This window comes from Vulpes lagopus, chromosome 6, assembly GCF_018345385.1.
Source record: "Vulpes lagopus strain Blue_001 chromosome 6, ASM1834538v1, whole genome shotgun sequence".
Classification (NCBI taxonomy): Eukaryota; Metazoa; Chordata; class Mammalia; order Carnivora; family Canidae; genus Vulpes; species Vulpes lagopus.
The window spans coordinates 1,206,954-1,348,563 of NC_054829.1; the positions used below are offsets into that span (position 1 = coordinate 1,206,954).

The following is a 141,610-nucleotide window of genomic DNA, read 5'->3' on the forward strand; positions in this document are numbered from 1 at the left end:
CAGGGCAGGGCTGACATCGTTGGAGGCCGGGGGGGCCGTGGGGCTCTGTAATGGGGTCCCAGTGACTCAGGGTGGCCTGGGAGCGTCACAGAGGCCTCCGTGCTGGCCCAGCTCTGGCCGGTCCACCAGGCGACCCGGGACCAGGACCGAAGTCCTGCTGGATGAGGGAGCCTGAGGTCGGCGCTGGGAGCCGAGGCCCGGATGCGGCCCCTCCCTCGCCGTGGCCGGGCTCCAGGGCCAGGTCCAGCGTGGGCAGGTGGCCCAGCCAGGCTTGAGGGGAAACTGCCGAGGGCACTTGGCAGCTCACCCCTGTGTGGCCCCCGTGCGACCCCCGTGCGACCTGGGTCACAGGGCTGCGTCCCCGCGGGGAGTAAATTAATTTCCCTTGTTTGCTATTGCTCCAGTCACCCTGTTTGTGGCACCTGGTTACGGCAGCTGCAGCCAACGGCCAGGCCGTTCTCAGGGAGGAGAGCTGTGGGGCTGGCGGAGCCACCCTGGGGTGCCCGGGACAGGGGCACGGAGGGGCCCGAGGATGGGCCCCGGACCCTCCAGGGTGAGCACGGGGCCTGTGGGTCCCGACGGGTGTGGGCAGAAGCGAGAGGGCTCTCGGCGCCACTGCGGGGCCAGGAGGGACGAGGAGTGGGACGTCCCCCCCGGACTTGGCCGGAGCCCTTTGGTGGATCGGAGAGTGAAGGCTGTGGCTGGGTGGGGGGCTCGGGAGAAAGGAGTGGGGGGTGGGAGAGCACGAGCCTTACACTGGAGGGGCTGGTGCACACGCTGGGTGGGACCCAGAAGGGGGCCGAGGCTGAGGTCCACAGGCCGCCCTTTGTGGGAGACATGGGGGGGGGGGCGGCAGGATTTTCAACCAGGCAGAGGAACAGCTGACAGTGAGGTAGTGAGTCCTCCACAACTGGAGGCAACCAAAGGATGGTTCCTGCCCTTGGGGTCTCTGAAAGGCTCCCCTCGATTCTGCGGCCCCGGGGTCGGAGGCGCAGAGGGAGGGAGAGCTGGCAACGTCGAGCGCGGCGTCTGGCCTGCGTGTCCAGCAAGGTGCTCGCGACCTGCAGCTGCCGGGAGACGCCTCCCTGCTGGCCCGCAGGTGTGGGCGGAGGGTCCTGCCTGAGGTGACAGGCCAGCTGCGCCTGGCCATGCCCGCGGCGCGTCGTTCCCGGGCTAAAGCACGGACCCACTGGCCCTTGGGGCCACGCCCGGCCACCCGCCACCCAGCCGGAGCCCCCAAGCAGAAGCCGGGCTGCCGGGTGGTGCCCCCCGCCCCGAGGCCGGGGGCCCGCGCCAGTCGGAACCGCGGGGCGCGGGGCCCCAGTCATCTGTCTCCAACAGCTGCGATAATGGGAACCGCTGGGCCCCATTGTGCACTAACAGAAGCGGCCCCTTCTCCCATCTCCTAAATTATTCATGACCTCCAAGAGGCTGTAAAAGTCCTCAGCTCTCTACAGGAGCCATAATTACAATGATAAATTTTATTTATAAAGCCGGTCCCTCCCGCGAGCCAGCTGCCTGGGGGGCCGTACATAAGCCATAACTGAGCGAGGGGCCGCGGAAAGCTGCCTGTCACAGCTGGCTTTCCGGCGGGGTCGGGGGGCTGGCTGGGGAGGCGGGGGACGCCGAGTGGGGGAGCTCCCCGGCTCGCCCAGCCCCCCGGGCCGTCTGTTTGGGCTTTAATGGGGTGGCCGCGTGGCCCCAGGGCTCTGCTGTTGGGGGCCTGGCTCTGCCGTGTGGGTGCCCCGGTGTCTTGTCCTTGGGCTGGGGGCCCTGAGGACCCGTCGCAGGCACACGGGGACGTGGCACGGGCCCCAGGGCCTCCCCCTCACTCAGGTGTGGGCACGTGCTGGGTCCACAGAAGTGATGGGCGTTCGCGGAGTGTTCTTGCCTCCTTGTCCCCCTCACCGAGGCCGGTGGGGAGGCGCCAGTGTCACCCCCTGGGCTGACAGGTTCTCGGGTGTTGCAGGGGTGCGCCCCACACAGGGCCCTGAGGTGAGCTCCGGGAGTGAAGGTTTGCACCAGGGCCTTGGCGGCCTCCTTTGCAGCCTGCACCTCACGGCTCCTGGACACTTGGCACTGGGGGGCCCTGCTTCCCGTCTCCTGACTGCATGACCTGCAGCCCGGCACCGCCCTGCCCGAGAGCGGCTGCCCCCCACCCCCGCGGGGGCTGCTGGGGCACCAGGGGACTGGTGATGCCCGCGTCGGAGCTGGCCTGGCAGTGGCCCAGCAGCCCGGGACCCGATGCCCACCACCCGCATGGCCCAGGCGCGCTTGTCACTGAGTGCGCCCTCCCCGGGTGTCTGGGTGCTGCTGACCCTCCTGCCGTGCGCAGGTCGGCGTGTCCCCAGGCCGGTCTGTTGGTTAGAGAGCTGGCCTCGGTGCTGGCATTGCTGCGAGGGGACCCAGACGCGGCCACGGTCAGCGTGAGGGCGTACGGGGACACATGCACCCGGGCGCAAGCCTCCTTGCCGGGGGCCTGGGCGTGGGCCTCCCATCGTGATGTTAGAGCCCCCGGCGCACACCTGGGCTGCACACTAGCCGCTGGCAGGGCCCTTCAGTGCTTCCCTGGCTTGTGCAGTGAAAGTCATTACGGTCGACAAAGCCAAAGAAACCTGTGGAAGCTTCTAAACCACCCACCCTGGCCGAGAGTCATTCCATACCCCCTGAGTGGTTGCAGAAGTCGGGACGATCCCCAAAGACTCACAGGACACAGGGTTGGGGGTCTCGCCCCGTCCCCACTCAATTCACCACGTGGCCCCTTCCAAAACCAGACACCAGGTGGAGACCTCCCGTGAAGCCCCCCGCCGTGGGCCGGGGGCCAGCTGTGGCGCTGGAGGTACCCGTGGCAGATCGTGGTGACGGGGGTCTCCGGCAGGCTCTACGGGAGGACCTGGGCAGTGCATGCCTGCCGGGCACAGAGGTGCCACTCTGTCAAGCCGTGGTGGTGGCCGCGGCCCCCAGGAGACCCCACCCTGGGACGCCTCCCGTGGAGGGCCAGCAATGGGCACCTGGTCAGCCCGCGCAAGCCGGAGGGCATCGGTAGGTCACGCTAACAGGTGGCCCAGACCCATTAGCCTCTGTCACCCCAACACCGCCCCCTCAGCTCACATGTAGGGCCTCACGGGGTAGGTCCTCTGTGATTACCTGACTGTGGAGAGTCCTGCCCTGGTCCCAGGAGCCGCCCACGTGTGTCCGTGCAACAGGAGAACTAACAGCGGCCCTGCTGTTGTCCCCAGACAGGCATGGGGGACATCCCAGAGGCCAGAGCTGGAAGCACGGCCCTTGTGTCCACTCTGCATGGGAGGGCGGCCGGAGGCTCCTGCACAGTGGGAGTGGCCGTGCTCGTGGGTCAGGGGCCTGGGAGGGGGCCTGGGAGGGGCTGGGAGCGGCGGGGGGAGCCTGAGGCCCAGGGGTCCCGATCCGGGGTCAGGCACTCGGTGTGGGGACCTGGGGAGGTGAGAGCACACAGGCTAGTTGAGGAGTTGAGGCTGGTCATGGGAAACAGGGAGACGGCTCCCCTTTGGGGCAGAGGGGCTGCTTCCTGGGCTCCTGGCTCAGTCTGTGGAGGTGTGTGCAGCTGGGGGTACAGCTGGGGGTACAGCTGGGGGTACAGCTGGGGGAATGGCTGGGGTGCAGCTGGGGGTACAACTGGGGTGCAGCTGGGGGTGCAGCTGGGGGTACGGCTGGGGTACAGCTGGGGTGCAGCTGGGGGTGCAGCTGGGGATACAGCTGGGGGTGCTGCTAGGGTGCAGCTAGGGATACAGCTAGGGTACAGCTGGGGTGCAGCTGGGGGTGCAGCTGGGGGTGCAGCTGGGGGTGCTGCTAGGGTGCAGCTAGGGGTACAGCTATAGTGAAGCCATGGTGCAGCTGGGGATACGGCTGGGGGTGCGGCTGGGGGCCAGGCACAGGCTGAGCCCTCGGGGAGGGGTCCCCCTCCCTGGCAGCCAGACAGGAACCTGTGGCTCCCACGGCCTGGGGGTTGTGCTGAGGCCTTCAGAGCAGAATCGGAGGAAGCCAGATGCCGGAATCCTGCTTTTCCTTGTGGCTCCTATTTCCATTTCTTATTAGTAACAAAATTGATTGGATGTGCCAGAGGCGCTGCCATTTGCATTTCAATGACAACTTCCCTGGGCTTCTGGGCTTTTCTGTCTCTATTGATGAGACCAGCCACAAAGTTTCAGTGAAAAAGTAATTTAAAAAGTAGCCCTTGAAAAATCACGGTGAGGAGCTGGGCCCCGGCGGGCCCCCGGGGTCACCAGTGCCGGCTCTGGAGGGGGGCACGGAGCGCGGGGCGCGGGTGAAGCTGCGGGTGGCGGGCCCCTCCCGCTGGCCAGGCCTCTCCACCGCTGGCTGCGGGGGCCACTCAGCTCCCCCAGGAGCATCGTGGGGACACGGGGAGGGTGTCAGAGGGAAGGTCGGGGGCAGGACCCTCTCAGGCCTGGGCCAAAGGGCAGAGGTCGCAGTTAAGGAGAGCAGAGAGGTATTTAAAGTCTGGAAGGAAGCGCGAAGTCTTTGTGGGGTCGGGGTCGGTGGCGGGGTTACAGTCCACGCAGGGGGGTGAACTTGTGCCTGAGAGCATGGGTGTCCCCCTGTCACGCCTGCGGAGCCCTCAGCCTGGAGAGCCTCACGGGACGCCCTGGACTGCGTGGCCGCGGGTGGCGTGGCCGGCGAGCACCCCCGGCTCCTCCAGCGGAAGCCCACACTGACCACTGGCGGGGTCTCCCCGGAGCCGAGCCCCCATCACTGCAGAGCGAGGACTGCCGGGTCCCCACCTCTGCGGGCAGCCCCAGGCCGGGCATCCCGGTGGCCACGGCCCATGTGGGCTTCACCTCAAGGAGGCCTGGGCCAGGGTGTGAGCGCTACGGAACCGCCGCGCCGCCTCTGCCCACAAACACTGTGCTCAGGCCGGACGTGCCCGAGGCCGCCTCCGGGGCACCGCCCGCCGGGTCGCTGGTGACTCCGCTGGGCGCCCAGGGCTCCCAGGTGGGTCTTGCAGGTGCGCCCCCCACGTGGGGTGTCCCAGCGGTTACGCCCCGGCTCCCGCTCTCCTGCCCCTGATGCTCCTGCCTGCGCCGGCGCCCCCTGACGGCAAGGTCACTTACCAGGTGACGGGGGTGCCGTGCACTGGCGCTGCCAGGGTGAGCGGGTGTGGGCCGGGCGTGCACAGCCAGGTGGAGCAGGAGGGGCGAGCTCGGGCCCAGTCAGGGCACACGGCTCTGGTGCCCCACTTGCAAGGAGGTTTGTTTTGGGGGCCCCTGGGTGGTGGCCACGTGCTGTTGTTCAGGTTGTGAAACGAGAAACCAACTTAGTTCTCCTGGAGGAGGGCAGAGGCGCCTCGGGGGCGCGTGACGGCCCTGCCCGTCCTCCAGGGTGCGCGGGTGGCAGGGGAGACTCGGGAGGTGGAAGGGTGGGTGAGGACTCTCACGAAGGGGGCCTGCTCAGCGGGACTCAGCGGGGCTCCAGGTCCCTTCTGCACGCGCCACCCCCCCCCCCCCCCCTTTCCCTCACCTGCAGGCTCAGAGCACAGGCGGGCCCTGTGTCTCTGGGGACACACCGTCAAGGTGGCCTCCAGGCCTCTTCCTTGAAGACTCGACTGTGGCTCCGCGGCCCCCAGATGTCACCTCCCTCCTTGGTGCTGAGCCGCGCAGTCGGCACGTCCGCCTCCCCCACTGACCCTGCCCCGCGTGTCCTGCCGCCGCCTCACGCGGGCCAGCCTGAAGCCCGCGGGCCTGGGAAGGGGTGACGGAAGCGCCCCGGTCAGCTGGGCCGGCCCCCGCTGTCCCTCGGCACCCCGCCAGCGGCCGTTCCCGGGATCCCCGGCTCACTCTCAGGGATCACGCGCACACATGCTTGCACACGTGTGTGCTCGGGTGTGGCTGGAACAAAGACATCTTGGGTGGGGGGCAGGCAGCCTCGGTCCCCTGGCGGGAAGGACGTCAGGGAGCTGCTGGGGGCAGGACGCGGGGCGCCCGCTCCAGGTCCCCGCTCTGCTGGCGGCTCTGCGTTGCTCCGGCTCCGTGTTTGGGGGCTGACGGGGCAGGAAGGCGGCTCATGGTGTGTGCAGTCGGCCCGCGCGCACACGCCCACGCCCACGCCCACGCCGAGCCAGCCTACGAGCTGATGGAGGCTAATTAAGTGCTAGACTTTCTATTAACTGAAACAGTGGAATCTTCTATAAAAATCAGCCCGCAGTGAGGGTTGGCCGTAAACGCTCGGAGCCCCGCTCCCCCGGCAGGGAGGAAGGCGGGCAGGCCAGGAACGAGGGGGCTGCTGCTCGCCGTATGGTAAAATAATGGGGTCATTAAGATAAAATACCTTTCCAGAGCATTAAAATTAGAGGTGAATTGATTCAGTGGTAAAACAGTCTTATTTTCCTTTTTGGGGTTTATTTAGAGCATTTACGCAGCCTTCTCTGTATCACACGGTGTAAGGGGCTGCAGCGACTCCAGGTGCCCACGGGGGCCCCGAGGCAGGTGCGGGCGGGGAGCGGGGCCCGAGGCCTGCAGGCGCCTTCCCGCAGGAGGCCTTAGCGGGGTCACGCGGACCACCCCTCGCGCAGGCCCGCCTGCCGTCCACCCAGCACCGTGGCACCCAGTGGGGACCTCGTGCTCCATGCTTGGGGGGTGGAGTCCAGGCAGGGTCCCCATAGCCCAGGTGGGGGCTGGAGACGATAGTGAGGACCCTCCCCACCCAGCGGTCGCTGGATCCGGGGCCGTGGGGCCGTGGCTCTGAAGTTGGGCAGCGGCCCTGGTGGGGGGTGGCCGGCGTGGGGGCAATGTGAGGCTGGAGCCGGGAAGTGTGGGGTGGGGAGCCTGGCAGGGACTTTGTGGGGATGGAGGGGCTCTCCTGAGCAACCAGGACCCCACGTCACACTCGGGAACCCAGGCCGAAGACACAGGCGGGGCTCCGTGGCCGTGTGCGCCCGGGTGATTTGGCTGGGAATCTTGCAGAAACGGGGTCTGGGTTCCTGAGCTCTTGCGGGGGGGGGGCTGCTGCATTTCTAGAGCATCTGTGGTGATGCTGGTGTGGCCATAACCCCCGGGCGCTGGGTCGTCGCTGGGGCGCCTGGTCTGGTCCATACCTGGGGGTGTTGAACTCGGCGAGCCCTGACCCTGGCGACCCTCCCTTCTGTACACAGGGGAGCACCCCCAGTTTGGTAAGGGCTCTGGGGACACCCGAGGCAGGGGACTGCCCACTCCCCTCCCAAGAGCATGTGAGTGGTGGGGGTCTGAGGGAGGGGCTGTGGGCTTCCAGAATGTGCCCCCCCCTCTGGCTGCTCCAGCGCTGGGACCAGAGGACCCCGCAGCCACCTCCAGCGCTCCGAGGCTTCTCAGCCGTCATCTGGGGGGGCGCCTGCCCTTCGCCGCTGAGTTTTGGTTCCCCTTCTGCCGCCGAGGGAGGGCTCGCCTTCCCGCCCCCCGTATCCAGGATGGAGCCTTGTGATCCGGGCCCAGGCCCGGGGAGGGCGCGGGGCTGCAGGAGGCCGCGGGATGGATTTCTCCGACGTATCAGCGAGCCCGAGGGGTGTTGCTTAGCTTCCTGCACGCTGCCGCCCCGCAGCCCGCCCTTCTGGGGGATTTTACAGGGGTCGGTGTTTGGATTCCAGGCAACGTGGCCCCCCAGCCCCGGGCAGTCACGTGAGCACTGTGCTGCTCCTCCCTGGGCCTGGGTGCCCCCGCGCCCCCCGCCCCAGGTGCTCGCTCCCTCCAGGCGCCGCCGCCACCCCAGCACCTGCCCACAGGTGCCTGCACGGGAGCCTGGGCAGGGCGGCTGCCCCCACCAAGTACCGCCCACGGCACAGGCCCCCCTGCCTGTCTGTACCCCCAGCCCACCAGCCCTGGCCCCCACAAGGTGTCTGTGGGCTGCTAAGGGGTCTTAGGAGCAAATGTCCCTGTGTGGGAGCCCGTCTGCTGGCGGTTAGGGAGGCAGAGAAGGCGATCAGAGGCCCCAGGGCACAAGTGTCCTCTGTGTCTCCCTGGGAAGCATCAATGGCCTCAAGCCATGACCCCCGTGTTCTGAGGGACCTCCCACCCATCATCGACACACTTTCCAGTGGGCGCCGGAGAAGCAGAGACAGCCCCCGGTAAGTAAGGGGCACTCGGGGCCACCCCAGCTTGACCTCTGGCCCTCTGCCTCGGGGAGCAGCCTGAGTCTCTGGACGCCCCGCCCCACCCGGGAGCCCAGCCTCCAGCCTGTCCCTGGACAGCACACTGGCCTCTCTGGGTCCCGGGTGGACGGGCACGGCCCAGGGCGGCCTTCTTAGATTTCCTTGTGCCGTGGTCCAGGCGTCCACATCACGCTTATGCACAGGTGATCCAGAGTCTCCTGGGGCCCTGGGGCCACCAAGGCTGTGCCCACCTGCGGGGCGGGTCCCTGGCACCGTGCAGCCTCGGGCAGCCTCATCCGCGGTGGGTTCCTGGCTTTGGGAGCAAGAAGGCTCCTTGGGAAGGTCCCCTGCAGGACCCGCCGAGGGAGGAGGGCACTCTCTGCAGAGGCCCCACGAGGTTGGGGAAGCACGGGGTGTCCAGCGCACGGGGGGGTGTTGGCTGGAAGGAGCTTCACGCTGGAGCGTAAGGCACTTGATGCAATTTCGTGTAGGGGGGACGTCACCCTAGAAGCCCTGTGTGTTAAATGTATCCTGGTGCCTCACACTCGTCTCTGTCTGCAGCCCCCAGGCCCTCCTCCCCAGCAGCTGGGTGCTGGGCGGGGACGTCCCACAGCCCCCACCGTGCCCCGCAGTTGTGTGTGGGCCAAGGTGGACCCATACCCCGGGGGGCAGCAGAGCTTGCAGTGCGGGGCTGCGGAGGGCGGGTGCTGCAGAGGGCAGCAGGGACGCTGGTCCCCTGCCCCCCACCCTGTCCCCTCAGCTGCCCAGCGCTGCGGCCCCCAGTGTGGTGCCCTCCCTCACCCTGGGCCCTCGGCACCCAGCAGAGGCCAGGCAGCAGCGGGGGCAGGAACCTGGTCCCCGCCGTCACTGCCACATGGATCCCCATGAGGGCGGGTGGCCCGGGCCCGGGTCCAGGGAAGGCCGGCTGCAAAGTCCCTGCGGTGCGTCAGCACCGGACGGGGGAGCCAGGCCCCCAGCTGGGTGAGCAGGCAGGATGCCCCCGGGGGCTGCTCGGGCTCCCTGCCCGCCCCAGGGTCACGGCCGTGTCCTGGGTGTGGGGTCGCTGTGTGGGCGCTTGGGGCCGGGCCACAGATGGACCCGGTGGCTGGGGGCTAAGGGCTGTACCCCGTCCCCCCGCGGTCTGCCCCGCTTCGCTGCTGGTCAGGCTGGCGCCCACCCGGTTCCCTTAGCCTGGGGGGCGCCGTGCGTGCGTGCAGGTGCGGGCTCCCCGGCCCGGTGGGGAGGCCTGTCCTCGCCGCCCCAGAGACCCGTGTGGAAAATACTGCGTGTTAATAAATAACTTTTGAGTCACAAACACCCTCTTTATCACCTTGATGGGCGACGCAAGCTCCGAGGCTGAGGGGACAGCCTGAGGCGTGCAAAGCCTCATAAACGCCCCCCCTCCCCCGCCGGGGTGCGGGGCGCTGTGCCTTCAGACCAGTGTTGATTAGAATTTTTTATAAGTTTTTTTATACGAGTGATAACAGCTCTTTCGAGACAATAACACGGCACAGGGAGGATTTTAAAGATCTCCAGGAATGGGAATTTGATTAGCAATCAGGATGGGGCCCTCTCCGCCTGGGCCGGCTCTAATTTCTTGCATTTATGTGCCTTTTATTGCCTTGGCCCTCGGGGGATGGAGCTCCCTGTGATGAGCAAGGCTCCTCTTCCAGGCCAGGGCGCTGCTGCCGCAAACTGCGCAGCCCGGGCCGCTCCCCAGCGGGCCGGGGCTGCGGCGGGGGACACCGACCTGTGCCCGGGGTCCGGCCAGGTAAGGCCCAGGACGGCTGTCCCGTCGGGCCGGCCCAGAAGCAGCCCAGGCCAGGGGCCCCGGCGGTGGTTGGCCGTGGCCGTGGGCAGGTGGGCCACCAGGTGGCGTCGGAGGACCGGCCAGGAGGCCAGGCGTGTCCCGGTGGCGGGAGGGACGGAGGGGTTGGCAGGCCGGGCCCCAGGCTAGCGGGAGCCAGTGCGGGCAGGGCCTTTCCCAAAGGTGGGACCCACGAGGAGGAGAGCAGTGGCCGGGGGGTCGGGGCACCCGGAGCTCACAGGCTCCCCCCGCGTCGGAGGCGTCTGGGGAGATCCCGGGGCACCCCAGCCTGTTGAGGGGGCACGTCCTCCCCGGGAGCACCCCCGGCCCTGGGCTGGCCCCCTGCCCGCATATGAACGGCTCCACCTGGCCAGGCCTGGAGCGAATGGGCAGCAGTCAGGGCCCCCAGGAGGCCCACGCACAGGGGCAGTGGGTTTCCCATGAGGACAGGCCTCGGGGTCACACCTCCCCATCTCCCTTCGCTGTGCCAGGAGCCAGATGCATTCTGGGAAGAGGCCTGGCCCCCTCCTCATGGTGACCCTGGGGGCAGGGAGGGTGGGTGCTGCGTCATGGGTGCAGACCACCCTCCTGAGAGCGTCTGGCAGCAGACAGGAGGCATGGGGTGCTCCCGGGGCACCTGGGTGGCTCAGGGGTTGAGCGTCTGCCTTCTGCTCAGGGCGTGATGCCGGGGGTCCTGGGATCGAGTCCCGCGTCCCCGCAGGGAGCCTGCTCCTCCCTCAGCCTAGGTCTCTGCCTCTCTCTCTGTGTCTCTCAGGGATAAATACATAAAATCTTTCTTTTTTTAAAAGGAAGCATGGGGTGCTCCCGATGACTGCCCTGCAGGGTTTGGGGGTCCTCCTGCCGGGAGCTCTACAAAGGAACAGGAAGGTGGATGGAGGTCCCCTGGGGCGGCTCCGGGAATGAGCTCGGGGGTGGGAGTCGGGAGGAGCGCCGGTCCCTTCCCCACTCTGGGGCAGCGGGGCCCGGCGGGACCTTCTCCCTCTGGGCGGTGGGGAGCGGCCGGCCCAAGAGGAGCGAGCGGGGGCCGCAGCCTGGGTGGCTGCGCTCTGGCCGTCCCTTCACTGGCCCGTGTCCAGGGAGCCCCCAGGGACCCACCGACCAGACATAGGCTACAGGGACGTGGGTGCTTTTCACCTTCCTCGTGGTCTGCAAACCCTTAAGGCTGAGGGGATGGGATGACCTGTGGTCAGCTGACAGGCAGCTGGAGCAGGTGCCACCACCCACAGGTCGGGGAAGAGCAGCATGTCGGGGTCCAGCAGCAGCATTTCTGTCACCAGCTGTGAGACCACGAGCAGCTCAGACCTCCTTTCAGCCTGGGCCATAGACTTCTTACTCTGCTCCATGCTGAGCCCTGGTCCCAGCACACACGGGGCCCACATCCCAGCCCACCCTGAGCCCTGGTCCCAGCACACACGGAGCCCACATCCCAGCCCACCCTGAGCCCTGGTCCCAGCACACACGGAGCCCACATCCCAGCCCACCCTGAGCCCTGGTCCCAGCACACACGGGGCCCACATCCCAGCCCACCCTGAGCCCTGGTCCCAGCACACACGGAGCCCACATCCCAGCCCACCCTGAGCCCTGGTCCCAGCACACACTGAGCCCACATCCCAGCCCACACTGAGCCCTGGTCCCAGCCCACACTGAGCCCTGGTCCCAGCATGCACTGAGCCCTGATCCCAGCACACACTGAGTTCTGGTCCCAGCATGCACTGAGCCCACCTCCCAGCCCACACTGAGCCCTGGTCCCAGCACTCACTGAGCCCTGATCCCAGCCCACACTGAGCCCTGGTCCCAGCACGCACTGAGCCCACATCTCAGCCCACCCTGAGCCCTGATCCCAGCACACACTGAGCCCTGGTCCCAGCACGCACTGAGCCAACATCTCAGCCCACCCTGAGCCCTGATCCCAGCACACACTGAGTCCTGGTCCCAGCATACACTGAGCCCACATCCTGGCCCACACTGAGCCCACACCCTGGCCCACAATGAGCCCACATCCCAGCCCACACTGAGCCCATATCCCAGCCCACACTGAGCCCTGGGCCCAGCACACACTGAGCCCATACATCAGGCCACACTGAGCCCACATCCCAGCCCACACTGAGCCATGGGCCCAGCCCACACCGAGCCTACATCCCAGCCCACATTGAGCCTACATCCCAGCTGAAATACAGCCTTGACTTCAGATCGCACAGTGTAGACCCTAGGCAGGGCTCTGAGAGTCTGCTGAATGAATGGACGGGCATCACAGCAGGGGGGTGGACACGGAGGGCCCCCTTCTGTTTTGGGGTGGGGATGGTCTTGGAAACTGTCCCAAGGAGGCATGCGATTTTCTTCCTTCCCCCTTCTAGCCACACTCCTGGGACCAATGCCCTGTGACTCGTGTGGGGCGAAGGTGGCCCTGGGGGGCCCTGGACACAGCCCCTTGTGGGCTACTCCTTTGCCCAGTGCCCGATCCCCCATCAGTACTGCCTTCAGTAAAGGCTTCCGCTGTTAACCAGAAAACCCAGCGGGAGGAAAGCTCCGCACGTTAGAGCAGACCCCGTCTGAGGAGGCTCCGTGGGCAGGCTGCGAGCTGGCGGTGTCTGTGATGTGGGGTGGGGGCCTCGGCAGGGGACGGGCCTGGGGCAAGGCCTCCTCGTTCTCCCGCGGCCCCACCGCCGTCCACACAAGCGCCCACCTTCCTCCACGATCGCCCCTGGGGACGGGCTGCTGCTCTGTCCTCAGCCCTGTCTTAATTCACTTTCTGTCCACTCCACCCACGATCCTGTGCGCGAGTGTGGGGGAGTTCTGAGAAATTACCTGCCACCAGCGCTTATTTAAATCTCGGGGTGATTTATGAGTGTGGACAGTTTTAAGGCCACCGCCGAGCAGGTAGTTAGCCAGACTGCTGAACTGACAGTTTCCAAAGTGAGCGCAAAGGCACGCCACCGGCTGGGGGGAGCCTGCTGCCGGCTCCCGGCGCCCCACGCGCGGCCCAGCGCCTCCCTCTGGACGTCACGACCGTGTCTTTTCCTTGAAGAGAAAGCCAAGGCTGTCCTATACCGCCCGCTGCTCTGGGCTCCCAGAGGTGCCCTGGGGGGGGGGGGCGGGCGGGTGGCCTCGGTGGGCGGCTTGCCCAGAGCAGAGGGGCAGCAGCGGGGGCAGCAGGGGGGGCAGCACCGACGCCGGTCACGCCGGGTCCCGCAGGGCCTCCAGCGGGGCTGGGAGCCGGGAGAGGGATCTGAGCAGACTCCTGACCCCTGGGGGGCGGCAAGCGATAGCACACAGGTGGCTCGGGGAAGCCAGCGTGGAATCTTCTTGCTCTGCCTCTGGGTGCTGCCCAGGACTTGGGCACGGACCCCTGGCTGGGGCGGGGCTGGAGGGCCGGAAGCCATCTCGGGCCCCAGCACCCAGGGCTGTCCTGCACCGTGTGCCCCTGATCCCGGGGGTGCCTACCCTGTCAGAGCGGAGCAGCAGCCAGCTCCCTCCAGGGCCAGGCGGGGACGCAAGGGGCCTGCTGTCCAACATTCCTGCTTCCTGGCGAGGCTGGACATTGGGACACAAAAAAGGAATCTCCCGAGGCTTAGCTGGTGGGCGCCCAGTTAGGACACGGCGGACTCCACTGTGCCGGCCACGCCGCAGCTATCACACGAGCAGGGGGGCTGGGCCACCGTCCAGGGAGGGAGGACAGGCATGGACCCAAGTGCTGTGAGGGCAGGCTTGGGCCTGGGGGCCCCTGCACCCCTGAGCCCCTAACCCCTGTGCTCCTGTACCCCTGCGCCCTTGTGCCCCTGAACCCCTGAGCCCTTGCACCCTGCACCCCTGTGCCCCTGCACGCCTGTACCCTTGCACCCTGAGCACCTGTACACCTATACCCCTGTACCCCTGTGCCACGAGCCATTGCACCCCTGTGCCCCTGAACCCCTCTACCCCTGTACCCTTGAGCCACTGCACTCCCGCACCCCTGCACTCCTGTGTATGCACCCTGCACCCCTGTGTGCACCTGCCTTGCTCACTTGGCCCAGCCCTGAGGGGAAGACTCCCAGGTCCAGGCTGGCTGCCAGCTTGCTGGGAGGCCCTGAGCAAGTCCCCTTCCCTCCTTGGCCTCAGCTTCTCTGCAAGGAAAGGGACGTGAGCAATCGAACCCCACTGGTCAGTGGCTCCCCACCTGGGCCCGTGGAAGAGCCACATGATGGCATTTCTGTCAGCAGCTTCCGGAGCTTCATGTGGCCGTATTTAGGAGCGAGTGTGCACACGTGTGGACATGTGTGTGTGCATGTATGTGCCCACGTACCCGGGTGTGTGTTCACATACAGGCATGTGTACGTGTGTGCATGGACGTGCCCACATGTCTACGAACACACTGGCGAGCATGCCTGTGTGCACATGCGTGTGGGTGTGTGCACAGCAGCCCGCCCGCTCTGAGCACGGGGCCTCCAGGGCTGAGCCATGTGCATGCCCCAAGTTGCGTGGGGACGCGTGGGTGCCAGCAGCTGCCGCCCCGTCCTTGTCTTGTTAACGTGGACTTCATCGGGTGGAACGACTGTGAAGGACATCTGGGGCTTGATCTCTCCCTCCGTCTGAGCCCTGGGAGCCCGAGGTGGGGCAGGGAAGGTGGAGCGGGAGCCTGAGGGCCCGGGACTGGCATGGCCTGTCCTCGGGTGGGTGGCCCTGCTGCCCTGGGGGCAGGTGGGTTCCTTGGAGCCCAGGGCTCTGCTTTCCCATCCATCAAGGGCAGGCTGGTTTGGTGGCAGCTGAGGGTCCCTCTGGCTCTGAGGGTGATTCTAAGATTCTCAGGTGGGGGCACTGCCCTGGTCACCCCACTGCAGCGGGGAGGGTGCTTCTTCTAAGTCCTGTCTGGCTGCCCTAGCTCTGGCCTGGCTACACCGTCACCTAGTGTCACCTGCTTCGCAGTCACCGGCCCGCACCGGCCTGGTGCTGTCTGGACCAAGTGTCCTGTGCTGAGGACAGTGCCCAGGATCAGGGGCTGAGGGACTAGAGACCCCTGTGTGAGGCCCGGAGGGGCTGGTGCCCAATCGGTGTGAGGGAAAGAAGGATTTGGTGAACGCTGGTGGCCCAGGGGGTGAGGGGGCAGCCTGGGGTCCTGGGTCGTTGTCACTGGCAATGCTGAGCCCCCCGGGCTGCTGAGCTTGGGAAAGGAGGAGGGTGATGGGTCCCCGTGTCCTCACTTGACCCTCCCAGGGGCGCTCAGAGGACCGTCTCCCTGTGCGGGGGCTGTGGTGCCCAGTGTGACCTGGGGGACCCTTGGGACCCTGGGCAGCAGGCTGCCATGGAGGTGGCCCCATCCCTGCCTTGGGAAGGCGGCTCCATGGCTGGGACCTCCTTCCAGGGCTCCCCCCGAACACTCAGGATGAGGAAGACACGACGAGGCTGGGGACCCTTGTGGGGGACCCAGACCCCGCTTACGGGAAGGTGCAGAGGGGCTGGCGGGGAAGCGGAGGCCTGGGCCGGGGCCGGGAAGAGCCCCGCCTGGCACGGGCCGCCGTTACCCACAGGCCGGGGCTGTTGAGTGGGTGCGACTGGCGGGAAGGCCCCGTGGCCGGGGCGCCCGGGCCGCCCACGTGGATGCGACAGGTCCACGGTCAGGAGGGGCGGGCGTCTGTGGGTCCCGAGGTCCCAAGGCTGGCGGCGCCCTGTGCCGCGGTGGCGTGGGGCGGGACTGCTGGGGCCCGCACAGAAATGAGGCTGCGAGTGGCAGGCGCAAACCCACAGCTAGTGAATATTTCACGAGCTCTCCGAGGCGCATGCATAATTAAGCAGCAGGCCCGGAGGAGCCGCATAATTTGTCTTCTTAAAGGGGCTTGGTAATCTGTTAAGCTGTTTTGGAATCTGCATTCGAGCTGCGGGAGCCGCTCTGATTTCTAAATTAATTTGTGTGATTTAGAAAGTGGGCGCTCCACGCCTGCCTCCTCCCCGTTCTGGGGGCGGGCGCCGGGGGCCTCAGCTGGCGCTGGCCCCGACGTGGGTCCCGCTTCCGTGGATTGATCGGTGGTGGTTCGCTCACTCGTGGGGCCCGTGCGTCCGGGTGGGGGGGCCCCTGTGCGGACTCGGCCCCGCTCGCAGGTGAGTCAGCTGCTGTGTCCGAGCCGCGCAGGCTCCGTTTCATCGGGGCCTCAGGGGCTGGTGCTAACCCAGGCTCGGCACCCTCGGAAGGCCCGGGGGAGCTCTGCTGCCGCCGCTGGCACATCATCACCCGGCTCCGGTCGGCCGTCCAGCTGGCTTCGGGTCCGGACGGTGGGGCTCCTCGGGGCGAGTCGGGGTAACATGGAGGGGACCTGGGTCTCCAGATCACAGCGGGTCCCGGAGGACCCCCCTGGGTGTTGCCAGCCCCGGCTGGTGCCGAGCCCGTGCTCGGGAGCCATCCCGCATCCTAGCAGGTGGTGGCTGCGGGAGGGTGGGGATTGGGCTTGGCCTGTGTCCCGTGAACTGTGCCTGTCGCTCACCCCCTGGGCTTGAGGGGAGGCCCCTAGTGGGCAGCCGGGCTCTGTGGAAGGCCGGGTGGGGGCACAGGTGGCCATCTGGGCAGCGATCCTGTGGCCAGATGACCCCTCCTTGGGGGCTCCTGGCCTCCGGCTGCAGGCTGGACCAGGTGGGATGGGTCCCTCAGGTGCCCTGGTCCCGTCCACGCCCCCACCCCTGGGTCTCCAAAGCTCTGCCCTCCTGTGCCCCCGCCAGGTCAGCTGCCACCCTCTGCGATGCCCTGGGGGCTCTTGGCCCTTCGGCTCTCTTCCACCCCACGCTGCGTTTTTCAAGCTGTGAGCTTCAAAGCCGCCCGGTGGCTCCTGGGGAGACGGGGCTCCTGCCGGGGAGCTAAGGGAGAGCAGTGTCCGGGCCTAACCTCGGGCCGGACCCCCAGGGCCAGGGGTGCTGCCGGCAGGGTGGGGCTGCAGACGAGGCACAGCTGTGATTGCAGGGAGGCCAGTAGGTGCCCAGCGCGTGTTCGCCCAGTGATTGTGGGTCACAGCCTCGATGACACCCTCGCTTGGGCTCTGAAGGGCCCCTGCTTTTCCTAAGAGCCCCCCCTTCCTTGCTGTTCAGAAGGGGACACTGAGGCTCAGACGTACCCATGCCTGCGAGGCTCCACCCCGGTCCCTCTGAGTTTGGGCTGAAGATTCCCACCTGGTGACTCCCTGTGGCGCCCGGCGAACCGGGGCTCCCGCCGCCGACCGGGGCGGGGGGCTCCTGGGGGACGCCGCCACACCTCCAGCCTTCTCTTTGTTCCACCCGGTGAGGGCCGTCAGCAGCTCTCCTTCCACGGCTGGGTGAGTCCTGAAATTCTCTTTCCATTAAAAATAAATGCCCCATTTTATCCGCCTGAAATGGCTCTGCTCTGATTGTCTCCTCCACGCCGCTCTATGTGGAGAACTATAAAATCATAATACAACTATTAATCCCCTGTATCTGCTTGTACCTAATTTTTATTAAAAATATCCCGCGCTCCCGCTGCCTTGCCCATCAGTGAGGCCGGCAGGCTCCAGGTGGGTCAGCGGGAAGCAGGTGGGCTCCACGGGGCCGGCCTCCTCGGGGCCCCAGCGCCGCCAGGTGAGGCCAGGAGGGGGCAGGAATCCCCTGCCCGGGATGGACCACCTGCTCACCTGCCCTCGGGGCGGGCTGGGGCCGGCTGCTTCCTTGCCGTGTCTGCCTCTGCAGACTTTCCCCCTTTGAGGAGCAGGCTGGGCAGTGGGAACCGCCTGGTGGGGGGCTCGGAGGGGTGCTGTGGGGGGCGCAGGTGGGAGCAGATGTGGGCTGGCTGGATGCTCAGGTCAGGGCCTCCCGACCCTCGTGTGCCCACGGGGCGGGCTTTCTGGGTGGCCAGGGGGACGCGGCCCTCTGCCCTCACAGCCCTGGTGGAGGGGCCTTGGGCTCTTGATCCCAGGGCAAGTACAGGGACCAGAGACACCCGGGAGGCCAGGGCGACCGGCACGGTGCTGGATGGCACCTCGCGGCCACCGGCTGCTGCAGCAGCACAGGAATGAGGTTCCTGGGGCCGAGGGGCTGAGGGGACCCCCAGCCAGGGCTTCGCCTGCAGGGGCGGAGTCGGGGGGCTGTGCATCAGTCTGTCTGCATGTCCAGCCCAGCATTCTGCCCCAGGGTCACGGCTGCCAGCCCCCTGACCCCCCGCAGAGGAGGCTGCTGGATGGAGAGGGGCTGGTGGGGGCACAGCCAGGGCTGCAGGGACCGTCAGGTGCCGGGAGGGACAGAGGTGGCCCCTCTTCCGGGGTCTCCATCACCAAGGAGGGGGTGGCAGTGTTGAGGACAAAGGGGCTATGGGGTCTCCCAGCCCCCAGCTCAGGGACCCCTAGTGGGCCCCCACCTGTCTTGTCCCATCCTCACGTCCAGGTCTTCTGCCTTGGAGGGTCCTGCCCGTGGGGCCCGTGGGGAGGCAGCCGGGGGCCTCCAGGAGAGACCGGGAGGGGGCTGGGCTGTTCCGCCAGCGCCCCAGGGCCGGGGCACCCCCTCCCTGTACCTGGGCCCTCTGGAGCCAGCCCCAGGTGCAGCAGCGCATCTCTGAGTGTCTCTGAAGGAACCCGTGTGGTCCTGCGACTCCCAAACCACGAGGTGTCTTCAAGTCTGCTGCTGGGCTCCCGTCACCCACGCTGAGCGGCTGAGAACAGCTCCTGCCTCGCCACGTCCACGCTCAGGACCTGGGGTGTCTGTGGGGGGTAGCCATGGTCCCCCACCCAGGCCTCTCGGGCTCAGCGGGGCGCCCGCTTCCAGGCCCCTGCCCGGCCTCCTGGTGGCCTCAGGTCCCTGCCAGCCGCTGGATTCCTTGTCACGGGAGCCTCTCCGCGGGGCTGCCTCATGTCCCGGGGTGGGGGGCGAGAGAGACAGAGACACAGAGATGGAGACAGAGACAGAGAGAGACACAGACCCAGCAGGGTTGTCTGTCTTGCCCCGTGGAGACACAGCAGGTGCCTCTGTCTCCACCCCCCCAATGGGCAACCTGCCCTCCGTCCCCGAACAGGGCTGGTCTCCGTGGTCTTGGAGGGTCTCGACAGGTGACCAGAACGTGGCGGCTGTGATGCTGTGAGACTTCCCGGCCCTGCAGGTGAGGCAGCTCACGCACTCTCCGGCGCAGCCTGCTCTGAACCCGGCTACACCCTGCGAGGACCCGCAAGCCACACGGGAGGCCCCCAGCATCTTGGCCGCGGGGAAGCCCCGTGACATCTCCAGCCTCAGGCACGCTCGGTGCAGCCACGTGAGGGACCCTGACCCGCGACCGGGCCGCCTCCCCACGACTGGTGCCCTCAGACCCTCCTGTCCACCCTCCCGGGGAACGGGGGGCTCCAGACCCAGGAGGTGGCTGCAGCCTCCGCTGCTCTGTGCTCACCCCCGGACCCTGTAGGACCGGCGCCCGCGGTCACGTCACCGCGGGACGTCGCAGGGTGAGGAGCACAGACTCGGCGAGGGGCGTGAGGAAGTGATTGGGGGCAGGACCGAGCCAGAGGCGTGGGTCCTGGTTCCCCCCTAGAGGAGGCAGGACTCGGCTGCCCCCCACCCGCTCTGCTCGTCTCCCCCTGCCGCCCCAGTCTGCTCCTGGGGTCCCAACCTGCTGGTGCTCCAGGGGGGCCGGGGGAGCAGAGGCACCTGGTTTCCCTCTAAACATCAGCTTCACAGAGCCCCCCGTGTGGCACGGTCCCGCGAAGACCTGGGCCCCACGCCCCATGCCCCACGCCCCACGCGGGCCCAGCCGGGGCCGGGAGCCGGGAGGCGCCTGCTTCTCCGAGACACACAGGGCCATAAAGACTGTTTCCCCGCAGAAACGGAGCCTCTAAATGGCATTTCCCTTTTATGAACAGCTTTATTACAAAGTACATTTTCCCCCGCCAGTTCCACCCGCCGGCCCCTCGGAGGCTCCGCGGCGCTGCCGCCCGGCCCTGCTGTCAGCGTGGGGCCCGCTAACGGGAGACGTCGAGGGGGTGCGCGCGTGGGGGCCTGGGGCTGCAGGAGTCAGCCCTCCCCCGTGCCCTGTCCCAGGGCTCCCGTCAGTGACGGGCCTGGTGACCCCTGCCGGGACAGGTCGAAGGGACTGGCCTGGCCTGGAGGCCGGCAGGGTCGGCTCCCATGGGACTGCGGAGGCTCCACTGGCCCCAGCCTCCAGGCACACCCCCAGCGAGGGCTTCTGCTGTGTGGCTTCAAGGACCCCGTTTGGGGTCAGACTCCCCGGATGTGAGCAGGAAAGAGGGTGGGGCCGTCGGGGCATGCCACAGGGAGCAAGGCCGGCGGCTGCCTGCCCCTCGTGGCTCCGGATGACTCCTGGGCAGACTTGTCTGGAAGGTTCTGCTTGTTGATGCTCGGTGTGCCTGCTTCCATCCACCTGTCACCCTCCCAAGATCCTGGGGCACGCGAGGGACCCCTGGCTGGATGGGGATGGGCAGGAGCGCCACGATTTCTCCTGCAGAGAGTGGTTGGTCTGTGAACCTGAGCAGGAAGCCAGAGACCCCAACCCTCCTGCTGGTGCCCTTGGAACCCCACCAGGTGGCCGGCGACAGGCCGAGGATCCTGGGGCCTCGACATCTGCCAGAGGACGGGCGACAGGGCCTGGATTCACTCTGTAGGGCTCCGCCGTGTGCTCCTTGTGCCAGGGAGGCGGGGAGGGTGCTGGGCGCGATGGCCTGAGGGGTGGAAGCGGGAGGAAGGGGGACGCCGGGCCCCTGGATCCCCTGGCCTCCTCTGGAGCCCCGGGGTCCGCCGGGAAGGACAGGGTTCTGGCGCTGCCCATCCCACTCCCCCTTCCTGGCCAGTCTCTCAACAGCGGCCGGTTCTGGGGATCCCGTGGAGACGTAGTGTGACCCTGGCCCAGGGCCGTGCGGAGCTCCGTGGAGCTGATGGAGACGGCAGGCGGGGTGGGGGGTGGGGGGGCGGGGGGCCGGATGCCAGGAGGAGCCCCTGCTCGCCCCTCCCGCTCGGAACCCAGGGCGGTGCGGAGGGTGGCGGGAGGGAAGACGCCCTGGGGGGTGTGGGGCGGCCTGTGGTGAGGGCCAGGGCCCCGGGGCGTGCCCCCAGGTAACCGCGGGGAACTGAGCAGAAATGGGATGGAGCCGCCTCTGTTCACTGTGGAGATCAGCGCAGTTTGCAGCTAAAGCCTGAGTCTCTATTCAGGCTTCACTTCCCCCAGCTCCACTTCCCCGTATTTTCTCCGGCCCTTGGGTCTCTGCTGGTACCGTCGGGAGAGCCTGCCAAGCAGCCCCCGAGCCCCGGTGACCCCCCTGCTGACCTCTGGCCCTCCTGCAGCCCGCAGAGCGGTCCCAGCAGGGGCTGAGGGCGGCTTGTTCTGGGGTTTGGGTGAGGTCGGGGGCCCACCGGCATCCGGGGTGCCTTTCCTCCGTGCCCGGGAAGGTGCCGGGTCCAGGTTCCAGGGCGCGCACGGTTACAAATGAGGCCAACTTCAAATTCCCCCAGGGGCCTTGTTTTTTTCTTTCAATTAGTAATGATTATTCTTGGATGCACAGCGTAGGGATTAAATAAAGCCCAACTTACAATGGTTTCTTCACCAAATGGGCTCTAGGTTTTGTTCTTTTTTTTTTTTTTTTAAGATTTTATTTATTTATTCACGAGAAACCCATAGAGAGAGGTGGAGACACAGGCAGAGGGAGAAGCAGGCTCCGCTCAGGGAGCACGACGCGGGACCCCGGGGTCACGCCCTGGGCCCCTCGACCACTGAGCCCCCCAGGCTTTATGTCCCTTTATGTTTCCTGCATAACAAGCAGCGTGGGGTAAAGCGGCCGCTTCCAGCCTCTGCCTGCAGGGCCTCGGCGCTGCCTGTCTCTCTGTCCAGCCGTCATCCTCCATGAAGCTTTTGTCCTCCTGCCTGTAGCCTCATGGTCACAAGACCACTGCTCCACCTCCAGCATCACATCCGTGCTCCAGGCAGGAGGAAGGCGCAGGACAGAAGACATTAGGGGGTGAGAGAGGGAAGGAAGCCTGGCACCGAGTCTTCCCCCAGCGTCCCCGGACTTTCTGGGACGCCAGGCGGTGCGCGGCCCCGTCCCAGTCCCCGGGACACCAAGACGGCTCGGCGCGGAGGAGGCCGGTGGCTGCCTCGATCCAGGAAGGCCCGTGGAAGTAGTGGGGTCTGTCCGGTGGGTCAGACAGACGTCCTGCGCGATCGCTGTTATTTTGAAGGCCAACACTCCCTTCCTCTTCCTTTAAGCCACTCCTTTCGGCACACGGGGGGCCGGTCGGTGGCCGCCCTGCCCGCCGCCTCCGCTCCGTAATTAACGCCGAGCCCGAGATGCCGGGAGGCTGCTGATTAGTTTTTTTTATTAAAATAATGGGGCCTTCCAGGCAATCAGGGAGAATTGCGTGAAACTCAGCAGTTTCGCCGCTTATTTATGGCAACACCGAGCAGTGGACAGTCTCATTACCGTCTGTAAATACCCAGGGTCGTGTCCTTGGTGGTGAAATGCGGCCTTCCCGGCGAGGGGGCGTGGCTCGCGACTCCCGGGGACCATAAACCCCCTGGAAGCAATTACCCCGGGCTTTAGAGGGCTCCGACAATCTCGTTTGGCGCTGCTGGAGGGCCGTAGGCCTGGGGGACGGACGTGCAGAGCGTGGTCGGGGCCGACCAGGGACCGGGCACCGGGTGTGCAACTGGTCACGGGCCCCGTGGGGCTCTCAGGAGCCAGCACCAGGTGTAGGCGTCTGTGAACTGGGCCCCCACCTGGTGGACCCCTCCCCGCCGGCCCCGGAGGAAGCCCCAGGTGCAGCGGACACCTGAAGGGGACACAGTGCGCCTGGCGGTGACGGCGTGGAGTGGGCGCAGCCTGGTGGATGGCAGGCGCGGGGGTCCACGCGGCATCCCTCCACCCCGCCCCCCTGGTGCTGGGTGTGCCACTCTCAGGCGTCACTGCCCACTCGGCCTAAGCCACGAGCTGTTTCTCAAAGTGAGGGTGGGTACCTGCTGCGGGGGTCCTGCCTCTGGGGCCACTGGTGGCAGCCTGCGGGGAATTCCTGTGCCCCCCCCTTTACGCTTACATCTCCGCTCATCCCTGCTCGTCCTCGGGGTCTGCTTTGGCTCTGTCCCGCCCGGAGCTGGGGGTCCTCCCCACCCACCAAGGCCCCTGAGCCTGTGGCCTCTTTCTGAGCAGCTGGAGGACGAGGACGGATGTCCTGGCCCGTCCCAGGCCACCAGACCCTCACACACACAGCTCCGCTGGGAGGTCGCACACCCCCGTGGGCTTCTCCTCCATCCTCTGGCAGGCCAGGCACCACGTCCTGCAGTGTGAGGTCCCCATGTGGCCCGGGGTACCGTGGAACAGTCCAGACTTCTAGGGGCCACCCTTGGTACGTGCCTGAGACGGGAGCGTCTGCACAAACCTGCGTGCACGGCGGCCAGATCCAGCCCTGGGTGACGGGTGCCGCGTCTGTCTCTGATCCACCGGCCGCGCTCGGGCAGCACGTGCGTTCCTCGCGTCCGGGGCCTGCGGCCTCTCCGTCTATAAATTCCTCCAGGAACGTGGCGGGGCTTTGGGGCTGGCAGCAGGCGGCGTGTGGGGTCCCCACTGTGCTCCTCTTCGACCCAGGGTCAGGAGCTAACTGTTCCGCTAGGTGCTATCCCAGAGGCGCCCAGAGGAGCCGGAGAAAGACCGGGGAGGGTTAGGGGAGCACCCCGGATGCACCCGAGGGGGCACAGGTCAGAACCCATTTATCCCCAGGTTGCCTGAGGCGTCTCTGATTTGGGGGCCGCAGCGGCATTCAGCGCCCCCTCTAAGTCCCGGGGGCCCGTTCTTCGTGGATGGCTGTCCTGGCTCTCGTGACGGGCCCCCGAGGCTGAGCGCCCCAAAAGCGGACACTAACTGGAAAGAGTCACCTCTGAGGGTGGCAGGGGCGCTGCCCCGGCGTCTTCCAGAGCGGAGACGTTTTGCGATGCGATCTCAGCAAATGCCCGGGGTTCAGTCTCTAAACCAGGAATCCGGGGGTGGGGTGTGTGTTATCTTTCCACGAAGCCCCAGTTCTGACAGCGGCCACCCGGCAACTGGAATCATCTGGGCCCATACGGCCCCCGCCGCCAGGGTCTGCTCAGCACCCCCACCCCGGGGGTCCACGCCGGCCTCCTGCTGGCCTCCCCCGCCGAGGGGATGGCTCGGCTGCCTCAGGGCCACCGTGCAGCGCCGGACTGTCGCCCCTGAGCGCCCCTGAGCGCCCGGTTGGAGAGGGACTTAGCGGGAGACCAGGTATCTCGCAGAATCAAGGGCAGCTTGGAGAACCAGGCTTGGAAAATGAGCACGAACCTAGAAGTTTAGGTGGTTTTGTTTTCTTGAACCACACGTCTGAAGTCTGAGCCGAGGAGTGGCCGGGCCGTGGGCACCGCATCAGGCCTGGGCTCGGGAACCGCCCATGGTCCACTCGCGAGCCCGGAGCGGCCGGGCCCTGCGTCTCTCCCGCGCCCTGCCTCGACCTTCCCCGCGGCTCCTCCGGGGCAGGTGTGCGTGTCGACTTCGCGTTTCACTCTCCCTGTGGCCTGTTGGCCAAGGTGGCTCGTCGTCCAGCACCCGTGCCCCACCTAGCAAGTGTTCACGTAACAAAGTGATAGCAGGGGTTCCTCCCCGACAGGTGGGAGCCCAGTGGCCGGGGTCGGGACACCCCCGGAGGAGGAGGAGGCCCCCCGTGGCCGTCGATGCCCCTCCCCCAAGGGCCTTGCTGATTATGCCAGGGCCCCCGTGCCTGCTGAGTGCCATCCACAGCCCCCCGGAGTGCCAGGCCCCGGCGCTTCTGACGTCATCTCCCCCGGGGTCCTGCCGGCTGTCCCAGGCCCCAGGCCGGCCTCCCCCAGCCTTCCCTGCTCACCCTTCCTGCCAGGCTCGCGCGGCTCCCGGCTGGCCCTGGAGTTGAGAGCGGGTGTCTCAGTCCCTGCGACCCACACTGGGAGTGAGAGGTGCTTCCAATAACTGGTACGTGGGGGCCCCAGACGCGCCTGGGACGGCGCCGGGCAGGCAGGGGGCATGGTCACTCTCCCTTCACCCACCACGCGGCAGGGGGCATTAGCTGTTTTCTGGGTGCTGTGGACGGAGAAGGCTGTAGCCTCAGTCGGCCTCCCTTCCTTGGGGCCCAGGGCAGGTCGCTCTCAGGCCTGGGGCGTTGAGCATCCCCCACGAGATGAGGGTAGCTGGTGGCAGCCTGGTGTTAGTGGCGCCCCTGGAGCCAGAGCCGTGTCATGATTGGACATGCTTGTTCCCAGCGGGAAGTGCAAGGGTGGGGCTGGGTCTCGGGGGGGCATCTCAGCATCCAGGACACCAGTGGGCTCTGACGTCTCCCAGCCACGGTGCCCCCCCAGACCCCCGGGGCCTCCTGGTCCCTGGGGCCTCCCCACGCATGGCCGCATGGCCGTCTGCCTCCACTGTGTTCCCAGGAGTTGGGGAGCCTCAGCACCTGCTTCACGCTGACATTTCTGGGTCCTTATGACCAGCGCCCAGGGCTGCCCGGTGCAGGGAGCCCCCAGCGCCTGGCTTGGTGGAAACAGATCCTCGGTTGCCAGGAAACTGCGGACAATGTGGATGGAGCTCCGGGGATTCCAGAACCCTGCTCACGGCGCCCTGGCAACTTTGTCCCCGTCTCCCAGGGGGCAGGGAACTCCTGTCTGTTGAGGGACAGGGAGCTCCAGGGTCGAGGAGGGCAGCCAGCTGCCCCGGGTGGCACGGTGGCCTGGGGAGGCCTGGGGAGGCCTGGGGAGGAAGCCGGCTGGGGAACCTCGGCCAGGATGAGACGCCTGCCTTCCCGGCCCCGGCCTGGAAGGCTCGTCCGGGGTCAGCTGGCTGCCACGGGCCTGGTCCAGGGCCGTCCTGCCGGAGGGCCGGGCCTTGCCCTGACTTCACAGCTGCATGGCTGCTCCACAGAGGTCACACTGTGTCTCTGGGCTGCCCCTGGCTGTGCCTACCCCGGGACCAGGCAATGTCTCTGGGCAGGGTTGTGAACCTTGCAACGGGAAGCGTGGGTCTGCGGGTGGCGTGCATGGGGCGGCACGTGGCTCCACCTCCACTCGCCCTTGTCCAAGTTCGTGGCCTTGGTGAGCTGCACCCCCGGGGACCAGAGGACAGAGCATCGGGCTCTGTGACACCTGGGACGTGGCCGGAGAAACGTCAGGTTCGGGTCCCCCTGCTTTGGGTCTTTGTTTCCGATGCCTCCTTTATGTTTTAACCGCATTGGTGCTCCCTCAGGAACTTTGCAGCTCGAGTGTTCCCGGAGCCTGCGTCTCCAGCCTCGCTCTCCCGAGCCTGTCACAGAATGTCAGGGCCACCGGAGGGGAAATTACAAGCTGCTCAGGCTGCCGCCGAAGCCTTGTCCCCAACTGTTCTCTTTATTCCCGGCGTTGGTGACAGCCCCCGGGGAGGGCTCCTGTTCCAGCTGGGAATCACAGCCCCCAGGTCGTGCTCTGGCATCGAGGTGTGCGCCAGCTTCGCGATGATGAGTCAGAATAAATTAGCATGCTAACGAAGGAGACCATGCCCAGGAACCATCTGGAACAAGGCAAGTTGTCATCAGAAGAGCCAAGTTGGTTCCAAAGCTGTACTTACTGCTTCAGACTCATCCCTCTCCCCCTCCCACAAGCTGAGGGTTGGGGTTCATGCCAGCCCAGCCATGGCGGCGTTCCTACAGACCAAGAGAGGGCATGGGTGGTCTCTGAGACAGCCCCGTCTCACTGTCAAGGGCACAGTCGCTCCAAGGGGGGTGTGGGCCCAGAGGGGACAGGGGCAGAGGGCCTGCTTCCCCTTGGGCTGGCTGAGAGGGAGGGGGTGGCCCCCCGGGCAGGGGAGGAGAGGGACCTCAGCCCCCAGACCCAAATGCTCATGGGCACACACACACAACTCAGACACACACACTCTTTCACATATACACACGCACACTCTCACACATACATGTACACATGTGCACACACTCACATGTGCACACACGCTCACATTGCACATATACATATGCACACGCTCACATGTGCACACTCTCACATTGCACATATATGCATGTAAGCTCTCACATATGCACACACACTCCCACATGTGTATATATAAATGTGCACACTCACACAAGCACAATACTCTCACGTGTATATACACACACGTGCACACACATGTATCATCTCACACTTGCATATACACACGCACACTTTCACATGTGCACACGCATGCACATTTTCACATATGGATGTACATACACTCTCAGTGCTCATACACTCTCACACGTCACACATGCACACTCTCACATGTGCTTACACACATGCACACTTTCATACATGCGCACGCACATGTCACTCTCACATGTGCACACACGTATCTCTCACACATTGTCTGCTTCTCTCTCACACACTTTTGACGCAAGCCGGGTATGTTGTGCTTAAACATGGAGTGACTCACAGCCAGATGGAGCAGCTGCTGGAGTGCTGGGGATATCGCGGAATTACTCAGGAATCTGTATTTTTTAAATATCCAGCTCCCGGCCCTGTGTCAGTATGTAAGAGAAGCCCATTTTGGATCCTGGCTGCACACTCCCTTTGTGATCTCGGCCATGTCTCCCAGTTTCTTCCAGCTTCAGTGTCCCATTTGACTGGGGCTGACAGCAGTACGTGTGCCTCCAGAGCCGTGACAGGGCTCAACACCGCGATGTAGGAAAGCTTGTGATGGTCAGGACTTTTGGAAAGTAGGTACAAAGGTCATTATGTTACTTCCTGCACTAGAGTCATCCTTGCGGGGAGTGGCCCATGTTCAGGGAGGAGGCCCTATGAGCTGCTGAAGGGGAGGGGACTGGAGAGAGAGACAGGGATGGGAGGGACAGAAGGACGCGTGGCTTAGCTGGAAGAGGCCTGGTGGGAAGGAAGCAGAAGCTCTGCCTGACCCAGGGAAGGGGCTTGGTGGATCCTGAGGTAAGATTAGTAAGCGTTCAACTTTCTGAGGTGCAAACTCTTTCCACCTCCTCAGACCTTAGCGGACCCGGCTGTCACACATGGGCTCTGGGAGGAGCATTTGGAAAAACAAGGAAAAGGTTGTAGTTCTGCATTGGGTTTGCCTTGATGTGGGGAGAACAGTATTGGGAGCTGCAGAAAGACTGGAGTTGGGACAGTTGGGACAGTTGGGACAGTTGGGACTTGGGACAGAGGGAGCAGGAGGGTGTAGCCCCCCCAGGGATTTGCATAATGGTGAGAGGCACCCAGCTGATTTCTTTTTTTTTAAAGATTTTATTTATTTATTTATTTATTTATTTATTTATTTATTTATTTATTTATTTATTTGAGAGAGCACAAACAGGGGGAGGGGCAGAGGGAGAGAGACAGAATCTCAAGCAGACTCCGTGCCGAGCATAGAGTCCAATGCAGAGCTTAATCCCAAGACCCTGAGATCATGACTTGAGCTGAAACCAAGAATCAGATGCTTAACCAACTGAGCTACTCAGGTGCCCCACCCATCTGGCTTCTAATGGGGCACGGAGCTCGCACAGGGCCTTAGGCTAACAAAATTGCAATCGTCTGACTTCATTATCATCAGCATTCTTGTTATATTCTCACCACATTGCAATTGTAGGTGTGGATATTTATTCTTGACTGCTTTAATACGGGCATTTATGTTGGTGAAAAAACATTTGAGTTTCAGAACATGCTAATCGCCTCTTAGGCAAATCTGAGGAAGGCCTGGCATTTGGGTCAAGTTTCTGCAAGTATTCAGCTATCAGCCCTCAAAAGAATTAAACAAAGCATGATTTATATAACTTGGGTCCTGGGGTTAACATTCTTAGGACTTCACATTTACATTTTAGCTATTAATTTACTATGGTATTTCTTATGGTTTTTACTTTATAGATTTTGATGATAAGTTATTTGCTGCTTAAAGATTAATCACTGTTATGCTTTCATTGGGTCTTGAATTGTTCCTCAGATCAAATTACTGTTTGCCTTTTTTAGCCTTACCTGATATTCATTTTACTGATCCTATTTCTTGTTTATGTAACGTTTCTTTGCTATCCTTTCCCTTTTAACATTCAAGTATTTTATTTTAGGTGTACCTTGGGCAAAGAGTGCATATTTGGACTGTTTTATTTAGAATATTGTCAAAATAGACATGTTTGTTGATACATCTGTTATTTATGCTCTGTTTTCCTTGTTCTTTCTCTCTGTCTTTGGCTTTGTGAGATGTTTACTATTTTATTTTCTCTAGTGTTTTGGAAGACCTTATTCTTATTTGTATTCTCTTAGAGATAAATTCTAAGTTTAAGATGTATTTTTTAAAGAGCTTTATTGAGATATGATTGACAAACAATTAACTGCACATATTTAAAGTGCACATAGTTTGATAAGTTTTGACATATATATGTTTATGAAACCATCATTACAATCAAGATGAACAAATCAATCACCAAATTATCTTCTTTTTTTTTTTAATTAATTTTTATTGGTGTTCAATTTACCAACATACAGAAAAACACCCAGTGCTCATCCCGTCAAGTGTCCGCCTCAGTGCCCGTCACCCATTCCCCTCCAATACCCGCCCTCCTCCCCTTCCACCACCCCTAGTTCATTTCCCAGAGTTAGGAGTATTTATGTTCTGTCTCCCTTCCTGATATTTCCCAACATTTCTTTTCCCTTCCTTTATATTACCAAATTATCTTCATGTCCTTTTGTAATGCTGTTTTTCTTCCTGCATCTCTCCTCCCTCCCCAGGAAAACACTGATCTGCTTTCTGTCACTACAGATTAGTTTGTATGTTCCTAATTTTATACAAATGGAATCATAAAATATGTATGCTTTGTATCTGGTTTCTTTCACTCATAAGAATTATTTTGAGATGCCTCCTTGTTGTAACATCTATCAACAGTTCACTCCTTTTTATTGCTGACTAGCATTCCATTGTGTGAATAAAGGAACAAGTTATGTTTTCACCTATTGAGGAACATTTTAGTTATTTCCAGCTAGGCACTTGTATGGACATAAGGCTTCCTTTCTCTTGGGTAAGTACTTAGGAGTGGAAGGGCTGGTCATATGGTAGGTATGTTTAGCTGTTTAAAAAACTGTAAGCTAGGGACACCCGGATGGTTCAGTCAGTTAAGCGTCTACCTTCAGTTCAGGTCATGATCCCAGGATCCTGGGACCAAGACCTGCATTGGGCTCCCTGCTCAGTGAAGAGTTGCTTTTCCTTCTCCCTCTGACCCCCTCCCTGCTTGTGCTCCTTCTCTGTCTCAAATAAATGAATAAAATTTTTAAAAAACACACAACTTGTAAGCTGTTTTCCAATATGCTTGGACTATCTCACACTCTCCCCAGTGGTGTGTGAGGATTCTAGTTCATCCACATCCCTGCCAGCACTAGCTGAGGACAACCATTTTAGCTATTCTAATAAGTCTTCAGGGGTATATCATTGTGGCTTTAGTTTGCATTTGCATAATGAAAAGTGATGCTGAGAATCTTTTCATATGCTTATTTGCCACTCTAATATCATCTTGGGTTAAATATCCATTCAAATCTCATATTCTCCCCACCAAATCCCTTTAGGTATTGGGTTGGGACAAATGGATAGCAAGATGAAAGGCTAAAACCTAATCATATCAACATTCACATTAAATGAAAATGGTCTATACACCTAAATTAAAAGACAAAGATTTTCAGATTGGATAAAAAAGCAAGACCCAAGTATATGCTGCCTATAAGAAACAAAAGCTAAATATAAAGACACAAGTTAGAATAGATGAGAAAAAGATGTACCTATGTTAATATTAGTTGAAAAAAAAAAACCCATGTGGCTATATTAAAGTAGTTTTCTGAACAATGATTATTGTCAGGTATAAAGAAGACCATTTCATAATGACAAAAGTATAAATTAATGAGGAAGATATGACAATCCTAAATGTTCATGAACGTAACAGTGAAGTTTAAAAATACATGAAACAAGTATTGGTAGAAATGTAAGGAGAAATAGACAAATCTATAATTATATTCCTCCTTGACAACTGATGGAAAACAGAAAAACCATCAAAAATACACTGGTAAACTATCATCCAATTTGACCTAATTGACATTTATAAACACTCTGCACAATGAGTAGAATGTACATTTTCATCAAGTGCACACAGAATATGTACTAAGACAGACCATCTTTTGAGCAGTAAGTCAAGTCTCAATAACTTAAAAGGATTCAAATTATGCAAAGTGTTTTCTCTGACTACAATGGATTTAATTCAGAAATCAGTAACAAAAGGAAATCTGGAAAATCCACAAATATATAACTAAATATAACACACTTATGAATAACCTATGGATCAAGGAAGAAATTAAAAAAGAAATTATGAAGTATTTTAATTTAACCAAAATGAAAACAACATATCAGAATTTGTTGCACACTACTAAAGCGGTGTGCACCAAATACCAGGAGTGAGAAAGATGGCATCACATAAATCATTTACAAATATTAAAAGGATAATTATGGCAAATTAGAAACAACTTTTTGCTAATATATTTTGATGTAGGGAAGATGGTAGGGTTTGAAGCCAGTGGCCAAGAAAGAATTCTTTTTTTTTTTTAATAATACATTTATTTAAAAAATAATAATAATACATTTATTTTTTATTGGTGTTCAATTTGCCAACATCAGAATAACACCCAGTGCTCATCCCGGCAAGTGTCCTCACCCATTCACCCCCACCCCCCGCCCTCCTCCCCTTCCACCACCCCTAGTTCGTTTCCCAGAGTTAGGAGTCTTTATGTTCTGTCTCCCTTCCTGATATTTCCCACACATTTCTTCTCCCTTCCCTTCTATTCCCTTTCACTAATATTTATATTCTCCAAATGAATGAGAACATACACTGTTTGTCCTTCTCCGATTGTCTTACTTCACTCAGCATAATACCCTCCAGGTCCATCCACCTCGAAGCAGATGGTGGGTATTTGTCGTTTCTAATGGCTGAGGAATATTCCATTGTATACATAGACCACATCTTCTTTATCCATCATCTTTCGATGGACACCGAGGCTCCTTCCACAGTTTGGCTATTGTGGCCATTGCTGATAGAAACATCGGGGGGCACGTGTCCCGGCGTTTCACTGCATCTGAATCTTTGGGGTAAATCCCCAACAGTGCAATTGCTGGGTCGTAGGGCAGGTCTATTTTTCACTCTTTGAGGAACCTCCACACAGTTTTCCAGAGTGGCTGCCCCAGTTCACATTCCCACCAACAGTGCAGAGGGTTCCCCTTTCTCCACATCCTCTCCAACATTTGTGGTTTCCTGCTTTGTTAATTTTCCCCATTCTCACTGGTGTGAGGTGGGATCTCATTGTGGTTTTGATTTGTATTACCCCCATGGCCAGTGATGCGGAGCATTTTCTCATGTGCATGTTGGCCATGTCCATGTCTTCCTCTGTGAGATTTCTCTTCATGTCTTTTGCCCATTTCATGATTGGATTGTTTGTTTCTTTGCTGTTGAGTTTAATAAGTTCTTTATAGATCTTGGAAACTAGCCCTTTACCAAGAAAGAATTCTTGATACATCTTTGGTGCAAAAAGGGGGTTTTATTAAACATGCGGACAGGACCTGTGGGCAGAAAGAGCTGTACCCTGGTGATGATGAGGGGCCCATTATATACTTTCTTTTCTTTTTTTTTTTTTTTCCATTATATACTTTCAAGTTGGGAGGGGGTTAGGAATAGCATAAGCCTCCCAGGTATTTTGGCAACAAGGTTTCCAGGATCCTGAGGGGGCTAGTATTGTTGGTAAGGTCACTTATTTAGTAAACCTTCAGTCATGAGACCCTTCAGATGTTTATCAGTGGGTCATATGCTTAGAGGATGATTGTCAACATGTATCTTGTGGAGGGGAGTGATTAAAAAAAAGGAATTCTCCAAAGGAATGTTTATATGTTAAACTAGACTTACAGAATCCTGGGAGTCTGGGCTAAAATTGCCTTTTTGCCCTTAGCAAAGTGTCAACATTGAAGCAGCTGGGTTTCTGAGGAATGTCACTCTGCCTGTTTCCAGGACTTGTCAATGGGCTGCAGGTAGTAGGGAAGTTTAATAATTTCTCTTCTGCCTTTGTTTCCCACATCATATTTGACCATTTAGATAAAATGAACAAATTCTTCAAAAGTCACAAACTATCAGAGCTGATTCAAAAAGACATAGGTATCTGAACAGGACTTTATTAAAGAAATGGAATTTATAGTTAAATATCTTCCCACCAAAAAAAAAAATGGTTCAGGCCTAGATATCTTCAGTAGTGAATTTTACCAAACATTTAAAGGAAGAAGTAATGCCAATTCTACATGAACATTTTCCAAAAAACTGAAAAGGAAGGAATACTTCCCAACTCCTTCTAAGAAGCCAGTATTACTATGATACTCAAATCAAAAGCATTAAAAGAAAAGAAAATCATAGAAAAATAACCTTCATTATCATAGGTGCAAATATTCTAATGGATTTTAACCAAAAGAAGCTAACAATATTTTTAAAAGAGAGTACGACATGATGGTGGGATTTAAGTCAGAAATGCAGAGATGGCTTAAGATCAGAAAAACATCGGGATGCAGGTGTCTTGGCTTTTCACTGCATCTGTATCTTTGGGGTAAATCCCCAGCAGTGCAATTGCTGGGTCATAGGGCAGGTCTATTTTTAACTCTTTGAGGAACCTCCACACAGTTTTCCAGAGTGGCTGCACCGGTTCACATTCCCACCAACAGTGTATGTCCACAATAGCCAAACTGTGGAAGGAGCCTCGGTGTCCATCAAAAGATGAATGAATAAAGAAGCTGTGGTCTATGTATACAATGTAATATTCCTCAGCCATTAGAAATGACAAATACCCACCATTTGCTTCAACGTGGATGGACCTGGAGGGTATGATGCTGAGTGAAGTAAGTCAATCGGAGGACAATCATCACATGGTTTCATTCATATGGGGAATATAAGAAATAGTGAAAGAGATTATAGGGGAAAGGAGAGAAAATGAGTAGGAAATATCAGTGAGGGAGACAGAACGTGAGAGACTCCGAACTCTGGAAAATGAACAAGGGTAGTGTAAGGGTAGGCGGATGGGGAGTTGGGGTGACAGGGTGACGGGCACTGAGGGGGCACTTGGAGGGATACAGATGCAAAAAAAGTATAATTGGGTGTTATACTATACGTTGGCAAATCAAACTTCAATAAAAAATACACACACAAAAATCAGAGAAACAATGTAATTTATCATATTAAGAAAAAAACCCATATGGTAAACTAATAGATGCAGAAAAATCATGTGACAAAATCCAACATCTTTTAGTAACAAAAGCTCTCAGAAAACCAGGAACAGTAGAGAACTTTCTCAATCTGACAAAGGGCATTTACAAAACCATACAGCTAACATCACGATGTGAACTATTGAGTGCTCTTTTCCTAAGATGGAACAAGACTAGGATGTTTACTCTCATCACTTTTACTCAACTTGTGGTTGGAAGTTCTATAAGTGCTTTAAGACAAGGAAATAAAAGGCTTTCATATTGGAAAGAGACATAAGACTTTTTATTTGCAGATGTGATCATCTACGTAAAAAGTCCAATAGAATCTCCAAAAACACTATAAAGTGAGTTTAGCACAATGAACAACTGCAGATCAATAAAAATCAGTTGTTTTCCATGTACTAACAGCAATCAGTTTAAAGATATGAACTATTTAGGGATGGATATGGCAAAATATATGAAAGGCCTGTAAATATATGAAAACTGCAAAGCTTTGCCAAAATGAGGCCTAAATAAATGAATGACTATACTGCATTTCTATACCAAAAGACGATGTTTTTACAATGTTATTTCTCCTCAAATTATCTATAGATTTGTAGGAACTGACTAGTTGATTTTAAAATTGATATGAAAATACAAAGGACTTCGAATAGGCAAAATAACTTTGGGGAAAAAAGAACAAAGTTGGAGGATTAACACTGCCTCGTTTCAATGCTTATTACATAGCTACAGTAAGCAAAATTATGTGTTGTTGGTGAAAAGATAGACAAGTAGGTCAATGGAACAGAACAGAGTCCAGAAATAGTCCTATGCATATTTGGACAACTAATCTTTTATAAAAGCAAAAAGAAATCCTACAGAGGCAATTTTCAGCAAAAACTGCCAGAAGAGTTGAACACACAAAGAAAGAACTTCGATCCATTTTTCATATCACATGCATAGACCAAATTGTAAATCTTAAAAACTAAACCTTTCAGAAGAAAACCTGGGAGTAAACCTTTGTGACCTTGGGTTAGGCAAAAATTTACCAGATACGACATTAAAAGCATAATTCATAAAATAAAAAATTAATAAATTGGATTTCATACCAATAATAGAGTTTCTGCTCTGAAAAAGACACTAAGTTAAAAAAAAAAAAAAAAACAGCCACAGACCAGGAGAAAACTATTTGCAAGTAATCTAAGAGTTAAGTACTTATATCTAGAATATGCAAAGAATTCTGAAAACTCAGTAATAAGAGGAGAAAGAATCCAATTACAAATGAACTGAGGGGTGATAACATGATCATGAAAACGGTTTTTCTAGGGTGTGGCTTATCCCTTGCACTTAGAGTATGTTGAACCCTCTGATTTCCCCAAATACAGACACTTGACTGCATAATTTGTAGTTGTGGTGGACTGTATTCATGCTCTCCCATGTCTGAACAAATTTTTTCTTGAATAAGGTAAAGATTTTTAACACACTCTTCACCATAGGTTATACAGATGGCAACTAAGCACATGAAAACACACTGAACATCATTATTCATTAGGGAAATACAAGTTCCCATAATGATATAGGGCTATACACAGATAGAAAGGTTAAAATGAAAAGGCTGAATTTACCAAGTACTGGTGAGGGCTGTGGAGGAATCAGACTCTCATATTTCAGGTGAATATACAAAATAGTTCAACTACTTTAGAAAAGTTTGGCAGTTTTTTTAAAAAAAGATTTTATTTATTTATTCATGAGAGACACACAGAGAGGCGGAGACATAGGTAGAGGGAGAAGCAGGCTCCCCATAGGAAGCCTGATGTGGGACTTGACCCCAGGATCCCAGGATCATGACCTGAGTCAAAGGCAAACTACTGAGGCACCCAGCTGCCCCTAGCAGTTTCTTAAAAAGTTAAACATACACTGCTGTATAATCTAGCTATTCCATTCCTACAGAAAAGAAAGTATATATCCACATTCATATATTTATGTTCATATTAGCCTTACTTGTAATAGACCAAACCTGGAAACAACAAAAATGTTCATCAACAGGTGAATGGATAAACAGATTTTTGCTTTATCTATACAATAGAACACAACTCAGCAATAAGAAGGGATGAACTTTCAATACACACAACAATATGGATGGGGGCTCAAAATAATTTATGCTGAATAAAATAAGCGAGAAGAAAAGAGTCTACATCATATGATTTCATTTGTATAAAATTCTAGGAAATGCAAATACAGTGACAGAAAGATCAGTGGTTGTGTGGTGATGGTAGGACAGTAAAGGGTGAGAGAAAGTGATTATAAATAGACATGAGAGAATTTGAGGAGGTGATGGATTTGTTTATTAGCTTTATTGGGATGATAGCTTAATGGGTATATACATTGTTAAACTGTGCACTTTAAATATGTGTAGTTTACTGAGCGTCATCATACCTCACAAAGCTGTGAAAATAAGTGAAGGGACTGATGTCAGTTAAAAGAGACAGATTGTATTTTAAAAACTAAATTCTACTATATGCTTTTATAAAAGATACATCCAAAATTTATGAACATTAAAAATGAAAGTAAAAGATATAAAAATAGACTAAACCAATATTAACCTAGAGAAATCAGGAGAGCTTATATAGATAGCAAACAACACACACTTAAATATATAGGAATTACTTGGGATAGAAACGATTATTGTGTAATGAAAAGTTGTCTTAGCTTGCCAGGAAGATATAATAATTTCAAACATGTATGCACTCAATAAAACAGCTTTAAAATGTATAAAGCAAAATGTAGGTGAAAATAGAGAAACCTGATATCATAGAGGAAGATTTTAACACAAGTCTCTCAGTAATGAATATGTCAGCCAAAAAAAAAAAAAATCAGTGTGTGTGTGTGTGTATTTGTGTGGGTATGATCTTACTAGCATAATTACAAGCTTGATTTAATGAATATAATTGATATAACAGAAACAATGGATTACAAACAATGAGAGATGGACACTGCATTCATCAATTAAAGAATACAGATTTCTTTGTAGCACATTTAAAGGATAAAAAAATGCAACAGAGCAAATTACTGACCATTTAGGCTATGAAACAGATTGCAACAAATTTCAAAGACCTGGGGTTATACAGATCACTTTCCATCACCATAATGTAATTAAGCCAGAAGTTAGTAACAAAAAGGTAAATTTAAAATTCCTAATTAAGAAATTAATAACCACACTTCTAATTATATCATGAGTTAAATAAAATATTATAACACATTTATTTGAATATATTTTGTTCCAAAAAATAATAAAAATATTACATAGCAAACTTGTGGAAAGCCATGAAAATAATACTTTGAAAGAAATTTATAGCCTAAAAAAATAAAATAAAATAAATAAAAAATAAAAAAAGAAATTTATACCCTTAAATGCTTATATTAGAAAAAGATAAAGTATAAAAATAAATGATTTAAGTATTTAACTTAGATAAGACAAGGAATAAAATAACATGAAGAAGCAGAAAGAAAAAGAAATTTGAAGGAAGGAGATAAAAGTAAAAATACGAATGTGAATGAACTAGAACACAATAAAACAATAGAAAATTTCAAAAAAGCCAAATGTATCCTAAAATATAAATAAAACAAATTTCTGGCCAGATGTCTCAAGGAAAAAGAGCTAAAATGCAAAAAATATTAAGAATAAAAAAAGAGACCTAATAACATATACAGAAGATACTATCATAGAATATGATAAACATTGCTTTTGCCAATATATTTGAAAACTAAGATGAAATATTTGGGGGATGCATGGGGGGCTCAGCGGTTGAGCGTCTGCCTTCTGCTGGGGACATGATCCCGGAGTTCTGGGATTGAGTTCCGCCTCAGGCTCCTGCATGGAGCCTGCTTGTCCTCCCTCTGCCTACATCTCTGCCCTCTCTGTGTCTCTCATGAATAAATAAAATCTTTAAAAATGTAAGGTACATTTTTAAAAGGAAATAGTTTTAAAAATGTAAGGTACATTTTTTTTTGTAGGGTACATTTTTAAAGGAAATAGTGGATCTTTAGAAAAACTTAAGTTACCACAATTGACTCAGGAAGAAAGAGAAATTCAGAACCGTTTATAATGATTCAAAATTTGAATCAGGGACTAAAACTTATAAAGAAAACACTTTAGCTTGCTGGTTTTCCAGGTAAGTTCTATTAAAATGTAAAAGGATGGATTATTCTGATGTTTCACAAATTCTCTCAAAGATTAGAAAGTTAGAGACTACTTATGAAACTTATTCTGTGGGACAGTAATAACCTTGATCTCACAAGCAAACAAAGGTACAAGAAAGGAAAATTTCAAGCTAGTCTTAAGAACAAAACCACAAAAACTCCTAAACAAATATATCACAACCAGGCTTTATCCCAAGGATATAGGATAGTGTAACATTAGAATATCTATAAATTGAATTCACTCATCCTAACTAAAGGGGAAAGTACATATAATCATTTCAGTAGACAGAAAATAAATGTTTACATCTATTAGGGAAAAAAATATCCTCTTAGTGAACCAGAAATAAGAGGGAGCTCACTTAACTTGATAAAGGGTATTGTTCAAACACTTAATAGCAAACATAATTCTTAATTGTGAAACATTAGAAGCACTGTCTTCAAAGCCATTAATAAGAAAAGATATTTATTATCACTTCTATCAGCCTGGTATTAGAGGCCCTCAACTGTAAGGCAAGAAGAAATTCTATGTGGTTTGGAAGTAAAACATTATCATGATGTCTACATGGAAAAATTCCAAAGTCTCTACAGATATATTGATAGTAATAATAAAAGATCAATAAAATGTATTGGTCTAAGATCAATATACAAAAATTAATTGTGTTTCTGTATACCAACAATGAAAAAATTAAAATACACAATTTTAAAATCCCACATAATAGACATGGGAATAAGTCTAGTAAAATAAGTAAAAGTTTTAGAGAACTTTATCTTTTGGAAGATATTAAAAAAAACTTTAATGGAAAATGTACCATGTTCATGAATTGAATTATTTGATACATATGGATGTCAGTTCTTCATATGTTGATCTCTGGAATTTCAATCAAAATCTCAACAGACTTCTAATTCTAAAAAACTTTATGAAAATAGAAAGGTTAGGAGTGGGCATGACATTCCTAGAGAAGAATTTTCAGGGATTTTATTAGATGTTGACATAAAATTATAAACTTTTCTTTCTCAGAGACTCCATAAAGTGAAAAGACAAGTCAGGAGCTGGGAAAAGATGTAAGCAACCCAGAAGCAACAAAGGATTAGTATTGATACTACATAAAGAACTCAATAAGAAAATAAACAAACCGAGAGGAAAATGGACAAAAGACTAGTTAATAGAAGAAGCAGTATGAGTGCTCAAAAAACAAAAAAATTAATCTAGAAAATATGAATTAAGATCATAAGAAGATACTATTATGACTATTAGATTGGGGAAAAAATAGGAGTTTAACAGAGCGTTGTGAGGGGGAGAAGTGCACTGATACATGAACTGCTTGGAAGTGTGATATTGATGCAATACATTATTTTATTCTTTTTCCCACACACAAGTGCTTTATTGAATTCAACTATAGACTGATGTGTACATAAAATTCAGTGGAAGGAGTGACAGCCTCAGGCTACAGACAGTTACCAGTAGCTCCCATAACCTTTTATGATCTCTGAAATTGCTTCAAAAATCCCTCATGTACCAGTGGTGAAAATAAAATGAAGGTAATGATCACAAGGAGGTCCGAGACCAGGGCTCAGATGTTCAGGCACTTGGCAGTGGAGGCATAGGCCTGGGCCCCTATCGTGTCTCCTCCTATCTTCCAGTCCCTAGATTTCATAGGATGGGTGAAGGCCACAAAGCCCAGGCAGGTTGAACAGGGACCAGACTATGAGGTTGGGCATGGAGGTCTCACTGCGGATGTTGACCATGGTGGTCCCCACAGGAGCTGAGCTCTGGGGTCTCCCGAGTATGGCCACTTTGAGCTCCTCCTTGAGCTTCTCATAGGTTGGGGATGCCGGTGTAGCCATCAGGGAAGAAGGGCTGGGGATTGTGGCTCATAGTGTGAGATGAGCAGCTGTGGTCCAGATGCTGGACAGCATTCTGGACTCACCCTTCCCAAGTCGTTTAGATGTCTCCAAAGCTTCTATTTCCTGGCTTTTTCGAAGGGTGGTGAGCTGGCTGGGTACTAGGAGGGTGGACCAATGACTGTCAGGTACACCAGGGCAGGGTGGGAGGAGGCTGAGGCGCTGGTGGGGCTTCCTGGCAGGCAACTCCACTTCCCTACTTAGTGGTATGAGAGGGCCTGGGACTCTCCCTACCCTTTTACCTGTTTTGTGCAGGTCTCAGCTTATTAGTAACTATTGTTGTGGATGGACCCAGCCTGCTGATTCTTATAATGGCTGCAAGAAGTCCTTCAGCTACAACTGCCAGGAATCTTTGAAAAACTTTTAAAATACAAGACCGGGAAATTACACAGCACAGACATGGCCACAAAACAAGGTCGGTGGTAGGGGTTGGAGGGAGAGGGAGTGAGGGGGTGGGAGTGCCCCAAAAACATAAGGGCCGGGAAGCGGAAGCCTAGGATGAGAGAAGGCAAGGGACCCAGATGGTCCATTGTCAAAATCAAGCAACATCTTGTGGAGGTGGCCATGCACTTTATCTTGTCACTGGGCTGGCAGTGTGTTTACTGGAGACAGCTGTCTTTGAAATGGATGCCTCCCGATAAGGGAGAAGTCAGGCACTGTGATTTGCCAAAGCTTGACATCAAAGGGTGTTTACTGGCTGCAAGAGAGAGGGCCACCCACCTGGCAGGACCCTCATCCCAAGTCACCCGCAGCTCAGGTGGGGTTATGCCCAATGTGATCATCCTTTCTGAGCACTGCCTAACCCAGGAATGTGAGACCTGCCGCGCCCATCGACTCAGGGTTGGTGCAGAACTTTAGAAGATGATTGGAGAGGACGCCTGGGTGGCTCAGTGGCTGAGCATCTGCTTTCGGCTCAGAGTGTGATCAAGTCAGGATCTTGGGATCAAGTCCTGCATCGGGTTCCCCACAGGGAGCCTGCTTCTCCCTCTGCCTATGTCTCTCTCTCTTTCTCTGTGTCTCTCATGAATAAATAAACAAAATATTTTTAAAAAGGAAAATGATTTGAGGGGTGCCTGGGTGGCTCAGTCGGTTAAGTGTCTGCCTTCAGCTCAGGTCATGATCCCAAGGTCCTGGGATCAAGCCCCACATCAGACTCCCTACTCAACAGGGAGTCTGCTTCTCCCTCTCCCACTCTTGCAGGCTCACTCTCAAATAAATACATAAACAAACAAACAAACAAAATCTTCAAAAAAGTGATTTGATACCCTGCGGAGTTAAATGTAATGCATACTTAGGACTCACCAGCTCCAGTCCTAGTTAATAGAGCCTAGAGACATTTTGGCATACGTGTGCCAGGAGGTATGTCCAAGAATGTTAAAAGCAGTATTGTGCATAAGAGCAAATATCTGGAAATAACTCGTGTTCCCATAAGCAAGAGAATGGATAAATAAATTGTGATGCATTAGTACAATGGAGTACTTTATAGCAATAAAAAATGAAATTTAGCGAAGTTCAATATTGTCTTAGAAACAATGCCCAGTGAAAACAGGGTTTCTGGATAATATACATGGCTTGGCACAATTTTTATAGAGCTCGAAACAAAGCAAAATAAGGCAATGTGCATTTGAGGATACACATGTGGTAATTCTACAACAAGGCAAGGGAGGGATGCCTGGGTGGCTCAGTGGTTGAGCGTCTGCCTTTGACTCAGGTTGTGATCCCGGGGTCCCAGGATCGAGTCCCACGTCGGGCTCCCTGTAGGGAGCCTGCTCTGCCTATGTCTCTGCCTCTCTCTCTCTCTCATGAATAAATACATAAATCTAAAAAACAAGGCAAGGGAACGATAAACACAATACACAGGGTGGTAGTTACTTATCCAGGGGCAGGGTAGAGGGCAGGCAGGGTGATGGAAGAAGGATGGAGTATGCAGGTGGATTTGATAGTATTGGTCATTTATTTATTTTTCCTAGCGTTATTGAGCTGATAAAATTGTAGGTATTTAATGTCTACAAATGTGATGATTTGATATATGTATATATTGTTAAATAATTACTACATTTCGGTCACCTCACTAATTACCATTTTCATGTGTATGTGGTGAGGACACTTAACATCTACTCACTTAGCTAATTTCAAGCATACAGTGCAGCATTATTAGCAGAGTCACCGTGCTGTCCTTTAGCTCCCCAGAACTTATTCATCTTGTAATTGGAAGTTTGTACCCTTTGCCCAACACCTGCCCATTTCCCCCTCCCCAGCCACCATTCTACTTTGTTTCTATGAGCTTCTCTCTCTTTTTCGTGTGTGTTTAGATTCCACATATGAGTGAGATCACATAGTATTTCTCTTTCTTTTTCTGGCGTATTGCACTTAGCGTAATGTCCTTTAGGGTTATCCGTCTTATCACAAATGGATTTAAAAAGATTTCACTCTCTTTTTAATTGCTGAATAATATTACAGTGTGTATAATATTTTCTTTATCCATTCATCTGTTGACAGACACTTGGGTTGTTTCCACATCTTGGCTATCATAAATAACGTGGCAGTCAACATGGCAGTGCAGATGTCTCTTCGAGATACTGATTTCATTTCCTTCAGATATATCCTCAGAAGGGGATTACTGGATCATAGAGTAGCTCCGTTTTGAATTTTTTGGAGAATCTTCATACCGTTTCCCATAGTGTCCCCAACCATACTGTTACCCACAGTGCACCAGGATTCCCTTTTCTCCACACTTCCACCAACACTTGTTATCTCTTGTCTTTTTGATACTAGCCATCCTAGTAGTTGTGAAGTGGTATCTCATTATGGGTTTTATTTGCACGCATTTCTTTGATGATTAGTGATATTGAGCACCTTTTCATGTTGGCCATTTGCATGTCCTTGGAAAATTGTCTATTTCGATTATTTGCTCATTTTAAAAGTGGATTATTTTTTTTCTCCTGAGTTGTATGATTTTATTATATATTTTAGATATTAACTCCCTACCAGTTATGTGGTTTGCAAATATTTTCTTCCATTTCACAGGTTCTGTAGGTTCCACATATTTGCAAATTGTCTACCTTTATTCTTGTTATTGATTTCTGGTTTCATACAATCATGGCCAGAAAAGATAATCAATGCACTTTCAATCTTCTTAACTTTGTTAAGTAAGACTTGTTTCGTGGCCTAACACATGGTCTATCCTGGGGGAACGTTAAGTGTACCCCTGAGAGGGATGTGTATTCTGCTGCTGTTGGATGAAATCCCATGTCTGTTAGGTCCATTTGGTCGAAAGTGTAGTTCAAGTCCAAAGCCTATTTTCTGTCTGGATGAGCTATCTATTATTCAAAGTGGGGTACTGACATTCCCTACTACTATCACATTGCTATTTATTTTTCCCTTCAGATCTGCTATTTGCTTAATGTACTCAGGCACTCCAATATTACGTGCAAATATATTCACAACAGAACCTTTGGACGAATTGAACTCTTAATCATTATATAATGACTTTGTCTCTTGTTCCAGTTTCTGACTTAAAGTCTATTTTGTCTAAAACAACCTCTGCTCTCATTTGCTTCTCAGTTGTGTGGAGTATCTTTTCCCATCCCTTCACTTTGAGCCTCTGTGTGTCCTTGAACCTGAATTGAGTCCTTTATGGGAAGCATATAGTTGGGTTTTTACAACAAATCAATTCAGCTACTCTGCATCTTTTGATTGGAGAATTTAAATCATTTACATTGAAAATAATTATTGATAGCAGGTAAGGACTTGTAATTGTCCTTGTTCTTTTTCTTTTTCCTGGACATTTTGTAGTTCCTTTCTTCCTTACTATTCTCCTTCATGATTTGACAATTTTCTGCAGTGGCAACTTTTGATTCATTTCTCTACCTTTTGTATATCTACATTAGAATTTTGCTTTGTGGTTACCATGACACCTACATGAAATATAACAGGCTATTTTAAACTGTTAACAGTTTAACTGCAATCACATACAGAAACTCTACATTTATACTCCCCACTACATTTTATATTTTCGATGTCACAATTTGTATCTTTTTACATTGTGTATCCATTAACAAATTATGCTACCTATGTTTTTTTGTTTTGTTTTTGTTTTAAAGATTTTATTTATTTGTTCACGAGAGACACACAGAGAGAGGCAGAGACACAGGCAGAGGGAGAAGCAGGCTCCCTCAGGGGAGCCTGATGTGGGACTTGATCCCAGGACTCCAGGATCATGACCTGAGCCAAAGGCAGATGCTCAACCACTGAGTCATCCAGGCATCCCCCATGTTTGCTTTTTTAATACATTTTTCATTTAACCCTTTCTACTAGAGTTAACTGATTTAACATCATTATGACAGTCTAGAGTATTCTAAATTTGACTATATATTACCTTCACCAGTGAGTTTTATACTTTCATATGTTTTCATGTTACTAGTTAGTGTCCTTCCATTTTGTCTTGAAGAACTCCCTTTAGCATTTCTTACAGGGCAGGTCTAGTGGTGAGGAACCTCCTCAGCTTTTGTTTATCCAGAAAACTCTTTATCTCTCCATTTCTGAAGGATAGCTTTGCTGGGTAAATTATTCTTGGATGGTAGTTTTTTCCTTTCAGCACTTTTAATATCTCACCCCACTCTTCTGGTTTGCAAGGTTTCCACTAATAAATCCACTGATTGTCTAATGGGGGTATGTAATGAATTTCTTACCTCTTACTGTTTTCCTCTTACTGTTCATTGTCTTTGATTTTTTTTGACAGTATTTTTTTTCCCTTAATGTATCTTGACAAATCCCTCTTGGGTTTAATCTGTTTGGGAACCTATGACCTTCATACACTTAGAAGTCCATATTTCTCCCCAAATTTAGAAAGTTTTTAGCCATTATTTCTTTAAATAAGCTTTCTTCCCATTTCTACTTCCTCTGGGATTCTCATATGTATATTATTCATCTGATGATGCCCCATAATTCTCATAGGTTTTCTTCACTCTTCATTCTTTTTTCTTCTCTGAATGGATGATTTCTTTTTCTTTTCTTTTTTTTTTTTTTGAATGGATGATTTCATATGACCTATCTTTGAGTTCACAGATTCTTTCTTCTGCTTAGATCCAGTTTGCTTTTGATGCTCTTGGTTGCATGTTTCACTTCATTGTTTTCTTTGGCTCCAGAATTTTTTTTTTTTGGGGGGGGTGGTTTTAAATAGTCTTTATTTTTTAAAGTTCTTATTTAGATGCCAGTTAATTAACATATAGTGTAATATTAGTTTAGGTGTAAAATATAGTGGATTTAACATTTCCATACAACACTTGGTGCTCATCACAAGTACACTCCTTCATCTCATCCCCTATCTCACCTCCCCCCCCCAACCATCACATTTTTTTGGTTCTCTTTTAGAATTTATATTTCTCTGTTCTCATTTTGTTCATGTTCTGTTTTCCTGATTTGAGTTGCTGATCTGTGTTCTCTTGCATCTCACTAGGATTCCTTAAAACCATTGTTTTGAATTTTTTGTCAGGTAACTCATAGATCTCTATTTTTGGGAGGTAAGTCACTGAAAAAATAAGCTTACTTGCTCTTTTCATGATGTCATGTTTTCTTTTTCATATTTTTTTTCATATTTTTTGAAATCTTGTGTTGCTGTCTTCATATCTGAAGAAGTAGTCACCTCTTCCAGTCTTTGCTGACTGGCTTTGGGAAAGAGATGTCTTCACCAGTCAGCCTGGCTAGGGATTTTGAGGCTTTATCAGATCTTTTCTATGAATGCACCCACTCTACACTTCTTGTTTCCTCTTGGGAGGAATTTTTAAGACTGTATGTCTTCTAGTGATCCTGATCACACGAAGACAAACACATGACTGTAAGATGCTTACCTGAGGATTTAGAAATAGAATTTTAGGGCAATTCTTATAGGCCAGTGTTTCTTTTTCTTTTCTTTTTTTTTTTTTTAGGCCAGTGTTTCTTGACCTTGGTTTTACTGACATTTGGGGATGGATAATTCCTTTTGTAGGAAGCTTTTCTGTGCATTGTTGGATGTTTAGCATCATTTCAGCTCTCTGCTCACTACATGACAGCCCCTCACCACTTGTGAAAACCAAAAATGTCTCCAGACATTCACATGTTCTTCAGGCAGTAGCAAAATCACCTTCAGTTGAGAAACTCTTTTGTAGACTCTCTCCTATAAGTAGTTTTTTTTTTAATTTTTAAATTTTTTATAAATAGGGTTTTAAAGAGTCCTAAGGATGATATACCCTGGGTCTCTACCCAAGGTAGAGAGAAGCCTGTCTCAAGAGATTATAAGTTGATACACAGGAATCCACAGTTTATAAAGAAATTATGTCAGTGTGGGCTAAGAGGGAATTTAAAACCAAAAGAAGCCTTTGAGCCCTCAACTTCCGAAGGCAGAAAGCAGGCTGAGGAAACTACTCAGCTGAAACTGTGGGCCATTTATTATGGAAAATGAGGACTGATTCTAGGAATAGAGGTTAGAGCTCAAAGAGTAAAACCAGAACCACAGAGAACCACTTTCAGGGAATAGAACTTATCCTAATCAGGGAACTGGTACAAAGTACTTGGCTGGATTTTAGGGTTGTAAGGCCCATTTTTGGTTAAGAGTGAGGTGATAGTTATTTCATGCCCTCATTTCATATTGTGAGAGGTCAGATCCTTTTAATCACACAGATCTTCATAAAGAAGAACCATATTTGGAGTGTTGTACTTGAGGAGTCTCATGCTTACCTGGACCTAATTTAGTTAAACCTGGACCATAAGCTGATGCTGTAATTGGATGAGATTTTGGGGTCTTGGATGAGGGCTGAGAATATTTTGTCTATGGGAGGGATGAGAACTGTGGCCAGAGGGCAGACTGCGCCAGGGTGTATTTTCTAAAGATAGCTGCCACAATCTCTCCCTTCTTACAATTCTCTTTTGCAGTGTGAACTTGCCACCACTGCTACAGAGGTGGAATATTTCTGAACGCTTTCGAAACCAGGTGGCCCTATGGCTTCTTTGTCTAAAAGCATATGGTAGAAGTGATGCCATGGCAGTTCTGCCCATAGCTCTCTACTGGCTTGATAGTTTCCTCTTCCTGCTTCTTGGAAGCCAGCTACCATGTAAGAAACGTGGGACCACTACACTGGGAGCACCTTTCTGTGAGAAGCCCAAACCATATCAAAACACTGTTTGTAGGGACGCCTGGGTGGCTCAGCTGTTGAGCGTCTGCCTTTGGTTCATGGCATGATCCCAGAGTCCTGGGATCAAGTCCCACATCGGGCTCCCTGCATGGAGCCTGCCTCTCCCTCTGCCTGTGTCTCTGTCTCTCTCTCTGTGTGTCTCTCATGAATAAATAAATAAAATCTTTAAAAAAGACACTGTTAATAGACACTTTGGTCAGTAGCCCCAGCTATACTTCCAGCCAACAGTCAGTTTCAACTGTTGCCTTTTTGGATGGCCAGCCAGGTGAGCCTGCACATTGCCCCAGCTTCCTTTATCCTCTACTGCAAGAGACCAAAGGAAGAGTAGCCCAACTAAACCCAGTTGGCTCCCAGAATCACAAGAGCTAATAAAGTACTGCAAGGATGAGACCGTGGATATAGGTGCATAGGAATTGCTTAGTGTGGCTCTGGTCACAACTATAAGGAATAGTTACTTTTGCTCCCCCAGCACAAATCTGCCATCCTCCTAGTATCAGAGCTCCAGTTCCAGGGATGGACTCAAGCCTGGCCACTTAGAATATTCCATTTCCCTGGCAATAATGATTGGATTGTAGTTGGAGATGTGGCTCAAAGCCAGAGAGACAATTCGGGAACATTGACAGAATTATTGAGAAAGAGAGGGTCACTGTGTGGTTGGAACATGGGTTCAGCTGCAGAGACAGAGGCTCTAAATCACCATGGTTGAAATACCCCAACAGTAGTTTTGTCTGACTTGGTTTGGCAGCTCTGCTCTATGGAGCATGCAGGAATCCTAGCTCTTACTATATTTTTGCTCCACCATCCCTAGGATATTGCTCTTGTCCACGTGTCCAGGATGGCTTTTCACCTAATCTGCTTTGCGCCAGACCGTGAAGAGGGTGAGACAATGGTGGTAGGATGCACACTTCTTCCTTTCAGGGTGTGACCTGGAAGTTTCTCACATCGTTTCTATGCATATCCAACTGGCTAGAGCTTTTTCCTGCATCAAATCTAGTGCATCTGTCAGCATTTGGGAAAGATCCAGAGAGCACATTCTAATTATGGGTGGGATATAGAAACCCTCAAGCAATAGAGCTGTACCCCAAGCTGGTAACAAGCGAGGACTGTTACCATTCCTGTCTGAAGGGTGAGAGGAGGGAGCAGAACAGGGAAAGGCAGGTGCAGAGGGGCTGCCGTGAAAGGAAATGTGAACTCTGGGGAAGTGACATGGCCAGCTTGCGGCAATGCTGACACGAAGAAGCTGGAGGAATAAATAATGTGGCCACCGTTTCCTGCTGGAGTTTCTCATTAGCCAGAGGCTTTTAGAATAGAGAGAGCAAGGGAATCTGTGGCTATTGTTGATTAAGGGCAACCTCCCTGGGCAGACAGCAGGGCGGAGAGGTATAGTAAGTAGATCTAGAGGATCTCATAGAGGATTCCAGCAGACCTAGGTAGGTAGTGAAGAGGTAACTGGGTCTGTGGGCTTTGCTCAAAATTCCATTCCAATGGGAGAAGGGCAAGTGGCCACTGGAAAGCAAGAAGCAGTTTATACATTCCTTTCCCTTGGGGCTGCAAGCTGGGCAGACTTGAGTCTGGTTATGGCAGAAACCATTATTGGAAAGCCTGAGAGGAGGTGGCCAACACAGAGGACAGCAGGAAGCAAAAGTGGAGGCAGGCTGATGGCAAATCATGGAGCACCTTGATTCAGCTCTGCCTGAAGTCACTGCTGCTAGGGTTTTCAGTCAGACAAGCCCATGCATTCTGTTCATTTCTCTTAATCTCTTAGTAGTGTTTGTCTGTTTGGCTGCATTTAGGCAGTCTAGAGCTTGCTCTGGGTTCCTTCTGACATTTACCTGGGATTGAAGCCAGACCATGGACTCCAGGCAGGAAAAGGCAAAACCAGGTGCCTCCGCAGTCAAGCCCTGTGCAAACAACCGTAGCTTCCCCTTCCTGCAGGCGATGTTTCTTTAACACCCAAGCAGATTGACAGCAGTGACATCCAAGGACTCCTTTCTCATGCAGGGCCCTCAGGCAGAGGCTTTCTTTAATTTCTAGTGAGAATTTTGAGGGCGTAACTGTTCCTAAGGCTGAGGGGGAGCCATCAGGCTTGTTTTGCTCTCTTTAGCGTGTTACAACTTATATCAGTGACCTCACAGGGTTGGATCGCTCTACACCAGGCTCTCCCAGTCTCTCCTAGTGACAGCATATGACTTCACAGGTGAAGAAGTCAGCATTGTCACATGGCAAATGAAGCCCTTTGGCTTCCTAAGGTGTGACCGCCCAAGGGGCCCCAACACATCCTTTCCTTCCATCCTTTCCATTATTTGGTGCCGTATATGGGTGAAATGTTCCAAGATGTAGTCAGTGCCTGTGCTTGGACCTTTATCCAAGGTATTTGAGCGTAGGCTGCACCCCAAACCAACTGAGTGAGTGTCTCTGGCACAGAGCCTGGACATCAGTACTTTTCTTAAGCTCCAATATGCAGACAAGTTTGAGAGTCACTGCTACAAGCTCAGTCACTCCCCATCAGGAGGGCTGTGTGCTCTCCTAGTCTTCTACCCCCACATCATTTACCAGTGACTCTACTAAAGTAGAACAGCCTCCTTTGAGGCCCCTTCAGGCTTAGTTGGGGCACTGACAAGCCCCAGCACCTCGTTGACACAATCTCCATGCTCCTTGCTGCCATCCCCGATCCTGAGGATGGTTCTGGTTCAAAGCAGATCCACTGGGATGCCAGTACAGCACCTTGATCTGGATGAAACTGAAGGGGAAGACTCGAATCTGACCTTATACTGAAGCTAATTCAAAATGGGGAGGCTATAGACAGAAATAAACTCAATAACAAGGCAAGTTCAGAGCATATCCGATAACCCATGCCAGACTTTGAAAGGTAGTCTCGGGTGGGTCTCAGTTCTAAGGATTGCAGAGCCAGACTGATCTCAGTTCTAATCTCATGGGGATTAAAGGATAATAAAAGGATACTGTGGATGACTCCATGCTCACAAATTTGATAACTTAGATGAAATGGACCAATTCCTTGAAGGACACAAACTACCCAAATCCACACAAGGAGTATAGATCATCTGATTAGGCTTATGTCTGTTAAGGAAGCTGAATCCATGATTGATAACCTGGGAAAAAAAAGCAGCAGGTCCAGGTAGCTTGACTGGTGAAACTACCAAACATTTAAGGAAGAAATCGTACCAATTTTCTACAATTCTCTTCCCAGAAAGTGGAAACAGGGGGAAGGAATACTTCCTAATTCATTCTATGGGGCCAACATGACCCTAATGTCAACACCAGATAAAAACAGAGCAAGGAAAGGGAACTATAAACCAATAATTCTCATGAACATAGATGCAGATATCCTCAACAGAATATTAGGCAATGAAATACAGCAATATGTAAAATGTGTCAATGGAACAGACTACAGATCTCAGAAATGGACTCACAGAAATATAACTGGCTGATCTGTCAGAGGGACACAAGTGTAGTACAATGGAAAAAGGATAGTCTTTTCAACAAATGGTGGTAGAACTATAGGACATTCACACGATCCCTCCCCCCTCCCAAAAAAAATGGAATCTAGACACAGATCTTACATCCTTCACAAAAATTAGCTCAAAATGGGTCATAGACCTAAATATAAAATGTAATATTTAAAAAAATCCTAGAAGAGGATATAGGAGAGTGAATGAACTTGGGATGACCTTTTAGATAAAACACCAGAAACATGGTCCATGAAAGAAAACATAAATTGGACTTCATTAAAATCCAGAGCTTATGCCCTGTGAAAGACACAGTGAAGAGAACCAACAGACAAGCTGAAGACTAAGAAAGCTTTGCAAAGCACATAACCCATAAAGCACTTTGTGGAAGTAAATGACAAACCAAATGAGAAGAGGCAAAGCCTATTTGTTCAAAGTTTGCGGTAGCAAGGGAGTTGGCCACCATTGCTCGTGTTTGCCTGAGACTCAAAGGCAGGCAGAGGAGTGGAAAGAGTTTATTGTGAGAGAGCACACTCAGGCAGACGCTGACCGAAGCTGGGAGGCTGGGCTCTGGGAGTGGGCGTCCCGTGTGGTTGCTTAGGGGAGCATATTTGGCTTTCTCTGATTGGTCCTAAGTTGAAAGTGGGAACAAAAATTAAGGATGTGTCATTTATAACTAAAGTCCAGGCTATTTTGGGTTGATTGCTATAGGGATTAGTTTGGTCTCTTGGATTGTTGCTGGCGATGATGGTCTGACTTCCTGCCAGCGCAGCTTGCAGCAGGCTGGCTACTGTGGACAATGGCAGCTGCGGGTTGTGGGCCAGAGTCCTGTTTGCATATATGGCCTGTCCATTTGTTTAGTCAGTCTCTCAAATCTGTCCAAAAATACACAGAAATCTTACTCAGCAACCAGCAAGCAAATATCCCAATTAAAAATGGGCAAAAGAGCTAAACAGGCAGCTCACCAAGGAATATATGCAGATGGCAAAAAAAAAAAAGCGGATCCATTTCTTATTATGGAATTGCAAATTAAAACAATGAGATACCGCTACACATCCATTAGAACGGCTAAAATAAAAAAAGAAACTGGCAACACTGAGTGCTGGCAAGGATGTGGTGCAACAAGAACGCTCATTTACTCCCGGTGGGAATGCGAAATGGTGCAGGCACTTTGGAAGACGGTTCTGTGCTTTCTTGCAAGCTAAACATAATGTCACAATGCAAGCCAACAATTGCACTCCTCAGTATTTATCCAACTGATATGAAAACGTATGTCCACACAAACCTGCACCTGAATGTTTATGGCAGTTTTCGTCATCATCACCCCAAACTGGAGGCAATTAAGGTTTCCTTCAGTCGGTGAACAGATAAATTCCAGACAATGGAATATTATTCAGCAATGAAAAGAAATGAGCTATCAAGTCATGAAAAGATACAGAGGAACCTTGACTGCATATCCCTAAGTGAGAGAAACCAGGCTGGAAAGGCTGCAGACTGTATGATTCCAACCTTACGACATTCTGGAAAAGTCAAAACTATGGTCACTAAAAAGGTCAATGCCTGCCAGGTGCTTGGGGGAAAGAAGGGTTAGTAGATGGAGCACAGGAGGTCAAACCGTTCTGTAGGATCCTGTAACTATGGATATACGACATCATGCATTTGTCAAAACCCGTAGAATTTTACAGTCCAGAGAGACCCTTAATGTACACCAGGTAAAAACCAATGATTTAGGTCTCAAGTCTCCCAGGAAGGGATACACGCTGTGATGAGAGAATTTAGCTGTGTACAAATGTGTGAAAGAGCCTCAGTGAAGGAGAATGGGAGAGAAGGCACTGGCCTAAGTAACTTTGGAAATGGGTGGAATCTGCAAGACTAAAGGCAGAAAAAAGTGTCCCCAAGCACTGGACTCTGGTTGATAAAGCCGCTTCCCATGGGAGTCCGGTTCACAGTCTGATGCCACAGTGCATGGACACTGGAACGGAACCGTAAGTCGTCGGCAGGCAAACAGGAGTCAGACCTCTCACTGCTGGTGTGGGGATTTAGACAGAAGCCACGGGAGGAATGACCCATGTGGTGTAGATCGGAAGTAGAAATGTCAGCCTGAACTCATGTTTAGCAGAACATGGATACAAACGACTACATACGGAATTATTTATAGGGACGTAGCCATGCACATCAGCACACCCAGCTGTGCTATATTTCTGTCGGCCGAGGGGCCCAGAAGCAATGCCATCCCAGGAGCAATGAGCACACCCAGTGCCCAGCGCTTGGCTTCTAGCACCGCTGTTCTCCAGTGAAAAGAACCAGGGCTCCTTGCAGAAATGGCTGATCCCTAGGACCGGGGCAAGAATCACACAGGATGAGCCTGTAGGAAGGGAGGCTCAAACAGACAACTCTGCCTTGACGAGGGCGTGCTCCGTGACGAGGGACCCAGGGGCCCAAGCTGGAGGAATGTGAGCAGCAAAATAAATGGTAAAGGGTTATATTCCAAACAATAAAATAAGTATCCATGAGTCTGAACCTATTTAAATGACTGAATAACTAAATGGGAGAGAAGAGACAAATCTCCGCGCAGAAGAATTCCAAATAATTATGTAGATGTTTCCCCCCTTGAAGGAGGATTCCCCCCCTTCGAGGGACGGCCCCGTTCCTTAGGTGTGGGCTGCACAGGGCGACCCCCTTCCGGAGGACAGTGTAGATGGGGAGGGAAAGAGTCACCTTCCAGGGGAGAAACCCAACAAACACACCCCAGCCTGGTGACCAAGGCCAATGCCCACGGTGACATGTCATGTTGCATGTGTGCTCTCTGGACGAGAGGAGACAACCTCTGTGACTGCCTCCCAGACCCCAGACCCACAGCACCAGTCAACTGTGAGAAAGACATCGAATCCCAGCAGAATTTGGAAAAACCTGACAAAATACCTGGCCGGTCATCCTCAAGATTGTCGAGGTCATCAGAACCAAGAGGAGCCTGAGATCAACCTCTCCATGGCCAGGAGGGTTTTCTACGTACACGGAACACTTTCGGCACCAGATGTGCAGGGTTTTCCACACCAACCAATTACACAGTTCTCTGCAGGCTCCGAAGGGTGTCCTACCCTTTAGTCCAATCTGACGCTAACAACCCAGACTCTGCACAGGCCCCAAAGGTCGAGGGTTCAAGTCCCAGACCCCAGTCACAAGTCTGGGCCACCCACACTTCTGACCCGATACAAGTCAAGGATTCCCGTGACTATGTCCTTGGGTCTGATCGTTGGCTAAAACAGTTCTCAGGATTCAGAGAAACAAGTTGCTTGCATTTAGTGGTTTATGATAAAGGCTCTCGTAAAGGGCACAGGCGGACAGCCGGATAAAGAGGTGCCGAGGACCAGATGCAGGTGGGCCCCGAGGGCGGCAGCTTCTGTCCCCGTGGAGTTTGGGGCGTGTCACCCCCTTGGCATACGCACACGTTCACCAACCAGGAAACTCTCTGAACCCATTAGTCAGGGTTTTCTTAGAGGTTCCAACACGTGGGCACGATCGATGAAATCACTGGACTTTGGTGACTGACTCAACCTCCACTCCTCTCCCCTCTCAGAAGTCAGAGGCTGGAGGTGACACTTGGTTCCTCGGGCCCCAGCCCCCAGCCCAGGTAGCTCTCCAGTGACCCCAGAGTCACCTCAGGTAAGACTGATGGGGCATGTTTCCCTCGCTCCCTTACCACCCAAGAAATTACGCGGGTTTTAGGATCGAGGTGCCAGGAACCAGAGGCAGAATGGAACATTTCTGGTCACACGGGAACCTGGGGCCGGGGAAGGCAGGGGGCGCCTAGGGAACCGGGATGAAGTATGACTTGTAGTTAGTGCATCGGGATGCGGATGGAAATCGTCTGGGCCACGGGGTCACGATGCACAGGAAAGGCCATGACCTGTCATGGGCACGAAGGTCACAAAATAAACCGACGTGCAATTGAGCTGTCATTGCCACCCAGGACAGTGGCCCCCGCCCAGCTCCCGCCAAGGACAACCGGGAAAAACTGTAAGAGGAGCCACTGCTGTCCTAAGCCACACGTCTCCAGTTTGGAAGTTGTTTTGTGACTCCCACCCCTCCAGCACCCCAGCTCTGTGCGTGCCCCGAGAGCGGAGCGTGGGCTCCGTGGGCTCCGTGGCTGCGCCGGGACCAGGCCCCCATCTCCAGGCGGACCCCACCGCCGGTCCCAGGGTGCGCTCCGCCGCGGGGTGCCGCCTGCGGCCGCGGGACAGCTAGGGCGCTGGCGGGCCTACAAGTTCTGTCCAGCCTGGCGCACCTGCCCCCTCCGCTCAGGGTGCTGTATTCAGAAGTGATGTCCCACCCACGCAGAAGCAGTAAGGGCAAGAACAGCACCGAGAAGAGCCAAGCACCTTTACCAGGTTCGCCGACTACTCCCTCCCGTGCCCTCTACCATTTGCGCTCTTGCTCGCAGACGCCCCTAAGATTTCCGAGCCCCCTGAGGAGAAGCTCCAGGTAGCGCGACCCTTTTTAAGTATGTCTGTGTGGGATTCCCGGGGATGGGGACATTTGTCCCTCTACGCGACCTCAGCACCGTCACGGATTCCTCAGTTTACATTAACGCATTTGTTGGACGCACCATCCAGATTCCACGTCTGCCTCCGGGTTCGGGGGACCCGGGCGCCTGCCTCCTGCACCTGCAGACAGTGAGGCTCCCGGGGCCGCACTTCGTGGTCAGGCCACCTGAGTATAGGCGATGGGGCCTCGAGGTCCCCTGACCCCGGCGGAACCGTGGGGCCCCTTTTAGGATCGGCAGCACGTGTCCTGGTGCGCTCCGACTGTCTTTGCCTGTCCTGCGTGTTCCGCTTTCTTCTCCAGAAACGTCTACACACACGTGTTAGATCTTCTCCGTCGGAGCTCGGCACCTCCTCTCCTAATTATTTTTATACTGTAGTTGTCATTTCTATTTTCTGCGATTTCCTCACGCCCACACCCCTTGCCTTCAGAGGCACGTCCAGCCGTGGCTGGTCTTCTCCTCGGGGACCAGGCCATCCCCGCCCCTGGGGTTTCTGCAGCCCGCCCCTCACCCCACCCGGGGCCCCTCTCCCCACAGGAGGGCAGGCGGTCTGGAGCAGCAGAGCCCTCTCTGTCGGAGCTTGGCGCTTGGGCGGGCTGTCCCTCCTCCTTTACACAGGATCCTGGACGGCCCGAGGAGTCCGGGCGAGCGCTGTCTGCCCAAGTGCGTGCAGGCCGGGCCGGGCTTCTGAAAGCCCACGCACGGTGCCCTCCCCGGCCCTGCGGACCCGCCACGCTCCAGCCCTCGGCCCCAGCAGGGGACTCAGGCTCAGGGCATCTGGTGACAGCGCCCGCCAGGGTCCAAATGTTCGTGAACCCCCGAAATCCTATGTTGGATCCTAACCCCCAAGGGGGTGGTGTGTGGGGGCGGCTCTGGGGAGGTGCTGAGGTGGGCGGGTGGAGCCCCACGAAGGCGTCAGGGCCCTTAGAGAAGGCTCCGGCCGGCCACCGGCCAGGACAGAGAGGAGGCCTCGCCCCAGCCCGCCCCCCCAGGGCTGTGGGAAATGGGTTCCTGCGGGGGGCCAGCCGGGTGCCGCCAGCTCTCAGGCCGCGGCGCCACACTCCGCGGCAGCCACCCGCAGGCAGGCGCCAGCTCCCGCCTTCCACCCGCGCCAGCCCACGGCGTCCGTCCCTGCGTGCGCGGTTCCATCTGTGCCCGAAGCTGCGCGGCCGGCCCTCTGCGTGGGCTGCGGGCCCGCGACTTACACACGCTCTGCACCGGGTGTGAGCATCGACGGCTGCGACGGGGGCTGCACGCGCAGCTGCTCACCGCCTCCCCCAGCAGCTGGCTTAGAGCCCGGCCGTGCACACGGGTGGGCAAGGTCAGAGGAGGCTGTGACCAAGAGGAGTTCGAGGAGTAGAGCCCCCTCTGGAGCAGCAGGGACCTCCGGCTCCCCCATGGGGACGCCCCCCTCCCCTTCTCCCCCCCCCCCCCCCCCATCCTCTGCCCACCCTGGGGTCTGCTGGGAGTGTCTGTGTTCATTCCTCCTCCTCCCCAGGGAGGACTTCCCCTCCTCCCTCCCCTTCCCCCTCCCCTCCTCCTCCTCCCCCTCCATCATCCTTTCTCCACCTCCCCCTCCCCTTCCCTTCCTCCTCCTCCTCCCTCTCTCTCATCCCTCCTCCTCCTCCCTCCTCCCTTCTCCTCCCCTTCCCCTCCCCCTCCCCTACCCACTCAGTGGTCTGGTCAGAGCCTCTGTCTTCACTCCCTGCCCATGATGACTCCACTTCCCCTCCCTCCCCTTCCATCGCCCTCTCCCCTCCTCCCCCTCCCCCTCTCCCCTCCTTCTCCTCCCTTTCCCCCCTCTCCCCCCTCTTCTCTCCTCCCCCTCCCCTCTCCCCCCGCCCACCCAGTGGTCTGGTCAGAGTCTCTGTGTTCACTCACCTGCTCCGGGAGTCCCTCGGGTGGACCCACAGAGTGGGTTTTCCTTCGCGTCCTTCACTCAGCTTGTTTGTGAGGATCGTGCACACCGTCCATGGGCACTTTGTTCCCCGTCTGGGGATGGACCCAGAGCGGCCCTTCCTCCCCTGCTGACGTCTGCTTGTGGGGTGTGAGCGTTCACACGAGGGCCAGCGGGCAGGTGGCTCTGCACACTCAGCAGGGCCGGGCAGCGCCCTCCTCTTCCTCTCCCTTTCCTGTCGCCCCGAAGGTCTCCACATTGGCTGTCCTTTACAACACCCACATTTTAAAACAATGGGGCCCCTCCCACTTTAAATGCTCTCATTCTGGGTCTGATCACTGTTGGGTGGTGCACCTGTCAGAGATGGGGGCTGGCGGGTGGGAACCAGGCACCAGGAAGGGACAACGGAGTACAGACCCATGGGCTTGGCGCCACGTGACGGCGGTGGCCTCTGTAGCAAGGCTGCCCTGAGGAGCAGCACGGGGCGCCCATCGGCCCGGTCCCTCTGCCTGTGTGTGTCTGCCCCCTGTCATCTGCCCTCGGCCACGGCCACAGCTGGACCAGAGCCCAGGGGCTCCGGAGAGCCCCATCTGGAGGCACCCACCCCACCCACAGCCTCTTGTGCTGGCCTCTGGGGAGGCCGCTGCTCTCCCACCACGTGGTCTCAGGGTCTGAGGGGGACTTGGTGCTCCCGGGTCCCCAGCGCTTATGATGAGGAGACCACCCTGGGTTCCCTGGGTGGGTCCCAAATCCGATGACAGGTGTCCTTATAACATCCGGAGGAGAGACAGGCAGAGGGGCCCGTGTGAAGACAGAAGCAGGGCTTGGGACGACGTGGCCACAGCCCCGGACGCTGCAGCCCCAGGAGCCAGAGGGGCAGGAAGGACCCTGCCCTGCAGCCTCGGGAGGAGCTCGGTCCTGCTGACACCCTGAGTTAGACTTGCGGCTTCCAGGACCTCTGTTGTGAAGCACCCCCCCCCCCCCCGCCCCCATGTGTGGTCGCCTGGTAGGGCGGCCCCAGGGGCAGGTGCAGAGCAGCGCCAGGTGCCCAGCCCCCCACCCGGGACAAGGCTTCCGCCCCGCCTGGCTCCTGGGTCCCCGGGGTGACGGAGCCATCCGGGGTGTGCCTGGTGTGGTGTGGGGGCGGCTGTGTGCACACCACGGAGGGGGTGCTGGGGGCCCCACGGCCTCACCCCGCCGCCCTCCCTTCGCCCGCTGAGCACGCGGCATCGCTCGCTTCAGCTGCCACGAGGCGCCACGACGCTCTCGAGCTTGTGTTTGTTTGTTTTCCGTGGACTCCGCGGCTCTGAACCAACAGCTTGAAGCTATTTGAGTGTTTTGTCGTCGCTGTTGGTGCACAGCCCTCGTTCGGGAGCAGCTCGCCTGCCAGCCGACTGCGGAGCGCGAGCCGCCGCCCGGGGCCCCACGCTCGGGCCGCCGCCCCCCAAAGGTGTGCGAGGAGGGAGCCGGTCCCAGCCCTGCCACCTGCGGCCGTGCCTGGGCCAGTCCTGAACCCCTGAGCCCCGAGCCTCTCGTGAGTGGCTCCACCCACAGGTGCAGGGGCACGAGGGGTCACAGGAGCCCCACTTGGCGAGGGGCTGCACGCAGGGACCCGCCGTGTTGTCCGTGAGATGGTGCCCGGCTCTCCCAGGGCCCGGGGACCACGGGACGGGTGCTAGGAGCCCCTTCTCACAGGTGAGAATGACCCGGTGTGGGCGGCCACATGCTTCCCTGCCGTCCAGGTCGCATCTCTGTGAGCCCCTCCCCGTCGAGGGGTGGCCCTCCCATGCCAGCGGGGAGAGGAGTCACCAGGGCTCAGAGCCACTGGACACTTGCCTACTGTCCCTGAGCCACCAGCCGGGGCTGGCCGAGGGTCTCTGTCCACCACAGTCCCAGGGAGAAGAGCAAGCATCAGGCTCTTTGTTCTCGATCCCCAGGGAGGGCTACGAATCAGAGCTGACCTTTCCAGAGAGAGATCCCGTAGCTGTGACCAGACTTGCAGCGTGAGGTCACCGGGCTGACACAGGGCTCCGACCCTGGCCTTGGCCGTCACTGAGAGCTGGCAGGGCCTGGTCCTGGCTGCCCTCCGCAGACCGCAGAGGAGCGGATGAGCCTGTGGGTCCTGGGACCACCAGGTGGGCCTCCCTAGGGCTCGCAGGTCAGAAGGTGCTGCACACGATGGGGAATGACCGCCAGAGCCGCTGGGGCCGGGCCGTCTCCTTCGAGCCAGTTCACCAGGCCCCTGCTGAGGGGGGATTGTGATGCTGGAGGGCCCACCCCAGCAGCTCTGGTGGGGGGATGGGGCCCAGGGGTGAGAAGCGGGTCTGGCTGGAGCTGGAGCAGAGGCCAGGCTCACGGCCCATACCTGCCGACGCCTTCCCGGTTTCCTGCACCCCTGAGCTCTCCGGGTTGCCGGGATGCCCCACCTGTGCCGGGCAGGATGCCTCACTGCCTCATCCAGGGAGGAACTGAGCTCCAGCGGGACGGGGCCTGCGTCTGCTCCCACCTGCCCCCTCCTTGGAGGAGGCCCAGGACAGGGGACTGAGGGTGCCTGGCCAAGTCCAGGAAAGGGAACAGTAGGACTCTTCACACTGCAGTGAAATGGAGCCCTAGGGGGCTGGGGGCTGGGGGTGCAGAGGAGGGACGACGTGGGGGCTTGGTGCAGGGTCTCGGGGGCATGTTGCACTGTCCCCAGAGGGCAGATGTGTGCTCTCTCAAAACACAGCAGCAGCCCACACTGGTCACTGGGGAGCCAGACAGCCCCTGAGGGCCCAGCCGGGCCAGTGGGTGCTGGGAACAGGCCTGCAGCAGCGGCGGCTTGGTGGAGGCCTCGGCTCAGGGCCCAGAGTCACGGGAAGCCTGTGAGGGGAGTGAAAGGGGGATTCTTCTGGTCCTGAGGGATCTCAGGGGGTCTGGAGAGACCCCAGACTGCCTGTCTTTTGGGTACCAGGTAGCTTCAGGTGAGGCTGCTGCTCATTCATCGTCAGGGCCACATGGGACCGCAGGACCTTTGTATGAAGCCCATGAGCCCGGGGGAGGGGAGGCCTGAGGTTGGGGAGGGGGGAGGGCAGACTTCATTACTGGGTCTCCATCCTAAGGCCGGTTGCAGAGTCCTCTACCCATTTAAGCATCTCTATTCCCAGTGATTGGCTCAGGGAACCCCTGCCCCCAAGGGGACCCCGGCCCACCAAGGCCACGCCTTACCCTACAGACCTGAGTGGACGCTACCTCTGAAGCACGTGCATGCAGGAGGGGTGGGGGCAGAGGCTGTGAGCACAGGCCCAGGGTCTTGGGGAGGGAGGGGAAAGAGAGCCAGGTCCCAAGTCTGACCCAGGGACCAGGATGGCTGCCGGCCAGATGCCTCTGGGTGTGTGGGGGGCTACAGAGGCCCCAGCCAGGGAGGGAAGGAGAGGCTGGCGCTGGACCCCTCTCACCCGGGCGCACGGGCCTCAGCTACTCCAGGGAGACGAAGCCGAGCGGCCCAGCTCTCCCCTGGAGGTGTCCCGAAGGACACCCAGTTGGTCTGTCCCGGGATGGTCCCGGGGTGGGAGGACACTCGCTCCCCAAACCGGCCTGATGATGCGTTCACGTTTCTATGACCGCCCCTATAAGCTTTCCTGTAGGGGCAGGGCTTGAGGGCTGCGGGGCCACAGGTAGACTCCTGACTGCAGGGCAGCGGGACAGCATCCGGCCGCGGGTGCCCGAGGCTCTGGCTGAACCAACAGCCGCAGGCCCTCTAGGCTCTTACGTGAAAACCTGGAAAACATAAGACAAGGAGAAAGCCCATCCGGTTGCAGGAAGGGACAGCTGGACGCGCCACTGACTCCTCCGCAGAGACGCGGGAACCCAGGAGGCCGTGGGGTGCTGTCTTTGGGAAAAAACAACTCAAAACGCGGAATTGTCTCCTGGAGACTATGCTCTGAGAATGCAGGTGATAAAACGCATTTTTAGACAAATGTGGCATCAGGCCTCCCCCCTTCGCTAAGGGAGACAGCGAGGGGATCCTCCGGGAAGAAACGGAGTGAGCCAAGACCCAGCGCTGGGACGGAGGCCACCACGGCCAAGGGCCCAGCAGCTGGCAATGATGCGCGGTGTGGGGGACCGACGGCGTCACCGGCAGGGGTTTGTGTCCCATCTTGTAGGGTGTGTGCGTCTCGCTAAGGCATTTAGACATCTTTTACCTCCCGCTCGTGGGGTGCAGGGAAACGGGGTGACGCTTTGTGCGAGGGAGACATCCGGACCCCGCGGGCCCGGGAGTGGGGCCCGTGGCGCAGCCTGGAGGCCAGGCCGGGGTGTGGACCGCAGGCCCTGCCGGGCTCGGAGCCGCTCCCGCACCCCTTGAGGTTGCGCTGCGGGGAGCGCCCGCCGGGTGGGAGGAGCCGTGTCCCTCCGCGGGTACAGATCCTGCACGTGGGCAGCAGGGCACTGTCCCCTCTGGCTGGGTTTCCAGGAGCGGCTGGTGGCCAGCTGGCTGGGGCGGCGCGCGCACCCTCGGGGCCAGGCCTCGGGGGGTGGGGGGGTCATTCCGGCAGACCCTCCAGGAATGTCGTTTTGCTTCTGGTTTTCCATCTTAAGGCGGGAAGTTCCAGGATTTCCGTTCGGCCCTTGAGGAAGGAAGAAAGGAATCGCCGTGATGGCCCCAGGCCACGACCCAGCAGCCCGGAGCTTTGGGCCTGCGCGCAGCGAAGTCCACTCCAACGACGCCGGGTCGAGCTAGGGAAGTAACTTGACCAAAGTCACAACTCCCCGACGGCGACGTCTGACGAGGGAAGATGCCACCAACTGCCCGACCGCCGTGAGTGAGCTCCCCTTTGGGCTGACGGGTCACGGTCGTGTTTGGGGTCCCAGGGTCACCGTCCACCTGAAGCCAGTGGTCACCGTCCAGAAAGGCGGCCTCCTCGCCCTCCAGCAACCTGCATATGTAAGTCATATGATCTGATTTTTTTAAAAAAGATTGTATTTATTTATTCATGAGAGACACGGCGGGGGGGTTGGCAGAGACACAGGCAGAGGGAGAAGCAGGCTCCATGCAGGGACCCCGATGTGTGACTCGATCCTGGGTCTCTGGGGTCATGCCCTGGGCTGAAGGCGGCGCTAAACCGCTGAGCCACCCGGGCTGCCCCTGATTTTTATTAATTTATTATTTATTTATTTATTTATTTATTTATTTAATGAACTTTTTATTTTAGGACAGGTTTAGATCGACAGGAAGATGTTGAAGATAGTCCATCGGTGTTGACGTCTTACAGGGGGCGGCGGGTTGTCACAGCGGATGAACCCGCAGGGACCGTCGTTGCCACTGAAGCCCACACCGTGTCCGGAGTCCCGGGCTCTCCCTTCGCGCCCGTTCCCTGTTTCGCGGTCCCACCCGGGACGCCACGTCGCAGTCAGTCTCGTCTGAACCATCAAGAAACTGACAGTTTCTTAGGTTTTCCCTGGTTTTGTTGATCGTGAGTTTTGAGAAGGGCTGGGACGATCCCGAGTGGGGCTTGTGGGATGTTTCTCTGATGATCAGACTCTGGCGGGAGATTTTAGGGGGAAGACCACGGAGGGGGCGTCTTTCTCCCCAGGTCACGGGTGCACGCGATCAATGGGGCGAGTCGCTGCGGCGTCGGCCTTGGCCACCTGCTGAGGGCGCTGCCGGTTTCTCATCTGGAGGGGGAGTCGCCCCAGGAGGGGGCATCGGAGCAGGGCATCAGATTCGTCTGCAGAGACGTTCACCTCGCCCCCACCCTCCACCCCGTGCGTGTAGTCATCTGTTTATATCAATGGGAATTTGTGAATTTTTGTTACGCTTTGGGTTAAAATTCGGTCCTGTGTTGTTTTGTTCTGTTGCAGCTTTGGCCATTGGACACGTGTGTGTGTGCCCATGTGTGTAGGTGGTGTGTTTGTGTGCAGGTGTCTGTACGTGTGTGTATCGGTGGTGTGTGAGTCTCTGTGTCTGTGTCTGTGTGTATCTGTGTCTGGGGCGTGTCTGTGTGTCTGTGGAGTGTGTCTGTGTGTCTGGGGGGTGTGTGTGGCTCAGTGTGTCTGTGTGTCTGGAGCACTTCCTCACTCTCTGGCACCGTGTGATGTGTTGGTTTTCAGCGGCTCAGGAGTGGATTCTTGCTGGGCTGTGGTTCAACCAGGATGGGGACCAGGACAGGGACAAGGACCAGGACGGGGACCAGGATGGGGTCCAGGACAGGGACCAGGACGGGGACTAGGACAGAGACCAGGACAGGGACCAGGACGGAGACCAGGACAGGGACCAGGACAGAGACCAGGACAGGGAAAAGGACCAGGACGGGGACCAGGACGGGGACCAGGACAGGGAAAAGGACCAGGACGGGCACCAGGAAGGAGACCAGGATGGGGACCAGGACGGGGACCAGGACAGGGACCAGGACCCCGTTGAATGGACATGTTGGTCCTTCCTGTCCCCTCTCCCAGGACGTCCTGTTTGCAGGAACATGCTACAGTCGGCTCCTCGTGATCACATGCTGGGGGCGGGGGTGCTGGCTGACGGCGATGCTGCGCCCCGGCTGTCCGCACCCCATTTCCCACGAGCAGGAGCTCGGTGTGTGCTGCTCAGAGGCGCGAAGCATCACGTATGGAGCCTGCAATCCCGCCGTGGTGGCCGCGTCCCCAGGGCCCTCTCCGCTGCCAATTTTGTCAGCCAGGCTCTTCGGGAGCCAGAAATCACACAGCAGAGGACAAGAGGACGTGTGACAGAAGGAAGTGCTGGCTGTAGGGGCTCCCGAGAGCGTGGTGCGACACCGAAGGATACAGGGGCCCAGGGACAGGGAGCAGAGGCGGGAGAGGTCCAGCCGCCCCCTGGCTGCGCTCCAGACGCAGAGGAGGGGAGAGGTTTGCTGTGGTGACTTGCCGCCGGGCCTTCTGGAAGCTGCCCGCGTGCTCGTGCCTGGGAGACGCCCCCCGGGGCGCTGGGCCCACCCGGTGCGGGCTGCTGGTGCACCCTGTGACGGCAACCACAGGAAACAGGGTCACGCTGGGGCGTCGCATTAGCCCTGGGCTTGGAGCTTCCTGGGGAGGGTGGGTGCTCTGCTGGATGGTGCAGGGGGGCCCAGAGAGACGGACCCCAGGGGCACCCGGACCCCCACCTTCCCCTCAGCCTTTCTTCTTTCTTTCTTTCTTTCTTTCTTTCTTTCTTTCTTTCTTTCTTTCTTTCTTTCTTTCTTTTCTTTCTTTCTCTCCTTCTTTCTTTTTCTTTCTCTTTCTTTTCTTTCTTTCTTTTTTATTTTACTATTTTATTTTATTTTTTTAATTTTTATTTATTATTTATGATAGTCACAGAGAGAGAGAGAGAGAGGCAGCGACACAGGCAGAGAGAGAAGCAGGCTCCATGCAGGGAGCCCGACGCGGGACTCGATCCCGGGTCTCCAGGATCACACCTTGGGCCAAAGGCAGATGCTCAACTGCTGAGCCCCCCAGGCATCCCAAAACCATTTTTTTAAAAAAAAGATTTTATTTATTTATTCATGAGAGATACACAGAGAGAGGGGGGGCAGAGACATAGGCAGAGGGAGAAGCAGGCTCCACACAAGGAGGCCGATGCGAGACTCGATCCTGGGACCCTGGGGTCACGACCTGAGTCAAAGGCAAAGGCTCAACCGCTGAGCCCCCCAGAGGCCCCCACCTCAGCCTTTCTAGCTCCTCCTCCCCCAAACCCTCCCCCCGGGACACTTAGCCCCCAGAGCTGTGCTTGGGACCCAGTAGAACTGGTGTCATCCTGTTTCGCATCCTCAGGAGGGCAGGAGCCCTGGCCACACCTTCTCCATTCTCTGCCCCGGCGACAACCGAGGTGCTGGTGGAGAAGGGGGGTTCTCTAACATCCCCTCCCTGGCTGGGGTCACGCTCCCTTGCTCCAGGAATCTGCCCTCAGAGGCCTCTGTGCTCCAGACAGGATGGAGGCCAGGCCCAGGCTGAGGGTGAGCCCCGTTCCCGGACATGCTGTGCCAGGTGGCACCCGCACCTGCGCCCGCTGTGGCCGCCCTCCCAGCCCGGCTCCGGGGAGCAAGTTCAGGGTCGGGGGGCTGAGGAGCTCACTGCAGCCGGAGAACCTCCAAGTGGTGCCTTTCCAGGCTCAGCAATGCCGGCCCTGCCACGACACGTCGAGGCCAGCGCCTGGGGGCCACGGAGGCCATGAAGTACATCATCCTTGTTGTGCAGAGGGAGAAACTGAGGCCCACTGAGAGCCCGGCCCCTGGTGTCAGGGAGCAGAGCAAAATGCTCACGAGCTGATTGGTAGAGGAGGCTCAGTGGTGCCGGCCACGCGGAACGTGCCACGGAGACGCCCATAATAGTAACCCTGGTGACTCCCGCAGAGCTCCGATTCCTTGGTCCCAAATTCAGAAACCCCGCTACTGTTCGGGGTAGCTTGGGTATCTGATGGCGTTCGGCTGCGTTCAAACGCCGGTCGGCATTTGGCAAAACTACCCTGTCCCCGGTGGCACGGAGGCATCTGTGGGTTTGCAGAGACTGACCAGCGAGCCGCGATGCAGCTGTCTCCCCAGGTAGGAAGCCCCCGCCCCTTGCCATGCAGCAGCTCACCAGGCAAGTCCTGCTCCGGGAGCCCCAGCTCTGAGTCCACATGTCGCTTCCTCCAGGAAGCCTCCCTGGAGGCCCTGCTGAGTCAGAAGCCTCCTCGGTGCTCCTAGAGCCCTCTGAGGCTCTCCTCATTATGCCCTAAGTAGGGTGTATGGCCGCTGCTTACCTCCTGTCACCCGAGGCCGTGCGAGCATCCTGGGGGCCGTGGCTGGGCAGGTGCGTCTCATGTCCTCAGCTACTGGCTCAGGCTCTCGCACCTGCTCTCAATTCTCTGGGTGCATTTGTAGGAGCCAGAGTGGGTGTCAGAAGATGGCAGAGCTCAGAGCCAGCGGGCCCGTCGCGAACGAGGCAGCCGGGGATACAGCAGGCACAGGGGACGGTCCCCAGTGGAGGGAAAGGAAGGCCCAGCCAGCTCGGCCGGGGGACCACCTGTGAGGCCGGCCCTCCCGGGCCTGGGAGCCAGCGGGAGCTGGGTTATGGCCCAGCTGCGCTGCGTGAGCCTTTCCAAGCGGCATGACCTCGCCGAGCCCTGGTCTTCTACCCTGGAGTGGGGAACGTGGTCCTTCCTGGTACGTCGGGCCGGGCGTCCTGATGTGCTCTACGGAGACCACAGGCCTGCAGGCGGCCCGCGACCACCCACACTGGGTCTCCGGCCAGCAGGGCCCCTCACAGGACAGCAGGCTGGAAAGACGTTGGCGACATCGAACAATCCATCTCAAGAGCCCATCCGGAGGGTCCCACCGGACACGGCGGGAATGAGCCGTTTCCCCTCCCCCTGTGGGGTCCCCACGGGACGTGCACATCCATCCCGGAGCATCAGGAAGCCGTGCCCCTCGGCGAATCCGAGCTGCAGCCGGAGTAGAGCTTAACTCCTCACTGCACGACTCAGGGTCCGTCAGGTGAAGACCCTGGATGTCAAAACTCTGACCCAGGCGGAGACTGGTTCTGGAAGCTCAGATGCCAGGAGGGCCGTAACGCGGGGCGCTGGCAGATTTTCAAAGAAATGTCTGAAAATCGGTTTTGGACTCACCGCGAGGACATGCCGGGAGGCCAGCGCTGGCTGGGGCACCTGTTCCTGGAGGGGAGGGCGTGGGAGGCTGCCTCTGCCATCGTGGGTGAGGGGGGCCCCGGGTCCCGGGGTTCGGCCTGACTTCTACCCTGCAAGGAAGTGCTGGCCTGCCTGCAGGAGAAGGGGGGTCGGCTGGGTAGTGAGAGCCCGTCCCTGCCGGTGAGGGCCGAGGGCCCCCGAGGCTGGGAGGAGCCCCCGTCAGCAGTGGCCACACTGGAGGGAAGTGGGGGGACCTGCGGCTGGCGGGGAGACACGCGTCCCACTGCGTTCCTCTGCCTTTCCCCGACTGGTGGTCCTCATCCTGAGTCCCTGTCTGAACCCCCTCCCCGGGCTGAGCTGCCCCCGCCTCCTCGGAGCCCAGTCCCCTGGCCGGGGGTCCTTGAGCCTCTGCAGCCTGGAGCCCCTGAAGGGCAGCGACGTGTCTGCCTGGCCGGGGCGCCCCCAGCCCCCCTCGCCCGGACGCCCGGCACAGCGCCGGTGCTCCCCGCGGCCCGGGGGGGGGGGGGCGGCGCGTGTGAGCTCGAGGACTCGGGTAGAAGTGCTTCATCACCGCCGCGCTCCTCCTGCTTGGCGTCGGCTCTCAGCTGGCATCTGGGCGGAACGAAGTTCGCATCCAGTTGGCCACGCACGTAATTGGTCTATATCCACACCAGAGAATATGACATATTCTTATTTAAAAAAAAAAATCAATAAATCATTGGCGAGGCCGCTGCCAGCGATTCCACGGCTGAATTAACCCCTTGTCCACCGGGAGGGTGAGGTTTTCATCACTTCACCTCCTCTAGGGCCGGAGCCCCCGGCCAGGCAGCCCCTGCGGGCAGGAGTTACTGGGTTTCTGGGTGCCCCACAGGGGTGCCCACCGGGCACCGTCCCTCCGCCTGCAGGCTGGGGTGCCACCAGGGTACCTCCACCCAGGACAAAACTGAAACGTGTAGAGACACGGCCCGGCCAAACCCAGCGGATCTCGCTGCCGTCCCGTTGGGCTTCTGGTGGGCTGCGGATTGGGTAGTCGGCCTCGGGCAGCTGGGCTCTGTGCTCTCGACCCCTTCCCCAAGACATCAGTTTCCTGGGTCCCCCACTGTACCCAGGCCTCCCGTCCAGCGGGACTGCACTCCTCCCCCAGCAGGCCTTCTAGAACATTCCACAACCCCCCCCCCCCCCATGTCCACATCCTCCTTGGCCTGAGCGTGCCGCAGCCCGGGGCTCTCAGCAGTAGCGAGGACATGGAGGGTTTCCTTGTGGCTGCCCCCCATCAGCCCAGTGGGGTGTAGGGCGCGCCTGTGCCCGCCGAGGATGGGGGAATGACGTGTGCCCACTGAGATGCTTCCAGTTAGCCGTCCTGGAGGCGCAGAGTTATCGCGGAGCAGACTGTCCCCCAACTACACGTTTTTGGCTTTGAAGCACAGTAGATGTTTGGCAACACATCGACCTTCTTAATTACGTCTCTCTCGGGCTGATATTTCAATCAGTTTGCGTTCGCCGAGCATATGCCAGCCTCCAGGATGTCTCCATCTTCAGAGGGCGTCTGCTCCGGCCTTGTCACCGCGGGCCTGTCCTCTGTCCCTGAGCCCCTGGTCCCTGACCTGGCGTTCACGGCTCAGCCTGCCTGCCAGCCCCAAATGCCACCGACCCCCCCCGCGCCCCCGCCACTGACCACCACTCCTCCGGCTGCTGTCCTTGGGGGCACTTGACACCAGGCCCCATGCAGGCCCCCGGGCTTGGACTTCTTTTCATCTTTCTCCCCTGACATCCTGGGCTCCCCCGAGAGCCCCCGAGAGCACCCCGTGGCCGACCCACCTCTCTTCTGGGCATCTCCTGCCTGCGGGTCTCCTGCCCAGCCTGGGTCTCTTTCTCCGCCCCCGGCTGGGGGAGTGGGTGACTGATCCTGAATCCCGCAGCCCTTGGGAGAGGCTGCGCGGTCGGGTCGTCCCGGATCTTGCACAGAGCGGACTGTCCTGAGCTCCGGTGATTGAGGAGGGCCTGCAGTGCAGCCTGTCCGTCTGGCGAGCCCCCCACCTGCCTCAGGAGCAGACTCTCCCCTCCTGGGACGTCAGGACACAGGGCATTTCCCACCTTAGAGGTGACTCTGCTCCTTTAGAGGAAAGTGTGTGTTAAGTGCAAACACCAGCCTCAGGCCCGGTGTCCTGTAACCGCCCTAATTGATATGCGTATGTTCTTACATGCACATTTGCATAAAAACACCTGGAAAGATTGGAAGGTGTTCACCCACCCGGAGCAGGGATCCCTCTGGGGAGGGCACGGGGCTGGGAGGTTCTCTCGTGGAAAGAGTGAGCCTGTTGACTGTGCTGTCGGTGTAATTTTAAAATAACTATTGTTAAAACAAATATCGCCTTGCTGTAACAGCAGCGCCTGAGCAGCGGGAGGTCCTCAGTCACGCTACTCTTTCCGCTGTCTGTGACTTGCACACCGGAGTGGGGTGCACACGGGAAGACGGCTCCCCACCCCCCGGCTGCACGCATGAGCCGAGCGTCCGTCCGCGGCAGGCCATGGGGCCCCGCGCCACGCAACGGCATGCACCAGGCAGGGCGTGTTGGAGCTGCGGGCCGGGAATGTGCGGAGCTGGCGGGTCTGGCGGCCCCGGCGGGCGGGCACCGGAGTGCCAGCGCCTTCTCACCACGCGGCGGGATCGGCAGTACAAGCAGGAGCTGAAGTCTTGGCCGCGCGCGGGGCTGGAGGTGCCAAGAGCCAGCTCAGAGCCAAGAGCCCGCTGGCAAGCCCCACAGGACATATTGCGCACCAAGCACGCGGACAGCAGCCTTCCCAGATGGGCCCGCGCTCCCCAGTGGGAAGGGGTGCTGGAATGCGTGGGGCCGCCTCCCAGGGGCCGTGGCGGGACTCGGGATGGAGCTGTCCTCCTCCAGGTGGAGTCAGACTTCGCGGGAACCCTCTGTCTCCTCCCCACCCTCCCCCTACCGTTTGTCCATGACTATTCAAAAGAATCACCCCTACCCCTACGTTTGAGCCCCCAATCAAATCGCTTTCGCAATTTGTCCGATTATGCAGAGGAGCCGAAAGAAAGGAAGGGAAGTCATTTGATTCTATTATGTGGAAATTAGCTGGAAACAGAGGCTGCTCGCCTGGTAGAGCAATTTCTCTCCATTTGTTTCGGGAGAAAATTGCCTGCGCGTCCTCATCTGGCCGGGGCTGGCGGCCCCCCAGGCTGCGAGGGGGAGCTGCGTGGGCAGCAGCCCCCGGCCCCCACCCCTCCAGGCCTGGCTCGCGGGAGGTTGGGGGGGGGGGTCACGCCGCTGCCCACGGAAGCGCCCGGGCAGGCGGGAGGGGATGGCAGGCCCTGGACACACCGTGGCTCTTGGGAGGCCAGGAGCCAGCTTCCCTGCAGCAGGGGCCCAGCCAAGCCCCAGAGGCGGGGGCTGCGCAAAGGGTGGGGGGCAGAAGCAGCCGCTGTGTCCGAGCCGGACCTCAGGGGATCGAGAGTGTTGGAGGTGACAGGGGACGCCGCAGGGGACGCCGGCTAGAGACCGGGAGAGGCTGTGTATTTGGAAAAGATCAGAAGCGGGGCGAGACCTAGCCGTGCAGGGCCCTTCCCAGGGGGCAGCTGTTGGTCCTGGGGCCCGGCCAGCCCGGCGGGGCTGCAGGGAGCATGGGGTGTCCCGGGGAGGCGGCTAAGGAGAGGTTTGCTGCAGGCCGCTGCCTTTCACTAAGCCCTCCAGAGGCCAGTGAGGCCTCCGGGCACCAGCCCTGGGACGGGTGCTGTGGTCCCCGGCTACAGGGGGGACCCAGCTGAGGCCACATGACACTGACTAAATTCACACTTAGGTCCCGATGACCCCCAAGCCCACCACTCAAGTGCACCGAGCAAAGGCACTGGGGTGCGTCTGGGCAGCGGCGACTCTCGAGGCCAGGATGCCCAGGTGGGGCCTGGCCCCGGGTGAGGGGATGGGAGGCCCTTCCATGCTGCTGACACAGCCATTTTTGGGGTGGCCTTGTTTGTTAGAAAATAAAACTTACATCAGCATGCAACGCAGAGATCTAAGATTACAACGTGACCCACGGGACCGACACCCCGTTAGGCTACAGGGCACCTGCGTCTCCCAGAGGTGGACTGCCCCAGGGGTGGCACCCCGGCCCACAGGCAGCCACTGCTCTGATCTCTTTTCTTTTTTTATAAAAAAAGATTTTACTTATTTATTTATTTGAGAGAGAGAGAGAGAAAGAGAGAGGGAGGGAGGGAGAGAGAATCTGACGCAGACTCTGCGCTGAGCACAGAGCCCGACGGGGCTCGATCCCACAACCTCCAGATCATGACCTGAGCCGAAACCAAGAGGTGGACGCTTTTTACCCGACTGAGCCACCCCGTCGGGGTTTTGCCTATCCTGAAACTTCAAACTGAGGGCATCGCGCAGCCTGTTTCTGCTTTTTCTGGCTTCTTTCACTCAATGTGCTATTTTCGAGGTTGACTCATGGAGTTTATTCATTTCCATTTGTCGACTGTACTTCACTTAATGCCCATATTTACTGCTTTTCCCGTTGACGCACACTTGGGCAGCTTCTAGTTTTCATTATGCACGAGGCTGCTGCAAGCCTTCCTGTGCAAGCATCTTCAGGGATCTCGGTTTTCCTTTCTTTTGGGTGAATACCCGGGAGTCGGATGGCTGGGCCACAGGCAGGCGCAGGTTACCTGGTGCAGGACGTCGCGGGGCTTTCCTGGTGGCCGGGCGCTGAGCACCCTCGCCGGCAGGGTGGGAGCCTCCCGCCCCCACACCCACCCAAGCACTTGGCTCTCAACCTATTGGGCGAAAGGGCTGTCTGCTTGGGGTTTGAATGTGCGTTTCCCTAATGACTAATGATGTCGAGCATCTTTTCACACCCTTATTGGCCATTTGTAGAGCTTCTTTTGTGAAGCATCTGTTCAAGTCTTTTGCAGCTTTAATTGGGTTATTTGTCTTTTTATTGTTGCTTCCTGAGAATTCTTTATGTTTTCGGGATATAAGATGCAGGCACGTGTCTATCCACATATATACGGATCATTGTTTTTTCTTTCCCGTCTGTGCATTGCCCTTTTGTTTTCTTAACAATGTCTTGAAGATCTGAAGTTGTAGATTTTGATGAAATTCCATTTGTCATTTTTTTTTCCTTGGCCAGTCCCTTTTGTGTGCTCTCCACGGAAAATCTGCCTGCCCCGAGGCCGCAAAGGTTTGCTCCCCTGTGTCCCGCTGGGTCTCGTCTTTCTTTCATATTTAGATCTATGATCCATCTTGAACTAATTTTTGTATATGGTGTGAGGAAGGGGTTGTTTATTTTTTCACACATTTGTCTGGGAGAAACTGTCCTTTCTTTATGGGATTGCCTTGGAGCCTGTGTCAGAAATCAAGGGGCCTCGTATTCGTGGGTCTGGTCGTGGAGCCCTCCCGTTCACGATCCAGGTCCAGCCCTCCACTCGGCCTCGCTGCCCGGATGCCTGCGGCTTTCCAGTACGTCCTGCATCAGGTGGTGCTAGTCCAACTCCACTCGTCTTTTCCAAGACGGCGGCTTTTCCTTTTCCAGATCCTTGGCACTTCCAGTTGGATTTTAGAACCCACGTGCCAGTTTCCACAGAGGCGTGCTGGGGTTCTGATGGGACGGTGCCGGGTGGCCTGTGGATCCCTTTAGATGACCGGCACCCTAGCCACAGCAGCACTCCGCCCACGACTCACGCACCCCTCCACACGGGTCCTCTCCCTCCCTTTCTCCCCACGGCGTGTCTGAGATAGAGCTGGACCCGGTCTCTGCCTTTGCTCTCTGGGTTTGGTTCCTCGTTGACAAAGACCCTCACTCGGAAAGTTGAGCCAGACCAGTGCTCATCTGTTGCTATGGTTACGAGGAGGGAAATAATTTCCTGTGAGGTATCTTCTGATCGCTTCTGTCGGATGCGGGAGGAGATTAGGAGACCGTGGTGATGCTCCACCCGGCCGCCGGGGACGGCCTGGCGCTCGTTTTGACCTCATGTGTGGGGTGACAGTCTGCCTGCTTAGCTGCGGACATAGAATGGAGCTCATTAACAACCACCAGAGGGTCACTTTGCTGGTTTTATTGCAGCTGTAAAATTGCCTTTACCCTATTCTCTCCGAAATGCTGGATTACATCACAAGAGTGTGAGGAGCGAAGCCATCACCAAAGCCAGTGGCTGCGTGTTGGGCCGTCTCCTTCCTGCATGGAGTCAGCCCACCGCCCACACGCAGCTGGGAGCCCGCCACCTGGGGACACGCGCTCTGGGGCAACTCCCACTTGCCTCGGACCCGGGCAGAGCCCAGAGCCTTAGGGAGAAGGGGTAGAGAAGGAAGGGTGAGGTCAGCGTGACGACAGGGCTTCCGGTCTGGGAGCCAGGTGACCAGCAGATTTCCTTATCTATTGGGGGTTCACTGGTCACAATCATTTTGCTCCCTGCCCCTAACACCGCCTGGGCCCTGGAGACAAGAATGTCCTGCCTTGTTCTCAGGTGGGCACAGACCCGAGAGCAGGCAGGGCCTGGGAAGTGTCTACAGGGCTGAGGTCAGCTGGAGGAGCCCACTCTCCACCGACCTGGTGGGCCTCTGGGCCTTCCTTTTCCTGGCCCAAGGACCCAAGGGCCCAAAGGGACTCCAGACCCTGCCATGTCCAAGTTCTTCCAGCATGGACAAGGCTTCCCCCTCCTTCCTAATGGGGCATGGGGCATAAGAGACCGAGGCCTAGGGTCCAGTCTGGAGAGGCAGGGTGCCCTCCTGACAGGGGACGTGGTTTGGTGGGGGCAGCAGAACCTGTCTTGCGTGTGTTGACTGAGGGGCCCCCGGCCATGTGGGGAGACATCAAGCAAGCAGCTGAGGAAGGTTTCTCTTGCTTTGGATGAGCTGTCAAGGTCCCACCATTAACAACAGTGGCTTAAAGAGCCAAGGTAACCTTGACTGGCTGACTGTGGTGGCACCATATTTGGGGGAGTGGCTCTGAACCTGGGGCTTGGGGAAGGGGCAGGACGAATGTGTCTGGATCTGGGATGGCTGCCCCACTGGGAGCTCCTGGGAGGAAGAGACACCCCCAGGAGCAGAGAGAAGCTCCAGACTGTGGGAGGGGGAGGTCTGGGCTGAGACAAAGATTCAGCAGGAGGTCAGCATCCAGATGGCATGTAACACCCTGAGACTGCCCAGGTCACTGGGCCAGGAGAGCCGGGACCACCCCTGGGGTGGGACAGACAATAGGACATGAGGTGGCTGAGACCAGGGAACCAAGGTGGGTGGGCTGTCGGGAGAGGCCCTCCTGCCCTGCGTTAGGCCAGAGTGGTCTCTGGGGGGCCCTGAAGCCTCATCTGAGAGCCAGAGGAGGCCCAGCCCCAGAGCACCCACAGCGCCGCCTGGCCAGCTGAGCCGAGAGGCTGGGGTCATGACGCGGGGCCCGGGCCGCTCAGCACCGAGCCTCCTTCCCTTTGTCAGCGGCGGAGGAGGTCCCACATGCCTGGGCCTGTTATTGCATTTTGATAAAGAAATTGTCTGGAGAAATTACAGCAAACACAGCTCATTCGCCAGACAGAAATGCTTCCTTTTCTCTCTTTTCTTCATCAGCGAGTCGGTAGCTAGCACTGCCTGCGCGTGTGTAAGCTTGGCTCCGGGTGGGGGGTGAGGGAGCCCGAGATAGATTTGCTGTTTTGAGGTGGGGGCACAAGGCCCAGCGACAGTAGACAGGCTCTGTGGAGCCCCCGGCCTACCCTGGTCACCTTCCCAGACAGAGCTGCGGGAAGGAACTGCCACGGGCTGGGGGGCAGATGCCACAGGAGGGCAGGATGCAGGCCTGTGGCCCAGTGACCTGCCGCGCCACCTGCACCCCCGGCTTGCCAGGTCTCAGGGCACTTCCCTACCTGTTTATACTGAACTTTCGCAGCAGCCCTGGGGGCTGGCATGAATATTATTTCCATCCCCGTGTTCTAGGTGAGGGAATAGACTCTGAGTGGCCGTCTTGAGCGTGGCTATGGTGGTGGTTGTCTGTGCTGTGTCCCCATGAGTCTATCTGCTTCTCTTACAAGGACCCCTGTGACAGCACTGATGGGTCACTGATGACCCATCTCAAGACCTTTAACTTCATCATACCTCACAGTTCCTTTTGCCATGCAGGGTCCTGTGTTCAGGACTCCAGGGACCAGGATGGGGCTGTCCTTGAGCTGGGCACACTGGAGGAGGGGGACAAACTTTTCCCTGTTTGCTTGGGACTTTCTTGTTTGCAAAGTCTCAGGTCCCAGGAAACCTCTCAGTACAGGGCAAATGGGACAGCTGGTCACCCTCTTGGGGTGGGGGTGGGAGTCCTACCCTAGTGGCTCGTGTAGTGCGGGCATTGATACTCCCAGGACAAAGCCTGACTCTGGACAGATGGGAGTCAAGAGGTCTCAAAGGAGTGAGTGAGTGAGTGAGTGAGCGAGTGAGTGAGCAAGTGAGTGAGCGAGTGAGTGAGCGAGTGAGTGAGTGAGCGAGTGAGTGAGTGAGCGAGTGAGTGAGCGAGTGAGCGAGTGAGTGAATGCTTCACCAACCCCCAGCTGGGCATCTGACGTCCTTCTTGGCCTGTCCTGCAGGTCCTCCTGACTCCTGGATGTGTCTTGTGTTGTGTGTGGGCTTTGGCTGTCTGATGGCAGCTGTTAGGAGGTAGAGCCCAGGCTGGCTTGGCGACAAGTGGTCGTTCCTATGTGTTGCCCTGCCTCGGTCCCCCAGGATGGAGGAAGGCAGGCAGGCTGTGTCCTGTGCTGTGCAACAGGGTGGTTTGCTCAGGAGCCTCGCCTGGGGGGTCACCATTTTAGACTCCCTCTGTGTCTCCAAGGAGGGACAGGACGTCACTGGGGTCTGGGCCCAGCACTGTGGTGTTTTGGGGAGTGTGGAAGTGGACGGAGCTTCTCTGGATGCAGTTACCTGGCCTGTAGACACACTGGGTGGGGGGGGGTTTCTGTCTGTGTGTGAGTGTGTGTGTCCTTGGGAGGCGGGTGGGTGGGCAGTACTGAGAGTAGCTCCAGAGGGGACAGGGCTTGCATTGGTCTGTGTGGCTACCAGCTGCTGAGTGCCTTGCTCTGCCGCTCTCTGGGTCTCCCTCTTTCCTGCTGAAAAGCAAGGGATGTGAGTCCGAGATTTGTAAGCTGGTCCAACCTAAACTCCGTGATGCCACCAAACTCATCAGAATTATGTTGAAGTAGTAAAGCAGCCTGAGAGAAACGAACACCTCTCAAGTGTTAAAAATTAGCGAGTGACCCCTTCCCACTATGCACCCCAAAGAGCTGAGAGCAGGATCTCGAAGGGATGTTTGTACACCCACATTCATAGCAGCATTATTCACAATAGCTAAACCATGAAGCCACTCAAGTGTCTGTCAGCGGGTGAATGGGTGAACAAATGTGGTTGCTCCATACCACGGAGTATTATTTAGCCTCAAAAAGGAAGGGAATTTTGTAACATGCCACAACATAAAGGAATCTTGAGAACATTATGCTGAGTGAAATAAGCCAAAAAAAGGACAACTACTTTATGATTCCATTTATATGAAATCTCACTTCTATGAGAAGAGTTAAATTCAGAGTCAGAAGGTAGAATGGGAGGAACCAGGGGGTGGGGGAGAGAGAAAGGGGGTGAATGTTCAAAGGGACAGAGTTGCAGTTTGGGGCGATGAAAAATGTGCAGGGAAAGGGCGGTGGTGATGATGGCACAGCGATGTGAAGGTGCTTAGTGCCATGGAACCATACCCTTAAAGATGGTCAAGTATATTTTCTCACAATAAAAAAATGTGAAAAAAACCAGATTGTGTTTGTGCTGTAGCATCTTGACTTATGGTGGTATCTTCAACACCTTACCTAGAAAATGACAGAAAATATGAAACAGGGGTACCTGGGTGGCTCAGTCGTTGAGCATCTGCCTTTGGCTCAGGTCATGATCCCAGGGTCCTGAGATTGAGTCTCCCTGTGGAGAGCCCGTGTCTCCCTCTGTCTGTGTCTCTACCTCTCTCTGTCTCTCATGAATAAAGAAATACAATCTTTAAAAAAAGAAAATATGAAACAGCTGTTCTGCAGATATTAGAGAGTGGGCAGTACAGAATGAGGTCCCTACAAATGAAATGAGCCCTCCAATGCTCTGTATTTCTGCCTAAAGATAACTTCCAGATGCAGGGCAGGGAGGGGGGACCTGCAAGAGTGTCCTCACTGAGTCAGGGACCTGGGATGCTGAGATGCTTAGAGTTTGCAGAGCAGAAAACCAGAGAAGAGGGATGTAGACAGAGAAAGAGCCGCAGGATTCTGTTCAGGGGCTCCCATGGGTCTTTGCCTGAATGCCAGTTATCCCACGCCAGGGTGCAAACTCCAAGAACAACTTTGCAGAAATGACAATCATCAGATTGCTGCAAGGTGAATGATTTCCAGAGCTCAATAGGCCCGGACCATTTTTGTTTCCACCGGCTGATGCAGAAAGAACTCACTCAGTGGGGACACCACAAGAGCCTCGCCTTCACAGCGGGCTGAGCTAACCTTAGGGAAACGGTGACCCTAGATCCGTCTCCAAAGCATCACAATGAGCCTCCACAGGACCCAACTTATCTAAAGTGACTTCACTGCCTGCCAGAATGAAACCCACACTCTTAAAGGAAGAGAACGGAATCCAGCTCCCAACCTGCAATAGCCAAGGTAATGTCCAGCATCGGATCAAAAATCACTAGGCAAGCAGAGGCATGGGGACGGGAGAAAAATCAGTTCACAGAGGCAGACCCAGAAATGACAGAGCTGGTGGAAAAGGATGTCACGACACCAGTTATAAATATGTCCCATATGCTAAAGGATTTAAAGGAAAACATGATCAGAGTGAGGGAAGAAATAAGACAAAAATTTCAAATGTAGGGACACCTGGGTGGCTCAGCGGCTGAGCGTTTGCCTTCAGCCGAGGGCGTGATCCTGGGGTCCTGGGATCGAGTCCCGCATCGGGCTCCTTATATGGAGCCTGCTTCTCCCTCTGCCTATGTTTCTGCTTCTCTGTTTCTCTGTGTCTCTCATGAATAAATAAATAAAATCTTTTTTAAAAATTTCAAATGTGAATTGCAGTAGCGATGGAAAATACAATGTCTGGAGTGAGCGTTTCACCGGATGGAACTGCACACTGTGAAAGAACCAGTGGCTCATGTTAGGGTTTAAAGCAGGATTTGGCGAGCTGTGGTCTGCTGGCCTGAGTTTGTGAATAAACCCTGTGGTGGGCAGCCACCCTCGTCCGCTGCGCGCTGTCTGCGGCTGCTTTCACAGCGCGACGTCGGAGCCGGGTGCTCGCAACGGGCATGGTGCGACCACAAAGCTAACTCTCTGGTCCTGTACAGGGACTGCTTGCTGACTTCCAGGTATTTGTGGTGTCCGGTATTTTGTCTTCTGATCCCTTCACGTTATAAATTGTAGAGCAGACGTTGTTTCTCAAAGATAAGGCACGTATTAATTTTAAGCCAATTGGGCCAGAATGACTCAGAACCAGCAGAACGTGAGTTCTCGGAGGTGGGGATGGTAACCCTGCAGGGCTCTCTGGGCACGTGGAAGGGATGCTGGCAGGAGCAGGTGGCTGGAACCCTGTGCTGCCCCGAGCACCGGGGTCTTTGTCCTGCTGGCTCCTAGGGGCTCTCTCTCTTCCCCCCAAGAATGTGAGCCCCACTGCAGAGGGGAGTCCGCCTCGTTCTCCACCCCACGGCCACGTGAGGCCCTTGAGTGGACGCAGGAGCGGGGCGGGAGACGCAGGGATCTGCTGTGAGTCAAGTCAAACTCAGCTTCTCTTCTCAACAGCAACGGGTTCCCACCTCTCCTCCTCGCACCTCTCTTTTTCAGTTTTTAGCTGACATCTATAATTTGGAAAGCCATAAAAATGAATACAGATGAAATATTAGAGGACGGCAGCACGAGAAAAGCGTGAACAAAGAGGCTCTCACCGCTTCAAATAGGTCTTAAAACTGCTTTCATCCGCACGCTCGCCTCAGCCCAGCAAAATTGATTCATTGACCAAATTGGCCATTTAAAATTCAAAAGCCTGTGTTCTCGGAGAGCGCCTCCCTCCTCCCTAGATTTATGGGGCCGCAGGGAGGCACCCGGGGTGTCTCTGGTTTCTTTTTTAAGGATGATCTACAGTGAGGCAACAGGCCCCCTCTTCCTGGAGAGCCCGAGCGCGCCTACGGGCCTGAAGCGGCGGGTGTCAGCACTGGCTCTCCGGGCCCTGAGGGCACCTTTGTGGGTGCTGGTCCCCGGGGCCCCGTCTGCAGGGCTGGCCTGCCCCTCACACTCCCGTCCTGGGTGGAGGCTCCTGCCCCCAGAGGGATGAGGACTGGAGGTGTGCACAGGACAGTTCTCTCAGTGTGAAGTGACTGGCCATGGCCTGGCTGCGGAGTGGCTCCCTGAAATGCCCCCCTGAGCCCTTGCGCGGGTTGGCGCTCTGCCGGCCATCCTCCTCCACTCCTTTCCCAGCCCCGGGCTGGCTAGGGGCGCCTGTCAGTTGTCACATCCTTGACACAGCACACCCTGCCTTGCTGTGCCTGAACGGGGACTGGATGGGGTCACCTCTGGGCCCCACGTCCCACACTGCCTGGCACCCAGCAAGCTGGAGGGCACAAGCTCCATCCCACTGTCCACTGAGCACGCCTGGGTCCCCAGGGGCCTTGGGTCAGGTGAGGGGCTTCCTTGGGGGTGGGCAGGAAGCAAGACGAGGTGGGCGGACAATAAAGGCCTGGTAGCAAGCCCGTGGGAGGGGAGTGAAGCCCCTGGGGTCGCCTGGGAGCCTCAGACTTACCCTCCAGGGGCCAGGCGGCTGGGATATTCTCCCGGCAATCCAGGAGCCCCGGTTGAGGCCAGCTCCTGCAAAGGTTGGGACCCCCTGCAAAGCCTCACGTCTCTATTTTAATTACTCGATCCTCTTTTGTAACTTTAATTATGTAATAAGTGGCACACTAAAAAACCATCGTTAAATTTTAAGCCTTTGTAATAACACCATTTTATTACATTTTGATGACTTTATAACTATGATACTTTATTATTCATTCCATGTTATTTTATGATGGCACAGTGAGATTTTTAATATCTAATTACGGTACTGGGTGATCATTAAACAAGCCTAATACATAAGTGTGTGGCACCCCGGGTCCCCGGGCGTGCCTGTGTTAGAAGATGTAGACTGGCCTCATCTGTGGGTCACGCCAGGTCCATTGGCCGTGGGGAGGCTGCTTCGGCTGTGCGGTGGTACAGGAACACGTGAGGAGGTGGGGCGTCATCACCCAGCCAAGCCACACCCACACCTGGAAGGTCCTGGGCTTCCCGGGTGCCTCCTCTCTAGACCGCTCCCTATGGGGTCGACAGCTGATCGGCCTCCTCCAGGAAGACCTCCAGTTCCTGCTAGAAGGCTTCTCTGGGCCTCGGGTCTGTGCTCCAGGACGTCTCATGAAGTCCAAGGAGAGTGTCTCCTCCCGGACTGGGGACCACCTGCAGGGCCCCGGGACTGGCCCACTTGCCTCCCTCTACGGCAGCAGAAACTCCCACTGGGGAGAGCGTGGCGCGGTGAGGCCCCCGAGTGTTCAGGGCCAGCCCAGGAGGAGGACCCCAGCCCACGCTTGCGGCCCCAGAGGACCAAGCACCCGCAGGACTTCCTGGGAGGTGATGGGGCACAGGGCAGGGAGGCTTGGGGGGGGGCAGTGCCGGGCCGGGGAGGAGGCAGAGGGGCAGTCAGTGGTCCTCACTCTCTCGGAGCCTCTCCTGGCTCCCTGCTCGCCAGACAGAAGCTCCTGTGGTGGTGGGGAGCCGGGGGGGCTGCTTGAGGGGGGCCGCCCACTCTGCTCGGCGTGCCCCCTCCACGCCGAGGGAAGGCCCTGGACCGTGCAGGGAAGGATGCGGGCGCAGGCAGGCTCCCAGGGCTCCGGGTGCGAGCGGTCACTGCGCGGGCCTGGCTCCGTCCAACCCCGAGATCCGGTGGCTTTGTTGGGGCGGCCGCGGGGCTTGGCCATCCTGGAAATGGTGCTGCCCCCGCCCCCCCCGCCCGGGAGCCTCCGATACCAGAAGCGGCAGCACCAGCCCCGTGTCCTGTCGGCTGCAGCGAGGCCGGGAGCCCCGAGCCATGGCCCCACGGCCCCACAGCCCCACGGCGATTCTGACAAGGTGAGGCCGCGGCCCAGCTCAGGGGCCGCTGGCGTCCTGCGCATTTGCCTAAAAGTGAGCAGATAAAATTGACAAAAATCAAAGGCCTGGGCACAAAGTGTCCAGGGCAACTCTGGTTCCATATTTTAGGGTTTTTTGATGGGACCCTGGTGCCTGGCAAGGGTGCCGTCTCCGTGACACTTTAATAACAGAAGATGCTCAGGCTGGGCAGCGATGGCCCTGGGTAGGTCCAGGGTCCCCATGCCTGTCCCTGCCTGTGCCCTCCGGTGACACCTTCCTGCCCAGGGACGTGACCCAGGCCCATTACCGGCCCCGGGGGTACGGCTGCAGCCTCTCTGGCCCCGTCGAAGTCTCAGGCAGATGGTAAGACAGCTTTTATAATTTTTATTATTTTTTAAAAATTTTATGTATTTATTCATGGGAGACACAGAAAGAGAGGCAGAGACGCAGGCAGAGGGAGAAGCAGGCTCCATGCAGGGAGCCTGACGTGGGACTCGATCCTGAGGCTCCAGGATCCCACCCTGGACTGAAGGCAGCTCTCAACCACTGAGCCACCCAGGTGCCCTTGTTTCATATTTTCTGTCGTTTTCTAAGTGTTTAAGATACGATCATAAGTCAAGATGCTACAGCACAAACACAACCTGTTTTTTTCACTTTTTTTTTATTGTGAGAAAATACACGTGACCATTTTTGAGGGTATGGTTCCACGGCACTAAGCACCTTCGCGTCGCTGTGCAGTCATCACCACCGCCCTTTCCCTGCACATTCTTCATCTCCCCAGACTGCAACTCTGTCCCCTTGAGCACTCACCCCCTTCCCCTCTCCCCAGCACACAGGCCTCCTCCTCAGCAGAAGGGAGCGGCTTGCCTGTGACTCACTCCCAGCCCTTTGCCTTATCCCCGGCGAGGGGCCTGCTGGCTGTGAGGACGATCAGGGCCTGAGCGCCAGGAGTTGGCAGATTGGACATCTGCTGGGAGGGGGCCAGACAAGGAGGGTCCTGGAAGCTGGTCCATCTGAATGGCAGCCAGAGGTCTCCCGAGTGTCCTGGCTGGACCGGCCTCGGCCAGTCCCACGGTGCTGGGCGTGGGCACGGGGTACCTCCTGTGGGCTGAGGATGTGGCTGGGGTGGGGGCGAGCAAGCAGCCCGGAGACCTCTGGCTACAAGAGCCCCCACTGAACAGTGCACATCTCCCTGTGCACAGGGCCGTGTGGGGGATGCAGCTGTCTCCTGTGCGTGGGGGTGTGCAAAGCCTACTCTGTGCCCCCTGAGCAGGGAGGGGTATGCCTGTCAGAGGCCTTGCAAGCACAGGGTCTGCCAACACCCATCTCACCTGGGGCTGGAGTCCAGTGCTGGGGGCCGAGACCCTGGGCCCCCTGCACACAGGCTCCTGGGAACAGGTCAGGGCTGTGGGGGAGGCCTGGGGCCCATCCACTGAGCTCAGGGGTCCGGCCATCTTCCTAAGGACAGAGGGTGGCAAGGCCAGCACCGTGTTTCAGGAAGACTGTCCTGGCAGCCTCGCCTCTCCCCTGGGCTGGGGATCCTGGGTGGGATGGAGCAGAAGACCATTCCCAGGCCTGAAGGGTAGAGGGAGGAGTGTCCCGAGCTCCGCTTCTTTCTTCGGGGCTGTCCTTGTCCTCTTTCCCTTCCCTCCTCTCATCGCTCCTCCCACCATGGTTGGCAGGATTCCCAGGGCACCCCACAGCCCTGCTCCTGGTGTGCATGCCCCTGCAGGGGACCTGGGAGAGGCGGGATCTCACTCCTAAGAGTGGGTGATTGAGTCCAAAGGAGACTGTCCTCCAAGGACTGGCCCACTCAGGTGGGCTTTTATAGAAGGTGAGGAGTCGGAGATGCCCTCCTGCAGCCGGACAGAAGCAGACAGGCCCGTCGTGAGCTGCCCACGGAAGCCACATGGCAAAATCCGTAGCAGCCCCTGGGAGCCAAGAATGGTCCCCAGCCCAGAGCCCACAGCCAAGGAGAAAGGGGGCACCAGGCTCCTCTGGAGGTTGGCAGAGCCGCCTGGGCTCCGGGAAGGAACACGGCCTGCAGGACACATCGGTGGCAGCCTTCTGGGCTGAGCGGAGGACCCGCGGACACACACCCAGTTCCCAGCTGGGAAAGTGAGACACAATATGCTTATGTGTTTGAGCGACCAGGCTTGGCGGGATCCGTCGGGCAGCACAGGTAACCAGGACGCCCTATCACGGGGCAGCTTTCTCCTCCGTTCCGTTTCTAGATGCTTACGGCCTGAAGACAGAAGACGTATTGATCTCACGTAGTCCTACGAGATCCCCTCGGTCTCCCATGTTCCTGTTTATTCTACTTTCTAAATACAGTGTTTGTGGTTGTAAAAACCGATTGCTTTCTCTGCCAGGATTTCACTCTGTCTTTCATTTTCTCGTCTCCTTGATACACTGGGATGCCCAATATAATTTCAGATAATGATCGTGGGCCTCCCTGGAGAAGTTCTGAGTTTACCTTGAGGCAGGCTAGTGTCTCACCACTTGGACCTCGTCTGTGTGAGACAGTCACTCTGTCCTCGAATGGCTGTGAGGTCAGCTGGCCACACTCCTGTGGACCTGCTGGCCAGGAGACACCATGCCCAGCTGGATTCACTTCATTGCACACGGAAGCAGGAGCAGCACAGTGTCAGCTCCCCATGTCCTTAATCCCACAGGATGATACCGAGCTGAGGGGCCAGGGATGGCTGGCGTGAGCGGTGGATTGCTCTGCCCCTGAGGACCCCCCCAACCATAACTGAACAATCGTGTAGACTTGCACAGAGGTCTGCAGCTGCACCCTTGCAGTGACACCCACCGGCTTCATGAGGACCCAGAGGGCAGGACTCAGGTCAGGCCTTGTCTAGGTGGCCCTGGGGTTGTGCAGGCTCTCTGGGCACCCTGGTGGAGCCACGCCCTTCCATTTGCTGCTGGTCTTCCAGATCTCTTAATATGAATTAAAATACTTTCTCCTCTTAGTACTATTTTACTCAAGACTTTTTTTTTTTTGGTCACATTGACTGACACATTTCATCAGACACTGTTCTTTCATCTATTGGTGGGATTATATGATTGATTGATATACTAAATTGACTTGATATCCCGGATTTCCTGGTATCGAGCCATCCTTGCATTCCTGGAATAAACTGTAACTTGGCCATTGTGCCATTTAAAAATATTTTCCTGGATTCTATTTGCTAAAATTTTATCTAGAACTGGTCTTTAAGTATATTTGTAAGTGATTCAGCCTAGAGTTATCTTTTTCTGTTGTCTTTTAATTAAATAACTAGGGTTTCACTGGCCTTATGAATTAAACTAACACGTTTTCCACCCTCTCCCATGTCTAGTGCATTTAAAATAAGACAGGAATTATCTGTACTATTATGATGGATAAAGTTGCTCTGACCTCTCTAGTCCTGGTCCTTTTTAACAACATATTTACTAAGATACAGTTTTATACCATGTAAACCACCCATTTAATGTGTGCAAGTCAACGTGTTTAGTGCATCCACAGGGCTGTGTAACCATCCCCACATTCTAATTTCAGAGATTTCCACTCCTCATGAAAGAAACTGCATTCCTGCAGGAGCCTTTCTTGTTCTTCTCCACCTGCCCCTAACCCCAGGGAACCACTCACCTACTCCCTGTCTATGGACTTGTGTGGTTTGCACACTTCATTGTAAATGCAGTTTCCCAATATGTGATTGTTTTTACTGACTTCTTTCATTCAGAATACTGTTTTCAGTGTTCATCCTTGTACACATCCTTCTAGTGTTGATAGGCGCTTCTTTCCTTTTCTTAAAAAAAAGATTTTATTTGCGAGAGAAAGAGAGAGCATGGGAGCAGGAGGAGGGTCAGAGGAAAAAGCAGACTCCCTGCTGAGCATGGAGGCTGACACGGGGCTTGAACTCAGGACCCCAGGATCGTGACATGGGCCAAAATCAAGAGTCAGACACTTAACAGACTGAGCCACCCAGGTGCCCCTCTTGTGATTTTTAATATACACAATATTGTCATGTGAATAAAGATAGTTTTGCTTCTTCTTTTCTAATTTGAATGCCTTTTATTTCTTTTTCTTCCCCAGTTGCCCTGGTTAGAACCTCCAGTATAAGGTCGAATAGAAGTGACAACAGCAGAGGTCTTTGTCTTCTTCCTGATTTTTAGGGGGGAAAGTTTTCAATCTTCCGCCATTAATTATGAAGTTAGCTCTGAGTTTTTTGTGGATGCTTTTTACCAGGTTGAGGAAGTTCCTTTATTCTTAGTTTGTTGAGTGTTTTTATCATGAAAGAGTGTCAGATTTTGTTAAATGCTTTTTCTGTGACTTTTGAGATAATCGTGTGTTTTTTTGCCCTTGCTTCTGTTAATATTAATTGATTTTTGTATGGCAAATCAACCTAGTGTTCCTGGGATAAATCCCACTTGGTCACAGTGTACAATCCTTGTCATATGTTGCCAGATTGTTTGCTAGTACTTTTTTAAGGACTTTCTCCTCCATATTATTGACAAGAGAATTCACCAGGGATATTGGTCTGTAACTTATTTTCTTGTGATGTCTTTATGAGGTTTTTGTATGAGATCAATACAGGCCTCATAAAATGGATTGGGATGTGTTCTCTCCTTTTTGATTTCTTGGAAGAGCTTGTGAAGGATTCATGTTCCATTTGGTAGAACTCACCAGGAAGCCTGTTGGACCTGGGAAGTTTCTGATTTCTAATCCAATCTCTTGTTAGACGTCTATTAAGTTTTCTACTTCATCTGGAGTTAGTTTTGGTAGTTCTAGGTTTTTTCCTGTTTCATCTGCCTTAATCTAATTTGTTGGCATGCAGTTTATTGTATTTCCTTATAATCCCTTTTATTTCAGCAAGACCAACGCCACAGCCTCCTTTTTCATTCCTGATTCTTATAGTTTGAGTCTTTTCCCTTTTTCTTGGTCAGTTTTATCTAAAGACTTGTCACTTTTATCTTTTCAAAGAACCAGATTTTGTTCAATAGGAAAAACCTTTTGGTTTTGTTGACTTTCTCTACTGTTTTCTATTCTCTATTTCATTTGTTTCTCCTCTAGTCTTTATGATTTCTTTCCTTCTGCTTGCGTTGGATTGAGTTGTCTTATTTTTCTAGTTTCTTAAGGTAAAAGAGGTTATTGATTTGAGATTTTATCTTTTAATATAGGTGTTTACAGCTGTAAATTTCCCTCTGAGCATCTTTACTTACTTTAGTTGCATCTCATGAGTTTCGATATATTAGGTTTTCATTTTTATTCATCTAAGTGTATTTTCTAATTTCCCTTGAGATTTCTTCTTTGACCTACAGGGTATTTAAGAGTGTACTGGTTAATTTCCACATATTTATGAATTTCCAAATTTCTTTATATTATTGATTTCTATTTTAACTTCATTGTGGTTGGAGAAAATACCTTGTACAATTTAAACCCTTTTAAATTTATTTATATTTGTTTTATAGTCTAACAGAGGATCTTATCCCAAAGATGGTTGAATGTGTACTCGAGAAGAAGATACATTCTACTGTTGCTGTGTGGAGTACTCTACAGATGTCTATTAGGTCTGGTTAATTTATAATGTTAATTTATAATGTTGTTCAAAGAACTCAATTTCTTATTGGTATTCTGACTACTTGTTCTTTCCATTATTGAAGGTGAGTATTGACATCTCCAATTATTATTATTGCTTTGACTTTTTCTCCCTTCAATTCTGTCAGTTTCAGTTTCACTTCATGTATTTTTGGAGTCTGTTGCTAGTTGCATATACTTTTAACGTTTTTAAATTTTTAATTCAATTTAATTAACATATAGTGTATTATTAGTTTCAGAGATCGCATTTAGAGATTCATTAGTTGCATATAACACCTAGAGCTCATTCCATCAGGTGCCCTCCTTAATGTCCATCACACAGTTACCCCATCCCCCCACCGACCTCCCCTCCAGCAACCTTCAGTTTGTGTCCTAGGGTTCAGTGTCTCTTATGGTCTCTCTCTCAATTTTCATCTTATTTTATTCTTCCTTCCCTTCCTCTATGTTCATGTGTTTTGCTTCTTACATTGCACACATGAGTGAAATCATATGGTATTTGTCTTTCTCTGACTAACTTATTTCACGTAGCATGCTACCCTCTAGTTCTAGGCACGTTGTTGCAAATGGCAAGATTTCATTCTTTTTTAAAAAATATTTTATTTATTTATTCATAAGAGACAGAGACAGAGAGAGAGGGGCAGAGACACAGGCAGAGGAAGAAGCAGGCTCCATGCAGGGACCTTGATGTGGGACTTGATCTTGGGACTCCAGGACCATGCCCTGGGTCAAAGGCAGGCGCTAAACCCCTGAGCCACCCAGGGATCCTCTCATTCTTGTTTTTAAAAACGATTTTAGGGATCCCTGGGTGGCGCAGCAGTTTGGCACCTTCCTTTGGCCCACGGCGCAATCCTGGAGACCCGGAATTGAATCCCACGTCGGGCTCCCGGTGCATGGAGCCTGCTTCTCCTCCCTCTGCCTGTGTCTCTGCCTCTCTCTCTCTCTCTGTGACTATCATAAATAAAATAAAATAAAATTCTTTAAAAAAAACAATTTTATTTATTTACTTGAGAAAGAGAGCACACACACGTAGGCATGAGCGGGGGTGGGGAGGGACAGAGGGAGAGAGAGAAGTAGGTTCCCTGCTGAGCAGGGAACCCAATACAGGGCTCCATCCCAGGACCTCAGAATCATGATTTAAGATGAAGGCAGATGCTCAACCAACTGAGCCACCAAGGTGCCCCAAGATTTCATTCTTTTTGATGGCTGAGTAATATTCCACTGCATATATATACCACATCTACTTTATCCATCTGTCAATGGGCATCTGGGCTCTTTCCATAGTTTGGCTATTGTGGACATAGCTGCTATAAGCATTGGGGTGAAGGTGCCTACACTTCACTACATCTATATTTTGAGGTAAATACCCAGTAGTATAATTGCTGGGTCATAGGATAACTCTATTTTTAACTCTTGAGGACCCTGCACACTGTTTTCCAAAGTAGCTGCATCACTTTGCATCCCACCAACAGTCCAGGAGGGTTCCCCTTTCTCTGCATTCTCACCATCATCTGTTGTTTCCTGAGTTAATTTTAACCATTCTGACCTATGTGAAGTGATATCTCATTATGATTTTGGCTTATATTTCCCTGATGCAAGTGATGTTGAGCATTTTTTCATGTGTCTGTTGACTATTTGTATGTCTTCTTTGGAGAAATGTCTGTTCACATCTTCTGCCCGTTTCTTGACTGGAGTTTTTGTTTTGGGTGTTGTTGAATTTGGTAAGTTCTTTATAGATCTTGGATACTAGCCCTTTGTCTGATATGTCATTTGCAAATATCTTCTCCCATTCTGTAGGTTGTTTTTTAGTTTTGTTGACTGTTTCCTTTGCTGTGCAGAAGCTTTTTATATTGAGAGAGTCCCACTAGTTCATTTTTGACTGCTTCCCTTGCCTTTGGAGATGTGTCTTGTCAGAAGTTGCTGTGGCCAAGGTCAGAGGAGTTGCTGCCTGTGGTCTCCTCTAGGATTTTGATGGATTCCTCTCTTGCATTTAGGTCTTTCATCCATTTTGAGTTTATCTTTGTGTCTGGTGTAAGAAAATGGTCCAGCTTCATTCTTCTACATGTGGTTGTCCAATTTTCCCAACACCATTTGCTGAAGAGACTTTTTTTCCATTACATGTTTTTTCCTGCTTTATTGAAGATGAGTTGACCGAAGAGTTGAGGGCCCATTTCTGGGTTCTCTAGTCTGTTCCCGTGATCTATGTGTCTGTTTCTGTGCCAGTACCACACTGTTTTGATGATCACAGCTTTGTAATATAGCTTGACGTCAGGCGTTGTGATACCTCCAGTTTTGGTTTTCTTTTTCAACATTCCTTTGGCTATTCAGAGTCTTTTCTTGCTCTATACAAATTTTAGCATTATTTGTTCCAGCTCTGTGGAAAATGCTGATGGTATTTTGATAGAGGTTGCACTGAATGTGTAGATGGCTCTGGGTAGCATAGACATTTTAACAATATTTGTTCTTCCAATCCAAGAGCATAGAATGTTTTTCTATTTCTTTGTGCCTTAATTTCTTTCATAAGTTTCTATAGTTTTTAGAGTACAGATCTTCTATCTCTTTGATTAAGTTTATTCCCAGATATCTTATGGGTTTTGGTGCAATTGTAAATGGGATTGATCCCTTGGTTTCTCTTTCTTCTGCTTCATTGTTAGTGTATAGAAATGAAACTGACTTCTGTCTTAATTTTATATCCTGAAACTTTCCTCAATTTCTGGTTCAGTTCTAGCAATTTTTTAAAAAGATTTTATTTGTTTATTCATGAGAGACACACTGAGAGAGAGAGGCAGAGACACAGGCAGAGGCAGAAGCAGGTTCCATGGAGGGAGCCTACTGTGGGACTTGATCCCGGGATTCTGGGATCATAATCTGGGCTGAAGGCAGATGCTGAACCACTGAGCCACCCAGACATCCCAGTTCTAGCAATTTGCGAATGGAGTCTTTTGAGTAGTCTACATAAGGCATCATGTCCTCTGCGATGAGTGAAAGTTTGGCTTCTTCTTTGCCAATTTGGATGCCTTTTATTTCTTTTTGTTGTTTGATTCCTGAGGCTAGGACTTCTTGTACTAGGTTGAATAATAGTGGTGAGAGTGGACATCCCTGTTGTGTTGCTGACCTTTAGGGAGAAGCTCTCAGTTTTTCCCCATTGAGGATGATATTTGCTGTGAGGTTTTGTACATGGTTTTTTTTTTTTTTTTTTTTTGTACATGGTTTTTATGATATTTAGGTATGTTCCTTCTATCCCCATGCTGCAGAGAGCTTTTTTTTTTTTTTAATCAAGAAAGGGTGCTGTATTTTGTCAAATGCTTTTTCCACATCTATTGAGAGGATCATATGGTTCTTGTTCTTTCTTTTTTTAATGTGGTGTATCACATTGATTGATTTAGGGATGTTGAACCACACTTGCAGCCCAGGAATAAATCCCACTTGGTCATGGTGAATAATCCTTTTAATGTACTGTTGGATCCTATTAGCTAGTATCTTGGTAAGAATTTTTACATCCATATTCATCAGGGATATTTGCTTGTAATTCTTTTTGGTGGGTTCTTTGTATGGTTTTGGGATCAAGGTAATGTTAGGCTCCTAGAATGAGTTTGGAAGTTTTCCTTCTATTTCTAGTTTTTTGAAACAGCTTCAGAAGAATAGGTATTGGTATTAATTCTTCTTTAAATGTTTGGTAGAATTTCACTGGGAGCCCGTCTCACCCTGGACTCTTGTTTTTTTTGGGAGATTTTTGATTACTGCTTCAATTTCTTTCCTGGTTATGGGTCTGTTCAGGTTTCCTATTTCTTCCTCTTTCAGTTTTGGTAGTTTTTATGTTTCTAGGAACACATCCATGTCTTCCAGATTGCCTAATTTGTTGGATTATAATTGCTAATAATATTCTCTTATAATTCTTTGTATTTCTTCAGTGTTGGTTGTGATCTCTCCTCCTTCATTCATGATTTAAGTTTTAGGTCCTTTCTCTTTTCTTTTTGCTAAGTCTGTCTAAGGGTTTATTAATCTTATTCTTTCAAAGAAACAGGTCCTAGTTTCATTGATCTGTTCTACTGTTTTTTTTTTTTAAATTCTATATCATTGATTTCTGCTCTAATTATTATTTCTCTTCTCCTGCTGGGTTTAGGCTTTATTTGATGTTCTTTCTCCAGGTCCTGTAACTTTAGACTGTGCATTTGAGACTTCTCTCATTTCTTGAGAAAGGCCTGTATTGTTATATACTTCCCTCTTAGGACTACCTTTGCTACATCCCAAAGGTTCTGAACTGTCTTATTTTCATTTATTGTTTCCATGTATTTCTTTTAATTTTTCTTTAATTTCCTGGTTACCCATTCATTCTTTAGTAGGATGCTCTTTAACCTCCATGGGGTTGTGTTCCAAATTTTCCCTTGTGATTGAGTTCAAATTTTAAAGCATCGTGATCTGAAAACATGCAGGGAATAATCCTAATCTTTTTTTGTATCGGTTGCAAACCAATTTGTAACCTAGAATATGATCTATTCTGAAGAATGTCCCATGTGCCTTTGAGGAGAATGTGTATTCTGTTGCTTTAGGATGGAATCTCTGAAGTCCATCTGGTCCAGTGTGTCATTCAAAGTTCTTGTTTCCTTGTTGATTTTCTGCTTAGATGATCTGTCCATTGCTGTGAGTGGGGTATTAAAGTTCCCTATTATTATTGTCCTATTATCAGTGTGTTTCTTTAATTTTGTTATTAGTTTGTATGGCTGGCTGCTCCCAGGTTAGAGGCATAAATACAATCGTTAGGTCTTCTTGTTGGATAGACCCCTTTATTATGATATAGTGTCCTTCTTCATCTCTTATCACAGTCTTTGGTTTAAAATCTAGTTTGTCTGATATAAGGATGGCTACTCCAGCTTTCTTTTGATATTCATTAGCATGATAAATGGTTCTTCACTCCTTCACTGTTAATCTGGAGGTGGTTTTGGATCTAAAATGAGTCTCTTGTAGACAGCATATCAATGGGTCTTTTAAAATACAATCTGATACCCTGTGTCTTCTGAATGGAGCATTTACTCCATTTATATTCAGACTAACTATTGAATTTAGTGTCATTGTATTACTTGTAAAGTCCCTGTTTTTGTAGATTGTCTGTTCTTTGCTGATCTTTGTTACTTTTGGGCTTTCTTTACTCAAAGAATCCCCTTTGATATTTCTTGCAGGGCTGGTTTAGTGATCACAAATTCCTTTAGTTTTTGTCTGTCCTGGAAGCTCTTTATCTCTCCTTCTATTCTGAACGACAGCCTTGCTGGATAAAGTATTCTTGGCTGCATGTTTTTCCCATTTAGTACCTTGAATATATCATGGCAGTCCTTTGTGGCCTGCCAGGTCTCTGTGGAGAGGTCTGCTGCCAGCGTTATGTGTCTACCCTTGTAGATTAAGGACCTGTTGATCCAAGCTACTTTCAAGATTTTCTCTTTATCTCTTAAATTTGCAAGCTTCACTATTATATGTCGAGGTGTTGACCTATTTTTATTGATTTTGAAGGGGGTTTTCTTGTGCCTCCTGGAGTTGGATGTCCTCAGCTATAATGTGTTCAAATAAACCTTCTGCCCATTCTCTCTCTCTCTCTCTCTCTCTCTCTCTCTCTCTCTCTCTCTCCCTTTTCATCTTCTGGGATCCCTATTATTCTAGCATTATTTCACTTTCATAGTATTGCTGATTTCTTGAATTCTCCCTCCGTGATCCAGTCATTGTTTTCCTTTTTCTCAACTTCCTTATTTTCCGTAATTTTGTTGTCTAGATCACTGACTTCTCTTCTGCTTCACTTATCCTAGTTCTTAGAGCCTCTTTTTTTGACTGGATCTCAGTTAAAGCATTTTAAATTTCAGTCTGATTAGATTTTAGTTCTAATACTTCTACAGAAATGGATTCTCTAGTGTCTTCTATGCTGTTTTCAAGCCCAGCTAGTATCATTATATTGTTTTGAATTCTAGTTCCAAAGTCTTATTTAAATCCATGTTGATTAAATCTCTGGCAGTGAACACTTCCTTCTGTTCTTTATTTTGGGGTGAGTTTCTCCATCTTATCATTATGTATAGAAAAGAATAGAAGAGAGAAAAGACAAAAATAAGAACAGCAGAAAAATACAAACAAAAGTAACCAGAATAAAATGGAAACAAAACAAAATAAGAAAAATCAAATGAGAAGTAAACCAAAAAAACCTCAATAAACTAGATCCTGGGTGTATTTTGGTTTGATAAAATAGATCTCCAAATAGGAAATACACACACAAATAAAATACAATAAAAGGAAACCAAAAATAATACACACATATAGTGTATATATAAAAATTAAAATTAAAAAAAATTGAAAAAAGAAAATAGCTTAAAAAACCTACAACTGAAAGACTAAAGAAGAAGAAGAAACCCTGCAAATGCTATATATTGTTTTCCTCAAGAGCTAAAGTTTTGCAGTTCTCTATGATGAGTAAACTTGTTAGCTGGATGTTAGCTGAGCTTCTGGGGGAGGGGGCTGTTGCTGATTCTCAGGTGTCTTTGCCCCAGATGGACCTGCACCCCCTTTGTCAGGGGGCCAGGCTTAGGGTAAGTGGCTCCAGGTTGCTCTCTGTGGCTGTTTTGCTGCCTAAAGGCTTTCAGCACCAATTTCAGGGATGAAAATGGTGGATCCCCGTCTCTAGCCCCAGAGCTGAAAGTTCATGCCCCCCACTCTTCTGTGAGCCCTCTAGAAAAGGGGACAATCACTCTTGTCTCCCTGGTTTCAGTCTGAACACTGTGTTCATCTAGCCTGCGACCGAGTGTCTTTTATTCCAGGCATGTGACCCTATTTGGAGTCTCCAAACTTTATGGACTCCTGTGGTGTGCACCTGTACCTCTCCTCCTGGGGGAGGGAGGGGGTCTTACCCTGGGGCTGCCTCTTGCTGGGCCCCTGCTTGGAGAGCGTTCACCCAACTGTTATGGCAACACTGAGCAGAAAGGGCTGCCTGGGCTCACTGTTTGCAACCGGCTTCCCCATTCCAGTGCCCCAGGAACTCTACTGCACCCAGGCACCCCATCTTTCTGACCCCCGGGATGCTGAGGCCATGCTGTTCCACCTGGGACTCTGCCCTGCTTCACCACCTGAGCCCTGGGGATGGTCTTCACCGTAGCAGACCTCTAAAAGTTCCAGTTTTGTGCTCCACTGCTTATAATATTTTACGGTAGCCTCCTTAGACAAGCTGCTGTCCCTGGGTCTCATCTCCAGATACATCACCACAGATTCACGTCTCCACACCTCCTAGCTTCCAAAAAGTGGTCGTTTTTCTGTTTGGAGAATTGCAGCAATTCTTTTCTCAAATCTCTGATTTATTTCGCAGGTGTTCAGAATGACTTGACAACTATCTAGCTGAATTCCAGGGACCAGACAAAATTAGAGTCCCCTACTCCTCTGCCATCATATCTCCTCCCCCTGCATATACATTTAAAATATGCTTATAGTTCTCTGATGAATTGGCCCTTTGATTGCTGGGAAACAGTCTTCTTTATGTGTAGTAACATCTTTTGTGTTTTTTTAAAAAAGATTTTATTTATTCATGAGAGACACAGAGAGAGAGAGGCAGAGACACAGGCAGAGGGAGAAGCAGGCTCCATGCAGGGAGCCCGACGTGGGACTCGATTCCGGGCCTCCAGGATCACGCCCTGGGCTGAAGGCGGGTGCTCAAACACTGAGCCACCCGGGCGTCCCCTTTTTGCGATTTTAAGTTGGTTTTGTCTGATCATAGTGCAGCCTCTCTGGCACTTGTATCCATTTTTCAATCTTTCTTTCTATTTGTATCTTTGAGTCTAAAGTGTGTCCTTTGTAGACACCACATGGTTGGATCTTAATTTCTCAGACAATCAATCTCTGCCTTTCGATTGGATTGTTTGATCCATTCACATTTAGAGTTACCGTTGATATAATTAGGTTTATACCTGCCGTTTTGCTTTTTGTTTTCCACGTCTCACGTCATTTTCATCCTTCCATTCTTCTGTTCCTGCTTTATGTTGTATGAGGTAGATGATTTCTAATGCAACATGAAGCATCCTGGATTTCTTTAATGATTGATGTAACAATAAAATTACATATTTACGTTATTTTTAGTGGTTTCCCTAGGGCTTACAGAATATATCTCTTGATTTCTCAGAATTTAGTTCAGATTTATATTGACTTGGTTCCAGCAAAGTATAGAGATTTTGCTCTTATATTGCTCCATTCACTCGCTCTTTTTACGCTATCATTATTTATCTTGTATCTACTTATGTTATAAACCCAGCAGTACATTATTAAATTACTTTATATAATCATATCTTTTAAGGAAGTCGAGGGAGGGGGCGCCTGGGTGGCTCAGTCAGTTAAGTGTGTGCCCTCAGGTCAGGTCATGATCTCGGGGTCCTGGGATGGAGCCCCACCTTCAGCTCCCTGCTCAGCAGGAGTCTCTCTCTCCCTCGCCCCCGCCCCTCCCCCTCACTCATGCTCTTTCTCTCTCAAAGAAATAAATAAAATCTTTAAAAAAAGAAAAGGAAGCTGAGGGGAAAATGGAAAGCAAGTATATATTTGTGGAGCTTGTTATTTTAACCTTATTTACCCTTTTATTGTCTTCATTTCTTCTTGTGGACTTGAATTCATTTCTCATTCTCTTACTCCAGTACAGCTTTTCCCCACCACTTCTGTGCTGTTATTATCAAATATATTACATGTGTATGATACATGTAAATACAACATGTTGTTTTATGAAATTGCTTTTTAAGTAAGTCAAGAGAAGGAAGAAGAAATATGCAATTATAGTCTTTTGTAATTACCTACATAATTACCTCTACTGACACTTTTGTATATTTGTGTGGATTTGAATTACTATATTGTGCTACAGTCTTTCAGTCGGAGGAACTTCTTTTAGTATTTCTTGTAAGGCAAATTTGCTAGCAACTATCTTTTTATTTAGGAATACCTTTATTTCACCCTCGTATTTTAAAGATACTATTGCTTGATAGGAGACTTTTAGTTGGCAGATTTTTCCTTTCAACACTTTGAATATTTCATCTCTTTGCCATCTGGTCTCCAGTGTTTCTAAGTCAGCTGTTAATTTTATTGGGGTTCTTTTGTATGTGATGAGTTGTTTTTCTCCTGCTGTTTTCGAGTTTTTGTCTTTGTCTTCGATGTTTCAATTAGCATGTGTTTTGGTGTGTGTCTCTTTGTGTTTATCCTACTTGGAATATTGAGTTTCTTGGATGTGAAGTTAATATTTTTCATCGGATTTGGGCAACTTCCAGCCATTATTTTTTCAAGTATTTTTTCTATTCCCATCTTGTACTCTCTTTGCATGTATGTTGGTGTGCTTAATGGTATTTCACTTTCACTGAGGCTCTGTTCATTTCTCTTTGTTTTTTTTTTTTTCCTTTCTATTCGTCAAATTGTGTAATCTCCATTGGCCTACCATTAAGTTTGTGAATTCTTCTGCCCCCTGAAATATACTGTTAACCTCCTCTAGGAATTTTCCATTTTATTTACTGTACCTTTCAGCTCCAGAATTTATGGCAATGCCCCAGTCACAGTAAGCACGCCCGATGCCTAGATCTTGATTTCTTTCTTTCTTTATTTTTTTTAAAAGATTTTATCCATTCATTCATGAGACACACACACACACACACACACACACACACACACACACACACAGAGAGAAGCAGAGGGAAAAGCAGGCTCCACACAAGGAGCCCAACGTGGGACTCGATCCCGGGACTCCAGGATCACGCCCAGGGCCGAAGACAGGCACCAAACCACTGAGCTACCCAGGGATCCCCTGGATCATGGTTTCTAATACTATTCTCCAGTAAAAGGAACCAGAGACCTTAGAGAAACAGCTGATTCCGGGGCTGTGTCACTGATTATGCAAGAGGTGCCTGGAACATGTTGTAGTACCAGGAAGTAAAGAAGTAGTCAAAAACACCACAATGATGGAATTATGTCAAAGGTACACAGGAGCCGATTTTAAAGAGCTGATGGCCAAAGCAGGAAAATTTGAGCATTAAAGTAAAGTGGTACAAGATTATAGCCCAAAGCATAAAATAAATACCTGTGAGTCCATACTGATCTAAGAAAGTGACTACATAAATACATAAATGGGGAAGAACCAAAATGTCCCATGGAGAAGAATTCCAAGCAATTATGGAAATAGTTCATTCCCCGCCCCCCTTGAGTATGGGCAGCTCACGGTGACTTTCCTCCAAAGATTAAAAGATGAAAAATAGGAAGAAGAGTAAATGTTAAAGTGGAACAGTGGAGAAGCCCAACAAACACGGCCTCAGCCAGGTCCTCACAGTCAGTGCCACAGTGGTTAGTCATGATGATCGCCTTTGCCTCTCTTGTGATGTGATGTGAGTGACACACAGTCACTTTGCCCAGAATCCATAGTCAGTCATTAGAAAAACATCAGGCAAATTTTAATTGAGAGTTGTTCTATAAAATATCTCTAATTTTCCCATGTTTGAGCTCTTAAATTTATCTTCCAAGCCTTTTATCTGTTTTGTCACAATTTCCACCTCATATTTTTGGTCTTTGCTCATATTTTTTATGCTTCATCTTCCAGGCCATTGATTTGGATCTAAACAATGATCATAATGTCCTTTGATCTATCTACTGAAATTATTCTTTTTTAACTCTAGCAACAAAATATTCACTGTACTCGGATCTCCTTGTGCTCATCATCATCATCTTCCTTGACGTGTTCCCCCGTGTCCCCCAGCGGCTCCATGCGTTCCCTTCATTGTGACCGATCTTCTCCATGGTTGTCCTGCCCCCACTCTCATTGGGACTCTTTTCTTTCTTGGCTCTTGGGGGCTCAGATGACGCTGTACTACCTACAAGCAGCAGTTCTGCAGGTGGTGGGGGCCTGGTGGGCTCGCATGGGCAGTGGTGTCCAGACAGGCATCGGGCCTCTGGAGGGTCTCCTAAGTCCCTTGCCCCAGGGCTCCCAGGAGCCAGCATCCACTTCAGGGGAAGTGGGAAGATAGAATGGAGGGGACGATGCCATGCTTCCAGAATCCCCCACCCACCCTTTAACCTGGGACGTCACATACACCTCTCAGACACCCAGAGTCTATGCCCTTGACTTGAGATAAAAGACAATGTTGCTGCACCAAGGGTGGAGGCCAAATCCACCTGTTTCAGACTTTGCAAAGGAAGGTGTGTCTCGGATTCCACCAAGGACGACACATTCTGAACATCAGTCAGTTAATGTTTTGTGAGTCACAAATTCTGCAACAAAGTACCATGGAGGGATAGCTTCTCTGTCCCCACAGCAGTGACCTGTCAGGGACCATTGGAGCAGAATAATGAGAAATGCAGGGATGCTTGGAGCCACCTCCTGGGACACAGTCCAAACACCTCCATAGAAGGTCCTCAGTGTCAAGGAGAGACGAGGAATAGCCATTAATCACAATACTGTAGGGTTCTTTTTTTTTTTTTTAATAACTGATTCATTTGCTGTCTCCTTCCTCTCTTCCTTTATCAACTCACCCTTAGCTTGTGATCAGTACGTGGGTCAGACGTCCTTCAGGGGCCTCTGCTGCCATCCTTCTGCTGAGGACTTCCAAATCTCTTTAATGAGCAGTGGACCCCTGAGTGCATCTGACCACCTCTCCACTTGTACACTCGGGCAACCCAAAGTAATGTGTGAATTCAATTCACATCCTCGACCCTGGACTTCACCCTTCCTGGGCACGGGCGGGGAGGGGCGCGGTAGTATTGAGCAGAGAAAAAAGACGGAATGTGGGAAGCTCCAGAAGCCTGGTCATGACCCCACCCCGTTGCTATGGTATGCTCATTGTGGACTGTTGTCTGGGAAACCCAAGCCCATGTAGGGGCAGCAGGGGAGGGGATGCAGTGTGCTGGAGATGCATCGTCCTAGAGAAAGAGCCGTGACAGCAGCTCAGGGGAGGCGAGCCCGAGGCGCTGAGGCTGAGGGGAGGAGTGCAGCTGAGAACCCCAAGGGAGCCTGGCACGTCTGGACCCTGAGTCCATCAGGAACAGGCTGCTTACTTGGAGGAACAGATAAATCTCCACCAACATGTTGCTCTGAACAGAAATAAATCCACTTCCTCTGTGGATCAGTTACTAGTTTGATCTCAATATGGGAGCATCTTTAGCAATAAATACTGGGATAACGAGTCCACTGTCCTCCTAGAGTTTGTCCGATGAGCCATCTGGGCAAAGGGCAAGACCTGGCGACCAGAGCCACAGGGGTTTTGGGGGTCTGGCCTGTGGGCAGCAGAGGGTGGCTGCACGGCCGTCCTGACTGGTCACACACCAGGAGTGGGGCATGAGAATCACTATGACCAAGTAGGTTTTGTTCCAGGAACGTAAGCATACTGCTGGGAGGTCCCTGGGTGTAGTTCACCTCGGCGGCAGATCGCAGGAGAGCAGTGTATGGTCGTCTCAGAGGATGGAGGCTGAATGTGACTCCACCTCCCTCCATGGTGGGAACTCAGATTAGAGGTACAAGGGCTCCCTTAATTTTACAAAGGGCAACTACCGCAAGGCACCCCAGATCTCCGGCTTCCCACTGTCATCCGGAACCAGGGGCGTGACTGCTCTCACAGCACTGATGGCCTGGCCAATGTCACAAGACGAGGAGCAAAGAGACGGTAAGAGCTGGACAGAGGACACAGACTTATTTATGGAGACATAAATTTATGTAGACATAGCTTTCTACATAGAGACATTTCCCAAGAAACTTTATAATTAGAACTAATAAGGTTTGATCTAAGGGGATATAAAAATCTACAGCACTGCTACCCGATCGCCAACACTAATTGGAAAATGAAATAGAAAAAAATGTACCTCTCACAAGAACGACAGAGCTCTACTTAGCAGTAAATAAAGACATGTGGCGTCTCAAGTGAGAAAATATTAAAATTTTATTGGGGGATATAGATGGAAATTTAACTATTGGAGAGATAGACCATGACTATGAAGACTCAATTTTAAAGGTTCATTTTTCCTGTTAAAAACCTATACTTTAGGGGCACCTGGGTGGCTTACTGGTTGAGGGTCTGCCTTATGCTCAGGTTGTGATCCCCAGGTCCTGGGATCGGGTCCCACATTGGGCTCCCTGCATGGAGCCTGCTTCTCCCTCTGCCTGTCTCTGCCTCTCTCTGTGTGTCTCTCATGACTAAATACATAAAATCGTTTTTAGAAAACCCTATACTTTAAACACAGTTTTGCTTATAATCCTAACAGGGTTCCTTGGGGTCCCCGATCAGCTTCACGTGGATATTGAAAAATCAGAAAGACTCAAGTTTGAAGGCAGAGCGCAAAGCAGAGGAACTAGTTCCACCAAATACTGAGACTCCGTCTGGAGCCATGATGCATGTGAGAAAGTCCTGCATGTGAAACGCAGAAACTTTGAAGCATTTAGAAAGAAATGGCTTTATGGTGTCAGAGCACAGAAAAAAATTCTTGAGCAAGACATGGCAATCACCGCCGAGGTGTGATACGTTTGGCTATCTCTGTTGTACACGCCGACCCACACACAGCAGAAGGTGCCCCAGATAAAGTTAAACAACAAGCCCCAGATCAAGAGGAAATATCTTCCATAAACATAACAATGACGTTATGCAGCGTATATAAAGAGCTTATATTAATCAATAAGATGATACAAAAGAGGAACAAAGAAGAAGAAACAAAACAAAACAAAACAAAACAAAACAACCAAAAAGAGGAACCAACCAAATATAGGCCAAGGATAGGAACACACCATTAGCAGAAGTGGAAGCCAAATATCCCAAACCCATGGAAAGGCACCGTCTCCCTGGGGTCAGGGACATGCAAATCTAAGCAAGGATGTTACCGTGATCACACGAACAAGGTTAAGGACCTAACGGTAGCAATGTGTGCAACGGGCAGGTGACTCTCAGAGAGTCTGAGGGAGGGCGGGCTGGTTCCACCCTCTGAAAAGCAATTCGACTGCTAGTGAAGCTGGAGCTGGCGGGTCCCTCCACCTGCCACCCCGTCTCCCCTGTCTCCCCCGTCTCCCCCGTCTCTGGAGACACTGCTGCATTTTGCATGAGAAATGGGAGCAGTGGCCGGTCCCAGGTGGGGACAGACTCTGTGACGCCGGTTCACATAGTGGTTAACACAGGCACCAGCAGCCGCGGGGCCCGACCTGGGCCAGTGGGGGGGGGGAACGCGGCTGATGCTGTTTGTGAGAAGGCGCAAAGAATGAATCTTTGCTTAAACGGTGCGGAGAGGAGAGGGACAGGGGCATGTTGCGGAATGTGACGCCCGCCAGGTCCGCGCGTGGGCATGCGTCGTCCTGGGTCATCTGGCCTGAAGGTTCCAGCCACCCCATAAAGAACATCCACGGGACAAAGAATGTGGATCCTAGGAACAAAAAAAAAAAAAAAAAAGGAAAAGAAAAAAGAAAAAAGCTACGGACAATTAGGAGACAACAAAAGGCCCTAAGAAGGCAGAACCAGAAGGGCAGACGGCGAGCCGCGGGCTCGGGAGCTGAGAGGGGAAGACGCCGTCAGAGACGCGCGGACCGGGCCGCTGAATGCCTCAAGGACGCTTATTCAGTCAACAAATAATAATTGAACACCTGCGAGAGCCGCCCCGGGGACTGAGAGAGGCCCTTCCCCAAGGAGCGGGGGGCGGGGGGGACGACCCGCTGGCAGAGAGCGGGTGAGGAAGAGACGCTGGGAGGGGGGCTGCGGGTGGGGGAGACGCTGGGGCGGCTTTGCGAGGGGTCCCCGGGGGCCTGGAGGTGGCTGCGCCTGTGTTCAAGGGCACGAATGCGATGGCTGGGTGCAGGAGCGCGAGGTGTGCAGGTGCCTAGGGGGACCGGGGTTGGGGACAGCGGGGCAGCCGGGGCGTGGTCCGGAGGCCGTGTCCTCCTGCAAGGTGTGGACCAGAGATCTCTGTCTCCTCCCCGCCAAGCCAGTCTCTGCTTCCTTGGGTTGGATGGGGCGGGGGGTGCGCAGGAGAAGGGGGTCTGCTGGCCGGGACAGAGGGACAGAGGGAGGAGAATGAACGGAGCAGGGAACGACCCCGCAGGGACGCGTCCCAGCTGGGTCAGGGAGGCAGAGGCGCCGGGGCTCGCAGGGTGTAGACTGGGAGTCATGCCCGTGTCCCCGGGGGGAGGTAACGGTCGGCCCCCCGCAGTCCCTTCTGGAAGGTCTGGGAGACAGTCCACCTCCAGGCTTGGGTAGGCGTTGGCAGGATGCAATCCCAGGCGTTTCCAGGTGGATGTCCCCGTCCAGGTAGACGGCTCTCAGCTCCTGGGAGCTCCCACAGCCCTCGGCTGCCGCCGCCTCGAGCCGGCCAGGGCGGTGAGCCCTCGCACTCAGCCGTCCTGCCCCTGCCGCTGTCAAACGTGCCGTCACCGTCCACTCGCAGGGCCCACGTGGTTCCGGGGAGCCGGCCAGACGACGCCGAACCACCTCCACCTGCCGAGGCCCGGCTCAGGCCCACCTAGCGCGGCCTGTGCGCACGCTCCAGGGACGGGGCTGGGCCCCTCCTTCGGCCACAGGTAGAAGAAGGTACAGCGAATGGGGGGGACCGTGACCACGGCGAATCTCCGCAGACGCTGTGCGGCGTTCACGGCAGGTGTTTGTGCTTTCCCGTGGGTGTGAACCCTTATCACGGCAAAAGGGTAAGCGCGACGCGTAACTCTAGATGGGACGGTGGCGTCCACTGCCCCGGGGTCAGGGCGCGGCCAGCCAGCGTCCCCACACACAGTCACGTCCTCGGATCCTCAAACGCACGTCTGAGATGCTGGGCTCCCTGGGATCGTCCTGGGAGAGCTCCGGGGGATAAGTGCCCAAATCCAGGGAGGGCTGGGGCGCCAGTGGTGCTGCTTCCTTGCAGGGAGGGTCCCGGGCCAGCGCGTGGGGTGAAGCGGGTGCAGCACAGCTGCGCCTCGGAGCCGAGGGAGGACTGCGTGAGCTGGTGTCCCCGAGTTTCACGGGAGGAAGTCAAAGGTACAGCCCAGCGTCCCCAGCCAAGACGTGGAGGCTGCACGGCGTGAGTGGATCTTCACCGCCCGGTAAGTGGGTGCCACTTGCTCCCCCCCGCGCCGTCTCACCTGCGCGGGTCGCCCGGCTGGCTGCCCGTGGATCCCGGTGGTTTGAGGTCGCGGCTGTGGTTGGCCCTGGTGCTAGGCCTGTGCCCCAGCGGTCCCTGTGGCCGTCACAGCGCTGGATGGGAACCCGGACTTCTGGCCAGGCTGTGCCGCCTTCTTCCCTCGGCTCGAGGCAGATGCCCAAGTTCCCTGGGCTGGTTTTCCCACCGCGCTGCCGGCAGCCGGACGGTGTGACCCTGTCTCGGGACACTGGTGCCCCTCCACATCGAGGATGTGCTTCCAGACGGCCGGCTCCCCCAGGCTGGCATCCCGCCGCGCGTGCTGGGGCACCTGTCCCGGCGGGCGGCTCTAACCGTGCACGGGTGCACCCCCGAGTCCCAGCGCCGATGGCACCGCGTCCCAGGAGCTTGGCCTGTGCACCTCCAAAGTCCAGGCCGAGGCTTTTCCAGAAACAGGAAACACAGGTCTGTGCACCCTCCTGCCTGTCTCCACCACCCGCCCGCCCGGTGTCTCGATTGTACTTCAGTCCCATTTTAATCCACTTCCAACTCGATTCAATTCACTTCAGTTCGGGTGTGACGCGCGTTCCTTTCTGATCCATTGTCAGGTCCATTAACTCAGTGTCTGTGTAGGGGAGTTCCCGCGCTCAGGGCAGGGCCGGGAGCGGACAGGTGCCCGCGGGTAAAGGCATGTCTGGGCCACGGGAGACGCGACCAGACACACGAGGCCGCGGGCTTCACCGCAATCCTCTGTGGAGACTCCAGCGCGCTCTGGTGCGCCGCGAGCGTCTAGGAAGGGGCGGGTGGAGGAGAAGCTTCTAGAGACAGGCTGCCAGCGCCAGGCGGACGCTGCTGCTGAGGGCAGCTCCGGGGCGGCGGGCGAGGACGCAGCGCCCACACGGGTGGAAATCCGTCTCCGGGCCGCACGGAGGGCGTCAGTACGGCTCTCGGGCCTGAGCGTCCCCGAGGGCCTGGGTGCCGGCCCGGGGCGCGGTCCCACCAAACTGCAGCTCTCCGCCCGCGGCGGCCAGTCCCCATCTCCCCCTGCACCCCGGGGTGGCCGGAAGCACGACCAGCGGAGAAACGAAATCTCACCGTCCTCGCCTTACGGGTGACCGATTTCCAGACGGCGCCGCACAACGACCCCAAAGTTGAACCTCAGACTCTTGGAGCAGGAGCGAGCACCTTGCCGGGAAACTTGAGGACGCAAATTCAATTCATCATTATTTATGAAGCGACACGGAGGAGTTGATTACTCTGATTACTCGCTAATCATTCCCCATAAATGCGGGAACCGACAAAATCCCACGGAAACAATAAAGCGGTAAGTCCCCGCCTAAATCACGGCACCTCGTGTTCCTGAGTGAACCTCCCGGTAATTCACAAAGGCTGTTGAATTTTATAGTAAGTGTTTTTCAAACCAAGCTGGATTCTAAACAATAATGACTTTTTAATGTGGCTCTGTGATTACATTGTCACAGTGACATACGGGGATCTGTGACTGCATCCGCAATGAGCCTGCCGTGAATTACTCGCGGGCCGGCCGGCGCGGCCCAGGTAGAGCAATCTTCATAAATCAGCCTCCAATCCGGCGGCCTGGCAGCCGAGGCCCGATGCCAATGTTGGCAACTTAAATTCCAACAGACAATTTGTAAACACGCTCCTCCCTTTGTTCCCGAGCGGAGGCCTCGGCCCCTCCCGGGTCAGCCCGCCCGGCCGGCTGTGCCCTGTGTTCGGGGCTCCGGGGCCCGCGGCGCACGAGCGGGAAAGGCTGACACGGAGCGAGATGCGCTGCGTGGAGCGCTTGGTGGCCCGCACGCCTGGCGGCCGTCGAATGGGGCAGAGCTGCCCCCCTCCCCGCTCTGGGGGAGCCTCCTGATGGTCAGCGCCCTCAATCTCTGCGGTTCAGGGACCCGCGTCCCCGCCAGGAAGGGCGCAGACGCCCCGCGGCCCCCCAACTGGAGGCCTGCCCACCCTGTTTCCGAATTGCGGAGCGAGCCCGCTCGGGTCCCTCAGGGGGCCAGGGCCTGTGCTTGACGTGCCGCGGGACACGAGACGGACCCAGTGGAACAGGCTTCTCTCCAAAACCTCAAGTCGTCCTCAGGAGCGTGGGCGATGGGCAGGGGCCAAGGCGCACCCCGTGATGGCTTCGGGGATGCAGACACTCCTGAACCCAAAGCCTCAGGCGGGGCGGAAGGCCCAGCAAGCCCGGGGCGAAGGCCGGGGGCTGCGGAGGCCCGAGGAGGCTGGGGCTGGAGCCAAGCCGCTCCCTGGCCCCTGGGTGGAGGCCCCTGCATCTCCCACTACGGCCTGCAGTCTGGCTCACCCCCAGGGGGAGGCTTCTCGGGTGCTCCCCACTCCCTGGGAGCCTCGGGTCGGGGTCTCCTACCACCTGGATGCTCGGACCAAGGCCACTCCTGCTGGCCTGTCCTGCTGCTCCAGCCTGGGGGGCGGCCTTCTGTGTCTTCCTGGACCTTCCTCCAGGACTGGCCTCTGGCTCGTTCCTATTTCCAGAGCCAGGCCCAGTTGTGTCGGGGTCTCGGTTTCAGGGAGACGTTGCCAAAGTCGTGTATCCTGGGCTCCTAGAGCCATCGGAGATGACTGTTCTGGAAGCTTCTGCAGCAGCAAGTTCCTCAGGGGAGTGGAAGGACACCAACCCCCCAACCGTTTTTGCCTCCTTAAGGACAGAGTGTGCGTCCCTCCCCCACATGTGTGCAGGGCCTCAGCCCGTCCCTGGGTCCCCGGCACCGCACCCCATCCGCAGACAAAGGGCAGTGAGCACCGAGATAGCTATGTTTTAAAAGGCCCAGGTTTTCAAACATCAGTTGTACTCATTATCTATCATAATTTTACGTAAACCGCAGGTTTCACGGCTGAACCTAGTGATTCTGATGCTGCACTGGGTGGGATGTCCCCAGGGCTCCGCGGCTCCAGCCTCCCACGGCTCGTGAGGCGGCCCTGCTCCTCCCGGGGCTCCGTGGGGCCGCCCGTCTCCTGGAGGGCAGGCCCGCACCCCGAGTCTGTGACCCTCCCCAGCTGTGGAAGCCCTCCTCGTGGGGACACTGAGCCGGCGAGGCTCTTCTGGGGGCCCCGGTGGGACCCGAGGTACAGGCCGCGTATGTCAGGGCCTCCTGCCTTTGAGGTCGTCAGAGGAACCCGGGTCGGGGGAGTCGGGGGCTGGCCCAAACGCCCGGGAACACGGCTGGTTTGGGCTGTGGTCCGCAGCCAGGGGACCCACCCAGGACGGCTGCTCTTCAGGGAGCCCGAGGAACCCCCGGGGCTCCTGGGGCTGGCCCCCTCCGGCCCGACAGCGACGATGAGGCGCGGCCAACAGCAGAACAGCCCCGGGGAAGGCGCTAGTATCCACCTGCTGTCCACACTGACGGCGGCCGCCGAGGAAGGGACCCCAAACCATGTCCAGCCCTGTGAGGGGCAGGGGCTGCCCGGGGGGTGAGGGGGGCCTCTCTCGCTTCTCCGTCTGCTGCTTCCTGTCCTCACGGGGGACGGCGGGGCGGGGAGCCTGTTCAGAGGGGCCGCGGGGGCCGCGGACAGTTGTGATGCTGTCACCGGCCCTGCTGCTGCCGGGGGCTCCCCTCCTCTGTCCCCTCGGCCATTCTGCAGTGGCTGTGGCCCCACACCCAGGGGGTCGCCCTTGGCCCCTGCAGACACAGGGGAGGGAGGCCCCGCTTTGCGGCGCTGCGGAGAAGACCAGATGCGCGAAGGCGTCCCGGAGGGCTCGACCCGCGCAGGGGATGGCGACCGAGGTCCTCCTCGGCGTTTAGCAGAAGCGATTGTTTGCGGCCACTGAGCTCTTGCAAGGGGGAAAAGCCCTTCAGAGGAGCCCCGGAGCCCCTTCACGCCTCTGCTTGCAGACGAAATAAGCACGAAGTCGGGAGCCCCGTCGCCTTCCCTCAAGACACCTGCTGGGCCCAAGTTAATTTCCGCCGTCGTGGACACCAGAGCCGGGGGTCCCCCGGGAGGGCCAGCCGGCCCGCTCGGCGGCGGCGCCAAGTATATCATGTCAAAGATTAACATATGAACTTCCAGTCTACGCACCCATTCAAAATCTGATTTAACAAACTGCTCTTATTAGAGCCAATTGGCGAGCATTCCATTATAAAAACAAATGAAATCCTCCCCGTCTACCAGATAAATAATTTTCTCCCCACACCTAGGCGGGAGGCATTAACTTAACGGGTAATGATCTAAATTATGTATTAAACTCAATTACTTTTTATTACTGCTTTCCAATTAGGGCGCCCTGATGGACTCGCCCGCGCGGCGCCTCTGCCGCCTCCACCTGGTCTCGGGCCGGGGTCCCGCCGCGCCGCGCGCCCCAGCGGACCCACCGCGTCTGCCCCTCGCTGCTGAATTAGCGGCGAAGTCACCCGCCCGTGGGAGTCCCTCTGGGCGGACACTCCCGACGCGGACGTCCCTCCCTGGTGCCCGGCACCGGGCTCACCACCGAGGTACATGCTCAGGGTGGCTCTGCTCCGGCTGGGGTCGCGTGTGCTGCTGTGACAAGCACCCGACTCCCCAGAGTTAACTGACACTTGCGTGCACCACGTGCTGCCAGGCCGGGCCCTCCGGCCACCAGCCTCCCGCGTCTCGGCCCCTGTCATGGGCGAAGGAACTGCCCCGAAGGACGCAGAGTCCTCTGAGAATGGTCGTGTGTGTTCTTATCGCCGACCGTGAGGCTGCGGGGCGGCTGAGCCCGAGATCTGGCGCTGGCAGGGGCAGGTGCAGGAGGGGGGCGCCCGCGTTCATAGGGGCTCCTGCTGCCCCCCCCCAGGGAAAGAGGTGGGGAGGTTTCTGGGGTGTCTTCTAAGGGTGGGCAGGGGATGCGGATGCAGCGGGGGCCTCACGTGCACCTGGGCGGTGGCGGGTGCTGCTCCTTCGGGTATTGGAGGAGGAGCTGCCGGGAGGGTGCCAAGGCGCTAAGCACCCCGCCTCCGTCCTGGGGCAGCACAGGGGGGCTGAGACACCTCAGAGCGGCCCCTCCTTTCACCTGCCCCCACCACTACCCGGGCAAAGTGGAAGGCTGGAGGGGGTGCCCAGAGCCCCCCAGGGAGGGGAGGGAGGCTTCCCGGGAGAAGGTGGGGGATCGGAACCACAGCGCTGCTGGCAGGTTTGCGCTTCTGGGTTGCGGTGGCTCTGCTCGCCCACTGGCCTCTCTGAGCAGCCCGAGGGGGCCTGTGCCGCAGGAAGGGGGGCCGTTCATGGGGACGCCATGGGGTGGGGTGGAGCCGGCCAGGCCTCGTGAATCGGGGAGCCGAGAAGAGCCTCCATGCAGCGCCCCCAGAGTACGATCTGGAAAACGTGGCCAAGTGGGCACCTGTGTGCCCTTCTGCCCACCACCCCAGCCACTGCCAGCCCACTCCCAAGGGCAAGGGGGCAAGTGACACGCTGTAGAAGGGGAGCCCAGGCTGATGTTTAAAACGCCTGGTCTGACCCTAAATCCTACAGGGACACTGTGCCCACATTCCAAGTGGCTGAACACCACGGCACCGGGGGAGGATGGCGTTCAGGGAGTACGGGCTGGCAGGCAGCTCGGCGGTCGCTTGGGTGGTTCTAGAAGGAACCCTTTCTGTCTGTGCCCATGGCTGAGCAGCAGCCTGGAGCTGGGCTCCAGGAGGGCAGCGTTTGCTGAGGCTGGCCCAGGCTGGTCTAGACCTAGACCTCCCGTGACCCACGGGGCCGGAGGACACTCTCACCTTCCAGGACAGGGAAAACGCAGTGAGACTCAGAAACAAAGTGCCCTCTGCTGTGATGGACCCCCCTCCCCCCCACTCGGCCCTCACTCTGCAGCTGCTTTCAGGGGCCCGGGTGTGGGAGAAACTGAGGCAATGGTCCTGGGTGGGTCATGTGGGGTGGGAGAGGCCTCAAGGGGGACGAGGTGTGACCAGGCACTGGAGGACCATGAAGTCCAAAGCTGGCAGAGATGGGAGCTGTGAGGGTGAACATGTGTGTGCATGCAAATGTGTGCATGCATGTGGTTTGTGGACATGTGCACACACATGTGCTATGTGCGGGGTGTGCATGTGCGTAGTATGCGTGTATGTGGTATGTGTGCACACGTGTGCATGCATGTGGTGTGTGCATGTATATGGTGTGTGTGGTATGTGCATGTGTGTGAGTGTGTGGTGGGGCTGCTCACCATGTGTGAGTATGCGCGCTCATGGTCGAGGTTCTCAGGCTCATCCTAACACCGTCAGTGCCCTGGCCCCGGGTATGACACCTGCCCCCTGGCACAGGGACGTGGGGAGGATCATTTAGCAGCAGCTGGATGGCCCCCGGTCTGGTCTCCCCCTTCAGCCCTTGGTGGCCTCTGTCAGGTGACCCAACCTCTCCACGCCCGGCCGCCCCTCTCCACCTGAGCTGCACTCGCCCTGCATGTCCCACGTCCCAGCACCCAGGGGCCTCCCCTGGCAGCCCCCGGGGCCACAGCTTGTGCCTGGAGACCCCACCTGCTCCACGCTGGGGCAGAAGGTGGGGCAGGAGCTCAGTTTCTGGCTGCTGTGCCCTCCTGAGCATTTGTCCCTGAGCTGGATCCCCAAGGTCCATGCAAGAAGGAGGCCGGGCTTCAGCCCCTGGAGACCAAGGGGCCATGAGCCAGCAGCACGGGCCAGGCAGGCGGCGCTAAGCTTGTGCAGGCAAGGAGTGCTGCCTGGAGGAGGAGACTGCCACAGCCTCGCCCTGGCCTCATGCCCCCTCCGCTGGTGGCATAGCTCTGGGGTAGTCTCAGCGCCCCCGACCCACAGGACAGCACCATCCCACGGCCGTCCCCCCCAGCCCACTGCCCCTGACCCCGGCTCACGCGGGCCCCAGAGTTCGCTTTTTGTTTGTTTGATGAATCCTTCGCATGTTCAGAAAGAAATTAATTTTACTTATTCCTCCAAGCGGTCATTAGAAAAGCTTTTAATGAACACAGTAAAACCCAACTAATTATCACAATGGCATTTTACTCTAAATAAAATTGACAGGAACCACGAATATGATGCATATAATTCTCCTCAGTTTATTAAAACCCATTTATCACATTTTATCCTAGAGGAAACTGATCATATTAGTCTGCGATAATTTAACTAATATTTCCTCACTGCATCTAATATTTAAGGGGAGTTTACTGATATTAAAGTCATAATGCATTATATGGAGATGACCTTGCATTCTAATTACTGTTCTTGGTGAGGAATGGGGAGCAGGGTGGCAGTCGGCCTCCCAGACGAGCCGGCCTGGGATCACAGGAGACGGCTGCCGCCTCCGGGGGTCGATCCCGCTGGGGAGCCGGAGGGCAGGATGTTTTCCCTCCGGGGACTTGGCTGGGGTCTGGGGCGGAGACCCCGAGGCGACCCCATGCTTCAGACGCCCCCCGTTTCTGTCCGCTCCCCGAGTGCCCACGCTGAGCCCTGGTTCGCATCGCCGGTGTCCCCGCTCCCCAGCCCCAAACCACAGCAGACACACGAGTGGGAAAACAGGCCTCACTTCCTGGTGACTTAGACCCCGAAGCCGCCTTCTTTCTACACCAGCCCCCCAGTCCGCCCCGCGGCGCCGTCTCGCTGAGAGGTCGCTTACAGACCACGAGGGGTGGCGCGCCCCAGGGGTGGGACCTCTGCCTTGCTTCCCCGCACCAGGGCCTCGGCAGAGGTCTGCACCTGCTGGCACGGGACACCGCCAAGCCCCCTCCCCTGGCCGCGCTGCGCCCTGCTCGCCCCCTGCGGGGCCTGCACTTCCTGGACCTCCCGTACCCGCGCCCCTTGGTCGGGATGGGGCGGCCCGAAGCTGTGGGGCAGGCAGTTCCCCATCCTGCGGGCTGACGACGACGACAGCAGGTTGGTGGATCCCGCGTGCGCGTGCGGGTTCAGGGACGGGGCTGCTCCTTGAGGCTGTCGGGGCCCCAGGCTGGGGGGTCCCCCTGTCCTGTGGCACCGCCCTCTCAGCACGCGGATCCTGGGTTCCACCTGCGTGGTGGCGCTTCAAAGCTTCCCCGCTGGGGCCCCCGGGAGGCTCAGTGATCAAGCATCTGCCTTCAGCCCAGGGTGTGACGCCGGGGTCCCGGGATCGAGTCCCGCATCGGGCTCCCGGCATGGAGCCTGCTTCTCCCTCTGCCTGTGTCTCCGCCTCTCTCTCTCTCTCTCTCTCTCTCTCTGTGTGTCTCTCATGAATAAATAAATAAAATCTTAGGAAAAAAAAAGCTTCCCCGCTGGAGGGACCTGCATTTCTTGGGCAGGATGGAGTCGCAGGGGCACACCCGGTTTCAGCGGCCCCGTCAAGGCTGTTCCCCTTCCCCAGAGCCGCAGCAGCTGCCAAGAGGGCTCCGCATGGATGAGGATGAGCCCAGCTGTCTGCCCAGGGCCCCTGGGAGAGCGCACCCCACCCGATGGCATCTCAAAGGTCACCTGACCCTGTCGCCCCCAAACGCTGCTCAGCAAGCCCACCCCGCCTCAGGGCGACAACCCCGCTGTCTGAGGACCCTTGTGAAGGCTTCTCTGTCCAGGTCCCTTCTCGGTGGAGGGGCTCTTGTCACCTCATGGTGCCCCAGATCTGGCAGAAGGGAGGACGTGCCCTCCTCCCCCACCTCCCCCTGCCTCCCCCCTCCTTTCCGCCCCAGGGCTCACGTGCTCTCACAGAGCCCGGCTTCACCAAGGCAAAGGGAGGCACAACACCCAACCGTCCCCCCCACACCCCCTCCCTCCTCCTCACCAAGGGGGGAACTTACCCCTGCCGCCTCCCCTCGTGCCCCATCCCCTCCCCAACTCCACCCGCTGTGTCTCCAGGGCCAGGCCTGAACTTGGACTTGCTTGCACTCACCTGCTGAGTCTCAGGGACGCCTTCTGTCCCCTGTCACTTGCCCCCAGCCACGCAGCCAGCCCTACGGGGAAACTCCTGTCCCTGCTTGATTTCTCCACCTGCTCCCTGGTTCACCCCGCGGCTCCTCCCTCTGCTCAAAGCCCAGGGGCCCTCCTGGTGGCTGTGGTAGGCGCCTCCTCCACTTCCCTGAGACCTGTCCCCGCCAACAGCTCCGACATCCAACCGCCTTCCTCCTGAGCCCCAGGCCCCGAGAGCCAGCGGCCTCTTCCAGCTTCTTCCTCGTGCCACTGTCGCTCGTGTAAATCACCCGAGTCACACATGCTGCACAAAGCAGGGCTCCCTTCCCCGCGTGGGTGCGCAGGCGCTGGACTGGGTTCTGTCCGCCACCGCGCACACGTGTGTACGTACAAACTGCATCGGGTGGTTGTGTCTGGTGGCCTTGCTGCGGCCCAAATGGAGTCATGCAGCTCCTCGGGCTGAGCACCGCGGCTGGGGAGGGATCCTCCTGTTGGGACGCGCTCCCGGGTCATAAGCTCCTCTCTGCTGCGGAGAAGGAGCTACTTCTGCTCACTTGCCTTTTGAACCGTTTGTTCCTATTACCAAGAGGCCTTCTGGATCCTTCCTTGCGTGTGCATCCCTCCCCGGAGCAGACCTGAGGGGCAGGCCGGGCTCAGGCCGGGCACACAGTGATGTCTCTCATGGATATTCCCGGGTCGCGTCCCGAAAGGTGGTAGAGGATCCCCACCCGCTGCACAGGACATGCGTGTTTTCCTCCCGCCCTTGACCGTCCCTTCCAATTGGTGGGAAAACCAGCCTCCCTTCATGGCTGTCACCTGCGCCCCGGTCACCCGTGAACTCAACCATTGTTTATCTTTGTGTCTGTGCCTTTACATCCGTGTCTTCAACCCACAGAGTTTATCTGCTTACGACTCAGAAACCTATGCGTCATTTGTCCCCTGGGGGCCCGCTCCAGACGCAGCCACGGCCACCGTGTCCTCCGCTCGCAGACACGCCGCCACTGCCCGCTGTCCCCTCTCACGCGGCGCTGGCTCTGCTCACGCGCTTGCCGTGCCAGGTGAGGGCAGGTGGCTCATGGCTCGCCGTAACAGCGATTGCGGCCTGACCCGGAGCCCGTTGTGCGGGTGCTGCTGCGGGACGGCGTTTCTCAGGCTCACTTTCCTCCTCCAAGGAGAGGGCCTCTCTCCCCATTTACCCAGAATTTCTTCTGTGTCTGCCAGTAAAGTTTACAGCTTCCCTCACACCAGCTCTGTGCGCATTTCCGCTGGATTTTCCCCCAAGACGGTTTGCAGGTTCTCGGCTATTGCACACGGAGGCAGCGTCCCCTCCATGGTCATGCCCGGTGTGCGTAGAAAAGATACGGGGTTTAGATGTTGGCCTTGGCTCTGACTATCCTGCTAAACGCTCTTACCAGTTTGTTACTGGTCTCCCCCCCTGGATCTGCTGTACGTGATTATATTGTTCGAAAACCACAATTTGTGCCTCTTCCTTTCTTGTCCTCAGAGTCCTTAAAAACCTTGGTGCATCGATGTGGGCCTGTAGGGCCGACTGGAAGTGTGAGCGCTGACGGCTCGGTCTGGCCGCAGACGTTAACGGGAGCCCTGGATGCTCCGCGAAGCCTGAGAGGTCCTGTTTCCACCACGTGAGGCATTCGCATCCTGGGCGGACGTGGGGTCTGCACGGATGTTTCTTTGGCATGTATCGCGCTGAGCCCACGTCTATTCTGCTTTCATGAATTATAATGAATTACGTTAGCAGATTTCAACGGTGGACAGATCTGGAAGGAGTGGAGAAGACGTCCCCTGGGGTTGCCTCGTTCCCTTCCTGCAGGAGCTGGGTTCCTGCAGACAGAGGGACAGCAGCCCAGAGGCCTGAGGCAGAGCTGGCGTGGATCATTCCCGTGTACACGTGCATGCTTTCATATCACAAACGTGCATCCGCAAACAAGAGTTTATGTGTTTCAAGTTTGCATCGATGGTAAAATAGCCTGGAAATAACTTAATAACTTGCAACTTGCTTTTTCTCATTTCGCATCACGTGTTTGAAATTAATCTGTGTCGATTGATGCAAACGCCATGGGTTCCCTTTTTCTTTCTTTCTTTTCTTTTTTTTTTTTTTTTTTTTAAGATTTTACTTACTTATTTGGGAGACAGAGAGAGAGAGAGAGAAGCAGGCTCCCTGCTGAGCACGGAGCCCGATGCAGGGCTTGATTCCAGGACCCTGAGATCATGACCTGAGCCAAACCCAAGAATCCACACTTCATCAGCTGAGTCCTCCGGGTGCCCCCCGCCCCTGTGTTTTCCTTCTAACTACAGTAGCATATTCGGTTGTGGGACCAAGGCATGGTGGACTGACCGCTCCCCACCAGGGAACTCCCAGAGTGTTTCCACTTTTCTACGCTGTGATCCCACCCGAGGCCTCATCTATGTCTGCCAGGGGGGCCAGCAGGCCAGGTCCCCCACCGCAGGGAGGATCGCTGGCTCGTAGGCTGAGTGTCTCCAGCTTCCTGTGAATTTATCAGAGCAGAGAGCTTTCGACAGTGCCTGGCACGTGGAAAGTGCTCAACAAGTATTAACCACTATCATTATCATCACCATTAAGTATTGACAAATTGCTGTCCGTAGTGTCTATGCCAATTTACACGCCTGCCAGCCATGGATGAAGCTCCCATTTCCACAAATTCAAAGCAACACTCTGTGGTATCAGACTTATTAATTTTTTACACTCTCACGGGTGAAAAATGGCGTCTTGTTGTTTTAATTTGTGTTTCCTGGTGTCGGCTGTGAAGTTGAGCAGCCTTGCACATATTTATTGCACATTGTTTTCTCCTTGTATTTATAGTTTCCTATCATTTGCTCATTTTTTCCTATTGGGTTGCTTGCCTTTTTCTTATTGATTTTCAGGAATTATTTATGTATCTGGGTAGTGATACTTTATTGGTTATACGGGTTGCAAATATATCCTCCCAGGCTGAAGCTTGTATTTCTTGCTTTATTGATGGAGTCTTTTGCTGAACAGAATTTTAAATTTTAATGTGTCTGATACACCAAATTTTCCCTTACGTTTTGTGCTATTGTTATAAAATCTCATGTTATCTTTGGCTGTTGGGCATTTTCACACACAAGTCCTTATCCATCTGTACTTTATTTTTTTCCCCTTATGACATGAGGCGTCTGTTTTCCGTGCTGCCAGCCGCAGGTGCCAGCTTGCCATCCCTGCCCCCTCAACCACATTCCAGGTGCACATATGTAATGGGTGTGGCTCTTGTTCTTTCTTGAGTTCAATTACTTTATGTGTCCATCCCTGCCTGAACCACATCATACTTGTAAGAATGATCGCTTTATAAAATAGGTCTCGTTACCTGTTAGCTAATTCTCCTCCCCTTCATCTGCAGTTTGGCTATTTTGGGCTCATGGCTTCTAGCTCTTAATTTTGTAAATCAGCTTGAAAAGCCTATTTTGGATACAGATTGGAAACACATTTGATCATTAGAATGATTTTAAAGAGAATGTTTGTTTTATGGAATCTTCCCATTCATGAATATGGTATATCTCTCCGTTTATTCAGATCTTCTTTCATGCCCTCCAACAAAGCTAAACCAACAAAATTCCTATTAGAAAAATCTTACACATTATTTATGACACCGTACTTTCTGGAAAAAAAAAACTATTAATGGCATCTTATTACATTACTTTCTCTAATTTTTGCCAGTAAATTTTTTATACTGGACTTTATTCTACAACTCATTGAGCTCTCTCATTTTAAAGATTTCTAAGATTACCCTACAATTTTCTCTTTGAAAATGCTCTGCAGGTAGTGATAGTTTAGTTTTTCTCCTATCTAGACTCTAAGATACTTTTCTTTCTCTTGCCACATGAGCTTCTAGGCCCCGACCAGCATATGAGGCCTAAATGTGGTGCTGAATTTTCCCATTACAGATCCTATTTTCCATGGGGTTTGATCATCCTTGTCAGGGGAAAGAAATTCTCTCATATTCTTAGGTTGCTGAGGGGTTTTATCCCCTTCAAATCTTGAAAAATGTTGGTCTTCTCTGATATTTTTTACACCTTCTTTATCAGCTGTAGTGATGCTGTTATTTTATATAGTCAGTGCTCCTTTGGATTTCTCTATGTTGCCCCCCCTCTGTGTCATGGGATGGGTCCCATCCTCCTGGGTTAGTTTCTTTTAGCCAAAGTATACCCCTTATTGGTGCACTCTGTGAAGGTTTTCCTCAGGGGCTTCTGGTTCTGAAAGTCCTCATTTCATACTAGCTTTTGAATGCTGTTCATCTGGGTATAGAATTCTCAATTGACATTACGATACCATGCCATGTATTATTAGTAGAATGTACTGTTCCCCTATGTGTGGTCTTCACTGTTGCAATGGTGAAGTTTGCTCTCAATCCATTTGTGGTTTCTTTTTTTCTTTTATTTTTTTTCTTTTTCTTTCTTTTTTTTTTCTTTTGTTTTGTTTTTGGAGAGGGAGAGAGGGGAGCGAGGAGGGGCAGAGGGAGAGAGAGAAAATTTCTAGCAGACTCCCTGCTGAGTGTGGATGCTAAACTGACTTAGCATCCTGATTGTAGAGTCTTTATCAATTTCAGGATTGGATTGTTTGTTTCTTTGCTGCTGAGTTTAATAAGTTCTTTATAGATCTTGGATACTAACCCTTTATCTGATAGGTCATTTGCAAATATCTTCTCCCATTCTGTAGGTTGTCTTTTAGTCCTGTTGGTTGTTTCTTTTGCAGTACAGAAGCTTTTTATCTTGATTAAGTCCCAATAATTCATCTTTGCTTTTGTTTCCCTTGCCTTCATGGATGGATCTTGCAAGAAGTTGCTGTGGCCAAGTTCAAAAAGACATGAACAGAAATTTCACAGAGGAAGACAGACATGGCCAACGAGCACAAGAGAAAATGCTCTGCATCACTTGCCATCAGGGAAATACAAATCAAAACCACAATGAGATCCCACCTCACACCAGTGAGAATGGTGAAAATTAACAAGACAGGAAACAACAAATGTTGGAAAGGATGTGGAGAAAGAGGAACCCTCTTGCACTGTTGGTGGGAATGTGAACTGGTGCAGCCACTCTGGAAAACTGTGTGGAGATTTCTCAAAGAGTTAAAAGTAGAACTGCCCTACGACCCAACAATTGCAGTGCTGGGGATTTACCCCAAAGATACAGATGCAGTGAAACGCTGGAACTCCTGCACCCCAATGTTTATAAGAGCAATGTCCACAATAGCCAAACTGTGGAAGGAGCCTCGGTGTCCATTGAAAAATGATGGATAAAGAAGATGTGGTCTATGTATACAATGGAATATTCCTCAGCCATTAGAAACGACAAATACCCACCATTTGCGTCGACGTGGATGGACCTGGAGGGTATTATGCTGAATGAAATAACTCAATAGGACAAACATTATATGGTCTCATTCATTTGGGGATTATAAAATATAGTGAAAGGGAATAAAGGGGAAAAGAGAGAAAAATGAGTGAAAATATCAGTGAGAGTGACAAAACATGAGAGACACCTAACTCTGGGAAACGAACAAGGGGTAGTGGAAAGGGAGGTGGTCAGGGGGTTGGGGTGCCTGGATGACGGGCACTGAGGGGGGCACTTGGCAGGATGAGCACTGGGTGTTATGCTATATGTTGGCAAATTGAACTCCAATATATATATATCTGTACTTTCTGGGACACCTGGGTGGCTCAGCGGTTTGGCACCTGCCTTTGGCCCAGGGCGTGATCCTGGGTCCTGGGATCGAGTCCCACATTGGGCTCCCTGCATGGAGCCTGCTTCTCCCTCTCCCTATGTCTCTGCCTCTCTCTCTCTCTCTCTGTGTTTCTCATGAATAAATAAATAAAATCTTAAAAAAAAAAAGAATCTGGGGGATCCCTGGGTGGCGCAGCGGTTTGGCACCTGCCTTTGGCCCAGGGTGCAATCCTGGAGACCCGGATCGAATCCCACGTCGGGCTCCCGGTGCGTGGAGCCTGCTTCTCCCTCTGCCTGTGTCTCTGCCTCTCTCTCTCTCTCTCTCTCTCTCTCTCTCTGTGACTATCATAAAAAAAAAAAATCTGTCCTTTTTTTGGGACACCTGAGTGGCTCAGTGGTTGAGTGTCTGCCTTTGGCTCAGGTCATGATCAAGTCCTGCATTGTCTCTGCCTCTTTCTGTGTGTCTCATGAATAAATAAATAAAATCTTTTTAAAAAATCTATCCTTTCTTTCAAATTGCTCTTCACATTTTTCTCTTCATTTGATATTTTACAATTTAATTATATTTCTTTTTAAAACAGAGTTACTGAGGGGTAGTGCACATGCAATAAAACTACTCATATTGATAGCGTTAGAGGGGGACCTGGCTGGCTCAGTAGGTTAAGCATCTGACTCTTGATTTTGGCTCAATTGATGACCTCGGGGTTGCGAGATTGAGCCCATGTCAGGCTCTATGCTCAGCATGGAGTCTGCTTGAGATTCTCTCTCTGCCCCTTCCCCTACTCTCTCTCTCTCCCTAAAAATAAATAAATAAATCTTTAAAAAAGTAAAATTTGATACATTTGACACTTGTGAAACCATAGCTACAATTAAACACATATATGTCACTCCCCAAACATCCTGTGCCCCTTATAGTCCATTCTACTTCCCTACCCTCAGCTCCATCCCCAGGCAACTGTGGAAATCCCTTTCAGACACCAGAGGTCATTTTGTATCTTCTATGGTTTTATATAAATGGGAACATAGAATATATACTCATTTTTTCCTTCAGCGAAATTATTTTAAGATTCATTCATGTTGTTGCCAATATGAACAGTTCATTCGTTTTTATAAGGGAAGAGTATTCAATCGTATGAATATATGCAATTGGCTTATGTATTCACAAGTTGATGAACATTTAGATTGTTTCCAGTTTTTGGCTATTACAGATAAAGCTGCTACAAACTTCCATGCATAAATCTTTATATAGGCATGTGCTTTTATTTCTCTGGGAGTGGACTGGCTGGGTCCAGTCCCACTGGCTGGATATGGCAGGTATATGCTTAGCTATTTAATAAACTGCCATCTTGTTTTCCACAGTGGCTGCTCCATCTTTATATTCCCACCAGCAGGGCATGAGGGTTCAGTTGCTCTATCTCCTGCCAACACTTGGTAGGTCAGACTTTTAAATTTTGGACATTCTAGTGGGTGTCATGGGATCTTCTGTGGTTTGCATCTCTTCTATGGCTGACAATGTCATTTCATGCTTTTATTGACTATCCATGGTTCTGCTGAATGGTGGGTCTGTCATATTGTCCCCATTTTAATTGGCTACTTGGTTTCTTTGTACTGAAGTTGGAGAAGATTAAATGGGGGTCATGTATGGCTAGCCCTGTGCCTTGCAGAGTCCCAGTGCCCAGCAGTGACAACTCGTCAAAAAAGTCATCTTTCCTTATTGAATATAGATGCAGGGCAGAATAATGAGTGAGTGAATGAATGGATGGGTGAACAAATGAATGCATAATGGTCCTGCAGATATTCAGCTATCCTATAGGGTCTGACATCACTCCCTGAGAGGCCCTGGACCTCCCGGAAACCTGTACTCACCAGAGGCTCTGGCTCTCAGGGTCTTCTGTAGGTGCAGCCCCCTCTCCAGCCCTGAGTCCCCCATACTCCCGACCTCACTTTGCCTGCCTCCCCTTCACAGATCTGCATGCCACTCCATGCCCTGCCATTCTTGGGGACCCTTCCCCCAGCCCCGGTCTTCAGGAACTCTCTGGCCCTCTGATCCTTCTGATGCCCACTCTAATGCCAGGCTGGCTCCCAAAGCTGCTTCCAGGGACAGTGTTCCCTTCCTCACTCAATGACATGGAACCCACCAGGAGCCTGGGGAGGAGGCAGTGCACTAGCTTTAAAATATAGTTACACTGGCCTGCCACCACTGTGTAGTGCATGGAAGCCCGGGCAGTCATAGTTGGGGTGGCCTTTATATATATGCTGGATAGAAGTCCTTTACAGATACTTGATTTGAAAATATTGTCTTCTAATTTGTCACTCATCTTTTAATTCTCTTAACAGTGTATTTTGAAAAGCAGCAGTTTTTGATGAAGGGCCTCTGTCAATTTGTTCTTTTATGGATTGTATTTCTGATGTCATTTCTAAAAAAGACTTTTATCTAATCCAAGGTCACAAAGATCTCTTGCTCTATTTTCTCCTAGAAGCCTTATACTTAAGTTCTGTGATTCATTTTGAATTAATATTTGTATCTGCTCTGACAAATAGATCCAAGTCCTTTTTTTTTTAAATCTAGCACCATTTGTTGAAAAGGCCAACTTTTCTCCATTTACTTGTCTTTGCACTTTTGTCAAAAATCAATTGACTACTTAAATATGGGCCTTTTCTGGGACTCTCTATGATGCTCAATGTTTATGTCAATACCATGCTCTTTTGATTAACTTTTTAAAAATTATTTTAAAAAATATTTTACTTATTTATTCATGAGAGACACAGAGAGGGAGGCAGAGACATAGGCAGAGGGAGAAGCAGAGTCTCCACAGCAGCCCGATGTGGGACTCGATCCCCGGACCCAGGATCACAACCTGAGCTGAAGGCAGACACCCAGCCGGTGAGCTACTCAGGAGTCCCTATTAATTAACTTTAAAATGTAAAGAAGTAAAGTCCTCCAACATTATTCTTCTTTTTAAAAGTTGTTTAGATTAGTCCAGGTCTTTTCCACTTCCCTGTGAATTTTTAGAATCATAAATTTTAAAGTTTGCCACTTCCTGCAGGAAAAACCTACTGGAATTTTGATTAAGATTCCACTGATCTATAGATCAATGTGGGGAGAATCAATATCTTAACAACTTTGACTTTTCCTATCCATGAACGTGGTATAGGTCTTTATTCAGTGAGGCCTTCATTTTCAATAGTGCTTGGAATTTTCACTGTATAGGTCTCATATACCTTTTGTCAGATTTATGCCTAAGTATGTTTGCTCATGGTACTTTACATGGCATTGTTACTGTTTGCTGCAAGTATATAAATATACAATTGAGTTCTGTACAGTGACTTGAGCCCTACCATTTTGCTAATGCACTTATTAGTTTTAGTAGCTTTTATTTTATGGACTCCAGAGGACTTTTTTCTCCCACATAAGACAGGAAAGTTATAATTTGGATGTCTTTTGTTTCTTTCTTGCCTTATGGCACTAGACAGAAATGTCAGGAAAATGTTGAGTAAAAGTGACTAAAAAAGAGAAGATAAACATAGGTATTTTACTATGTTCTCAGTCTTAGGAAGATGTAGATTTTCTGTAGATGGCTTCATCAGGTACAGGAAATTCATTTTATTTCTAGTTTTTTGAAGCTTTTTAAAAAAAATCATGAATCAATGTTAGATATTGTTAAGTGTTTCTTTTGAAATGATCATAGTTTTTCCTTTGTAGTACATTAATATTATGAAATTCATTGATTTTGAAAGTTAAATCAACTGTGTTCCTGGAATAAACCTTACTTCATGATGATATAGTATTTTTTAGATAGATAGATAGATAGATAGATAGATAGATAGATAGATGATAGATAGATAGATGATAGATGATAGATAGATTTGATTTATTAACATTTTGGTAAGAAAATTTGCATCTTTGTTAATTAGGGATAATATCATTTACTGCTATAATTTCTTGTAATGTCTTTGGTTAAATATCAGAATAAGATATTTTTATTATCTGTAAGAGTTTGTGTAGAATTGGTATTATTTCTTCCTTCTGGTAGACTTCATCATTGAAACCATTTGGACCTTTAGTTTTCTTTGTTTTAAGGGTTTTAACCACAAATTTAGTTTCTGTAACAGATATAAGACCATTTACACTATCTGTTTTTTCTTTCTCCCCCTCAGATTCTATTTATTTATTCATGAGAGACACAGAGAGGCAGAGACACAGGCAGAGGGAGAAGCAGGATCCCTGCAGGGAGCCCGATGCAGGACTCAATCCCAGGACCCTGGGATCACGACCTGAGCCAAAGGCCCAGGTGCCCCTATCTGTTTTTTCTTGTGAACTTTGGTAGTTTATATCTTTGAAGACATTTTTCCACTTCCAAATTATTGGCAAGAAGTTGTTCTAAATATTGCATTTTTTCCTTATAATATCTTTAGAATAATAGGTGATGTTCACTCCCTCATTCCTGATATTTTTTTTGAATACTTTGGGAAAAAGCATATTGGTTTTATTCATCTCTTTGAAGAATCAGCTTTTACTTTCACTGATTTTTCTTTAAGTTTTCCTCTTTTTCTTTCATTGATTTATTCTCTTTATTATTTTCTTTCTTATGCTTCCTGTAGGATTTACTTTGTTCTTCTTTTTCCAATTTTTTAACTTGTAAGTTTTGGTCATTGATTTTATTTTTTGTTACAATGTAGGTTCTTAGTACTAGATTTTCCTCTAAGCCCCACATCTGCTGCACCCCTCCTCCAATTTTGATGTGTCATGTTTTCATTTTCATTCTGTTCAAAAAGCTTTCAAATTTCCATTTTTGTTTTTTGGTTATTTAGATGTGTGTGCTATTCAGTTTCCAAATATTGGGGATTTTCCAGATATCTTTCAATTGTTGATTTGTAATTTAAATCTGTTTTGAAAAAAAAAATCTGTTTTGGCTGAGAAAGTGATTTGTATAATTCAAATCCTCTTATGTTTTTTGAGACTTACTTAATGGCCCAGAATATGGTCAATTTGGGTCAATGGTGTATGCGCACTTGAAAGTTGGGTATTCTGCTGTTGTGTGGAGAGATCTACAAATATCCATTAGGTCAAGGCAGCTGAGACTGTTGTTCCAAGTCTTCTATATTTTTGCTGATTTTCTATATACTTTTTCATATGCGTGCACCGATCAGTGCCTAGTAGAAGGCCCTGGGGAGGGTCTGTGCACAATCTGGAGCCCTCTGTGTGCAGCTTCCTCCTTTCCACGCAATTCTCTGCTCTCAGATTTTCTGCTCTGAAAACTCTAGACACTGTGCTCTCTGATTTCTCAGTTCTGTCTCTTCAACTCAGAAGGTCACTGGGTTCTATGACTCCAGGCAGCAAGCCCCTGATTTGTTTCTTCTCCCTTAGAAATCACTCCTGCACTGCCTGGTGGTTTTCAATGCTTCAAAACTATTGAGTCATGTAGTTTGCCTCGTTTTTTCATTTCTTCAAATGGGAGAGTACATCCAGTCTCTGCCATTCTATTATGCTGCACTGTTCAGTATTTATATTGTATTGAAATGCTATTTATTGTTTTTCAGTGTTAAAAATCAGCAAAGAGGTAAAGCATGGAGGAGTTAATTATAATTACAAAACAGAACTACATACCATAAGCTGCTGCAATGTAGAAGCAGAAGCACAGCTGGTGGATCTCGGGCTTGCAGCAGTCAGTGGCCTCCTGGGGGTGGGTGATCTAAGGGCCCTTGTTCATCCTGCATAGAAGGGAGTGACATTTTTCAGTCCCAAATCAGTAAATCAGGAAATAGATGTCTGGGCTGTTTATTTAGAGTTTCCTGGGACAGCCGAAACAAGGCCTAATAATGAAAGAAGGAGCTACAGTATCTGGGGGTTGGCTTCCTGAGGCAGGTCTGCACCCCTCACCTCTTGTACTCCGGGGAATGGCCCTTGAGGTAGGAGGGAGTGAAAGTGGGCTCAGGGGGGACAGAGGAAGGGCTCCCTTACTGCCCCGAGCCTCTCCAGCCTCAGACGCCACCCTTCCCCATGTGGACCTTTTTCTTTGCCTTCAACTGCTTCCTCGGGTGACGGGCACCCCTTACCTGCTGCTGCATGCCCTGACTTGGAAGGCCGAGGTAAGCCAGCTGTCACAGCATCCTGGCCTGTTAGACCTCCTTTGTTTTCTTCCGGGAAAAGTGAAACCCAGAGCAGGGGTTTGGCCAAGGTCACACACAAAAGGGGGGCAGAACTTTCCAAAGCCCTGCTTCACAATTTCCTCCAAAACCTTGTGCCCCCCTCCCCATGAAGGATGGAAAAAAACCAAAGTGGTGACTCAGCCAGAGTTGGGGTGCATGTGTACATGTGAATGTATATGTGAGTATGTCCTAGACTTGCCTTGGAAGTCCCCTGGTGAGGGATCTACCCCTGTTGGGAGCATCAGCACACGTGGTACAGTCAGGGCAGAGGGAAGTGAGGAGAAGTTTCTGCATCAGCCAAAGCTCTCAGAACTCAGATGCAGGAGGTCAAAGGCATTTGTACATCTGCCAGGGCACGGAGAGGCAGGCCTTCCACCCCACCTGCCATAATTAATGACTAGACAGGGCGGGTGGAGCCTGATGTCTCTTGGTCCTGGAATGTGACCGTGCCCTGACATCCGTGCTCATGTATAGAATAAACCGGGCCCTGTAGCATGCTAAGGCATTTCTAGCTAGTTATTATATCGCTGCTGGAAAACAAGCAGAAGTCTTCCAAAGGAATCCAAAAGTCAGGTAAATCCCAGTTACTGAGGGAATTGAGGCATAAAGTACTCCTTTCTGCGTTTGTTGAGTGGATGAAGGTGTGGACAGGGATGAGGGCTAAGTAGGTGGATGGATGGATGGATGAATGGATGGATGGATGGATGGATGGACAGATGAATGGATGGACGTATGGATGGGTGGATGATGATGGATGGATGGGTAGATAGATGGATGGGTAGTTGGATGGATGGATGGATAGATAGATGGATGGGTAGGTGGATGGATGGATGGATGGGTAGGTGGATGGATGGATGGATAGATAGATGGGTGGATGGATGGATGGATGGATGGATGGATGGATGGTTGGATGGATGGACAGATGAATGGATGGATGTATGGATGGGTGGATGGATGGATGGATAGATAGATAGATGGACGGGTAGGTGGATAGATGGATGGATAGATAGATGGGTGGATGGATGGATGGATGGATGGTTGGATGGATGGATGGATGGACAGATGGATGGATGGACATATGGATGGGTGGATGGATGGATGGATAGATAGATGGATGGGTAGTTGGATGGATGGAAGGATAGATAGATGGATGGGTAGGTGGATGGATGGATGGATGGGTAGGTGGATGGATGGATGGATAGATAGATGGGTGGATGGATGGATGGATGGATGGATGGATGGTTGGATGGATGGATGGATGGACAGATGAATGGATGTATGTATGGATGGGTGGATGGATGGATGGATAGATAGATAGATGGACGGGTAGGTGGATAGATGGATGGATAGATAGATGGGTGGATGGATGGATGGATGGATGGTTGGATGGATGAGGGGATAGGTGGGTGGATGGAGGCATGGACACCCATGAGAGGGAGGCAAGCAAAGTGAGTTTGAGAGTATGGGGGGACTCAGGGCTGGAGAGGGGCCTGCACCTGCAAAGGACCATGAGAGCCAGAGCCTCTGGTGGATACAGGCTTCCGGGGGGTCCAGGTCCCCTCAGGGAGTGATATCAGACCCTGTAGGACAGCTGAGTATCTGTAGGACCATTATCCATTTGTTTGTTCACCCACCCACTCACTCATTCACACATTCATTCACTCACTCACTCCCTCATTCATCATCCCTCCCTCCTTCCATGTGCTAGGAAAGAGGCTGTTTTTGACCAGTTGTCACTGCCGGGCACTGTGCTAGCCATACATGGCCCCATTTCATCCTGACCACAATTTTAAGGGGCAGGTACTATCACCTCACCGTTTTACAGGTGTGGAGTCTGAGGCCAGGAGGTGCCTGCTCCACTCCATCCCCTTCCCCAGTGCTCAGAGCCCTGGGTGCTGGAACCAGAGCTGAAGATGACTCTTTTGATACCACCATGAGTCGCAAGATAGGATTATGACATTTAAAGTCAAGACGGAAGCTCCTTTCCAGATGACACGGTGCCAGGCCCTGGCTGGAAGCCTCTGCTGCTGAGAAGCATCGCCTGGCCCAGGCCCGGGGCGGGGGAGCTGACACGGCCGTGTCTCTGGATCTAACAGAGGCACAACCAGGTGGCCTGCTGAGGCAGAGGCAAGGCACCTTCATGGCCATGGCTGCATCCTCTGTGTCCTGGTCTCACGGTCTGCAAGGCAACCGCCTGTGCGTCCCGCCCACTTCCTGGGGATCCGAGGAGGCAGCCGAGCTTCCCCCAGGCAGGAAAGGGTTAAGGAAGAACTGAACACATCTCATTTACATGCAAAAGTCTCCCTGTCCTTTCCTCCAACAACCCAAGGCTTGTGCGAACTGATCAATATTTCATGAAGACATTTCCTGTGACGTGGGGGGAGGCAGGTGCGTGTGGCCCGGCTCTCTGCGGAGGGAAGGGGAGGAAGCGGCCGTCTGGGCGGGCCTGGGGCGAGTGGGCCCCTGATTCCTCCTGAGCTGACTCCCAGGCGTCCTGAGGGAGACCCAGGCTCCTCTGCTTCCCTGGGCCTTCTCCCCCCTCCCTCCCTGATCTGGGGGCCTCCTCCCTGCATAAATCAATGAATGAACCGCTTTCCCAATACCAACGGGCAGGGTTCCAAGGGATCTTGAAGGTTCTCCTCGTGAAGGTACCCATGCCATGGAGCACCCGCGGCTCATGGGCCACCAGAGGCCTAGACCACCTGACCTGGCTCCAGAAGACATGCCCCTGCTACCTGTGCCCACTGGGGAATGCCTGACCCACCCCCCACTGTTTGGCTCTTCCACCCACCCTCATGGGGATGGGGAGGCACCAGCCTGGCCCCTGCCTCCACCCACCCCACCCTACTTGCTGGGCTCAGTCTGGAAGCACACAGGAGAGCTGTGCACCCCATGGGGATGCAGCTGCACAGGGAAGCAGGGGCTGAGGGGCAGAGAGGGGGCCTCTCCGTGGATGGACATCTCAACTGGGACTTAAAGTGGGCCCAGGTTTTGGAGGGAGAAGGACAGCTTGTGGGGATACCCAGAGAGCTGAGAACATGTGGGGTTCTGGGCAAATCTGGAAGGGACAGATTAAGGAGCAAGGAGGTAGGGGGAGGCCAGGAAGCAGGGTTGGATAGAGGGCAGAGGAGCCCATGCATTAGGGACTGAGTTACCTTTCAGCAGGTGACTTCTGGAGTCTCTCAGCCTGCCTGATCCTGAGCCCCTGGTCTGCTACTGGGTCCAGGCCCCATGGAGAGGGACTGGGCCCCCATGGGGAGAGTCCAGGCCTCCATGGGGAGCGTCCAGGCCTCCGTGGAGAGGGTCCGGGTCCCCGTGGGGAGGGAACAGCTGCCCGGGGAGAGGGACCAGGCCTGCCTCGGGGAACCCTACTTGCAGGAGAGGAGCCAATGGGTGATCCTTAGGGTCCAGCAGAAGGGATGTCTCAAGTGGTGGCTGGAGGTGAGCTCTGACCCCTGAGGATTCTCGTGGGTGACAGTGAGGTTGGGGTCTGTCCCAGAACTGGGGTAAGAACACCCGGATTCCCATCCGGGCTTTCTTTGCAATGTGCTGTACCAGGGGCCGGACTGGGCCTCTGTTTCCCCAGTGACAGTGCGTGGTCCCGGCAGGCGTCACACGGACCCTCATGAACCGGCTGTGATTCTGGGGTTGGCAGGGTTGCCGCTCCGGCAGGAGCACCCACCTTCCGTGCTCTGAAGGACGCTGAAAGTGAGGGCCGGGCATGGGGGCGTCCAGCTAGGGGCACAGGAGTCAGTAATTGCATCAGGCCATCGACTGGGTCTCAATGTGCAGACCTCAGCGGAAGGGGCTCCCCCGGGGCCTGCCTCGTGACCCCTCACCCCGCACACCGTGTAATTCCTGAATAACAACTACCCAAATTCACTTACCCATGCAAATGGCCCCACAGGCCCTGGTTGTCTGGACCCTCTGCCTGGCTGTTTCCCAGACCCACCTCCCCGGAGGGCCAGGAGGAGGCTGGTCCACACCTCCGGCCCGACTCCTCTGTTCAGTGGCTCATTCACTCACGTGTTCATGCATCTGTTCCTTAGCGGTTCACGCAGACGCTTCCAGGCTGCGGAGCTGAGACCCACTGCTCTGTCCACGGGTCTCGGAGGAGGAGGCAGCTTCCAAGAGGGCACTGGCCGAAAGCCCCACAGCTGGGGAGGACGAGGTTCGCCTCTGTCCCCATGATGGGCCTGACCTTGTCATCACAGGTGCCCTGTGTCCTCGGGTGGGGCTCCCAGGGCCCCAGGGCTCCCCGGCGGGTGCTAGGGTTGCCGGCCCAGTGGGTGCAGGCTGGGGGGTGGTGTTGGCTCTGAGCCTGCCTGTGCCCGGCCACCCCCTCAGCCTGGGGACTCTGGTCGGGGGCACAGACCCGTGTGGGGGAGCTCGGGGGCGGGGGGCAGAGCAAGGCCGAAGGGAGCTGGGGCCATCCGCGGAAGGAGAGCACCCCAGGGTCCGCTTTGCATTGTGTCAACCGCCCGTCTCTCGTCTCTCGGAAGGAGCCGTGGCTGCCGGAAGGCGCAGGAAGGGAGAGATTCACCTCGAGGACGTTGCTCTTTGTCAGGAGCCGAAGGGCCCGGCTGGCCGGGAGGGGAGGCCGACGACAGGCACCGGCCTGGGCCCCGCGGGTCGCTTCGGCAAAGGCCTCGTGGTTCGCTGAAGCAGGTCGTTGATAACGCGCGTGTCCCGCGATTCAAAGCACGAGGGAAAGGCGGGGGCAGCCGTGGGGCAGGGGACGGGTGCTGAGCGGGGGATGGGTGCTGAGCGGGGGCCGGGTGCTGAGCGGGGACCAGGTGCTGAGCGGGGAGCTGGGTGCTGAGTGGGGGCCGGGTGCTGAGCGGGGGACGGGTGCTGAGCGGGGGCCGGGTGCTGAGCAGGGGACGGGTGCTGAGCGGGGAGCTGGGTGCTGAGCGGGGGCTGGGTGTTGAGCGGGGGCCGGGTGCTGAGCGGGGGCCGGGTGCTGAGCGGGGGGCTGGGTGCTGAGCGGGGGCCGGGTGCTGAGCGGGGAGCTGGGTGCTGAGCGGGGGGCTGGGTGCTGAGCGGGGGGCTGGGTGCTGAGCGGGGGCCGGGTGCTGAGCGGGGAGCTGGGTGCTGAGCGGGGGGCTGGGTGCTGAGCGGGGGGCTGGGTGCTGAGCGGGGGCCGGGTGCTGAGCGGGGACCCGGTGCGGAGCGGGAGAGCAGATAGGCCTCGGGCAAGTGTCTCGCTGCCGAACGCTGTCCCTCCGTCCTGCCGCCCAGGCGACCTCCGCCTGCGCCTCTGCAGGCCCCACATGTGGCCCAGCCCTGCCCACCCTCAGCCCAATGGGGACACCCTCCTCCAGGAAGCCTTCCTGCCGGCTCTGTCCCCCTCCCAGGCCCCCTTGTGAGCATGCAGCCTGGAGGTGGGGGGGGGGGCAGAGCCAGCAGGAGGCATGAGGAACTGCCGAGGGCAGAGGGCAGAGGTGGCAGGAAGGCTCCGAGCAGGCAGGTGGGGGCCAAGACGCCCTGTCACCCTTCCAGCGGAGTCTGCTCACCTGGCCTCCGCCTCACCCCCCAAGCCCCTACCCAGGCCTGCCCAGAAAGGGGGGGGGAGGAGGGAGGGAGCCAGGGAGGGAGGGAGCCAGGGAGGGAGAGAAGGAGGGAGAACGGGGGGGGGGGCGGTAGGATGGAGGCACCGGCCATGCCTGGCGTGGGCCGCAGAGGCCACCACCACGTGTCACATGTGGCTTCCCGCCCCAGCTGCCCCAGCTGCCCCAGCCTTCCTCCCTCACGCCTCCATTCTGCAGGAGGCCTGGCCACACCTTCCCTGGAATCCCCCAGGAATGTCAGGCGGAGGGGCCCCTGGGCTCCCCGTCATCATAGGCTTTGCAGTCCCCCCACATAACCACCATCACACCGGGGCCTTCCCTATCAGGCTGGGCACCCCTGGGGACAGGCACCGCAGAAATGAGACCCCCCAGGCCCCACGCAGCCGCTGGCTGGCCGCCCCAGCCCCCTCTGCCTTGGGGGGCCCCTCGGCTGGGATGAAGTGAGCTCCCTGCACGCCAGCCTCAGGATACAATCAATACCCGATGAGCCTTCCATGATGAGGCTCTTAATTATTCAGTGTTGAGTCCAGGAGGCCAAGCGCCCTACCCAGCCCCACCCCCACCCTGTGCCGCAGCATAAAGCCCCCCGGATGTGGGGGAGGAGAGCCCCAGAGCCCTGGGTGCCCTGAGTTAGCTGCGGAGAGAGAGCAGAGGCTCCCTGGGGCGTGCCCTGCTCAGAGCCTGTGGCCCGGGGGTCTACCCTGGTGCCAGCCCCCAGGCGACTCCGGGACCCACGCAGCCTCTCCACCTGGGAGGCAGGAAAGGCCCTCGCATTGCGGCTGGAAAGAAGGAAGGACGGGGCACCAGGTGGGGAATCGGGCCAGGATTCAGGCCCAGCCCCCAACCCGCCCCACGGACCTGCGGGTATTGTGGGCGCATCATCCGTTCCCATCTCAAAGCCTCAGATGCCCAACGGCACGGAAACCTTGTGCACTCAGAAAGGGGCTGCTGGTGGCACAAACCCCAGAAAGTGCTGCTGGAAACCCCACGCCCGGCCTGGTCTGCCCCAACAGGGTGCGCAGACCTGGGTCCCAAACCGCAGAAGCAGATGGGCGCGCAGTCCCGGAGGCCAGAGGCCAAGGCCTGGCTCCTCCCGAGGCCTCAGGGCTGTTGGAGTCCTGGGAGCCGGAGCCCCTCCCTGCCATCCCTGCACTGCTCCACTCCCGTGGGGCTGGGGGGTCCCCCCGCCCCCACCCGAGCACCCCCGGAGCTGGGAGGTCCTGCAGGCCTCACCCGCCCGCCCACCCACCTGCTTCTCCAGGGCCTGGAGTCTGGCGGGGCCTCTGTGCCCCATCCTGGGCCTGCGGGGCAGCCTCCCACACGCTGGCCAGCGGGGGGCCCCGCGGAGGCTGCGCACTCACAGGGACGCCTGAGCCGAGCTGCTCTCTGGCTCCTACAAGCCTGCGGGGGTGCGGAGGGTGAGGGCAGGGCGGGCAGGGGAGCAAACCAGCTCGGGCCCCTCGACCCGCCCCGCACACGGCCGTCAGCCCTTAGGACTCAGTTTCCCCCTGCACAGAGATGTGGGTCCTGCTCCAGATGATAGGACCTGCACCCTCGGCCCTCGGTAAATGCTGGTGGCCCCGGGGCTGCTGACATCCTGCCGGCGTCTCCATCTGACCCGAAGCCTGGGCCCTCTGCTGGGGTCCCGGTGCGGGAGCCACAGTGCGGGTGACACTGAGGCTTCAGGAAGCCGCATCACTCAATCAGCAGAGCTTTGCGGGGGGCCAGCTCTTGGGGAGGGACAGCAGAGGCGGGAGGAGAAACAGACCCACAGTCACTGCCGGCTGGGACCGGGGACCCCCACGGAGACTGGGGCTTAGGGGCGGGGCCTGGGTGGCCCCCCGGGATGGGGCTGCCTACCCCCAGGGGCAGCCGGGCGGGGGCAGGGGCACTTCGCAGCCAGAGCAGCCTCCCCGCCGTCTCTGGGCCCCACCAGTGTCCACACAAAGCAGGGGCCAGCGTCTCACCGGGGCTGGGCCGGCCTCGCCGGAAGCAGAGGGGCTGGCCAGATATTTGTTCTCAGCGGGATGGGGTCCAGCTTGTCTGGCACAGTGTGGCCCAAACAGCCCCTGTCCAGTGTCCCCCGTAGGCTGGGGCCTGCCCCGGGGTGTAGAAGAACCATGCACAGGCCCGGCCCCGCCCCCAGGATGGGTACAAGTGGGCCTCTGGGGACACCGGGGGTGGCTGGCCGGTGGCTGCGCTCAGGTCAAGGCTGTCCTGGCTGTGAGGCCGGTGGGTGAGCAATTAGTGCCCCTGGACCAGGCGCTGGCCTGAGCCCCGCCCGGACGAGAGGCACCTCGCTGGGGGTGCCAGGTGCTGCGGATGGCCTGGGAGACCAGCGCCCACTCCCACCCAGCAATGAGCCCCTTGGGGAGGGCAGCGCCCGCCCGGGGGGCACCTCCGTTCCCGCGTCTCCTGGGTCCCTTGCAGAGGACCTCGGGGGAGCTCGGGGAGCTCTCCAGGGACGCTTGCGGGAGGCCCTTCTGCTCTCCTGCCCCGCAGAGCTTTATCTGAAGATCTTCAGCGCCCCAGGGAGCACCTGCCCCGGCCCGGCCCTCCTCACCAGGCAGGGAGCGCAGGCACCCGAGAGAGGGCAGCTGGAAGAGGCCGGGGCAGGCCTGGCGCTCCTGTCCCCTCCCCTGAAGCAGGCCAGGCTGGCGCGGTGGCATCCCGCCTCTTCCCACCCGGCTGTTTACGGTGGTTCCTCTAAGTCCCGCCCGCGGCCATGAAGTAGGGACAACCCACCGGTGCCCTGCTTTGCGGAGGAGGAGGCTGAGGCCCAGGAGAGCCGCACAGCGGGCGGATGTCGGAGCCGGGGTCCTCCGGGCTTGCCCGACGCCCTCTGGGCCTGCACCCGAGCCCCCATGGCTGGGCCGCACCCCCCAGCTGGCTTGTTCCAGACCAGGGTAGCACAGGGAAGGCTGCCTGGAGGAGGAGGAGAAGAGGGTGGGTGAGGAAGGGGTCCTGCGTGCGCCGTCCCCTGTGGCCCAGGCGTGGGGGGACTCCCTGCTAGTGGGCTACCGGGCAGGCCGTGCTGCACAGCCGGGATGCGCTGTCAGAGACACCGGGGCTCTGCAAAGTGGCGCCAGGCTGTCTGGGCTTCAGGTGGGTCACTGACCTCAGTCTGAGACAGGGAGGATGGTTTGGGGGTCCAGGCCCTTTGCTCCCAGGCACCCCTACACCAGCTCTCCCTCCACCTCCTCCAGCCCGGCGCTACATTCCCCATTCTGCGGCTGGGGAAACTGAGGCACAGACGGGGAGGAGGTGTATGATCGGAGCCTGGGGAGGGCCTCTTGCCCAGACAAGTCTCCGGTGGGCCTCCCAGTGCCCTCAAGGTGGGGTTTACCCCCCATCTCAGAGCTGGGATCGAGATGCCAGGGGGTGTGGAGCCTGTCCCCAACCAGGGTGTCTACCTCCAGCCTTGGGCTCCTCATCCCCCCTCCATGCCTCCCCAGGAGCTGGGGCTGTGTCCAGGCTGCTCCCCAACATGGGGAGGGTCGAGCAGTAAACCTGTCTTGGGCTCACCCCAGGGCTGAAAGGATCCTTGCTGTCTGCATGGGGATGGGGGGTAAGGGGTGCAGGGTGGCTTTCTATCCCGTCATCCCTGCGGGTAGTGGTCGCCCACTCGACCGCTGTAGGACCAGCTCCCAACCACAGTGCTTGGGCACAGACACGTCTGCGGGCCCCCCACATGCACACGGGGCTGCCCACTGCCCCACCGGGCCGCGGAGGCCGCCTGCACCGTGCCGTCCCCTAGGACACGGGCCTGGAGCGCACGTCAGGGCCGCAGGGCTTCTGTCCTGGGCCGGGTGGGGTCTGGGAGGCTGAGGGAGGGTTCTGAGCTCTCAGGAGGGCCTGGGGCCAGGCCGGGCCTGCCAGGGGGAGCCGGGAGCTGAGGTCCCCCCGGGGCAGAGCCGAGCCGCCCTGGAGCCAGCCAGGTGCCCCCCAGGGCCACGCTCCAGTGAGGAGGAAAAGGGGGGCTCGGCTTCTCACCCTGGCTGCTGCGGGTGCCCCCAAACCTCCTCCTGCCTCCGGCCCCTAGTGGAAACACCTGCCCACCCCCAGACCGGCCTCCAGGCCCACAGGCTCCTCCTTCCCCCACCTTCCCCTCTTCAATCTCAGACAGCTGCTCCCGAAGGAGGCCACTGGCCAGCTGCCTGCCCCCCGCGTGTGTGCCCAGCCTGGTGTGGCCCGGCCGCGCCTCCAGCCTCAGCTCAGGGCCCCGGCCTCCAGCTGCCGGCTACCCCGCGCCCACCCTGCTGTCTGCGGCCTCAGATGCCCTCTGCTCGTCCTCCCCTCCCCCCTCCCCTTTCCTCCCCCTCCTCTCCCCCTTCTCTCCCCCTCTACCCCCATCCTCTCCCCCTCTGCTCCCCCACCCCTGCTCCCTCTCAGTTCCCAGGCGCTCTGGATGCTGACAGGAGAATTCTGGGCCTGCCCACCTGCAGTGCCCTTCCCAGCCCTCGTCCTACAGCTGCCCCCAGCGCCCTGAGTGTCTTCCCTGGACTCCTAGACTCCTGCTCTGACCCCTGGAGCAGGAGCCAGGCTGTGCACCCCTCTCCTATATGGGGCCCCCAGGGGCCGTCAGAGCCTGTCCTTGGGCAACAGGGTGACAAAACAAGCAGCATCCGTCCAGGGAGGAGGAGCAAGTGGCCAACAAGGTGGGGGTGAGGGGGTGGGGGTGACCTGGGTAGTGGTGCTGCTGGACCACAGCTGCAGGGTGCCTGGGCCTGGGGTCCCGGAGCCACTGGGAGAGGCAGGCAGTGACCCAGAGAGTGGGGGCCGGGTCAGCGGTCCAGGGGAGGGACAGGGACAGGTGGGGCCGCTGTCCTGACACGTGGAAGCTCTGCCCTTGTCTGAAGCCTAAGAGGTTGGAGGAAGGAGGAGGAGTGGGAAGGGGGGAGGGGGAGGGGGAGGGGGAAGGAGAGGGAGGAGGAGGACTGGGAGGAGGGAAGAGGAGGGGGAAGGGGAGGAGAGGGTGGAGAGTGAGGAGGGGGGGAGGGAGAGGAAGAAGAGGAAGGAAGGATGAGGGGATGACAGGAGAAGAGAAGAGGGGGAGGGGGAGAGAGGGGAGGAGGAAGGAGGAGGAGGAAGAAGGGGAGGAGGGGAGGACGGGAAGAGAAGGGAGGAGGAGGCCGCTTTGCTGTCCTCGCCCCCAGCTGGATGTGCCCGTGGATGCCCAGGCTCTGCCCTCCGTGGGGAGCTGCCTCCCCTTGGGGAGGGGTCGGACACGGACCAGCCACCTTCCTCTAGGAGGATACGGAGTCTGGACCGCCCCGTCGGGCCACAGCCATCGTGGGAGGCCCAGGAGCACGGCCCCTGGCTCTGAGAGGGGGGCGGTCTGCTTCACCACTGCGGGGTGCCCAGGGCGTCCGTGGGGAGGCAGGGTCCTGGTGCAGCATCTCCCAGGGGACCGGGCGGGGACAGCCAGCGCGAGGGTGCAGGGCCTGGAGGCGGCCTTGCCTGGACCTGTGCTGGGAGGGGCGGGACGGCCAGGGCCCGCGGGGCTCGGCCCACGCAGAGACCAGTGCTGCTGGCGGGGCGCCGGGGGCAGGCCGCTGGGTCAGGTCGCGGCCGTGGGCTCTGGACGAGCGCGCGGAGCGTGCTGGGCCGGGCGCAGGCGGCTCCCCCGTGGGGCGGGCACTCCCGAGGCACGGCACAGAGCCCGCCGCCCGCGCCGTCACCGTCACCGTCACCGTCACCGTCACCGTCACCTAGGGGTGCGGGCCCTGCACCTCGCCGCACCGTCCAGGCCGGCTCCTGCCTGCGAACAGCCCGGAGCCGAGGCTGCTCTGGGTTCCCCCCCCCCCAAGGCTGCCGCCCTCTCGGCCAAACCCCGCCAGCCCGGTGGCCCGGTGCCATCCTGCGGAGCCGGGGGGTCCTGGAGCCGACTGTCGGGGAGAGGCCCGGCGGCATCAGGCTCCCTTCCCACCCCCGCAGCTCTTAGCAATGAAGTGATCATATTGGGTCCCCATGAGCGTCTTGACAGCGCGCTCATGTCATTGCCCGAAAGAGCTAGAGATTTCTCGACTCTTCCCTGAGTATAATTTCCTCCTGGAGAATTGTTCCACTTCAAAGGGCCCCACAAAATGGCAATTAAACGGTTTCCCTGGCCGCGCAACAGTGGAGCGCCCCTGGCAGCCGCGTTTGGGGCTCCCTGTGCTAATCAATCTTTTAATTTGGGGGCCGTGGGGCCCGGAGACAGGGCAGCCAGTCTGAGACCTGAGGCTGAGGCTGCCCCGACGCTGGCCGGGCGGTGGAGGGGGGCGCAGGGCGGGCCCCGGGGGCAGTGGCACCAGCCCCCTCACACTTCCAACAAGTGAGTTTTACTGAGCGGGATAAAAGGTCCAAAAGCAGGACCGTGCCCCCCCCCCCCCCCCCCCCCCCCCCCCCGCCCCGAGGTCTGAGGCATGTGGTCCCCCGGAGGGCCCCACCCGGCGAGGACATGGGGAGGAGGACGCTGGCTTCCCTGGGCAGTCAGTGCACCCCGGAGCCGTGGCCTGGAGAGGCAGGGAGTGAGCTGGAGCACGCGTGGCCCTGGTGGCCCGGGACCAGCTGCCGGTGACGGGGTGAGTCGGTGTGACGTATGGAAGCAGCGGGCAGGGTGGCCGAGTGGCCTCCGCAGGAGCTCGGAGCCCAGGGGGAGGCAGGATGGCCTCGGGACCAGGCTGCACCGCCAGCCGCCGTGGCTGAGGCCTTTCTCCTGGGCCTGCCGGCCTCCGGGGCGCCTCTGGGCATTTCACAGATGGGGAAACAGAGTCATGGGGGCGGGATGCTTAGACACAGCAGCGCTCGCCTGTGCGAGACCCTGGGCCTCCTCTTCTGGCAGATGCACGGCCAACCCCCCGCTCCCTCTTTCCAATCTGGGGACCCTGGCGATGCCCGCTGATACCCCGGGGTCGGGGTGCCCGTAAACAGCTCACCGCTGCTGTGCGCCCCTCACTCCTGAGCCGTCTCAGGGGCCTTCCGCTGCTCTGGGCCAGCAGGTGAGTGTGGGTGTGTGAGCGCACCGGGTGCCCGGGAGCCTGGGGACGGCAGCAGAGCTGGCCCAAGTCCCAGCCTTCGCTGGACACCCCGACCCCCCCAGCTGTGTTTTGATTCTGCCCCCCTGCCCCCCCGCCCCCTCGCTGTCTCCAATCCCGTGGGTGGCGGCACTGCACCACAGTGTCCCTCCTGGTAACACCTGCCGGCACTGCACCTGCACCCCTGCCCCCACCCCTGCCCCAGAAAGTAGTTTGTCCCACGAAGTCCTTGCAGGTGGCTGTCGGGAGCCCGGGGCGGGGGTACAGTGTGAGCTTTCAGGGGACTCCACCCCGGGCCCCCCTCAGCTGCCACTGCCTGACCCCCTCCAGCCAGGCTGACGCTGGGCCAGCGAGGTCCAGGTGAGAGCCCCCGATTCTCCCCCGCGGGGCCTTATCAGTTCAGCGCAGGCCCAGGGGAGAGGGAGCAGGCCCCTCCCACATTCTCTCCTGACGTCGGGGCTGCCGTGCCCAGGACCCAGTGCCAAGACCAGGCATCAGGAAGAGCCCGTAGGCTGCTCTGTAGACCCTCCGGCAGGGTCTCCCCGAGGTGTGCAGTGCACAACCCGCACACTAACCTGGTACCTCTGCCTGTGATCGGAGGCCACCAGGCTGGGTGTGGAGGGGTACAGCTGGCTTTTATGACCCCGTCTCTCTAGAACTCAGAAGTCTCTTCAGGAAGTTAAACGCAGTCTCAGTTTGCTCCCTGCCACGAGTGGGGGAGCTGCCAATGCTCCCCAGCCCTTCCCCTTGCCCCAGATGCAGATCTGCAAGGCCTTGGTTCGGGGACGCCGGGTCCAAGTTCTGAGCTCTACGGCCAAGGCCAAGGGAAGGAGGCGGGAAAGCCCAGCCCAGGGAGGGAAGTGAGCTGCTCGGGCCTGAAGGGGCAGATGGCAGGCAGGTCAGGGGACGAGGAGGGGACAGGGCACAGTGGGTGGGGAGACCCCTTTCAGAGTCTTGGTCAGGGTGCTTGGAGCTCTGGCCTTTCTGGGGGCGGGTCAGAAGAGGTGCCTTCGAGCTCCCCTCCGGGGTCTTCTCCCCAGCCTCCTGAGGGATCATCTCCGAGCATGGCCTGGGAATCCGTGTTTCAAAGACCTCCCAGGGGCTCCATTGCCCTGAAAGATGGGGAGCCCCCGGGGTCCATGACAGAGGGGCTCCCACATCCACTGTCTCATCTGGTCTCCATGGAAATCCAGGAGGTAGGTGTGCAGCTCCGCAGAAGACGAGTCTGAGGGTCAGGGAGGTGATAGGCTGACTAGTGAGCAAAAGTGAGATGCGGGCCTGGGTCTCCACAGACCAGATTCGTATTTACTTCTTTTTTTTTTTTTTTTAAAGATTTTATTTATTTGTTCATGAGAGACACAGAGGCAGAGACACAGGCAGAGGGAGAAGCAGGCTCCATGCAGGGAGCCCGACGTGGGACTTGATCCCAGGACCCCAGGATCATCTGAGCCCAAGGCAGATGCTCAACCACTGAGCCACCCGGACGTCCCCGTATTTACTTCTTGTTTTCATTTCACTGACACTCATTTTGTCTGATTAGAAAAGCATTACATGTTACTTAAAAAATGTGGAAATCCCAGGTGAAACTCTAGGGGAAAATTCAAATCCCTTGTAACCGTCACTCGGACCAAATTTGATGCATTTCTTTCTGCTTTTTATGTTGCTTGTATGACGTGCTGACTCCCATTATTTCTGCACTCACTGGTTGGCTTTCTAGTGTGAGAAATCCGTCTATTTGTTTTTTATTTATGGTCATGTGGACTCACACGCTCCTGGTTTGCAGTTCCTACCCGTGGCTACCACTCTTTATTTGGGTGCTCACTCTGTCCCCCATTTGGCCTGTGGGTGCCCCAGGAAGCTACTGCCCGTGTCCTTTGTGACATGTCCCTCATTTTTCGAGCACAATCTTACCTTCTGGCACCAAAGGTGTTCAGTCTACTTTTCACGTTCCCTGGCAGTGGCCAAGTGAGAAGCCCTGGTTTCTTGAGTGGAGATGGGTATTTAGAAGCCAAGATCTGGACTGTAGGGGTGCTCAGCACACTGGGGAGTCCTTGCTCCTGGGCTCTCTTGCCCACACGGCTGGTTAACGTGCTTTTCCACACACGCCGTGTATAGAAGGACAAACCCGTGTCCAAAGACCTTATCGGGAGTTCATAGCTGATAACCGCGTTCAGTGCCATGTTGCCGGGTCCATCTTTGTTTCGTACCTTTCCGTAGCTGGAGCTCACGCTCCAAAGGCAGAAACTTGGCTCATGTCATCTCCAGGACATTTATTCTTTTCTTGAGCCTAGAGTTTATAGGAAATAGTTTTGGAAACGAAATGAGGGTAGGGGGGCCCTAGTGACTGCAGCTCAATATTTATTTTCAGGGTGAATGAGAGAGAGAGACAGAAGGACGAGGAGGAGGGAGAGGAGGAGGAAGGAAAGGAAGAAGAGGGGCACCTGGGTGGCTCAGTGGTTGAGTGTCTGTCTTTGGCTCAGGTCGTGATCCCGGAGACCCGGGATCCTGGAGCCTGCTTCTCCCTCTGCCTGTGTCTCTGACTCTGTCTCTGTGTCTCTCTCAGGAATAAATAAATGAAATCTTTAAAAAAAAAAAAAAAAGGAAGAAGAAGGGGAAGTGAATCAGGAGAGGAAAGAATGCAATACACAGATTTTTAAAGGCAAAACTTGGTAAGTTTTGTCGAACAGATACCCCCTGTAGTCATCACCCTGATTAAGATATTAAACTCTTCCATCACCCCAAAACATTCTCTCGTGTCCCCTCCCATGAGCCCCCAACCCTTAGGCAACCACCGTTCTGATTCCCTATCACCATGGATGGGTTTTGTCTGTTCCCAACCTCGACTCAAATGGAAGGATACACCACGCACTTCTGTTTCTGGCAGCTTTGGGTCAACATGATGCTTATGAGACATGTCCACGTTGTTGCACGTGTCACAGCTGACTCACTTGTGTGGCTGAGTGCGATTCCCCGGGGAGCACACACCGCTGCTTGTTTATCCATTCTCCTGTTGGCGGACGGTTCCCAGGATTTGGCTGTTAGGAGAAGGGCTGCTGTCAGCATCCTTATACCATCTCTTCAGGGACATGTGTTTTCATTTTTCTTGGCTCTGGGGACATACCAGGGAGTGGACCAGCTGAGTCAGAGGGTAGGTCCGTGCTTCACTTTGTAAGATACGGCCGGGCTGTTTCCAGAATGGTTTCCATTTCCCCTCCCACCAGTGATACAGATGGTCCTGGTTGCTGCATCCTCAGCAACACTCGGTCTTTTCAAGGTAGGGAGCCTGGGGCACGTGCGTGGCCTCTCGTGTCGCGGTGGCTCCCACCCCAACGTCCCGATGACTGATGGTGTTGAGCACCTTTCTTTCCTGTGGGTGTTGGCCATTCGTATTTTGTGTTTGCTGAAGTGTCTGTCAAAGTATTTTGCCTGTTTTATTGTTCTTCATCTTTATATTAGTGATTTGTAGGACTTTTTAAAAGGATTTTATTTATTTATCCATGAGAGACACAGAGAGAGAGAGAGAGAGAGAGAGAGAGAGGCATAGACACTGGCAGAGGGATAAGCAGGCTCCATGCAGGGAGCCGGACGTAGGACTCGATCCCAGGACCCCAGGATCATCTGAGCCCAAGGCAGATGCTCAACCACTGAGCCCCCCAGGTGCCCTTCAGAACTTTCTGGATACAAGTCCTTTGGCCAATTCATGAATGGCAAGTATTTTCCCCAAGATCCTCATCTTTTCTATTTCCTTAATTACATCTCTTGAAGACCAGAAGTTTTTGTTTTGGCTGAAGTCAAATTTAACTACCTTTTTTCTTTTATTGTTTTTGGTTTTCTGTTTGAGAAAGCTTTACTTCTCAAGGTCATGAAATCACTCTCATGGTTTTTTGTTTTTTGTTTTTTTTCTAGAAGCTTTACACCTTTAGCCCTCAGGTTTACATATACAACTTACCCCGAAATAATCCCTGTATGTGGTGTGACCTAATGGTCAAGGCTCATTTCTTCCCACATATTAATCCAGTTGGTTCAACATTATTGGTCGACGATACCTTCCTTTCCACATTGAATTGTTGGGGTATATTATTAAAAAATCAACTGACCATGTAGATGCGGGCCTGTTTCAGGACTCTCTTTTTGGTTCCATCAAATGATTTGTTTACACTTACACCAAAAGGTATCACGGTCTCTCTGTTTCTGTAGATTTGTAGTGAGTTTGAAACCAGATGGTACTATTCTTCATTCTTCTCTTTCACAATTGCTGTCCTATTCTTGGTCCTTTGCATTTTCAAACAAAGTTTAAGATTAACTCGACGGTTTCCACGAAAATGATTCTGGGATATTGATTGGGATGGCATTGAATCTATAGTCCAGTTTGGGGAGAATTAACCTCTTCACAATACCAAACCCCCAATCTGTGGTCATGTAACATCTTCCCATTAAGTCAGGTTTTCTTTAGGTTCTCTAAAGATTTTTTTTGATAAAAAAAAGGAGTATCACATTTCAGTTTACAGTATAGAGGTCTTGTTCAGTTTTCAATAAATTCATAAGCTCCTGATTTTTAAATGTTGTAAACAGAAATGTTATTCTAATGTCACGGTCCTATTATAGGTTGAAAACCTATGCTCAGAAACTAACTTTGATATGTTGATATTGAATTCTGCATCTTGCAAAATTTACTGATCCGCCCAAGTTATTGTTTCTCAGATTCTTCTCAACGTTCTACATAAAAAATTACCTGTGATTGAACAGCATTGTACTTCTTTCTTCCCAAACTGTACATGCCTTTTATTTTTCTTCCTGGCCTTACCGCCCTGCTAGGATCTCTAGCACAAGGATGAATAATAGGGTTTCCAGCTTCAGGGGGAAAGTGTCCAATATTTCACTATTAAGAATGACATTTGTTATCTCCCAGTTTTTAGTGAGTGTTCTTTATCAGCCTGGAGAAATTTTTCCTATTTGCAGTCTGTCCAGAGTTTTTCATTTTAACCTGAATAGGTGTTGAATTTTGTCAAATGCTTTCTCCATTCCTTTCGAGATGATCATAGACTGGTCGCTTCCGTGCAGTGAGCGAACTACATTGGATGCGTTTTTAAATATGAACCAACCTTTCGGTCCTGAAATAAATCCCACTTGATCACAATGTAAGCCCTTTTTAAAAATATTTTACTATCCATTCGCTAATATATAACTAATATAATTTGCTAACATATAATTGCTTATATTAATTTTGCTATTATATAATTAAAGACATGCATCTATGTTCATAAAGAATATTGGTCTTTTTTTTTTTTTTTGTAATGCCTTTGTCAGATTTTGGTATCAGGATAATGTTGGCCTCATTAAATGAAATTGGAAGTATTCCCTCTTCTCCTAATTTCTGAAAGAGCTTATGCAAAATTGATGTTAATTTTTTAAAAGCGTTTCATAGAATTGATCTGAGAAAACATATGAGTCCAGAATTTTCTTTGTGGGAAGGTTATTGGTGATGAATTCAAGAATTAAAATACATACAGAGCTATTCAGATTTTATTTTATCTTATGTCAGTTTTGATACATTTTCCAAAAAATATGCCTGTTTCACTACATTGTTGCATTAAGTTGTTCGTGACATCTCGTTATCTGCTGTATCCTTGGTGATGTTCCCTTCTTAATTCCTGATCTTAGTCATTTGCTTTTCTC

General features: G+C 54.1%; 1 protein-coding gene, 1 long non-coding RNA gene and 1 other non-coding gene across 4 annotated transcripts; all 3 read left to right on the top strand.

The window, feature by feature from the left end:
* Nucleotides 1–532: 532 nt before the first annotated feature.
* On the top strand, nt 533–24,779 carry LOC121493330 (collagen alpha-1(I) chain-like). The gene is made up of 20 exons (XM_041759104.1): nt 533–705; nt 1,100–1,296; nt 1,970–1,995; nt 2,123–2,262; nt 2,336–2,426; nt 2,826–3,042; nt 4,733–4,986; nt 7,286–7,423; nt 8,672–8,793; nt 8,871–9,091; nt 9,784–9,881; nt 15,294–15,525; nt 16,008–16,203; nt 16,620–16,699; nt 17,056–17,171; nt 18,994–19,143; nt 19,197–19,330; nt 19,776–19,864; nt 19,923–20,114; nt 24,421–24,779. The coding sequence occupies exons 1-20, from the start codon at nt 533–535 to the stop codon at nt 24,777–24,779; spliced, it is 3,225 nt and encodes a 1,074-aa protein (XP_041615038.1).
* A 2,939-nt stretch (nt 24,780–27,718) lies between these two features.
* Nucleotides 27,719–63,185, top strand: LOC121492478. Of its 2 annotated transcripts, XR_005988250.1 has the most exons (4): nt 27,723–27,798; nt 40,460–40,619; nt 61,856–62,201; nt 62,470–63,185. It is a non-coding gene; the product is annotated as an uncharacterized LOC121492478 (long non-coding RNA). The 2 variants fall into 2 exon arrangements; XR_005988251.1 differs by lacking the exon at nt 40,460–40,619 and having other exon boundaries at nt 27,719–27,798.
* LOC121494112 lies at nt 35,381–35,541 on the top strand. Its single transcript, XR_005988748.1, has one exon. It is a non-coding gene; the product is annotated as a U1 spliceosomal RNA (small nuclear RNA).
* Nucleotides 63,186–141,610: the final 78,425 nt, after the last annotated feature.

Excerpts from the sequence above, each read along its gene's own strand:
- LOC121493330 (XM_041759104.1), top strand. The coding sequence starts at position 533 with ATGGGCCCCGGACCCTCCAGGGTGAGCACGGGGCCTGTGGGTCCCGAC. Across the intron at positions 1,297-1,969 it reads GAGGCCGGGGGCCCGCGCCA|GGGTGCGCCCCACACAGGGC; the intron begins GTCGGAACCGCG and ends CGGGTGTTGCAG. Across the intron at positions 19,331-19,775 it reads TCACCGCGGGACGTCGCAGG|TTCCACCCGCCGGCCCCTCG; the intron begins GTGAGGAGCACA and ends TTCCCCCGCCAG.